The sequence below is a fragment of the Adiantum capillus-veneris genome, chromosome 22, assembly GCF_014529385.1.
Source record: "Adiantum capillus-veneris isolate H3 chromosome 22, ASM1452938v2, whole genome shotgun sequence".
NCBI classification, from domain to species: Eukaryota; Viridiplantae; Streptophyta; class Polypodiopsida; order Polypodiales; family Pteridaceae; genus Adiantum; species Adiantum capillus-veneris.
In genome coordinates, this window is record NC_140952.1 from 47,787,740 (window position 1) to 47,896,997 (window position 109,258).

General features: G+C 40.7%; 2 protein-coding genes and 2 pseudogenes across 4 annotated transcripts; all 4 read left to right on the top strand.

Moving 5' to 3' along the window:
• The first annotated feature begins 3,039 nt into the window (after window positions 1–3,039).
• Window positions 3,040–52,422, top strand: LOC147429291 (uncharacterized). The gene is made up of 6 exons (XM_086495003.1): window positions 3,040–3,442; window positions 3,527–4,073; window positions 22,151–22,227; window positions 22,330–22,467; window positions 52,250–52,321; window positions 52,367–52,422. The coding sequence occupies exons 1-6, from the start codon at window positions 3,040–3,042 to the stop codon at window positions 52,420–52,422; spliced, it is 1,293 nt and encodes a 430-aa protein (XP_086351129.1).
• LOC147429292 (non-specific lipid transfer protein GPI-anchored 31-like) lies at window positions 52,300–62,153 on the top strand (annotated as a pseudogene).
• Window positions 59,350–60,884, top strand: LOC147429293 (uncharacterized; annotated as a pseudogene).
• Window positions 62,154–72,990: 10,837 nt separating the features above from the next.
• LOC147429294 (uncharacterized) lies at window positions 72,991–79,085 on the top strand. 3 transcript variants are annotated; one of them, XM_086495425.1, is made up of 6 exons: window positions 72,991–73,047; window positions 73,148–73,229; window positions 77,245–77,360; window positions 77,454–77,508; window positions 78,042–78,553; window positions 78,757–79,085. In XM_086495425.1, the coding sequence occupies exons 3-5, from the start codon at window positions 77,274–77,276 to the stop codon at window positions 78,449–78,451; spliced, it is 552 nt and encodes a 183-aa protein (XP_086351551.1). In that variant the 5' UTR covers window positions 72,991–73,047; window positions 73,148–73,229; window positions 77,245–77,273; the 3' UTR covers window positions 78,452–78,553; window positions 78,757–79,085. The 3 variants fall into 3 exon arrangements, 2 of the variants coding, with proteins under 2 accessions (XP_086351551.1, XP_086351552.1); XM_086495426.1 differs by having other exon boundaries at window positions 72,992–73,047; window positions 77,242–77,360; XR_015185829.1 differs by lacking the exons at window positions 77,245–77,360; window positions 77,454–77,508; window positions 78,042–78,553 and having other exon boundaries at window positions 72,992–73,047; window positions 78,757–79,070.
• The last annotated feature ends 30,173 nt before the right edge of the window (window positions 79,086–109,258 follow it).

Below are 109,258 nucleotides of genomic sequence, written 5' to 3' on the forward strand. Positions count from 1 at the left end.
GAAGAGAAAAAGACCAGAAAAATGCATGTCAAACTTATTTGAAGCCTACATGATTATTGAGCAGTGATCAGGGCTTGATAACAGGTCAAGTTTAATGATTAATGTATGCCAGATACGGCTGTAAAGGGCCAACTGATGCCTTAATGATGCTAAAAAGGACTATGCTTGAAGTGAGCACAGATGGGATATTATGATCTAAAATTGAAGTGCTTGAAGAGCTCTACCGGCCTCTCTTTACGGCTCATCGATTGGAGCTACAGTGAAGAAGTTATGGCAGTTTAAAGTTCAAGTCGATTGCAGATCCGTACCGGATTAGGCAACTGTAGCTGAGGTGACAGAGATGAAATGAATGCATGGGTCTGAAGTGCTCACTTTGTGGAGCGCTTCGGTCTTTTCAGATCAGTGATCGGAGTCCCGGTCGCCAAGATATTAGCCGTTAAAGATTCACCAGGGGTCGGCTCCATACCAGTTCGGTCCGCTTGATCGAAGTGCCATATGGGTTTTTTATAGCCTCATTAGGGTCTGTATGCATTTTATGCATCTTGAGAGGTCTACAGGGATTTTACAGATCGTAAGACAGAGTTTCGCTTAATTAGATAATAAGGCTTGAGGCCAATGACAATTGCCGGCACTGCGAGCTAGGTAATTTTGGCATTAATCGGGATGCTATTATGGGAAATAAGATTCACAAAGATATTGTTAGTCAAGGCTTGTTGGAGAAAAATGTTGTGCTTGGTATTGCCTTGGCCTGCATGTATGCCAAAAGTGATTCCCTTCAAATGGCTACCCGAGGGTTGCTAGGCCGGTTGGTAAAAGTGATCCATGGTACGTCGAGATCGTGAGGTCAAATCCAAATCCTCCCAGCCTTTGACGTCCAAACCCCTTCTACCAAAGTAGAAAAAGGGCAATGGGGTGGCAATGGGGACCCAAGGTTCACCGGGGTCGTCTTGAGAACACTAGTCTTAGTGCACAGAAGGGCCAAATAATAAGGCCACCCATAAGCCATAATCTAAAGGCCGCCCGGCCATTGCCTAAAGAGGGGGGGCATGGGCACCCAATTAATGAAAAATTGAGTGTGAAAGGAGGAAAGAAAGAAAAGCGGGCAGCAGCATGGCGTAGAGCAAGGAGCATGCGAGACTGCGCAGGAGAAGACAAGGTTGTGCCGGCCTATACGAGCCTTGGATGAGCCTGGCAAAGAAGGCGAAAAGGTGTAGCTCGCTGTTGCGCTCTGTTTCGGCACCACACTCGGCAAATTCTGCGTCGTTCCCGCTGTCGGCTACCACGTCATCAAGAGGCACTTCTTATGCTCCCTAGCAACGACGGCGTCGTCGTTGCTAAGGGAGGGCAGAGGCTATTATTAGTTGGCTTTTTGAAGGGGCATGAAAAGGGTTCTTTTGGGTAGATAGCGAGGGCAAGAAGAGTAGGAAGCTCGGTGCAAGGAACAAAGCTCCCTCTCTCTCACTCTCTCCCGCTCTCTCTCGATCTCCAACCCAAGCAAGGACATGCTCTCTCTCCTCTCTCTCGTCCTCGGTTAACGGAAGGCAGGGATTACAAGCTCCTTTCTCTTGTTGAGGCAAGGAAGCTAGCTTGAGAAGGAGAGTGTCAAGGTAGTCAAGCAAGGTGGAGAAGAAACTTGTCGAGGCAAGCAAGCAGAGCTTGAGAAGAACTTGTCGAGGCCAGCAAGCAAAGCAAGGGAGTAAAACTTGAAGCAAGCAAGGGCGAGCTTGGTCGAATCAAGCAAGGGCTTGAAGTAAGCAAAGGAGAGCTTGGACGACTATAAACCCCTAAGCTATCGGGGCAAGTTTGGCAGATCCCTTAAGGGAAAGTGAAGAAGTAAAATTGAGGAATCTGTGAAGGAGGTGAAGACCGAGAAAGACGGGGGGATGTTGAAATATCTCTCTCAATCTTTCTCTCAATTAAGCAAAAAGGACGACAGAGGCGATCAGAGGATGCTACATAGAGATAGTTTGCAGATAATTTGGCAATAATTGAAGCATAAAGATTGAGGCACTGAGCAGAATTAGGTAAATGAGGCAGATAAAGCGACAGAACGTAATCTCTATCACCGTCATCAGCTTGAAGTTTGATCAATTATCTTGTTGAGGCCCGGTTAATTTTGTAAAGCGGGAGCTTAAACTATTTGTAGCAGATGATCCAAGTGACGGTGTTGTTAACAGCCCGCCTTGGCTAAAGATTAAGTTGTACTCAAGCGTTAATCAATTAATTGATAATTACGGTGATTTCTAGGTTCAGTTGCATCTATTGTTCTTGTTCTCTCTCTTTCACACCTCCCACAGCCAGAGGCTCGGCGCCTGCTCGGCTCACGTAGCGAACACATATCCCCCGACATCTTTAGTGAACCCGATGCGAAACGAGCCGGGGTGGGAGATGCAGATGGAGATTCCAGCGGAGATGAAGAAATTATTTGAAGAATTTATCACACATGTTTCTAATGGAAAATCAGGAGTTCTAGATTTTTCCAAGATGATGCAAGTGATGCAAGGATCATTGCATGAAGTAGAAGCCGTGAAGACAAAGAAGCAGATAGAAGAAGCTTTAAATGCAGCATTGGATGCAGTGTGCGATGAAAGACGAATGTTTGATGGTGAATATGATCCAAAAGGCTACCTAGAGTGTTACGAGCAAGAAATGAAGCGTGGAAGAGTGCCAGAAGTTCAAATGATTGCAGAGTTTGAACAGCTTGTGTGTGACGATATTAAGGAGCAAGTTCATGTTATTGCAAGAACATATGCAGATAATTGGGATGCTTTCGCAGAAGCAATTTTACAAGGGATCGCAGTGAATAAAGACCTGGAGCTTCAAAAAATTCAAAGCAGACAAGATGAGGAGCCATTTTTCTTAATGCAAAAAGCATATCCTACATGTGATCAATATTCTATCCGAGCTAAGTTAGAATCTGCTATTGATGCATGTCTTCTGGAAGACGAGACATTATTGCATGCAGATGATGATTTCATAGTAGATATTGTTTATACTCGATTGGGATTGTTTTCTTTATTCCAAAGCAGATATGACTCTATGGATGCTAAGCATGTAGTCATATCCTCTCAAAGTGACATAAATGAGAAAGCAGGTTTCTCAGAGCCAGAACATGGTTTGCATACAAGCCTAGTTGCTAGCAGTGATCAAGAAACATGTTTGTCAGAGTCAATATGTGATGTGGATGCCCATTTGGAGTGCTCTTTGGGTATAGAACATGAAGAGAATGCTTATGCAACATTACATGCAAAAGCAATTGTTTTGGATGATGCTATACAAGAGGGTTTCATGTCTATGGCTGCATTTCAAGACACTGGTGATGATGTAAATGTATTTGATGCTCAACCATATGTATTTGATGTGAACCAAGACAAAGATTATGATTATGGAGATGCATATTCAGAGGGGGTGATGGATGATAATCAGTCTATGACTTCTACAGGTTACAGGGTTTGCTATGATGATGCTATGGAAAAAGAAATTGATGCTATCTTTGTAATGCATGCTGAGACTTGTGCTATTGAAGTGGAAAGATATTTGAATGGGAGTGTGAAGCTGCCAGAACAATTTGTGCCTCTGTATGAAACAAGCGATGAGGTTTCTTGTGATAATACTCAGAAACTAGGTGGTTCTTCCAAGGAGGAAGATATGGAGTTTATGGATCTTCTTGATGATGTGCTAGAGGAATTTCGAGTTCCTTGTGACAAGAGTAGTGAAGAACATCCTACAACATATGATGAAGAGCTTATGTTTCTTTTGGATGAGGCCCTAGAGGAGTTTGTGCCTACTAAAGAAGGCGGCCATGTAGCATTTGTGTTATCAAATGAAGTGATGACATTCAATGACTCATTGATGCAGATTGATATTTTGAAAACGATAGCGACTGAATTCATTTTGCCTATAGGTTCTGTTATGATGGGAATATGGGACCTTTTGCTGCTATGCTATGAGAAAGTTTGTGGAGATACAATATACTTGAAATATGATCATCCACTACCTTATGACCCAGGAGGTTATCATGCTAGCTATGATTGCTGTCAGTTACTTTATATGCCCTATGATCTTGGAGGATGGTGCAAATTTTTTAAAGGAATGCTCACAGTTGGGCAAATGATTAGTTTCCCGTTTGATCCTGGGGGACTACTAAAGTCCAAAGTTGCTGATTTGAAGAGTACCAGTTATCTGTTGTAGCAGATTGCATGGTACAAGGTTTTGTTTTCTAGATTTATGCTAAGTCAGAAGAGTTTTTGGTTATGCAGTCAATAAGATTACATGGCTGGCTTCCAGCTGACTTCTTTGGACAATCAGTGAAGTATCTTCACATTTTTGTGAGTTGGTTCTGCTAACAGAACTTGAAGTAAAGGACTTGACGACCATTCCGTGTGCAGACAGACTAAGGCATACTTGAGCTTGACAGGGTTCCTTAAAGAGAGCTTAATGGTCAAGCCGTGTGCATCATTAATTGGAGCACTTGAGTCTGGCGGGGTTCACTAAATAAGTTATCCATGATTGAATGCTTTGAAGATACGACAGATACAGTTCAAAGATTTTTGATGCATAGCTACCTAATGATTAAGCTAGAACATTGATGATAGGGTATAATCCTTATTTCATTTTTCATATGTTTACCAGTTACGTGAGTCTGATGATGGGAAAGAGCTTAAGGTACCCATAGCAGATGCAGATTGAAGTGCTATTGGCACAGACCGGAGGCTGTGCAGGGTCAGAGGGGGTGGATGTCGTGAAACTCCATTGCCATGAAGAGAAAAAGAGCAGAAAAATGCATGTCAAGCTTATTTGAAGCCTACATGATTATTGAGCAGTGATCAGGGCTTGATAACAGGTCAAGTTTAATGATTAATGTATGTCAGATATGGCTTTAAAGGGCCAACTGATGCCTTAATGATGCTAAAAAGGACTATGCTTGAAGTGAGCACAGATGGGATATTATGATCTAAAACTGTAGTGCTTGAAGAGCTCTATCGGCCTGTCTTTACGGCTCATCGATTGGAGCTACGGTGAAGAAGTTATGGCAGTTTAAAGTTCAAGTCGATTCCAGATCCGTACCGGATTAGGCAAATGCAGCTGAGGTGACAGAGATGAAATGAATTCACGGGCCTGAAGTGCTCACTTTGTGGAGCGCGTCGGTCTTTTCAGATCAGTGATCGAAGCCCCGGTCGCCAAGATATTAGCCGTTAAAGATTCACCGGGGGCCGGCTCCGTACTAGTTCGGTCCGCTTGATCGGAGTGCCATATGGGATTATTATAGCCTCAATAGGGTTTGTATGCATTTTATGCAGCTTGAGAGGTCTACAAGGATTTACGGCTCGTCAGAGAGAGTTTCGCTTAATTAGATCATAAGGCTTGAGGCCAATGACAATTGTCGGCACTGCAAGCTAGGTAATTTTGGCATTAATCGGGATGCTATTATGGGCAATAAGATTCACAAAGATATTGTTAGTCAAGGCTTGTTGGAGAAAAATGGTGTGCTTGGTATTGCCTTGGCCTGCATGTATGCCAAAAGTGATTCCCTTCAAATGGCTACCCGAGGGCTGCTAGGCCGTTTGGTAAAAGTGATCCATGGTACGTCGAGATCGTGAGGTCAAATCCAAATCCTCCCAGCCTTTGACGTCCAAACCCCTTCTACCAAAGTAGAAAAAGGGCAATGGGGACCCAAGGTTCGCCGGGGTCGTCTTGAGAACACTAGTCCTAGTGCACAGAAGGGCCAAATAATAAGGCCGCCCATAAGCCATAATCTAAAGGCCGCCCGGCCATTGCCTAAAGAGGGGGGGCGTGGGCACCCAATTAATGAAAAATTGAGTGTGAAAGGAGGAAAGAAAGAAAAGCGGGCAGCAGCATGGCGTAGAGCAAGCAGCATGCGAGACTGCGCAGGAGAAGACAAGGTTGTGCCGGCCTATACGAGCCTTGGATGAGCTTGGCCAAGAAGGCAAAAAGGTGTAGCTCGCTGTTGCGCTCTGTTTCGTCACCACACTCGGCAAATTCTGCGTCATTCCTGCTGTCGGCTGCCATGTCATCAAGAGGCACTTCTTATGCTCCCTAGCAACGACGGCGCCGTCGTTGCTAAAGGAGGGGAGAGGCTATTATTAGTTGGATTTTTGAAGGGGCATGAAAAGGGTTCTTTTGGGTAGATAGCGAGGGCAAGAAGAGCAAGAAGCTCGGTGCAAGGAACAAAGCTCCCTCTCTCTCGCTCTCTCCCGCTCTCTCGATCTCCAACCCAAGCAAGGACATGCTCTCTCTCCTCTCTCTCGTCCTTGGTTGACGGAAGGTGGGGATTACAAGCTCCTTTCTCTTGTTGAGGCAAGGAAGCTAGCTTCAGAAGCAGAGTGTCAAGGCAATCAAGCAAGGTGGAGAAGAAGCTTGTCGAGGCAAGCAAGCAGAGCTTGAGAAGAACTTGTCGAGGCCAGCAAGCAAAGCAAGGGAGTAAAACTTGAAGCAAGCAAGGGGGAGCTTGTTCGAAGCAAGCAAGGGCTTGAAGTAAGCAAAGAAGAGCTTGGTCGAAGCAAGCAAGGGCTTGAAATAAGCAAAGGAGAGCTTGGACGACTATAAACCCCTTAGCTATCGGGGCAAGTTTGGCAGATCCCTCAAGGGAAAGTGAAGAAGTAAAACTGAGGAATCTGTGAAGGAGGTGAAGACCGAGAAAGACGGGGGGATGTTGAAAGATCTCTCTCAATCTTTCTCTCAATTAAGCAAAAAGGACGACAGAGGCGATCAGAGGATGCTACATAGAGATAGTTTGCAGAGAATTTGGCAATAATTGAAGCATAAAGATTGAGGCACTAAGCAGAATTAGGTAAATGAGGCAGATAAAGCGACAGAACGTAATCTCTATCACCGTCATCAGCTTGAAGTTTGATTAATTATCTTGTTGAGGCCCGGTGTCGTTAACGGCCCGATTAATTTTGTAAAGCGGGAGCTTAAACTCCTCGTAAGCAGATGATCTAAGTGACGGTGTTGTTAACAGTCCGCCTTGGCTAAAGATTAAGTTGTACTCAACGTTAATCAATTAATTGATAATCACGGTGATTTCCAGGTTCAGTTGCATCTATTGTTCTTGTTCTCTCTCTTTCACACCTCCCACAATCAGAGGCCCGGCGCGCTCACGTAGCGAACACATATCCCCCGACAACGTTTCACTCTTTTGGTTTTTTGGTGCTTACCTCATTGATCGATTAGCACGTGACAAATGTATTGAAGATAATGGTGGTGTTTGTTTTATCTGCAAAAGGTTGAATTTCATTATTTCTACCTCTAAATTGCTAAGTGAGTAGGACCATTGCTGAATAAAGGAACTCCATCAGAAGATTTTAAGGAATCTTTTTGCTTGGTTGGTGGTCTTAAGAGGAATAAGTGCTCATTGGTAGATGACTCAATGGCCAAAGCGAGTGCCGTGAAAGTATCCATAAACACGCTAACTTAGAGTACTTGAATTGTTGTTAATAAATGCACAGCTTCAACAAACATTGTTAAGTCGAGGCAACCATATTTATAGTCAATTAGATTTGGATACATTTTCATTTATTTAGACGTACTCAGAGTCGCAAGTGTATCGTATTGACCACCAATGCAAGATTTGTCTTTCGATAATTTATCACAATTGCACGTAACATTCAATATGACATCACAACTTTTCTTGACTACTTGTGTTCTTTATATTCCCATGAAGGCCAATGTTAGCCTCATGAAGCGCATTTGTATCACTAGCTGGATTCCCAATCATATCGGCCACCTTCTCGAGCTCCTATAACGTACACACTATTGAGAGCTTTTCAAAGCATACGATGAAAGCTATTTTTGGGAGCTCTTCTTCCTTTGCATCATGGTGGGTTCTGAAATTGACGACTGCAAGGGCAATACCTATAGCTTTGGTCGCTGTTAGAAGGCTATCACTTGTGATCATGCCAAAAACCACACCAATGGCTTTACACGTTTATATGATTTCAGACACACAACACGAGTAGGGATCTCTTATTCCAACAATGGCTCTTAGAGTCAAAGGGTCTCTTGTTAGCCTTCATCTTTCTTCAACTCTGGATGGTTGAATGCTACACCCAACACAAGCTATACGCTCACATTTGTTCAACCACGTTCTATACGTCTTGTCTTTTGTCCTTAATGGGAAAAACATTGAAATTACTTTTGCAATATAGCATTTGATATTTTAAGGTATTGCTTCTAATGCTCCCTTCCAACACACATACTAAGAGTCTCACAAATCATTTGAGGTCTCCTTTTTCCTTGAAAGGCTATACATGCAAAACTTGAAAAAGAGACCTTATCCAACAAAGTAAAGCTTCAATCCCCACAATAAAACTACATTATCAATGGGAGAGTTGATTACCTCTAGCTCTTTGCATTTGATTGGGGCATTAACAATGAGAGTTCTTTTTTGAGCGAACCTCCAAGAAGTAGACTTTAGTGTATCACTAGAGAGGCCTTCTCTTTAAACATCTTGAAAATTACCTGTCATCTATGTAAGGGCAAAAAAGAGTAATGTCTTAGCTGATGCAGGTTCCCTATGTTTCTAGCATTGACAACGTTTGTCTCTACATGCATGCGATGGGATTGTTGGCCTAATCAATTCTTGGGGAACATCTTTGTATGAAGGACTAAAAGATATCTCTACATGCCTTCAGTGGAATCGATGGCCTTGCCAATTCTCTAGGAACATCTCTACATGAAGACTGAACAACAAGAAATAATTTATCCTTGACAATGTCCTAAGAGATATATAAGCTTTCTTTTTTATTTTTCTTTAGATCAAATTTCCCATTGCTTGTTATGATGATATATGTAGCGCTTGACCTTGTGTGTGGCATTAAAGGTCAAGGTGCAAAAAGGGGATAGTATTCCATAATTGCACTAACAACGATGCTTGTTGGACTTGTATTTACAAATTTACAAGGAGTGATGACAAGCAAACATGCAAATTTATGAGTCTTAATGAAGAGAAGAGGAATAAACTTTATTAGGTGAAATTTGGACTCACAAAGGGGCCCTTTAAGGAGTTTGACTTTACCTCTCTCTACCAAAACGGGCGCATGGATAAATTTTTGCAAGCAAACTCCAAAGTTGGTGGAGGTTTTACAGTTAGAATGTCCTCTTCAAACTCTATCTACTGATATATAGCACGCCATGAGATTCCTCATATTTTAGAAGATTCTTTTTTTAAATCATCTAGATGCCGACAGAGTTGTTACATTATAGGTGATTAGATTCCGACAGAGTTGTTACATTATAGGTGATAGATTCCGACAGAGTTGATAGATGTAACAACTCTATCGGAATCTATCACCTATAATGTTGACAGAGTTGTTACATTATAGGTGATAGATTCCGACAGAGTTGATAGATGTAACAACTCTGTCGGAATCTATCACCTATAATGTTGACAGAGTTGTTACATTATAGGTGATCTATCACCTATAATGTAACAACTCTGTCGGAATCTAATCACCTATAATGTAACAACTCTGTCGGCATCTAGATGATTTAAAAAAAGAATCTTCTAAAATATGAGGAATCTCATGGCGTGCTATATATCAGTAGATAGAGCTTGAAGAGGACATTCTAACTATCAAACCTCCGCCAACTTTGGAGTTTGTTTGCAAAAATTTATCCATGCGCTCATTTTGGTAGAGAGAAGTAAAGTCAAACTACTTAAAGAGCTCTTTTGTGAGTCCAAATTTCACCTAATGTTAAATGTAGAGAGGGAAGAAAAAAAGATGAAAATTTCCATATTTGAGAGATAGTGGTTGATCTTGTATTTCTCAATATTGGAGATCAAGTACCTAGAGATGGATTGATTGTGACAAGTCGTTCTTTGTTGATAGAGGAGTTTCCATGATCGAAAAATGTATGTTGTTGAGAACCACAAAAAGGATTTTCCTTTGTCAGCGTGCAAAGTGAATGAAGGATATAACAAAATGTTGGATGTAATATTTATACGTAGAAAGAGTGGGATACATCCTCAATGGAATTGCAAGGGTGATTGACTGGTGATGCCACCTATATTGGTCAAATTAAAATTTCAATTGTAATTCTTATGTTTGTAACCTCGCTTGCTTTGTATTCTGAGGAGCACACCAAAGGCTCAAACAAACAATTCAGATGAATTGAAGGCTGTGGACATGCATCCCACAATACGGCCGTTGACATTTTCATGATAGGGGTTACATTGCAATAGTAGGCATGCCAAGGGGACTCACTTGTTGAGAATTCATACTCAACATCAGTCCATTTATTTTAGCTTTCTCTCTTATCCTATGGGAGCCTCCCTTATATTTAGCTAGGCTATGATGTAAGCTCTTTGATCATAACCTTCTTTGCATTATTGCTTATTAGCATGCTACTCATACATCATAAATACTTCACCTTCTAAGGGAAATCGTTCTAGTCTTATGTGTTCACTTTGTCTCTCTTCTATTGTCGATCATACTTTTTGGACGTGGTTTGAGTGCCATTTGGCCTCCATGTTAAGGTTTAGTGATTAACAATTGCCTAGTGTGTAACAAACTTGGACACCCCAATTCTAGATTCTACCGCAACACAGGAGAGGTTCACTTCAAAACAGTTCACAAAAGACGACATGGCCTGGCGTAGTTTCGGGCCAAGAGGTATTGGCCCCAAAGACTGGCGCCCCTTTCGGTATTTCTTTTTATATTAATCTTGGTGCAAAGTACAATTGAGCCCGCGGGTGCTCGCTCTCAGACTCTGCGTCCAGATGCTCTGCAGAATGAGCCCCTAAGGCCACTTATAAAGAGTTTACAAGGGATGCTAAAAGTAGAGCCCCAAAAGCTTTTAGAATAAAAAGCAAATGTCCCAAAATAAACTTATCAAAAATCTGCCAACAAAAGCTATCAGCGTAATCTGCAGAAATCCGTACGCTCTGCCACGTCAGCAAGTCAGTGCAAAAAGCGAGATTTTTGTACAGCCTGCCACGTCAGAAACTGTCAGTGCATTACCTATGCGTCCGTACTGGCTGCCACATCAGCACGCATCTGTGTGTGTGGGCATTGCCACATCATCAGTTTGTGACATAATGACTCTTTTTAATCCTCTCTTAAGAATCTTATCATGTATTATCTTACCCAATCTTAATACATGATTGGGTAGGATGTTCCATTATGAAGAGAATCATTGAATCCACACCACCTTCCTACCTTAGTGAAAAGAATTTATCACCCACCTTTTAGGGGGTTAAATCCCTCTATACTCTAAGGTGTATAGAAGCATACAAGTGCAACCCTTCTTCCTCCCAAGAAATGGTAGCACATCCTTGAGCACTCATGCTCACCATTACCCTCTATACAACGGGTCGGGGCCACTAAGCTAACTCATCTTGTGCACTCTTTGGCGTCTCTTATCTTGCATGGTTCAACCCATATTCTTCCGTCCTTTTGTGGGCAACGTACCCACCTTGATAGCACCCCATTGGACATCCTTGAGTTTGTTTCAACTCCTCATCAACGCTCTCATACCTATGGCATATTCAACCATCACCATGATTCTTTCCTCGCATATTTGCCAAGGAGAAATACATTGCTTGGTCACTTGGTTTGTATTGTAGGGTCTCCTTCTAAAGCCCAACCCTCAATGATCAAATTCTTGGATGACAACTCAGTGAGAGGTGTATAATTACTTGATTTAAGGGAGAGTGCTAACACAACCTTGCGTTGTTTGTTTGTAAAAAAGCTTGCATACCACAATTATTGACTTTATGAAGATATCAAGGAGAAGGGTTTGGTCTCAACCTAGCCCCTAATTATCTTTTCTAAATCACAAAAGGTTAACAAATCATGCTTAGGTGTATGGGTTGCATTGCATGAATAACCCAAAAAAAATTCCAATATGGTTTTTACTTTGACAAATACATGTAGACTCTCACACAGGGTATGGAGGCTTCGCATGTCTTTTGACACATGATAAGAACACCCTCATCTTCTGTTTTTTTGCCTTAATAAATCCCCAAAGAGTAAAAGACCTATGTATAACGTTCCTCTTACACCTCACACTGCAATTTTTCCCTAGCAAAGATCCAATGATGAGTGAATGTTGCACTTAGGATAGAACTCAACATACATGCCTAGAGCCTCCACTTGGTGCACCATGACACACCTTGGAAACAACCTTTAATGTAAAGCCAATGTAGCCATTCACACTTACGAGGGTGGTAGCATTGCACACTCGTGCAGGTTAGGTAGTTGTGTTTGAGACATGGTGAATTCAACATCAATCCATTTACTTTAGGTTTCACTCTGAAGCTCCTCTATCTCTAGCTAGGCTATGATATGTCACTGTTTATGCAACATGCTATTCATACTTTCCTTGTAATTGCAAACAAGTCTTTTGTGCTCACTTTGTCTCTCTTCTATTGTTAACCCTAATTTCTCAAAATGGCTTTTGTTATCACTTGGTCTCTGGATTTTGGTTTGAAGAGATGACTGTTGTTGATAGAGTCGATTTTTGACATTTGTCAACTTGTGAGACCACAGATAGTGCCACTGACATTTGCACATATAAGATTGTGCCACAACCATTTGCACAAAGAAGCCTAGCACCTTGAATGCCAATGCAATGACTATAGTGAAGACCTCAAGAAAATGTCTAGGAAGCTGCCACAACATGTATTGAGTCATTGAGGTGTTGAACGTAGTTGTGGGAGAGGAGAAAAATTGACGTGTTGCATTGAGGACTAAGATAGTCTTCGTTAAGTTGTAAAACGTTATCATGATTGGTATTTTTTGAAGGACTCTGAGACATAAATGTAGAAGAATTTTCACCCCATAGAGCAACCGTATTCACAATGAAACACTTTAGGAAATCCTGCTTAGAAATTATTGCAATGGACTAACTTATCAAAGGAGAAGAAGATGAAGAACAACAACACTCTTACATACATTTTTGTGCTAGCTATTTGAATAGGCCCCATGATGCTATTATGTATTCATTTCTTACGGGTCAATCCCACTACCCCATGTTTGGTGATGATTCATGGTTACAAAGAAATAGATGCAGTGGGATGCAACAAAACAATTCCACATTTATTAGTCTTGAACTTTACAAATAACCTTATCCATGACTTCTCTCAGTGTCTCACTACTCATGAGTCAAACCTATCCTTTGTCAACATGTCCTCATTATAGTGCCAAATGCTTGGACCCATCATTACTCCTTATTGAAAGCCCCTATGTTGCAGGTTGCTTCAACTTGCCAAGGCAAATAGCCGACATTGTTATCCTTTAGTATGTTTTCAACTATTTGTTTCCCCAACTACAACATCTATAGTAGCCCAAGGGCCATGATACTTGCCTCTTGATCTTTGTCATTTCTAACAATAAGGATCTTGGATCCCTTAACCAAAAACAAAAAGAGGAATTTTTTTAAGAATCACTCCCATTGCATAAGAGTGAATCCTAATTTTTCTAATACATACTCAAACACTACCTTGTACATTGACACAAATGATTGGGCTATGTTCCAAATATTGCCAACCGTTCTTCCTATTGTTTATGTAGAAGTTTCATTGTTTATCTGGTTGTAGAGCCTACTTTGTAGTCCTTTTCCTTGTTAATGACATTGAGATGCCCTCCCTATTTCACTATATCATTTTTTGGAAATTCTTCGAGAACAACATGATCTATTTCCACTTTCAAGTGACCATTAAGCCCGCTATCCATCGTCATTGTTAACCTTCTGTGCTATCCACCAACATTGTTTATAGGCTTTTTTCATTCATCTCTTTTGCAATCCCATCTTCTAAAACACCAATAGAGCCAATACTTCAAGGTCTGCTAGTGTCCATCTATTGCCACTTGTGCACTACTGTCAAGGACATTAGCTACCATTATTTAACTTTTTTTTATGAGTGGTCTCTTATTGGATTGCTAATGTATTGGAAGAGCAAGCTAAGAAACAAACCATCTAAACCAGACAAAAAGGTCGATCATGTACTATTTTCTAGCATAAGACCTTCTTAGTAAGTGATTGTCTTGGTGGTGATGTACCTTTTGTTTTTTTTTCATGCAATCAAGGGATTGATATTCAACTTGTTGCCACCACTTGATCAACAATGTTAGAACCTCTTAGTGTTTCAAAGCCTTTGGACCCATTTCTTCGTGCATGCTTGTAGTTGTTGCAATTTCAAAGTATGTGCTTCAAGTAGAGCTCACATTAGTGCTACTTGTTTTTCTTCCTACCTATGTTAGATATATCGTGCAAAAAGCGCAGTTCAAAAGATGACAACCCAAACATGAAGCTCATCAAGAACCAATTATGCTTCAAAAATACACCACACTTGGCATGCATGTTAATCAAAGCATTTTCAATCATGATGCACATCATTCATGTGTGCATATGTGACATGCCTTCAAAACACAAGCATAACTTATGGCGCTTGGAGAGAAACCATGGATTTGTGTTTAATGAAAGTAGTCAAGAGCTTGCTAGTAAGAACATATGATGTACATATCTTGCAATAAGTGCAATCCTTGAGACAAAATCTTGACAATGTGTTTTGCTCTAAGATGTATGTCACCATGTTTTCTACTACAGTGTAGTAGTGAGCTATATACACATCATTTGCCTCTCCTTGTGACGTACCTTTAGGTTTCATCTTTATATGTGACTATTTTTGCACATATGATTTGTTGGGGCAAGATCTGCAATGCCCAACAACACAAGCATTGTAAAAGCATGATAAAGATCTAGTCTTCACTTTGGTTGGGTCATGTTTGCAATACCCACAGATGTTGTGAATCGCACAAGATCCATGTATTGTCTCACATGCCCATGTATTTGACCCGTCCACATCACCTACGTTTACCAACCAAAATTTCCTATTTATCTCTTGGCTTCTCTTACCAACCTATCCTAAACCACTAGGTGGATGATAAAGCATTCTTTTAGCTAAGAAGTTAGTGACATTTGAAACACACCTCAAAATAACACCATTTGGCTGAAGCTATTGGTGTGCTAGTGCACTCTTCAGATTGTCTCCGATGGTGTCATGTTTTTCCTTTCCATTACCAAAGCCAAAGAAATTCCATGCTATCTCCACCTTTGCTAGTTGGTAATATGATCCAACAAAATAGAAAGCCTTGCTACCTTAAATTGTGAAGTTGCACCATCATACCAAACCTAGTGCTTCTTAAATTTTAAACCTCGATCCTTTAGCCATTGGTTATGAAGAAGAAAGCATTGTTGGACAAACAAAGTATTGTGGTGCTTATCATCATAATTGTAGAAATACATCTCCTTAGGTATGCTATTGTCTTTAGGGTTGCACTTGTAAGGTGATGCGAACAAGGATGGTGTATTCATAAGTGTGCCAATGCATGGACTGTATTTCATTTTTCTCTTTGAACGAATAGTTCTCAACGAAATTTGTAATAGAGATAATCATATTTGTAGAAAAGGTCTTTAAGCACTCCTTGTATTGCTCAGCCTGCCAATCTGTATATGAAATTGTGATTGATAATGTTGGGGTGTGTGACTCATCGGCACCACCAACTAGTGAGAACCCTCTCTACATTGGAAGCCTACACATTTGACATCTTTGCTTACATCACCAGATGCTCTCTCCCAACTCTATAAGAGAAGAGTAAGCTATACACTTTGCATCCAACTTACATCTATGCACTACCCATTACTCTAGCCCACTTTGTATCCACCATTTGCATATTAGATTAACTCTAATCATGATTTTCTACTTCCAATAGTCTCTCTCTCTCTCTCTCTCTCTCTCTCTCTCTCTCTCTCTCTCTCTCTCTCTCTCTCTCTCTCTCTCTCTCTCTCTCTCTCTCTCTCTGGTTTCAAAATTCAATATTCAAATCCCCCCCCACCCCAAATCTCCTTCTCCTCCGCAAGAGGCTAGAGATTATAAAAGGGCAACCCTTTTCTCTTTTTGCCTCAAGACATTGCATTCTCAAGAGAAGCTTCAACTCTCAAGATGCATCCATCAATCTTGGGCCCTCTCAAGGTCTCTAATGTTTCTATAATCATCACCTACTCTAGCTTTAGATCTTTCAAGCCCTCTCAAGGCATGACCTTGAGGTTGACCAATTGCTCGGACAAATCTCTCTTTCATGTCATGCTAGATGTCAAAGAAGCCTTGATTTAGAGTATTTGCAACAATCCAAAGTGCAAGAGGTCTGTGGCGGTTGGTGAGGATGGCAAGCTCTTAAGATTCTAAAAAGTTGTGGCAACGGGCGCTCCTATGGCCTTCGTTGCTTCCCATCCCTCTTTGACTTTCGCATGGAAATTCTCCAAAAGAATCCTTCACATTCAGCAAGAATCCCTTAGGAAACCCATGGGTGCCAAGATAACAAGAAAGTCTCATATTAAAAACTTGCAAGAGGATGTCAAAGAGGAGATTGCGTGCACAATCATTAACTTGAATTTTGATTTTGGAGTGTTCAAGACTAAGCAATGGAAATTGATAGTCTCCATAGCAAAGGTGGACTATCAAGAAGGGTGGACCATTCTATCCTATCATGAGATATGCACAAAATGCCTCTCCAAGGAGAAAACTCACATTGATAGGAAACTTGAAGCCCGCTGTCAACGAGAGCTAGCTCAGTTGGTAGAGCAAGAGCCCCTTGTGTCAAAGGTCTTGGGTTCAAACCCCCTTGACAGCTCGTATGACATGTAGCCCTTAGGGGTTGTTCCCCTAGTCCAAATGATGGATTGGCCACCCTAACCCGGCTGGGATGACTCACCTTAAGAGTTGGATTGCCTCCACCTACGGGGGTTGGGTGTGTGTGTTGTAATTTCAAAGTTCGACTCTCTCAAAAAAAAAAAACTTGAAGCCCGCTCGGGGCCGTTGGGCAAAATATGGAGGACTAAGGGTCGGTGAATGTTTCCCTTATATTCCCTAGCCTGGTTCAAGATCCATGGATTGACCATTCTTTTTAGATTGCTACGAGTGTAGTTGGCTGCTATGCTACAAGGCTCTACCATTGACTTTGGCGTTAGAGATTGGTGGCCGTAGCTAGTGTGATCAATAAATTTTTAGAATATATTTTTTCGCTAATTTTAAATGGGTTAAATATTGTTTTTGGGATTTTTTATTTTTACAATTTGGTTGTAAGGCCTTATGTAAGACTAGAGCTTTAATGGCATGTACACAACCAATATTTACTAGAGTATATACCTATGACTGGATGTCATTGCAATAATTGACCTTAGATCATCCCAATGACCTATTTGTGTACGAGGATACCCAAGGTGGAAAGTTCCAGTTGCCATAATCTAGTCAAATGCAAAGACAAGAAAGAACAAGATTGAGAATGTACCTCCATTCCATATAGAGAAGTGGATGGGAAAGAGTATTGACTAGTCAATCAGCCAGCTGAGAGCACTAGTGGCCCGACATTCTAGATCAAAGGTGTATGTACAGATCGTGTTGTGAGTCATGACTCGTCTTGTAAAGTATTTCCCAATAATTTTGGTCATTAAATAGGGTGTCAAGGATGTGGATACAAAGAGCTTCAAAGTTATAAAACCTACGAGGAAGTAGTCTCATAATTGGTTAGTTCCCAAAGTCACTGCATAAATGACAACTTTTACTAGAAAGCATAGTGGACCTATTGAGGCTAAGAGTGCAAAATATTCCAAGTTGACAATGTAAATAAAGCACCATTCAAAGGGGTGTTATAGTGACATTTCACCCTTGAAAGGTCTCAACAGAGTCACTTGAAGAGAATTATGGATCTTCCAAGTATCTGGCAACCTTATTTTGAAGGACATATTATTGATATTTTTTACAACATATAATAGAAGGCATAATGGACCTATTGAGGCTAAGAGTGCAAAAGATTGCAATTTGACAATGCAAATAAAGCACCAATCAAAGGGGTGTTATAGTGACATTTCATCCTTGAAAGGTCTCAACAGAGTCACATGAAGAGCATTATGGATCTTCCAAGTATCTGGCAACCTTATTTTGAAGGACACATTATTGATATTTTTTACAACATATAATAGAAGGGTCCACATTACTACATACTTAGCTTGGAGCAAAGGCTCTCCTTACTCTTCCTCTTTCTAAGACATGCCTTCTCTGTAAGGTGTGAGATTTGTTCTAGAGTCACTAGAGTATGAGTCAAGGAGAGGAGAGGTGGAATTATCCCACATGTAATGGTGCAAGGCTGTAGAGCTACTTAAAGCTCATTTCATGAATGAATAAACACAAGTCTATTTTGCATTACATCTCTCTTGTTTATGGTGATCTTGTGATTGCTTAGCAACAACTCAAGATCGTGTTTATGAGTCCAAGCTAATTGATCTTGGAACCTCATTCACTTGAGTGATAATCTAGTAAACACACACTCACTTGTGTGCACGATGTTTCTCTTTCATCCACCCTAACTAGCACGATCCCATCAAGTGGTATCAGAGCATTAGGTTATGTGCTCATTAAGGCCTCCTAATCACTTCCCTATTTTTTAGATAAGTGTGTGTGTGCACCACTACATAGCACGCGGTATATTGTTTATTTTTGAAGTAATGACAAGCAACCCACGAGGGGTATTTGGTGTAGCTTACCCACAATAGGGCAGACTCAAAAGCTGCGAAGACTTTTCGAAGGACCTGGGTGGACGTGAGCTACGCTCCAAATTGTGGTGACATCTGCCTTTCCGATCCATAGGGGGCTTCTCCCTCAACTACCAACATCCTTTTGCGTTGCCCGTTTCTCGGCCTCTGCCTCCGCCGCCCGTGGCCCTGCCCAGTGCCCACTGCCTGAAAGCAGGCCGATTGCCCGCTCATGCTAAGATTGTTGTCCCATGGCTTACCTTTTTTTTTTGCTCCCCACATTGCAAAGCGCTAACCCCTCACCCAAGGGGTCTTTCCCATGAGCAGGAGTCACAAGTCCAAGGTCTAAAGCTTCCAAAGGTCCTACTCCCACAACCAGTGAACATCAGAAAATCGACAAAAGCCAAGTCTTTTCAAAAGTCGGAACATCCACGCACTACATCAGGAATTCAAAGGGCCTTCACCGAAAGCAAGCTCAAAAGCCTCCAAAGGCAACCACAAATCAAGCACAGAATTCAAATAGAATCAAAGGATTATCTTCAAACATCAAAGCAAAAGGCACTACCCTCTTTTTTTTTGCAAAGAGGAGCTTCACAAAAGAATTTTCTCTCCCTCCCTCCCTCCCTCTCTCTCTCTCTCTCTCTCTCTCTCTCTCTCACTCATTAAAACTTCAAAATCTTGCATCCAAGCACAATAAACTTGCAAAATAAATTTCCTATAATCTCACAAGGAGTATTTGTGCTCATGTAAAGAGGTAGACACTAGCTAGGAGAGTCTCCTAAGCTAAGACCACTCTATTAGCACAATGGAAGTGAAGGGGATTAGGAAATTTAACTGGGAGGGCTTTCACACTTGGCAAACCAAGTTGAAAGGCTACTTAATGAAAAAGCAGTTGTGGGGAGTAATCAAGCCAACACTCATTGATCCACATCTACTGCTGGTGCACAAGTACTGACACAAGCTATGAGTGCACAAAATCCATCCAAGGACGAGCAGGCATTAGGAATCATAATCACTGCACTAAATGACAATTATGTACACTTTACTGATGATTGTGATACTTCATCAGTTGCATGGGAAGCATTAGAAAAAAACTAGGAAAAAGAAGAGCGAAGTGATATTAAAGAAAGATCTATAAAAATTACGAATGGAACATAACGAAGATATTGCAAGCTTGGTCAATCGCCTCAAAAGCATGACCACACAACTAGCTATGTAAACAGTGCAGTACCAAAAGAGGACAAAATCGCAGTTCTTCTAGCAGCCTTCATTGAGGAGAAGGATCCAACACCAGATTTTCAAGATGTCACTAACTCTTTAATGTCCGAGGAGAAGAAGCAAGGGAGGAATGCTACTTCAGGGGGAGGCGCTTTTGCAATTGGCTCTAGTAACAAAACTTGTTTCAATTGTGGCAAAGAAGGGCACATAGCAAAGGACTGTGTAGCATCAAAGACTTGCAACATTTTTGGGAATAAGGGTCACCTTCCTTCCAAGTGTTTCAAAAGGGATAGATGAAGCACCAACAGAAATCCAAGGCCCAAAGTCTATTTGGCATAAGAAGACAAAAATGAAGATTAAGAAGAAGGCGGCAATAGCCTTCTGGTCTACGACGCCATCCTCTAGCTTTTGTTTGGCATTTCCCCTTCAGTTGTATTTGTTTGGAGATAGCTTGGTCTCAATTTAATGCATTTGTTGAAGGGGAGGTGTTGAGTATCTCTTGGAGTAGAGATAGTTTGTCTCGTGGATTGCGGGTGGTCTCCTAGATTGGAGATGTTCTTTTTTGCTTCTGGATTGGAGTGTGCCCAAGTTGTTAGTTTCTTCAGTTTCTTCCTCGTCCAAACCTCAAGGGGAGGATTGTAAGGGGTGAGATTTTTCCTAGAGTCACTAGAGTATGATTCAAGGAGAGAAGAGGTGGAATTATCCCACATGTATTGGTGCAAGGCTGTAGAGCTATTTGAAGCTCATTTCATGAATGAATAAAACACAAGTCTATGTTGCATTACATCTCTCTTGTTTATGGTGATCTTGTGATGTCTTAGCAACAACTCAAGATCGTGTTTATGAGTCCAAGTTAATTGATCTTAGAACCTAATTCTCTTGAGTGATAATCTAGCCAACACACACTCACTTGTGTGCACGATGTTTCTCTTTCATCCACCCTAGCTAGCACGATCCCATCATTCTCAAAATGAAGAAGCACCCAATGATTCGCCTTCATCTACAAGTTGTGTTGATGCTTGTCTAATGCATTCTATAGCCCTATCCAAGACTTTTTCTAAGCCTCCTTGACCTTGGAAAAATGAATCTCTAGATTTTGTAGAAAATGACCTCTATGTAACTTTTTGCAACATTGCAACATTGTAAGTTTATGCGTCAAGGTGAGGGCAAAAGTGCGAGCAAGAGATGAGAGAGTGAGAGGCTAAGAGGAGAGAGAGAGAGAGAGAGAGAGAGAGAGGTGAGAAGGCGTGTTGTACGTGGAGGAGGGGGTGTTGGTGGATGGGTGGTGTTTAGCACTAACGTCGCCTATGTTGCTGGTGCGTGAAAGGCTTTGGACTCTGGAGGCCATTCATTACTTCATTAGAATTGCACGTGGTTGTCTCTCGAATGTTGTGGTGAGAAAATAGCGGCTTCGACCCCTTTAACACACACACACATATATATATATATATATATATATATATATATTTACATATATAAGTAGAACTTGGCTAGAGGACCCATTCCAGTTAGGCGGATTGAGCCAATTTCTCCCAATCAAATTTTAGGGGGCGTTTAATTGCACGCCCAAGCCAAAAGCACGGGGTAGTGAATTTGATGTGCATGCAACAGAGTGAATATGGTGCCTTTTGATATGGGGACACCGAACTCAAGACACCCATTATCATGGACAATTAGAAAGGAGGATACGTAACGCAGGTTAGTCAGCATGGAGGCAAGAAGACAAAATTACTGATGGAAGTAGCTTACAACAGAGAGAGAGAGAGAGAGAGAGAGAGAGAGAGAGAGAGAGAGAGAGAGAGAGAGAGAAGCTAATATTGATTAAAGGACATAGAACATAAAGTTACATCTGCTGTTCTCTTTAAGCTTAATCAATATCCTACATCTTTTGTATTTCTCTTAATGTGTGTTTTGTGTATGGTAGGGAGGACATATATTCACAACGCTGGATGTTGTGATTGCAAGCACGTCTCCAGCTCAACAACACTACAAGGTCCGTTATTTGCATCCAATTTCCCATGTGCATGCGTTTGCTTGGCGCAACACATAAACTACATGAGATCATGACGAGAGTGTAAGATAAAGCTTCCACAAAGTAGCCAAGGAGCAAGCTTTTTTTCATGCATATTATGCAATTTTAAAATGTGTGTGCTTCTCTTGAAAATCTCAACTACTCTCTTAAAAATCACCCCTAAAATCTCTCTATTAATTGATGCCACTTAACTTCGTCTCTAACCAAAAATATAATAACATTTTCTAAATGTATTTCCCTCTTAGGCAGTGAGGCCGTTGTCGAGTTAGTCACAATCTTGTTTCCTTTAGTGCTAGATGCTAAGTGTCAATTTCTCCAGACGCTATCACCTACGTGTGCATCTTGCAGGAATGTAGATTTATGCAAATTGCTCTCGAAAAGAGATGGTGTGCTTGGCATTGCCTTGGTCGATATGTATCAGGAAGGTCTGTTTCAAAAAATTGTCATGCTTGGCAACCTTGGTTGATACATCTGCTGAGTGTCGGAAAGCACAAATGAGCTTGAGGAGCTTCCTATCCCCAATGTAGTCTCTTCGAGTGCATTGATTGCGGGATACGCACAACAGGTGCAGGGCCAGAAATCTCTTGGCTGTTTTCGGCCAATCCAAAGCGAGGGCCTCTCACCAGATGCAATCACATACGAGTGCAACTTGAAGACATGTGTCTGTATGCAGTCACATACGAGTGCAACTTGAAGGCATGTGTCTGTATGCAAGATGCTTGGCTTTGCCTGGGATGATGTGTATGCCAAAATATGGTGCTCTTCAGAACGCACAAAAATCATTCGAGGAGCTTCTTGTACGGAATGCCGCCTCTTCAAATGCAATGACTGTGGGATGCGCCGCACATCAGTAGGGCAAGGAAGCTCTAGACTATTTTTAGGTGATTGTGGGATGCCGCCTCCTCAAACGCACTGATTGTGGGATGTGCCGCACATCAGCAGAGCAAGGAAGCTCTAGACTTTGCAAAGCCTTGCTATATGTGGTGCACTTCAAAAAGCACAAAACGTGCTTGGGGAGATTCATGTAGTATCTTGGAGTGCATTGATTGCGGGAATGTACACCAAATGTGGGACACTTCAGCTAGGTTGTTTCAAAAAATTGTCGTGCTTGGAAAACTCTGATATTATTAATAAGGGGCAGTTGCAAACAATTGCCATGCTTGGCAAAGCCTTGGTCAATTTGTATGCGAGATGTGTTGCTCCTGTGCGGGATGTCGTCTTTTGGAACGCACTGATTGTAAGATATGCCCAACTATGGCCGGCGGGCCAGCAAGCTTTGGGCTGTTTTTCAGTAGGTGCAAAGTGAGGGCCTTTCTCCAGACGATAGCACCTACCTTTGCATCTTGAGGCTTGTGGATCTATGCAAATTGCTCTCGAAAAGAGATGGCGTGCTTGCACTGCCTTGGTCGATATGTATCAGCAAGGGCTATTTGAAAAAATTGTCGTGCTTGGCAATGCCTTGGTCGATACGTCTACTGAATGTGGTGCACTTCAGAAAGCACAAAAGGAGCTTGAGGAGCTTCCTGTCCCCAATGCCGTCTCTTGGAGTGCATTGATTGCGGGATACGTGCAACAAGAGCAGGGCCAAAAAGCTCGCGGTTGTTTTCAGCGGATCCAAAGCGAGGGTCTCTCTCCAGATGCAGTCACATATGCGTGCAACTTGAAGGCATGTGGCTGTACGCAAGATGCTTGGCTTTCCTTGGGACGATGTGTACGCCAAATATGGTGCTCTTCAGAACGCACAAAAAATGTTCGAGGAGCTTCTTGTACAGAATGCCGCCTCTTCAAAGTCATTGATTGTGGGATGTGCCGCACATTAGCTGGGCAAGGAAGCTCTAGACTATTTTCAGTTGATTGTGGGATGCGTCCTCTTCAAACGCACTAATTGTGGGATGCACCACACATTAGCAAGGAAGCTCTAGACTATGCAAAGCGACCATATCTCTTACATGAAGGGAGAGCATCTCTCTCATCTTGAAGACATGATGCAATTTGCGACAAGCAGAGATGGGCAAAAAGCCCTCGACTGTTTGGAACAGATGCAAAGCAACCGCATCCATCTAGATGCAATCACCTATGCTTCGCAATGTCTTCGTCGATATGAATGCGAAATGTGGTAAGCGTGAGAAAGGATAAAGAGTGCTTGAGGAGGTTTCTATCCGTAATTTCGCCTCTTTGAATGCACTGATTGCAAGATGTGCCGAACATTGGAGAGCACGCAGTTCTCTACATGCAATCATGTATGCTTACATCTCAAAGGCATGTGATACTTTGCATAATCAAGAGATCTCTAACTCCAGGCATCATTGGATGGTTGTTTCATTTGACCCCCTTATAAACAGGTGGTTTGGATAGTTGAAAACGATGGACCTCATACATCCCAAATGGCCACTCAACATCCCACAACTACTACAAATGACTAGCACTAGCCCAAAGCTAGAAAGCAAGCAGTCACTATAAGATTGATAATAGCGTACGTTCATTCCAATCGTTATGAAAAACGACAAGCCTTTGTAATGAATTATCATTGTACTTGGAATGGTACAAATACTCATAAATTGTTTGAATTTTTATTTCAATTGTAGAATGTTCACAATTACATTAATGTTTCATGCACTCTACTTAATTTTTAAACCTTTCTAATGTTATTATTTTTCATTGTAGTGAACGAATAAAGAAATCGTGGACACAGCTCCTGCACATTTACAAACACAAGATAATTGATCGAGCGGTGAGTAATAGCTACCACATTCTACTCTTGATTGTTGAAAAACACAGTGAAATGAACACATTGAAATTTTCGCACTGCTATGGGAATGGCACGTTCCCTCGTATTATAAAAAATGGGAGGACTGTGCAAACCCCCATGCAAGGACACTTGCCTGTTTTCTGTTTTTTCTACAACTAAAGAATGGAAGAACATATAAAAATAATGAGATTTAGTCCAGCTTCTTCAAAACTATATTACTACTTATCTACTAGATTTAGTGCTCCCTAGTGGTGGGGTGCTCTGGATGCAGTATGCATGCGGACTCAAAAGCTAGCTGAAAATCGACATACAATGCGAAAACATGAAAATAGAACTAGCAATGAACTGAACAAGAACCAGATACAGTATACTAGACAACCACAAGCCCTCCAAGGCAACACCTTGTACATAACCAAATGACCATACAAGATTAGTCTAGATGCGGCCAACTCTGTCGACTCCACGACTACACAACAAGGTACAATGGGATGTAGAGGTTGTGGTGCAATGTCGTCTCATCTGTATTCGTGCTTGACTCCTCCTCGGTGGGCGAAGTGTCTACGCTTCCTCATCGTCCTCGGGTCGACCATTAAAAGTTTGTTACTCTAGACGAACTTGCGTTTAGTGGGATGAAAAACGAGGAGGAAATGATGGGCGGGTCAGCAAAAGAGCGAGGCAAGGACGCCTTTTTTTTCAATGTTGATTTTTTTTTAAAACATCTACGGCAGCGGCTGGTAGGTGAGGGTTAAGGCAAGAAAGGGAGAAAAGGGTAGGAGAGCGGCGAGTAATGAGGAGGCTAGGGCGGGTGGGCGGCTTGAGTTAGGGCAATGCAAGCCGGCGGCGAGGGAAATAAGGAGGGCGAGGGTTAGGGGGGTTTGAGGGTGAGTGAATAGAGTGGGAAAAAAGAGATAGGACGTGCGATCTATGGGTGTGGGGAGGACTGCGGGAGGGCGAGGCAAGGAATGGGAGGGCAAGAGCGGGCAGCCAAGCTAGAGGGGAGAGAGAGAGGCGTCTGGGCGACAGCGGGCGAGCGAGAAAAGGGGGATGAGGCATGGGAGGGGGGGAGTGGAAATTGGAAATTGGGGGCCACTGTCGGTTGGCTATGACCACAAGACACTTTGGACTATTTCTCAAAATAATTCCCACATTATGACTTAACATCATGAGCTTCTGCACGAGAGGCACGGCATACCTAGCTAGGTACGATTGGGGCCAAGGGACCACCGTGTTGGGGGCAGAGGACCGCCACAGCCGGCGGTCCCTGCCCCCAATCGTAACTGGCTAGGTGTGTCATGCCTTCCAAGCAAAAGCTCATGATGTTATGCATTATATAAAAAACACTAAAAAAAGGATCCCTTTTCCTACATGACGAAATCTCTAAATCTTCTTGTGTACGAGAGGGCTGGGTGAGGATAGGGGGCAATAAGAGAAGAGAAGATCTGGGCGAGGCAAATCCAAGGGCGAGTGGGTAAAGGCGACGAGGGATTGAACAGTAAGAGCTAGGGAGGGTGGGCAAGTAAGTGCAAGGGGCGAGCAAAGATGAGCTAGGACCACGTAAAAGCTCAACCCTAAGGGTAGCTAGCATGTAAGGAAGCTAACAAGGAATAGGTTACCATGTAAGCAAGCAACCAGCCAAAAGGCTAGCTACCCAAGTGATAGATGTAGTGGCAAGGAAAAGGGTATACATCCATTGTCTTGGTAGCTACCACAATTGCAAACCCCACCACAAATAAGTGGTAGCTACTAAACATGGAAGCAATAGAAGGTAGCAACTTAAGTCATACTTGTCATGTCATAGGGGTAGATAGCTTCCCCATGTCTTGGATAGGTCTAATCCCACCACAAGGCAATACCTATTTTGACATATGAGAACACAAGAGTTTAGTGTCCACCATAAATTTGACACCTACTAGCTTGTCCACATGCAATCTAGTACCTATCAAAGTTAGAGGCTTATGTTCAGTAAACTTGTAGCAAGTTTAAGCAACCACCAAAATAGGAGTCGTCATACATCACATCAATCCTAGGGTAACTATCAAAACTATAGTGTGTCTAGAAACATAAATTTGTCAGTTCCTAGAGCATCTACATGTAACCTAGTAGCTATCCACCATGGTTGGAAGCACTGTCAACAAGTTACAATGAAGGTACGGTCATGACATGAGACATGCAGCACATTATTCCCATGACATATATTTGGGAACCAGAGGGTGTCTGATAGTGAATTTACTGGCTACCATGTAGCTACCATTACCAAGCAAGAAATCAACCTTTTCTTCACTTCGACAAGATGAAAATTTTAAGGTATTGTCATCACAAGGAGGAAATACAATCAATTAGGATTCCATTAAAGGACATGCTAATTTTGAAAGATCCGCCTTATACCTATGTGCAAAAACATTGATGCATAAAATTACAAGATAAAAGCCACCAGTATAAGTGAACATCATAAATGGCACAAAAAATTCACTTGTGGCTGCTCCAACAGATGCATCAAATGTTTTTCCTCACTTTCCTCTTGATGCGCTTCTAGAATACATCATTGTAATTCAGTGACAAATGTGTATTGCCTGTTCAAAATAAGATCACCAATTCCTTGATCTTATCAATGATCCTTTGTGCGTGCTTGTCCTCACACAAATCCAAACAGTAAGATTCCTTCCTCAATTTCAATCCGTTGCATAAAGTTTCTTCGATGCATCGCCAAAATTTTTCAAGTAGCATAAATGTTTATGTGGGGAGCTCTAATGGCCATCATGATAGTTTCCCTTTTCAAAAATAACTCCAAGTGGTTTTGGGCTTCTTGATGGTGGTAAGAGTATCCCTCAAACCCTCCAGCACAGGGATGATCCTGCTTCTTGATGATGTTGAGGCCGTGCATGCACATATCATTCAATACATCCTTGATGATGGATTCCTTTATTTCCTTGTCAAGGTCTCTGATAAGGAGCTGCATCAAGGATCCTATGCGATAAAGAGCTGCATGAGCTTCACCTACACATAATTAATCTCTTCTATCAATATTGGTCTCCATGCACGCACATTGCATCCTTCATGCCTTAGATATTGGCCACTTGCAAGGTAGGAGATCTTCAAGGTATCAAGCTCAAGATTGTGAACTGGAGAAGCTACCCTTACACACACACACACACACCAAAAAAAAACAAATGGAGACAAGCAGAGACTCTCTACATTGGGCAGCAAAATTGGGTAGCCACAAGGGGAGTATCCAATGTTGTTTGTTTGAATCAAGTGAGCAAATAGGAGTGCTGAGTAGTAGTAGCAAAGGCATTGCAATTGAAGTTATTGACTAGGGAAATAAGGCAGCTCAAGTCATCGAGAATTTCAACTCTTATAGGGCAGTTTAAGTAGATGCAGCAGAGGGCACATAGCATTGCAAAGGAATCAAGCACTGGACATAGCGAGCAATACTTGTGAGTAGCAATTGAGCATCTTCTAGAAAGAAGAAAAGCTTGGGGAGCATTGGAGAGCACCAAGCATTCTTCAGAGAGAATTGGGCAGCTTGAGAGAAAGCGAGCAGAGAAAGAAGAAAATAGTGTGTGTAAGGGTGTGTACACACACACACACACAATGAGAATAGGGGCTGTGAGAAAACAAATGAAGTTAACAGGGAATAAGGCAGCTCAAGTCATCGAGAATTCAACTCTTATAGGGCAGTTTTAGTAGATCAGCAGAGCCACATAGCATTGCAAAGGAATCAAGCACTGGACATAGCGAGCAATACTTGTGAGTAGCAATTGAGCATCTTCTAGAAAGAAGAAACTTGGGGAGCATTGGAGAGCACCAAGCATTCTTCAGAGAGAATTGGGCAGCTTGAGAGAAAGCGAGCAGAGAAAGAAAAAAGTGTGTGTAAGGGTGTGTCACACACACACACACATTATGATGAATCGGGCTGTGTGAGAAAACAAAAATCGACAGCCCCAACACGTGAAGTTGAAAGAAGTTTTGGGCTTTGAAGTTCTACAACATCAGACAACTCCTGATTTCAAAGGTTATGTGTAAGTGTGTGTTCACACACGCACACACACACACACACAATCTTGGCATACAGGTAGAGAGAGCGTATCAGCTCTCGGCTTGGTTTTGCCTTTGGCAAGAACACTCTCTATTGCTTTTGGTGTTCTTCTTGCATGGGGCACATCAAGTGTCGCTGTTTTAGACGTATGATGTAATGGAATTGACCTATTTAATTTGAGAGTAGCGGAAATTAATGAGACTACTTTTGAGAAATGATTTTGCGAGCATAGCGGTGAACATAATTGAAGATAGCAACATAATCATAGCAATTAGTTAACTTGGCATGAACAATACTTTTGCAAGAGAGAGAATTTAGAGAACATGACAACAGTTGAGGACCGGATTTATGTGGAGCCGGTCCCCCCTCCAATAGGCATTTGTATTATGATTTCTCCCATAAGAGAGACTTGTTACAATACAATCTTTGTGTTCCTTGTGACCTAGGTGATGCAATGAAGATGAAAGCTTCATGCATCACAAACATAACATAAACTTGAAGAAAGCTTTAACTATCCCAAGCCTCAGTCCCAAGACCTCAAACACCTTCGAAGGTGGGGAGAGCTAGCAGGGAATGAGGGTAGGGATGAGGAAGAAGAAACATTTCTTAGGAGAAATAGTTAGTTCCTCACTTATCATAACTCTTGTTGCTAGCATACATAATAGCATAGTAATGAAGAAGAAGGAGATGGCAAGCTTAAGCATTGAAGCATGGCTCTTGGTTGGATTTGTACTCCATATCCAAGAGTGTTGGTGTAGGCTCTCAACCTCTACTTACTTGGAGAAGGAGAGGGAGCTCTTGCACTTTGCATAGCACACAATGAGAGTGTTTTTGAGTGTGTGTGGGTGAGTATACCCCCTAAGCAACCCCTAGCTTGCTTGGGTCGACCCCCCCTTGTAGCTCATGCTTGAAGCTCATTGGACCCCTCCAGGCCTAGCTAATCAGAAGCAGGAGGCATTACAAGTAGCAAGGGTAGCCTTAAGAGAAGTTTCCCCTTTCCCCTTTGAGAGAGAGGGTTAGATAAATGCTAAATCATTTAATTAAATCTCCTAAATTATTATTGGACCCCTTGGGTGGCCAACCAATAGGCTTCAGGCACACCATGAGGGCAACATGAGGAGGAACTTGACAAGTGTCCCTTTTGCTTTCTTTGTACTATGCATGCCTTGTGTGAGTGTGTGGGTGTTCTCTCTCATCCCCCCTCATGTAGGGCTCTCCCCCTCCTTGTAGGGATTGAATCTTTGACTTTTTGACACCTCAAGCCCCTCATGCATAGGCCTAGTTCCCACCACAAGCTTGGCTCATAAGCACTTTAAGCTTGGGCTGGGTTCTCACCTCAAGTGCAACCCTAGCATGTCAAGCACCTCAAGCATCTCAAGCATCTCAAGCACCTCAATCATCAAGCATGACAAGCAGGACAAGCACCTCGAGCTGGGTCGGGTTCCCGCACCTCAAGCTCAACCCTAGCTTACCTAAGGTCAAAGGCCTTTTACACACATTATTGGAGGTCTTCAATGAAGCTAACCCTAAGGTCTTATGCTCCATTTGTTAGCCTTGCTCTTTTATAGACCATCTCTCATTTGGCCCCTTTACCATTGGCCCCATGTTGAGATAGATCTATAAGCACATGTCTATATCTTACACTTGTTCCCGTTTATTCTCCCACATTAATTGATCAATTTAATATGAGAAAATCATTTGGGTTGGTTAGATATTAGATATTAGATTTTATGACATTATCTCTCTCTTGAAATCATAGTCGTCCTCGACTATGAGGTAGAAGAGATAAAGCCTTAGTCATTAGTCAATTTTACTTAGCGGGTAGAGGATCCCTTTTTACCCTACGACATCTTTCCAAGATGGATGACTAATCCATTTGGTGCTTGGGAGACATAGCTGCCGCAAGCATGTCTGCTCTTTAGTCCATTTCATTCTCCCAAAGTAGAGTGACAAATTATACTTGGTGTTTGAGAGATGTCGTCATCACAAACATAATTCTAAGCATGCATACTTGTTAAATTTGTGCACAATTAAAAAGAGGACTAGTCTTATAAGACAAAAACATGAGTCATTTAAAAGAAATTTGTACATTTGCTTACTCTAATGTAGCATTGTAAGCATTGACAAGGTTCATACTATCCTTAAGCTGTATTCCTTGCATCCATCTAGCATCTTCAAAAGGATAATTTTTTAACTTAATAAGATACCGTCGGATAATCTTACCATGTTGTAGTGCCTTGTCTTCATGCCGAAGGACAGCTTCGGGTTGTACCTCTTCTTGGTCTTCAACTTCAGGAGGGTCTTCAATAATTGGTTCAGTTGGTGGCTCTCCTTTGTAGGGCTTAAGTAGGCTTACATGAAAGGCATTGTGTATGAGCCAATGGTTGGGCAACTTGAGTTGAGAAGCCATCTCATTGATGGGCTTCAAGATTTGGAAAGGACCATAGTATCTTTTTGCTAGTTTAGCATAATACTTTTGATGGCCCGTAGGATTTTTGCCAGTGGTTTGCCTTAATTGAGCCTTAGGAAACTTGAGTAAGACCCAATCATTTTCGTTGAACATTAAGGCTCTTCTATGCTTATCAGTAGCAGGTTTTTGCCTTTGTTGAGAGATGGATATAGCCTCCTTAAACTTTTGAAAAGATTCTTGTAGGTCACGGCTATACTCATCGTCGGCGACGAAGATCTTCCCATGTACTTTGAGTAGCAAGGGACTTTTAGGTCTTCCCTCAATGATCTCAAAAGGTGCTTTTCCCGTAGAAGTATGAACAGTATTATTGTAGGCATACTCTACAAGAGGTAAGTACTTTTCCCATTGTGAACGTTGATCTACTTCAGTAACATAAGTCTTGAGTAGATCGAGTATTGTAAGATTGGCTATCTCACTTTGGCCATCCGTTTGTGGGTGATAGGCCGAAGAGAAATTCAATCTTGTTCCTAGATTTTCAAAGAGAACTTTCCAGATATTATTGGTCATTCTAGGATCTCTATCTGACACGATGGATGTGGGTAATCCATGGTGCTTGAAAATCTGAGATATGAAGAGAGTTGCCATTTGATGTGCCTTAATAGTCTTTTTGACAGGAATAAAATGTGCTTACTTGCTAAACCTGTCAACTATTGTCCATATTCCTGTATTCCCATGGATAGACTTGGGTAATCCAAAGATGAAATCCATGGATATACTCTCCCATGGTGAATTGGGAATAGGCAATGGTTGGAGTAATCCAGGTTGCTTCCCTCTATCATACTTGGTCTTTTGGCATACTACACATTTTGAAACATACTCTTGTATGTCCACTTTCATGGTAGGCCAATAGAAGTACGTCTCTACTCCTCGAAGAGTAGGTTGAATACCTCTATGCCCCGCATATGGAGGAGCATGGCATTCATACATAACTTTCTCACGAAGGGAATGGGTAGCACATAGCCTATTGCCGTGGAGAAGATAACCATCCTGCTAGGTGAATGGTTCCTCTTTCTTCCCCAAAGCAAGGGCTGACATTATGTCTCTAAAGTCAGGGTCAGTAGCATACTCATCTATCATAGAGGATAGATCATTGTGAGTAGCTATAGACACCGCATTAACTTTGGGTCATCGTGAAAGTGCATCGGCCACTTGATTGTGCTTACCAACTATGTGAGCAATATGGAAATTAAATTGCGAAAGAAAATTTTCCCACCTCATTTGTCTGTCGGAAAGCTTGGTTTGCGTCATGAAATACTTGAGACTTTGGTCGGTTCGTAGGATAAATGGATTCCCCAATAGGTAGTGCTTCCATGTGTCTAGGGCATGTAGAACAGCTAAAAGCTCTTTCTCATAAATGCCCAAGACTCGTTCATCAATATTGAGCCTTTGGCTCTCATATGCTATGGCATGCCCTTCTTGAAGCAAAACTGCTCCAAGGCAATCACCACAAGCATCACATTGGACCTCAAATGGCTTTGAGAGATCCAGAAGCACGAGGACTGGTTGGGAAGTAAGCTTCTCTTTGAGCTTTTCAAAAGAATTTTGCTCCTTAGTAGTCCATACAAACTTAACGTTCTTCTTAGTTAAGTCGTGTAGTGGTCCTGCTACTTGAGAGAATTTTGCTATGAAGCGTCTATAGTATGCGCACATACCAACAAAGCTTCTTAGGTCATGTAGATTTCTTGGGTTAGGCCATGCTTTTATTACCTCTAACTTTGATGGATCCATTTGGATACCATCTTTAGAGATAATATGACCTAGGTATTGAATTTCTTGAAGGAAGAATTCGCTTTTCTTTTGGTTGAGAAAAAGCTTGTTCTTCCTCAATGCTTGAAAAATCACTTGGAGATGTTGCTTATGTTCCTCCAAAGACTTGGAGTAGATGATGATATCATCAAAGAACAGTCCAGTGAATTTTTGGTATGGTCTAAAAATTTTCTCCATCAAACGATTGAACGTAGCTGGTGCATTAGTCAATCCAAAAGGCATGACTAGATATTCATAAAGACCAAACTTTGTGCGAAACGCGGTCTTTAAGATATCTTCATCCACTATCCTTATTTGATGATAGCCACTCTTAAGGTCAATCCTACTGAAGTAGGTTGAGCCTTGTAGCTTATCAAATAGATCTTCTACCCGAGGTACGGGAAATCTGTTTTTGATAGTAATATGGTTTAGTGCTTGATAGTCCACACACATACGATATGTACCATATTTCTTTTGTACTAAAATGACTGGAGAACAAAAGGGAGAGGAACTAGGTGTCACCATCCCTTTGTCTACTAGCTCTTGTACTTGCCTCATGATCTCCTCTTGTTGAGCTTGTGAGATTGGATAAGGAGGCTTGTTAGGTGGTAAGCTTCCAGGAAGGAGCTCAATACGATGGTCATCATCCCCTCGTTTTGGAGATAAGTCCATAGGGATATCATTGATGAACACATCTTGGAATCCTTTTAGAAAATTAGACAAGTCTAACTCTTCTTGATTCCTACCATTTACATTTGATGAAACATTAGTATCTTTTAGAGACTCTTTGACAAAAATCATGTACGCAGAAACTAAGCTCTTCATTGACTTATCAAAAGCAAGAGGATTTACAAGTGGAATAGTGCGACCACGCTCACTAGCATCTATATACATGTTCTTTCCCCTGTAGGTGAAGTAGATTCTCCTTTCAGGGAACTTCATGTTGGCAGCCATGCGATCAAACCATGGTGCCCCTAGGATAACATCCTCATGTTGGAGAGGAGAGATGAAGAAGTCTTCCTTGTCGACATAGCTTTGGACATGAAGCCTCAACTTCCCAATCAAGGGAGTAACGGAGGCTTGTTATCCCTTGAAAGCTGCATTAGCCACTACTATATCTCCCATCTCAAAAGCTTGAATGCCCAACTTGGTGGCCAACTCTATTGATATGAAGTTAAGAGTAGAGCCAGGGTCAAACAAGATGAAGGCATCATGCTCTCTTACCTTTCCCCAAGCATAGGAAAGTGATGATCCTTTGCAATGAGCATCCTCTTTTGAAGCTTCGATGGTGGAAGCCCTAGGAGTCTCATTGCGAGTATTCTTCTTGGGGCAAGAACGATAGCCATGTCCTTGCTCCCCACACTTGAAACACTTATGGTCCTTGCAAAAAGCTTCAAGCTCTTCAGGAGAGAGTTTGTTTTTACCTTTGTAAAATCCCTTCTCCTTGGACCGATTGTTGTTGTTGTTGGAATTGACTTGGGAAGTATTTTGAACATTGGTTTTCCCCTTTGCATCATTTTTGTCTTTGTTTTCCATGGGCTTGACATTACGTCTAACCCCTTGATGGAAATTGATGCGTGAAGCAACCATGGTGTGATGGATTACTTCACTAATAGTACCAGTCCATTGAGAGTTGATGTATTTGGCCATCTCTTCAGGTAATCCCGCACAGAATTGCTGCCTTTGCTCGGCAAAGTCCATCTTTTGAAAGACAGTAGCCTTGAGATGTAAATCCCAAAACTTGTCTACATATTTGTGGATAGACTCATGGGAGAGGAGGATCAAGCTGCGCCATTCGGTAAGCACTTTGTCCTTTGCATCGCTTGCAAGGAATTGCTTCATGATGGAAACTCATAGAGTCTTCCATGTCTTTGGGGCTTCACCATTTCCACCAAGGCTAGCCCACCATTGACGAGCTGATTTTTGGAAGTGCATAGCTACATGGCGTAGCTTAGAGGACTCTGTGAAGCCCTCATCTCCAAAGGCCGCATCAAATTGCTGGATGAAGGCCAACAATTTGTCGGTAGCACCGAAGGTGCCATCATAGGTGAGAAAAGAGATACTCTTTCCTCCCTCCTTGTACTTCTTTAGCTTTTGTGACCCTCGCCATGCAGGAAATGATTTAGGATGTCCTCCCCTCTTGTATTCTCTAGGAGAACAACCATAACTTTCGTCAGAAGAGGAGGAAGGTGAAGAAGAAGGAGAAGAGGGTGACCTCTTCCTAGCCCTTTTATTCCTTTGTTTCCTCTCTTGCCTTTCAGAGTGATGAGGAGAAGGACTATATGTTGATCTTTTCCTCTTGGGAGGAATGGGCGATCGTCTAGACCGCCATCTTCGTGGAGCCACATCTTCAGAGGAGCTTAAACTTTCATTGCTTTCTTGCACTTTGGATTCCTCCTCTCGAATGGGAGAGAGTCTTCTTTTGGGGGTCTCTTCAAGAGGCCTCCTAAGCTCTCTCTCCTCTTGGAGAGGAAGGGAAATTCCATAAGCACGAAGTTGTTGAGTAACTTCGGCTTGCAAAGCAGGTTTGCCCATAGCTTGCTGCAACCTAGTGACGAGATAATTCACAAACATGGGAGCATCATCATTAGCACCTTCATGTGCAAAATCAAAGCTATCAATGTTCATTCTACTCTCTTGATTATTGTCAGCCATGTTAACAAAATTTATGTATGTACTTAGTGTATGCTTTGGCAATTCAAAACCTTAGTTGCCACTCCTCTTAGCCTTTGAAAATCGGCTCTTAAGTATCTACACCCACAGCTCGAAGTGGTTAATTATAGAGAGTAGAGGAGTAGGTCTAACATAGCAGAGTTGCCAAGGGCTAGCTCCTTTCGGACTTCTTATGGCTCAATAATGGTAAAGCCGTAGGCAACTCTAAAAAGACTCCATTATTAAGTCCAAAGCTCCCGAGGTGTGCACCATTCCCCACATAGTAGGCTCAACAAAACCGATAATAGATCCCAGTTCCACTTAACCTAATATAATTAACAACATCAACCATTCATAGGCTACTTAAGGACCTCTCTTCTTAAGCAAGAAAAGAGAAACCAAATGCTCTGATACCAATGTAATGGAATTGGCCGATTTAATTTGAGAGTAGCGGAAATTAATGAGACTACTTTTGAGAAATGACTTTGTGAGCATAGCGGGTGAACATAATTGAAGATAGCAACATAATCATAGCAATTAGTTAACTTGGCATGAACAATACTTTTGCAAGAGAGAGAATTTAGAGAACATGACAACAGTTGAGGACCGGATTTATGTGGAGCCGGTCCCCCCTCCAATAGGCATTTGTATTATGATTTCTCCCATTAAGAGAGACTTGTTACAATACAATCTTTGTGTTCCTTGTGACCTAGGTGATGCAATGAAGATGGAAAGCTTCATGCATCACAAACATAACATAAACTTGAAGAAAGCTTTAACTATCCCAAGCCTCAGTCCCAAGACCTCAAACACCTTCGAAGGTGGAGAGAGCTAGCAAGGAATGAGGGTAGGGAAGAGGAAGAAGAAACATTTCGTAGGAGAAAGAATTAGTTCCTCACTTATCATAACTCTTGTTGCTAGCATACATAATAGCATAGTAATTAAGAAGAATGAGATGGCAAGCTTAAGCATTGAAGCATGGCTCTTGGTTGGATTTGTACTCCATATCCAAGAGTGTTGGTGTAGGCTCTCAACCTCTACTTACTTGGAGAAGGAGAGGGAGCTCTTGCACTTTGCATAGCACACAATGAGAGTGTTTTTGAGTGTGTGTGGGTGAGTATACCCCCTAGCTTGCTTGGGTCGACCCCCCCTTGTAGCTCATGCTTGAAGCTCATTGGACACGTCCAGGCCTAGCCAATCACAAGCAGGAGGCATTACAAGCAGCAAGGAGCAAGGGTAGCCTTGAGACAAGTTTCCCCCTTTCCCCTTTGAGAGAGAGGGCTAGATAAATGCTAAATCATTTAATTAAATCTCCTAAATTATTATTGGACCCCTTGGGTGGCCAACCAATAGGCTTCAAGCACACCATGAGGGCAACATGAGGAGGAACTTGACAAGTGTCCCTTTTGCTTTCTTTGTACTATGCATGCCTTGTGTGAGTGTGTGGGTGTTCTCTCTCATCCCCCCTCATGTAGGGCTCGCCCCCTCCTTGTAGGGATTGAATCTTTGACTTTTTGACACCTCAAGCCCCTCATGCATAGGCCCAGTTCCCACCACAAGCTTGGCTCATAAGCACTTTAAGCTTGGGCTGGGTTCTCACCTCAAGTGCAACCCCAGCATGTCAAGCACCTCAAGCATCTCAATAATTAAGCACCTCAAGCACCTCAATCATCAAGCATGACAAGCAGGACAAGCACCTTGAGCTGGGTCGGGTTCCCGCGCCTCAATCTCAACCCTAGCTTACCTAAGGTCAATTACCTAAGGTTAAAGGCCTTTTACACACATTATTGGAGGTCTTCAATGAAGCTAACCCTAAGGTCTTATGCTCCATTTGTTAGCCTTGCTCTTTGATAGACCATCTCTCATTTGGGCCCCTTTACCATTGGCCCCGTGTTGAGATAGATCTATAAGCACATGTCTATATCTTAACACTTGTTCCCGTTTATTCTCCCACATTAAGTGATCAATTTAATATGAGAAAATCATTTGGGTTGGTTAGATATTAGATATTAGATTTTATGACATATGAGGCAACAACGGAGATGTATGCATGATGCAGATGAGATTTTGACACATGATATAGTAGTGGCTTCATATGCCAATGACGGTGATGTTACAATTACCTTTATGTTCCATGTCTTTGAGAGGTGTCACTTCTCCCCGTTGGTTGCTAAATAAGAAAGTAGTTTTCCATGTCACACCACATCATGAGTGGTTTATCACTTTCTCTAATGGGAGCTTTGGTTGTGTACACTTAGCTGATGGTTTAGCATTTAACATTACAGATACATAAGATGTTTGCTTATCATTGCCCAACGGTGCATCCTATATGCTACAACATGTGCGCTATGTTCCTCGGCAGAGATAGAGCTTGATCTCAATGAGATAGTTAGCAGATTGTGGGTATCAGGCACTACTTAGAGAGTAGTATTTTCAAATGCATTGTGGATCACTAGTGATTTCCAGGGGAGCTTGTAGTGGCTTGTTATATCATATTCATGTATCTGAGGTACAAGATGACATGGTCTTGGTTTTGTTGTTGGCATGCATTGAGCGAGAGATGAGACATGTCTCCTTTGCGAGTGAGCTACACCATGCTCACAAGAGATAGAGCATATAGCTCTGAAGGATGTGCCAGTAGACTCTGTAGAGACACAGATAGAGTGGCAGTGCTCTAGTAAGACACAACAAATGTTGTCAAAGTCTATGCAAACAGAGGTAAAGTAGGTATGCTCTCTAGAGACACATGCAAAGATGACGGACATGGAGTTCTTTGATATGCTCATGTTAGAGGCTCATGAGTTGATACCAGGATGAATGTTGCATGGATGAGAGGGATGTAGCCATCCCAATGGCAGGCGATGACACATCCATTTGTGATGAGTAGTCCTAATGATGCAGTTCATGCAAATAGTGTAGGGAGGACTAGTATAGCCAGGTTTGCACAAATTTCATCAACGTTCGGGCATCTCATGTACTACCTACTAGTGTTGAGGTCCGACCTAGCAACTGCAATGGTAAAATTTGCAATAGGGATTGCAGTCATATGATGATTTACACTAGCATGATGCATTATGGAGCTTTGTAGATCGTAAAGAATTGTCTATGGGATTTGCATGCAAGCTCTAGCATAGATACACATGCTCATCTATCACTAGAGCCAATATAGGTGCATGTAGATCGGTTGAATGAGCCAGTGGGTGTAGGTTGAGAGAGTCTCTCACCCTGTTTCTTTGTACATACTAGTAGTTTAGCTAGTAGGATCCACTTATTGGCACATTCGCCTTTAAGTGGGAGGTTGTTGGGTAAAGGTGCTATGTCTTTGCCCGAGACTGGACGCCCAGTATGTTCGGTCGCCCATTAACCATGTCCTCTTATTAGCTGTACATATATACAATAATAAGGAGCTCCTCACTTTGAGGTGTGCTCAACCCACATAGTGAACTGCTTCTCCTCTTCCCTCTTCCACACCGCACCGTGCACCACACTCTTTCATAGAATAAGAGGTACAAACTTGCAAACAAGATCACCATGAAACTACACCACTAGTGAATGTAAAGACAAAACCTGTTGTAGAGCTTTTGTTATCCACATTTCCTACATAATTTGCATTTGTGTAGCTAGCTACACACACATCTTTGCCTCCTAAGAAAATGTACAACTCTTTTCTACCTTCAAGTATCTCATCACAGTGCCACACCCCTCACTTCCTCCCAATGCTTCCCTCTAGATCGCAATAAATATGCTCACAACTTCGACTACAAATGCAATGCCTAGATGAGTCTCAATCATGGTGTTTATCAAAGAACCAAATGCAAACTAAGCCCTTTCCTCCTCATCAGATTTGAAAAAATCCTCTTGGCTCACTTTCACATATGGAGGCAATGAGTAGACAATGGCTTCCCCCTTACAAATTGAAATTCTTTAGTACAAGAAAAATGTACTCTTGTTGTGACAAGTAAATAATACTCTTTAACCCGCATCTCTTAATACACATTCCAAGAATATGGTTTTCTTTACCCAAATCTTTCATGCAAAAGTTCTGAGGCAATCTGACTTCAGTGTATTTACCTCAAGAATGTTCTTCTTGATGATGTGTATATTAGATTCCACATATAGGATCAAAATCAAAAGACTACCATCTATGAATTTCTTTGTGCAAAGGAAATGATCATTTTTTCTCTATTGATACCCTTGAGAGTTCATAAAAGCATCAAAAATTATGATACCATTACCACGATGCCTACTTCAAACCATATAGGCTTCTCTTAAGCTTACATGTCAACTTCTCTTTCCCATTCTCAACAAAACCTTCTAGTTGTTGCATGTAAATTTCCTCATGAAGATCACCATGTAGGAACCTTGTCTTAACATACATTTGGGCTAAATCCATGCGCTCTTGGAAAATGCAAGTATTATCCGCAAGCTAGTCAGATTGACCATTGGCAACAAAATCTCATCATTGTCTATGCCTTGTAGACCGACTTACATTGGAAAACATTGTTTCCTTTTGGCAAAGGTACTAAGTCCCAAGTCTTATTCTTCTTACAAGACTCCATGGGTGATTTAGTATCACTCTCCGACTTAAATATTGTCATCTATGGTAACATAGCTTCATCATAGCAGCAACACTCATTACAATCCATCAACGCAATGTAATCTAGACTTGGCACAAACCTCTTGAAACCCTTGCTGACCTTCTCAATGTAGTAGGCCTCTATATGAGGAATAGGCTATCCCATTGGAATTTCACTACCACTACTCTTGAGATGGTCAGAGCTATTACAAGCATCATCATGAACACTTTTCTCACCTTGTCGCACATGGACAACTTGTTGTCTTTGTTCATGCATGGGTAACATTATTTTGAATGTAACTCTCTTGCTATAAGTTGTGTGTGAAGTGCTTGAAAAGTCCACCATGTACAACAAGATGTGTGGGTAGCCTTATCTACTTGCCAATCTCATGCAATGAGATTTGAGTTACATAGTTAAACTTGAGAGCCATTTTATGTAGTTTCCCAAGAGGCCATGTTTGGATGTAGTGAGTTGGTGCACCTTATGTTATGTGAGTGATCCACTAGATTATGCACTCTTCTCTGAGGTTGGCATGGAGGTGTAGCTATTTGGTTACACACAAGAAAATTGGATTGGTTTCTTATCTAATTGATGAGATACCAATGCATTCATGTTCTCATTTGGATGGCTACTACCAAATGGAGGAGCAAGAAGCAACCCATGATCTCTTTGTCAAGTATAGAGGCTATGTACAAGGGTTTAGTGGAGTGTCAGTGGTGGAATATGAGGTAGCATGATTAGGGATGCTACTTGAAGGTACAAAGGTTAGCAATCATCTACTATGACAACCTTACCAACGTACAGTTAGCGCAAAACCCAATTTTCCATGCAAGGACAAAGCACATTAAGGTTCACTATCACTTCATTAGGGAAAAGATCTTGTTGGCTAGTGACATCAACCATAGGTATGTGGGAAAATATGAGAAGGTTGTAGACATACACACAAACGCATTGGGAGCAGAGAAGCTCGGACCATTCTGAGCTATGGGAGCACAAGAGATGGCATTGTGGTTGAGGAGGACTGTAAATACCAGATTGGTTGACATCTACAGCAGAACATCTAGTGCAATTCTACCTTGTAAGCTTGTGAATGGGTAAGGAGCTTAGAAAATTCATTTTCCTCTTCAAAAATCCCAAAAGAGGTCAATCTCTATGTTCATACTCTCATATTTTGGGCTCTTCCACCTCCTCCTAGAAATTCAAAAGTACCATTTTGGAAAGAGAGGAAAAAGTAATCTTCACTAAATCATGCATAACTCGCTCATCCAAGGGCAGTTTGTTTATCCAAACTTAGCTCTTTTCAAGATTCTACAACTTTGTAGAAGAAGTCAAAAGAAATTACAGAGGTCATCAAACAAGATTATCGAAGAATGTCTAAATTTCAGGAGCCTCCACTATTATTCCATATACTACTATGTTATGGAGCTTCTTCATATGGAGCTAATAGCCAAAGATCTAAGGATTCCACTCTTTTTCTTTGAAATATACTTGTATTGACTATTCATTGATGCTTTGAAGAAGAGTAGAATAATATATGGTGATCAAGGAAGCCACTAAGTTACTTGGATCATGGAGATCTTAGCCTCCATAGTCAAGATTCTCGTTGTTTCAAAGATCTCGAATAGCATGATATATAGAAAGCCTTTTTTTTTGGGGGGGGGGGGGGGGGCTTTATAAAGTCAGGCCCTCAATATTGTGTTGCATCTTCTCCTTAATTTTTCTTATAAGCATGCTTGTTTGAATATGTATTTGGAAATGATGATCGGTTCTGCGCTCAAAAATGTGATATATGCTAAGGTAAGTCTATGCTTAAAGCAATTTAAATCGAGTTAAGGTTTCATTGGTATCAATGCACAAGGATGGTCTCTTCTTCTATGGAGTGGCCTGATCTAAGAGACTTTACCATTGCAAGGCAGTATTCAAAAATGTCAAAGATTTATCTCTTTCTAATCAAGAGTTGATTTGAGGTAAGAAATAAAAAATATGCCTTAACTTTTTTGTAGAATTATCGATTGTACAAAAGAAATTAAGACAAAGAGTGCAAACCTTTCTTGTTAATTTTTATTCAAAATTTTATTCTCTAATGTTTTTAATTAGAGAAGGACATCTCTTACTTTCAGATTTGTGAAGTAATCTAGATAGCATGAGTAGCTCAAAGAACACTATGGGTTTCTCTCAAGGAGAGGAAAGAAGACATCTTGAGGTTCCCAAGGGTTATGACAAAGTAGGAAAATAGATTCAAATCATGCATGTTGTCATGAATCTCCTCCCAAAAAGAGCATCCATTTATTTCTTTGAATCATGTGTTTAAGCAATCAAAGATGATAGTAGTAACATAAACACCAAGAGACTGCAATGCAAAGTATCCATTGTCACAAGATGGAAGTTAAAAAAGAAAATTCTAAGAACCAATTTGAGCATCTCATCAAAGAATTGCTCACAAAGAGTTGAAAGTTCTATATGCATGAAGATTGAAATCAAAGAGACAATTCAAGAAATCATACTTCTTGATCTTCTTTTAAAGACAAAAAAGTAGTCGGGAAAATAGTTCCTACCACTAGAAAAGGTACACTTAATTTTTTAATCATGTATTTGGTTTTTCATTGCTTACATTTTGGGCAAGCAAAGCTATGTATATTATGCTTTCTCATAATGCACAAGGATCCAAATAATTTTTGTGGCATATCTCAATGGCTACCTAGCATGGTAGATAAAATGCTACTACTATAGTTGACACACAAGGTTTTGTGTCACATGAATGATGCATGAAAGAGAAGATTGTACTTAAATCCCATGACTCTTTCGTTAAAGGACACTATGGCATTTAAGGTACATTAATTTAATGTTATGATGAAAAGGTTTCAACTTATAATAATTGAGAGCAACACATATCCTTGAATAAGGATCCCAATATTTGAAGTGTCACAAATTTAGCTTAGGATGTTTGTGTTTTCATTAAGAAAAATATGAACTTTGTATGGGCCTTGTATAAATCCCTAATTTTAAGAGACTAAGGTTTATTTTGTGTAAACTTTGGGGGACAAGTGTATTTAATAGGCTAATTTTGAGTAGGATTCTCTAACTTTATTTTAAGGCCATTTAGGTTGTGGTCCCTTTCCCATGCCACATCATAAAAAACATGCATAACCCTAAGCTAAAAAATGGTGTTTTTTAATTAAAAAATCATTTTCACCTATTTTTTACTCAAAAGTTCATCTCAACCTATATACATGTCAAAAAAAGCTTTTTTTGACATTTTTTTGGACTTACACTCACTAAAAGGACAATTGAAGTTTTCTTTTCCCTCCAAAAAAATTGACTCTCTCCCTCTCCTCTCCCCTACATCTCCCTCTCCCCTACCTCTCTCTTACCTCTCCCTCTCCTCTCTCCCTCTCTCTCTCTCTTCTCCCTTTAATTGCCTTCCCCCTTTGCATCCTTAGGTTTAGCAACCATATTGCTCAACAATATCACAAACCATGCATTCCACACACTATAGTGTGTACATTTGCTTGCCCACAGATTTTGCATCAAAAGTAACATACGTGGATGACCAAAGATCATCATAACAATGTCGTGCTACAAGTTGACACCAATGTTGATCGTTGGGTGGATGTAAGTGATAGTCTATACACTCTAATTCATTTTTATATTGTCTTTCTTTCTCTTAAAATGTTCAATTTAAATTTTGAACCATTTTCACCAAAATCTCCTATGTGTGTACACACACATGCACTCACTCATCTCCTTCTCTTTCATTGTAGAGCTTGCATAACCTTATAATCTTTGACATAATAGATCTTAAATGCCACTTGTCCTCTAAAACAACCTTCTTTGTTACATCTTGCAGTTAGGTGCTTCAAATCCATGCTTATTAGCGGTAGGTATCATCATAATGTATATTTCAACATTTTTTATTCAATACTTGCAAATTTGTGCAACATATTATACTTAGTGAGTGTTTGCTATATAACCTGCAAATGTTGAATTCATACATGTTTTTTTTTAGCAGGTTTCTAACGCGTCATGGTACAATGTGACCTCTTACTATGTTAGTTGACTGGCGGTGTTTGTAACAATTGCTCAAAGAACTGACATAACATAAATCTTTTACGACAGTACAAAGCTCTCCTCAAGAAATGTGGCTCCCACTACACCAAAAACCATTATGCTAACATAGAGAGATCCCTAGTATGACAATATAATAGCTTTCCATCAACAAGACATACTTTCCTAACATGAGGTCGCCCCCACCATATATATTTTTATGTGATAGGTCACCCCATGAGCATACCACGTCATGGAATGGATGCAACAAATATGACCGCACTACCCCTTAATATCTCCAAAGAGTGCGACGAGATGAATAAATTGATGTGAGACAAGTCTAGGTAGATTCGGAGCCGATTGGGACCTGCAAGTCGTTGGGTCTCTATTTGGCCATTCAGCGTGCCCTTGTGGCCCCTCTTGTTGAGGGGCCTTGGGGCCTTAAAATGGCAAACATACCCTCTTTATAATGCATGTCCATGAGATAGAGATGCGGTGTTTGATGTACTAAGAGCAAGATCTCCCCCCCCCCCCCCCCCCCGGGTGCACGCACCCATTTTGCTTTGTGTTCAAAGGCCTCACAAATCCTATGCACTAAGCACTCGGCACTAGAAATTAGCCAAACAATACTCCCTTGTGTCCACCCCTTGTTCTTGGGAAGTTTTTGATAAATAGATTTCTTTGGTATTTGAAACCACATGTGACTCCTATTGTTATAGTATCCAACCAAAGGGTTTTTTTATTAGCAGTTTACATACGCTTGAGTGGCACATATCTTCTATGTCAACAATACATGCATCTATGATTTATGTTTATACTTTCTCTATCCAAATGAGCTACATAGTAAAAGTCAAATCCACAATCTAACAATTAAGTTCACAAGGGTGATAGCTATTGGTATCATCTTCAGCAACAAACAAGCAAATGAATACGGATATTTAAGAAGATTTGATACCAAAAACTTGTCAGCACTACTCGAAAGAAGGTGGAAACTCAAAGGCTTAACGATATATGTATGTTGAAACATGAATCAATAATAACTTAATTGCTCACCTATCAATCACTGCTATACATCGATACCTACATCCCAAGCTGTCCTTTCTCTAAGTCAAGCTTGACATAAGCATACTAGTATGGAAACAATAACATGTTAAAAGCAAGAATTTAGATTTCTCAACTTGTGAAACGTTGCTAATGAAGCGGGATATATTGAACATCCCCAAATGATGCCATCTTGAGAAAGGTTATGATCCACATTAATGAGAACAACCATTAATATTTAAGTTGCAATCCAAATATTGCTTAAATTACTTCATGGTGGAGTGATTAAGACTTGAGACTTGAAACATCTTAGAGGCAACCAATAACAATAAATCAAAATATCCATAGAAACCAACAATGTTTCTCAAATTTGTATAAAACTCAAATAATCTAAATTAAATACTCTCGCTCAATATGACACCATTTTAAAAATATATATATACTTATACTGCATCAAAATGAGTATAAACATAAAAGCATTTACAGAGGATTCCAACCTCATAAAATCTACAAAGGGAAACAATGTTGTTGTTGTCACGCTTCTCTTACAGGTATTTATCTTCCTAATCTAGAGATTCATATACACTTTAGTATTTGTGTGTCAATGAAACTAGGAAGATTGTAGTACTTTATGAAGAGATTTTCTAAGAGCTCTTAGAGAGTACCTATTGGTTCAAAGTTCTACACAAATACTACTATTCTTATCAAAACCTTTTAACATGGTATTGTAAGGCTCCTCATGGACCAATAATAGAGTGTTTTTCATCTATGTGCATGGTTGCTTGCTCATGTCCCCTCAAAACAAGTTGACTCTATAAGTAAACACCAAATTTTGTGAGTTCGAAGGGATAAAGTACAAAATAATCTCATTCTAATAATCTAGTGAAAACTATACAAAGAAGAAATTAGAAGGAGAATCGTGATAACTATCCATAGATAACATAACTTACTTGCATTGTGAGACTCAATCACATGCTATGCAACCCTAGATGGTACACCAAAGCCACCAACAAAATATCACACCCCAATGTTATGAGGATCTCTGCTTACTTTTGATGATAGAGGTGTGGAGCCCTAGACATTGAAAGCCATAAAGATGTTGATTGTCTTTAGCATGATAAACTTAGAGATGGAGATGATGTTAAGCTCTGAATGTAAGCTACAAGGGTAGTTTTCTTACCGTTCTATCTTTATGTTGGAGGTGAACCCTTGCAATTCCGACTCACCATTTATACCTCGGTTTGTTGTGGTATGCAAGTCATGTGATCTCATACTTTTGCCACCTTCGAGAGTAGAGGATTCCATGTAATGTGAGTGAATGAAAGAGAAGGAGGAGAATCTTGTTTCATGCTGCAATGGAGGTGAGAGAAGGGGGAGGAAAATATGTGGTGGGCAAGGGGAAGAGATGGGGGACGAGATTGCTTAGTGCTACAATGGAGGTGGGAGAAAGCTAGCAGAGAGAGAATGTTGGACTATAGGTGATGCATGTGGTTGTGCAGCAATGGAGAGTTTGGAAAAGGGTTTGTAGAGAGAGAAAATCACTTTTTAGCTATAGAATAGGTTTTGAGAGACTTTGGAGGGTGGAAAGTGATGTTTTGACTTTATTTTTTTCAAACAATTTTGTGGGCTTTTCAGTGCACGTTTTTTTACGTTTAGAGGTCAAAAATGCTTTTTTGACCACCATGAATTAGATTTGGGGAGCTTTTAAGGAGGGAAATTTGAGTTTTGAAAATTTCAAATTATTAATGTGTTTCTAAATCCGAGCCAAAAAATAGGGGAAAAGAGGTCAAAGTGGCCTCCCCCCCCCCTTCTCTAGCCACCTCCCTTCCCTTCTCACTAAGTAAGAGGCCATTAAGAGGTAAAAGGCTATCTTGTTTCCCTACTTTTTTGAGGGTATAGAGTGTGTCCACCACCCTCTTCTTATTGGTTGGTCTCTGAGTAACCTTAATTCTAAAGGGCTCTTAGAGGGTTCATATTTTTCCTGATGTAACTCGTAAAAATATATATAGTAGGCCTTTTGTAGACTCAAGCAAAGGATGGAGGAGGAAAGTGCCACTAGAGCTAGAGAGGGTGTCAAAACATAACTATTGAAATTAAAAAGCACCTATGGACATCCATTTTTCCATGGTATATTATTTCCTGGACAAAGTGTAGAAGATACCATGTTTTCGAAGTGTCAACCATTGAACACGGTTCTAGAATTGAACTAGTCAATAGAATGCATTGAGATGGATTTTGTGATCTTTACAAGATCTAAATTTCCTCTGATCATGTTCGATTGGACAACCATGGCAACACATGTGTATGCTCTAATGTAAGTTATTGTGATGAGAGGATGTTTCTTCATAGTTTTATAAAATAAATTCTAGCTCAAGATGAAAGAGAAGGACAGAAAGGTACAGGTCATGTTTTGGGAGATAATGAATGCAGTCATGTTAAGTAATGGCCATCCCCCAACATATTTTATAGGGTTCATTCTTACAAAGCTGTCGCAAGCTAGAGAGAAATTTGCATCATTTTTAACAAAGGGTTGCTAAAGATTATGGATGGAAGAGAGTGTTTCTGTTTGTTTCACTAGGAACAAAGCCTCAATTTCATACTACTCAATTTCATACTACTCAATTTGTAAGCAAAAAATTTCAAGAACACAAATGGCTATGTGAAATGTGGCATTGTGCTCAGAGAGAGGAAGAACCTTCAACCATGTATGGATAGATTCGTGCATGGTGTGCCATTGGCAATGTGGAGAAAGGGAAAATTTTGTCATTAGGTGAGTAAAAGGTGTTGGAGGATGGAGGATTTAAGATTCAAAAGCAATGGTGATTGAGCCGACAAGTGTGCAATATCCTCCAAGTGTCTCTGCCACTATCACTAAACAAATAGACTCTGCAATATCTATGGAAGCAAAGATTGAGGGGCATGTTGTGATAAAGAAAAAAAACATGTGACATTTATGGTAGGGACTTCAAGTTTTCAAGTACGTGACGAGATGTATGAAGTGCATATTGCATTGAGACTTTGTCAATTGAGCAGCACAAGGATGGTCGTACCTTGCCTACAAATAGATTTACTACATTTTTTGTATCTTTGGATTAGATAAAACCCACAACATATTTACCCATCCATGTAAGCTCACAAATGATAACCTTGCATGAGTGTTAAATGTTTGTCGCACATTATATTTTGGAAAAAAATTAGGGATTTAAAAAGGGCATTTCAAGCGAGATCAATGCTCTATAAAATTTTTAACTCTCTTGATTTTTGTAAATGTTTTGAGATTCCCCCATGGTGTATAGTGCTATGGAATCTATTGTGATGAAAGTGAATTGTTTGTACATGCTCAATATTACCATGTTGTTATGTTCCAACCTTCTTTCTTTTGCTAGTAAATTGTTTGAAAGTAGTCAATGTTAATTGCTACTTGTAACCTTCTGTTATTACTGGAAAAATTCTTGAAAATGATCGGTTCATCTATGGCATGTAATCTTTTGCTTAAACTGTACTAGCAATGTGCAAAACAGGATCTCAATAGGATGTACCTTTCCACCGTCATGAATATTTGATAGAGTATATATTAACCGGCACTATGTATGATTTACGTGATTCTACATAGTGAGTTCATGCTCTTGTAAAGGTGTGCATAGTGAATTGTTTGTACATGGCCAGTTCCATGCCATATTGCTATGTTCCTACTTTATTTCCTCTAAGAATATAAAGAAATTGATATTCCTCATGATTATTGGGATAGCTAGGTCGCAAAAATAGCTAGATCCTCTGAAAAATTTGGTCGGAATAGGATCGCAAATGTCACTATATACAAGTTCAAGTGGTCTCATATACTTTCTATTCAATGGCGATGAAGTGTTCCTAGTTGTTTGCCGTAGATACAATGCTCACACATAGAAAAATTGAAAAAACTTTACATAGATAAGTCACCAAAATGTGCTAATGTTTTCATTCCCTTTTGACTCATATGGCCTAGCCGGCTATTCCACAACTCAATAAACGTTAGCTCGCCTATGGATATACAATCCTTTTTTAAACACAATACATATATGGAATAGAGTGTTCCATGCTTATGACCTCTGAGAATCACAAGATTTTCCTTTTTGATAATCCACAAACCATTCCCAAATGTTGTCATGGAATCCATGTCATCAAGTTGATCGACAAATATCAAACCCTTCGCTAACTTGGGAACAGGTCTGACATTGTCGATTATGAACTTCATGTCATTTTGCAGAATCAACTTAATGTCTCTAACACCATGTATCTCAAGCTCATAATCATCTTCAAGATTCACTATGCCACATGCATGTGCATAAGAAGAGAACCACTCTCTATGAGGTGTCACATGGAAATTGGCTTCAGAATATATGACCCAATTTTAATCAAAATTGGGATCTTCTACAACAAGGACATTTAAACTAAGATCTATTATAGAGACTAGATCGTCTGAGAAAGATAAGACCTCAATCACAACTAAATCTTAAGAGACTCTTCCATATTGAGGTCCTCAATATTAGCTTTTCCATTTTCATCATTGTCATTTTTCTTATCTCTTTGTTATGCATGACAGTCTTTCTTTAAATGCCCTTTCTTGTGGAAATGATAGCACTCAACATTGCATAGAGAGCCCCTAGATTTTCTCCAAGAGTTCTTGTGATCCTTACCCTTTTTTGTGGCAATGATAGCACTCAACATTGCGTAAATAACCTCTAGATTTTCTACAAGATTTCTTGTGATCCTTGTTTTTCACACAATTATGAGTGCGATCCCTCTATATTTTTCCACTAGAAACATACTCGTCCCCTTGTTTGGCAGGCTTCATAGACTTCCTATGAATCTCTTCACTGCGTAGACCAGAAACTATGTCATCATATAGAAATTTTTCTCAAGCACAGAGTTGTCTATGGCTATGAAAAATATGTCCCATGAGGAAGGTAGAGAGCATAACAAGAAGATAGACCACACCTCGTTGTCAAAATCGAGTCCCTGTGATGTCAATTGATTGAAAAGTACGTTGAATGCATTTAAGAGTTCAAAAATTGTGTCACCTTCTTTCATGCAAAGCTTGAAGAGCTTCTTCATTAAGTAAACTTTGTTACTTATGCTCTTGCTCTCGTATGTATTGCACAACTATAAGTTGTGCATAAACCAAGTAAAAAATGACCAAATACATCATCAACTTGACATAAAATGGACCTATCTCTCTCTATACATAAACCTATGGTGAGGCTTCATAAAAGGGAATCTCCAACTACCTGTATCATTGAAGGTGTCACAACATGCAAGAATATCCTAGCTCAAAGAAAAGCTCAAAGAAAACCTCACCAATGATCCTCCAAAAGGCTCAGCAAGACACAACTATACTTCAGTCTCAGAAAGAGCTTTCTTCCATTCTTAGTCTAAGAAATGGCTATGTAACTACCAAAAAACTAAGCAAAAATTGGCCCCACAATGGCGTACAACAGGCAGCGTCCGCAACTCAACATACATGAGTAAATTGCGCACAAACAAGCACCAAAATTGATGCAATAGTAGACCAAATCCCTACGGAGATACCTACTCTCTAAACAGTTCACTAGCACTTGAATTGCTCACAATAAATGCATTTGTTACCTCCCATAATAAGATTGTAGTACAAATCGTTGTCAAAAGTGTGTGTGAAAGTGTCTATACGTGTTGAGTGAAATACCTATAATATGCACCTACTTGTAAGGAGTCAACTAGGCTATATGTATGTAGATCACAGACTCAAAGTCTCAAAAAAGCTGACCATAGATGTCATACATCAATGCCATGAATATGGCACATCATAACCTCTATAAAAAACATAGAGAACTAGTAAAAATCTATAACCACAAACAATGTGTGTGTGGGCTATGTGCCTCCCCTGTAAGCTATAAGCCTATGAGCTTGTATGTCGGAGTAGACTCGAAGTCGACGTTGTACCTCCGCTATCGAGCGCAAGTGCTAGCGAGCTCGGTCTAGCTCGCTGAGAAGACACCAATGCCGATCCAAAATGATGAAGTCGAAACGAAGCCGATGGTTGGCAAGGAGAGCTAATGTCGAGGAAGAACGTCGAAGCTGAAAGCCGACACACTCATCGAACTAGTGCTGAAAGCGCCAAAAAAGGTTGTCGACTACCATGTGTCAAAATTAGGATGCAGACATAGAAACGTCGATGTCGAAAATGCCAAAAATGAGCTTGCCGACGCCAAGAGCTGCTCGCCGATGAGGGGTGTCAAAAAGCCGAAGCCGAATATGAGTCCCTACGACCATGTGTGTATATAGTGCACACAATCCAAAGAACTTGTGTGTGTGTGTGCGCGCGCACGCCTTGAAAGCACAATCCCCACTTCTCTTTCTCCCTCTTCGTTGCTCTATGTGTATGTGCGTGCGTGTGTGTGTGTGTGTGTGTGAGAGAGAGAGAGAGAGAGAGAGAGAGAGAGAGAGAGATGTACACCTTTCAAAAGCATTGCTCTACCAAGGCTTTCTCTTCTGGTACCACAAAAGCTTCACTCTCTAGGGCTACACGCCTTGCTATTGCACTACAGAATACTCCCATGTGTTTAATCTTCCCAACACTCCAGGGCTACAGCAATAATTTGATTTCCAAACCTTTGCAAGCTTCAAAGCTCCCCTTGTCCATATGTAGATTGGCTACTTGAGTTATCTGAAATAAAAGGCCTTTTGAGCACCATATTTGTGCTTCGCAGAGATAGCTCCATTGTGGCCGCATGAAGATCGTCCCAAATATAAATGCATCTTGCGAGTCAACCCCTCAAAGAGAGTTGATGTGGCTGTACTAGGCATTTTAGGTCTCCCATTCCATTCTTATCAAGTAAAGGATTTCTAGTACTCATCTACCGGAGGCCACGTGCCTGCTCCTCTTTGCAAACCTCCTTCACGGATAAGTTGAGCATGAGAACGGTGAAGGCTTGAAGATCATTATCCTCCCGCCTAAGATGGTTTTGGTGGTTTTGCGGATTCTTGAGCCAAGAAGAGGCCGCTTGGCATGATCTAAGCCATTGGCTTTGACCGGAGCAACCAACTAACGACAGCTCCTAGCCCTGCTTTTTTTGGGGAGCTGTGCTTTTTTTGGTTTGGCTTTTTTGATTGCGCACAGCAACATCTCACGATTGCTTTCTTTCCGACTTCTGGCACGCACAACAGAGCCCCTCCGCCTCTCCTGAACTCGGTAGGATGGCGACCATGCCTTAATGGACATTAGTTCACACTGCAGGTTCCATGCTGGTGATGAAGAAGCTCGCGGCGCAGGAAGAGACGGACATCAACTAGTGGAGTTAATTAAGTGTACCCGCAAGAAGCTCCGGTTCTTTTAGGAGTTCAGAACGTTGCGCTCAACGAGGCAGACTCTTCACTAATAGGGCGGATCGTGTGCACAGTGCAATTGCAGGGGTAAGCTCTCTTAGGCTAGCATCCTCGTGCCCGCAGCCAGCATAAAAAAGCACTCATCGTTGTCGACGTACCAAGTTCAACATCGTCGTCCAAAGCCGTACGCCATCATCCGACAGGCATGTCACCACAACGGCAAACGTTGATATGGGTATTGTATGGGTTTTAACCGGCAGGAGATATTCCACGCCAGCACAATGGGGCAGATAAAGTCTACTACACCCACGTCGATAACGGTTGCATGCTCTACGGCTCCCACAGAATTGGTGGTCTGCATCCTCTACTACCAGTAGAGTGACCTGGGTCAAATTCCAGCGCTGGCTCTGCAATCAAAGAGCAAGGCTCTGCCTCTAGTACTACGCACATCTCTCTCTCTCTCTCTCTCTCTCTCTCTCTCTCTCTCTCTCTGTGCGCTTTCGCTATACATCGGCTAGCTTGCGCTCATGGCAAAGTAGCCTGAGCCGGTTGCAAGTCCAGCAAGAGCGCTCTCTCTCTCTCTCTCTCTCTCTCTCTCTCTCTCATTCATCTGCTTTAACGCTGACCTGCAACATGAAGGAACAGGGCTCGCAATCTATAGTTTTCAAGGGCAGACCAATTTTCATCTTGTAATTAAGAATAACTTCATGGATATATGAGGTCGTCCTCTAATACAGGCAACATATTACGCTAGAGAGAGAGAGAGGGCGCAGGGCTTTGCAGAAGAAGAAAGAGAGCGTGTGTGTTTCACAAATAGGGGAGAACAGGGGAGTCGAGAAACAACGGAGAGTAGCTTGAGCTAAAGTCAAATCCCAGAAGATCATGGGTAGCAGCAAGGCCACTTATGGAGTATTGAGTATGTGTGCAATCATGATGCCGATGGTGATGATAGCAAATGGGGTAACATGGCAGGCGAATGTGACAGCTCCGACGAGCGCACCTGGCGAATGTGACACGGTAATGGTCCTGGAGTTGGTGGACTGCATGGGGTATGTGTCGGGGATGGTGAACACGTAATCCCAATCTACATACTGTAGAAACCTATCCTCCATCGTCAAGACTGCACCACAATGCCTCTCCCAACTCTACAACTCTACCTTCAGTATACACAAGGAACTTTAAATCAATTCCGACATAGGAAAAACCCATGTATCTTGTAAAATGTATCTATTATACTAGTTATAACAAGCTGGATTTCCTATATATATCTAGGAAAAGGAAATGTCTACGTAACACGATGATTCTATATAGGAAAACAAGTGGATTACTAGGTAACATGCTATTCAATATAAGAAAATGATCGTAACTTCTATTTCCTATATAAGAAAACCATAATTAACTAGCAGATACACCAAACTATCCTTCTGCTGTGATCGGATACACCATCGTCTCTTCTCGCCCTCTGTCTACGCAAACAAGACCTAAGGCCTGAAGGTGAATAATGTCTTCCCCTGTTCTTCCATTAGCTTTCATGGTTAACCCTAGAGAGGAAGCCCAAAGTCTTGTTCATGATAAGCTTCAAAACACCCCGACATTCGACGTTGCTGTGTCGTCTGACATTTTGAAAGAGACGGTAACTAAAGATCCCCAAATCAAAGGGGACCATAAGATCTCCCTTGACACTGAATCTGTTTGGTAGCAAATTTCAGTCTTCAAATCTAGGGCTATTGTTATGTTTTTTATTGGTCGTCTCCCACAGATAAACGACATTGCTCAAGGAATAGACAAAGGGTTTGGTAACCATGTAATTGACAAAATTTTCTATGCGGGGCAAGGACTCTTTGAAATCCTTTTTCTGAAACCCTAGGATCAGGTTGCCTTTCTCACCCAGTCCACTGTTATTCTATTTGGGCAAGTAGTGCACGTGTTTGAATGAAAGCTAATAAAAATTATCAAAGATGCCCTCCTCTCTCAGTGCCTTGTATGGGTTGAATATATCAACCTCCCTTCATTTTTGTGGCCTTGTATCAAGGAGATCACTGCCACTTTAGGCCAGGTTCTATATGCTCCTACCATCAACTCACCCAACAGGAACAAAGCCTATCTTCTCTGGAACACCCAAAATCCAATTCCCGAAACAATGGACATCACTATACCAAAAATAGGGCGGGTAGTGTTGTACTTGAAATGGAGCTCCCTTGCTGGAGAATGTTTTCATTGCAATAAATTAGGGCACTTATCCAGAAATTGCCCATGTGTCTCTTAAAACACTGCAGATCTAATCCCCTCTTATCCTTGAAGTAAAAGTAAGGCCCCCCGGGAGCAAATATTTGGAAAATCACCCACAACTATCCACAATATCAGTGAAAATCCCTCTCCTCAAGTACCACCCTCAACATCTCCTGCTTATGCACATCCTCAAGGCATGGTTGCTAATAAGGGGATATCTAGACCCCTCTTTAATGCAGAGAGCCAGGCAAGGGGTTCTAATGCCAAAAATAATCAAGGGTCTTCATCTGATAATCCTCATGAGTCATAGGGGTGTCAAGATTACTGATAAAGGAAAAAGACCCATAGATGCTGAGGGCTTTCAGTCTGTATCTGCCAGGAAAACATTCAGACCTAGACAACAGTCTTCAGGATATGCTAGCCCTGATGTTTTTGATATACTGCATGATATGCCATCACCTGACACTTTAATTGCAATTAAAGATGCAGGTCATACTACTGAAAAAAATCAACATAAAAAAGATGTACCTACCATAAACAAATGGATTCAATATGGACGACATTGATGAGGGGTCTCAAGATATAGGCCACACAAAGGGTTCTAAACACTCCACAATAGCTACTCTCAATGCTAAAGGCTTGAATTATCCCACTAGGATGGCAATGTTGCACTTTTGGATCATGCAACAACATTTAGATATAGTGCTTGTGCAGGAGCATAAATGGCACAAGAGAGAGGGATAAACCTTTCACTTTAAAATATCCTCATGCTTTTATGGGGGGAAGAAAAACGAGTATTCTGGTGTTCTGACTTTATTAGAAATTCTCTTAATCCTCACTGGATTCTTGACCACTCTTTAGGCAGATGCTCTGTATTGTCTCTTTATTCATAATGGGGTCCTCTGCATGTAGTCAATTTTGTATGCTTCTAACAATATGAAAGAGAGGGTGATACTTTGAGAATGGATTGAGGACATGCATCTACGTAATGGTATTGTGGATGGTGACTTCAACATGGTCACCAGGGGGATGGCACACACACACACACACACACACACACACACACACACACACACACACACACACACACACGCATGCATGCACGCATAGGCGAGCATGCGCAAACGCACATGAGCTTGCACATGCACAAACACCCATGCATGATAGTCCGAGTTAGTGTTAGTGTTAGTGTACATGCATACATCACGAGGAGGATTAATGTACTCGTGTATGTGAGCTATGATCAAAGTCAAATTGATAGGTATACACATTCACCCTGCCCAAACAGGCTTCATTGGTGACAGATCTATTTATGATAACCTACTTACAGTCCAATTGGGTATAGAGCATGCTATAAATTCCAAGGACAAGGTTATGTTTCAAATTGATTTGTCAAATTGATATTTCTTTAATATCTTACACCTTTGGGTCCATCTCCCATTCCACAGAGGCGAGAGAGAGAGAGAGAGAGAGAGAGAGAGAGAGAGAGAGAGAGAGAGAGAGAGAGAGAGAGAGAGAGAGACGGTACATCGTAGGCGAGAGAGAGAGAGAGAGGAGCGGTATATCGTGGGCAAGAGAGATGCAATGTTCTATGGTTATCTTGCAATCTATACTACTACTTTATAGAGCTTAAAAAGTTCTCGAGTTGTGAGCGTTGCCACGTGTCACGAATGTGTGTGCACATCCTAGAGAGAGAGAAAGAGAGAGAGAGAGAGAGAGAGAGAGAGAGGGAAATGACAATCACCGTTACTTGAATGCTTCCAGATTTGATCACTCGAGTCCATACTTACTCTCTTTTCCAATCACTTTGTGGAATGTTAATGGCCACCCTTATATCCAAGACAAGTGGTTGGGAAAGCCACCTGAACTACAACCGGAGTTTATCCATGATTTCTGGGATGGTGCAAAATGTCGTATAGTCCAGAACTTTTGGGACCCACATGCCACATTTGAGCTTCCAGTTATCTGTACAACCCCAGGGTGTAAAAAGGTGTACACAACGTTTCCTCCATCATCCCGTCCGCAAGAGATTCAACAAGGGTGGAATGAGCAGACTCAAGAATATATTTTTGTGTGTAGAGATTGCCGACGACGTGTAGTCTCTAATAAGAGATTGATTGAGGTATGGCCCTGGAAATATTGGCATGCTATTTTTATTTACTTTTTATTTATTTGTTGAGTATTTTCATATGGCATAATAATTTTCCAGGGAGATCCCCGTAACCTGGCACTTCTACTGCATTGGGATGGGTTCCAATCCTCTCGCACCACACAAAAAGACAGTGAGATAAAAATTTTGAACATGGGCAAGTCTTCCAATGTTAGTGTACTCCCAGTACTGTTCCTCCCATTTAGCTCCAAGAAAGTAGCCCGAAACAATAGTGGTCTATTTGGTGCTTTTCTACGTCCTCTTATGGAGGAATTGCAAGACTTGTTCATGTCAGGAATAAAAGTACACTACAACTATGATGTCAACAAAATATTGGGCATGGGAACTGAACAGCAACAGACATGCATATTATGCGGGATGCTTATGATGGTCAGTGGAGACTATCCTGCCCAGTGCAAAATAGGACTCTTCAAGGACGGTTGTCGAAGAGACAAGCCCAAAGCAACTCTTGATGCTAGTAATCCAATGTATAGAGGGCGATATGTTTATGATGAAAATAGACGACAAGCAAGATATCCACCAACAAAACGCTCCATTTTGGAAATGTCCAATGTAGTAACTCAGGCCAGAAGAGCAACCTCTCAAACTCAAAGAGAGACTAATCTTGCACATGCAGGACTATCTGGAGAGTCAGTGTTATGGAAGTTCTTTGACTTATATGGCTTTGACTTGTCACGTGACTTGGTGTATGATACAATGCATGTTCTTCCATTGAATTTGTTCAGTAAATATACATCAACTGTCAGGCGAGGATTAAAAAATGAATCAAAAATAAAGGTGGATGAATGTTGCAAGCTGGTATACAAGCTTGCACCACCATCAATTCGCAATGGCAGGTTGCCACACACTCCTAGCAAGTACTTTGAAGGTTTTAAGGCAGAGGAAAATCAAAAATTTGTTCAGTGGTGTCTGCCATATGTATTGAGTGTCATCAACGAGGTATCAAGACCCATGTATGAGCTTGGTCTTCTCCTAATAGACATTGCCCACACATTTTACAATTTTAGTCGTGAGAAGGGTTGGACAAAGGAGAGTATCAAGATAATGCGATCATTGTTCTCATCTTGGCGAGTAAGGAGCGAGGAATTCTTTGGTCCAAACTCTTCACCATTGGAGCATGTTGCTGGGAATGGGGAATTGCTTGATGACATTATCAGGCATGGATCTCATGATGTATATTGGTGTTACATTTTTGAAAGGATGGTCTCCATATACATGGGAGTAAAGACAAATTAAAAAAATAATGAGATAACTTATGTCCACTTTTACAAGCGCGTTTTGTTTACATGGGTTACTCGGATGCTTCAAGAGGAGAAGGATGGATTCCTTCCACACGAGAGGAATTTGTCATTCTTACACCAAAGGTTGATACTCCCAGATGATTTCACTCTACTGCATCCTATGAGTCCACAATGCTCTATCTTCCATGAAAAAGGGCTCTTGGAACTCTCATCTCTAACAAGAGCCAAGGAGCTATGACATAAGATTTTGGCAGATTATGAACTGACTTACTGCCTCAACATGATTAGAGCAAAAGGGATCGGTATAACCAAGAAGAAACACACAAAGAGATGCCTTTCAGATGAGGAGAAAAGGTACTTTCAGCAACTGTGGGTGATGACAGTTAGTGAAGGTGAAAATACTCTTGTCACAACCTACCAAAAGATACTTTACCAGGGTGAGGCTTTTAAAGTTGGTGATCATGTGACTGTAAAGCAGGACAATGGTGATACTGATGCTCTTCCTGTAGGGCATTGGAAGGCCAAAATAAAAACATTGTTCTCTATCGAGCACAATGGTCAATATTATTTGTATTTTGGGGCAGAGTATTATAGACAATGCATATCCTCACACAATGGGGTTGACGAACTAATAGTTCATCATGCAACTGGAATGAGCATTGTACAACAACAAAGTATGCCGTACACTTGGGATTGTGTAAGACCAATCTCATCTTTGATGCATAAGTTCATACCTCTTCCGTTGACAGGTAACAGGCTAGTAGCATATGAGGTGAAGGATTTGATTCAAAGAAAGCGGCTTACAACTCTCGGAGAGGTCGGACATGCACCCCCTTGGTTAGAGGTTGGTGATATCGTTCTAGCAACCAAAAGTGATGGTGAAGATGATCTTGTACACGCAGTTGTTAGAGAGATTGACCACCAGGGCAAAAAATGCAAATTAGCTTGGCTAGTACATGATAGTTTTGATCATTGTACATGGAGGATACAAAGCCAGCAGTACGAAGAGAGAGATTGGAACTCATGCAAAGTAGTGATACATGACTTTATTGTAGTTAGTAGGAGGTGCATGTCTTCAAGAAGTGGTGCACAATTAAATTTGCCAGTAGTTTGGAGATGCACAAGTGCTTAGCCTTTGATGTATCAAACATTAAAATACTTTGATTGATTGGAAAGAATATTTTGTTGGGGTTTTTAAGTTTTGTTTACACTTTATATGATTTAAGGTATAACTTGTGACATTGTAGCTGTTACATGGCTTCTCCATCTGAAACAATGTCTCTCAAAGAGACAATAGCAATGCTAGAGAAAAGGGTAAAAGAGCTAGAATCAAGTGGTGGAGAGTCCTCTAAGGCTGATCATAAGAATAGTAAGGTAGCTGGAAGATTGTATCAACGGCATAGTAAGGCTATACAAGTTGCAAAGGAAGACACAGTTGAAAAACCAGTTCCGACATATGAGCAACTCTTTCGCTTCCCACTCAACAAAAGTGACAGATATCCAGCACTCTTGTATGGAAAAGAGTTCCTTGCAAAGTATTACGCTAACAGTGTACATGCAGTCCATTGCTCCAATCTGAGAACTGTTAGAGGTTGGATGAAAGCATTTGATTCCAAGCTTTGTGACCTACGGCACAATCTAGAGGGGAAGGATAAACTTGTGAGCTTCATTCAAGAGCACCATGATGAAATTGAGGAGGTGACGTTCCGTGGTGCAGAGTACCATTGGAAAGTGGAGGACATCTACACATTTTGCTTGCGTCACATGCAAGCAAAGCGAAAGAATGAAAAGAAAAAATCAATGCTGGTCAATACCACAAATTTAATATCTGTAAGCCACATTATCAGTATTTTTTCATTGTTTTTAGCTATCATAATAAGATTGATTATGTGAAGTTGTGCACTATAGGGAACCGACTTAGTGAATACAAAGGCGGAAGGCAAAGAAAAACAGCTTGTGGGAGTTTCTACATTCTTTTTTTTTTTTTGGTTTATTTTTAATTAAAGTTATTTAGAAATGCTATACATGAATTGTAGATTGAGGAAAATCATTTACAACCTATCAATGAGGAAGTGTATCATCCTCATATTGACTTTGAGAAAGACCAGAATTATTCAGAGGCAATTTTCACTGGCGTGCAAGTTGAACCCCTTCTAGATGTATGTTTTCTCAACTTATACTATGTCGAATTATTTTGTACACTTTCTTTAATCTAGTTATTTACTATTAGGATGTAGAAGAAGAGGATGAGGCTTTAGCTTCAAATGGTTCTTTCTTTGCTCTTATTGAAGATGTCACAAAGGTATGTCTATGTTATTGTCCTTTACAATAATTAAACTAGCTATGTATTTAATGTGTTTTATTATGAGAACATGCAAAGGTTGATCTCATTAAAGAACAAATGGATTTTGAGAGCTCTCATGAGGAAAATCAAGTGGATGTGAGCTCTAGAAAGAGCAAGCGTGCACCTAAGGTTTACTCACATCTTTTAACTTTTATATGCTTCATATCCTTGTATGCTTTGAGCTTTAACTTAACTTTTTTGATGCAGTGGAATCAAAAGATGATGGATATGATGCAGACTAAAAAGGCAAAAAAAGATTGCACCAAGAAAAAGGTAGTTGTTATCTATTGCCCAAAATTTCATAGTCTAGAGCTCTAACTAAACTTTTATGCTTTCAATTTTCTATGCATACAGAGTGTACTGAAGAATGTTCCTAATGAGAGTGTTACTCTTCAAAACAGAAAGGCCTTCAATGAACTCTCAAATGGGTCTCATGAATATGTAAGGAGATTGACTTTAGTTGTACTCATCTTTTGGCATGGATTAAGCTTTTTCAATTAAGTAGTGACTTTTTACAATTGAACTTTTATTTAGGATATGAACTTTGATAAAGACGACCAAGAGACGATTTCAATCAAGTTTTTAGAGGTTCCAACAGTTGATGCATTGTATATTACGCTAAAGGCTAGTTTCAATCTAGCAAAGCGTAGTACGGATTTCACAGGAGATCGTCAAGAGCAAAGTGTGGATGGAATGCGCTCATCATTTGTAGTGTACCTTTTGGCCACAAACAAAGTTAGAATTTCCAAATGTGACTCTTCTCCACTAAGTGTGGATGATGTAATTGTGGTTGAGTGATGTTATGTTAATTTGTTTATGTTAATGTAACCTTGAGACCCAAAGAAAGGGTGAACATTCTAGCATCAACTATTTTCAATTGTTAAATTTATGACTTAGATTGAATTCTTCAAAAAGCTATTGTGAGTTACTCTTATATGTTGTTCTTTTCTTATGAGGAAGTCTCTGCTCCAAATACCCATGCATAATGAGTTCGATGCAAAGATTTAATTTCTTTGATGCAAGATCGATCTACGACAAATTTGTGAGAGTTGTTATTATAATATTATTATTTAAATTATAAAATCAATAAATTTGTATATAATAAAAAACTTAGGTTTAGGTTATTCACTTATGTGACTCTTTTTGTCTAACTATTGTATATAAAACTAACGTGAATATTACTATATAGTTTTTCTTCCGTTCCAATTACTATGCAGTTTTTTCTTGTGCATATGTTGCTCAAAAATCTATATAGTTTTCTTTTCGTGTGTGTTGGTCAAAGAGCTATATAGTTTTATTATGTGGGTCATTTTTACTGCATATATATACAATAAAAGGTTCCGTTTTTACTAGTTTGGACTTTTCCTACATATGTTCAAGTTTTATCTAGGAAAGTCAATTTTTTTGCTATGTAAGAATTGAATTAAAGTTCCTTGTGTACAGAGCCTCACTCCGTCAACATAACCGGCGCCCTGATGCTACCCCCACCTGCAAGGTCGCCACTCCCGACCCCATCCTCTGCTCAGCTGTTGAAATCCCGGTACCATATTTTGCTGGCTTAGCTTCGGCCTTCAATGCTAACACCATCTGCGGCCCTTACGTCTCCAACACAACAATACGTCTTCTTCACCCACAAGGAGTTTTACACACATTCCAATGTTGTAAACAAGGCGCTTTTCTCACATTTTTTCCTACTTTAAAGTGTGAAATATAGTAAGAAAAAATAACAATGTTGTAATTCAAGTAAGTTTTTTCTTCATCATTGAAAAATTATATGTGTTTTTCCATTATTAGAATGCGCATATGATAATCATTTTCTCAAGTGAGAATCCACATATGTCAAATGAACCAGATGAAATCAATACTTCTCAAATGAGAAAAATTCTTAATAAATTAGATTTAACCTTCAAGGAGTATTTCCCACGTGAGAAAAGAAAAATTCTTACCAAAGAAAGTTCTTGGGATTCTTTCTCATCTTCAAAAGAGCAAAAGTTCTATCTTTTGAAAGTTCCATTACGATTATGCTCTTTGTTTTCAAAACATATCCATGCCAATGTTCATGGCGTCTCTTTCCCTCTCTCTCTCTCTCTTAAAACACACACACATCATGATTTTGTAAGCCCACCAAATTTCATTAAGGTGTTACGATGTCATTTAAATATATGAGATACTTCCTACTACAATCCCGCCCCTCTCTCATGCATCCCTTCCATGTTGTTTTACAAACATATCCCATTTCCTGTTGGTGTTCTTATGCTATTATAATACATGAAAAATTTCTATACAACGTTCTCAAAAGTGACAAAACGCATGAAGTTTTATAGTGAACTTTTGCATGAAATCTAGCCTTGAGAACAATCATCCTCATAGTCTCAAGCTGAGAGTAGCTTAATTTGATTCAATTCTCTATTTATAAGAAACACATATGTAACACTCATACTGAGTTTGCTATTGATTTCTATTCTCAATATAAAAAAATATACAATTCATATTTTTACCAAAAACATTGATGTATTACTACCAACCGCTTAGCATGACAATGGATTTACCTTAGGACATAACGATACACCCTTTATACTTAGCATGATGTATTGGATAACAACCAACTCAACACTACATTTTGAGTGTCCTAGCTTCATATTGTCACAAATCTACATACCAACAAAAATAAACACTCTATTTTAATAAATTGAACTTATAAAGAAGTAAGTTATTGCATTACAACAATAGATAGCACAAAAAGATTTTACAATGTGGAAAACAATTGATGTTCAAGCTGGATTCATGTGGTACTAGTAGAAAGCACCCATGTAACATAACAACGGAGAAGATATGTGGGGTCTAAGGTACTTGAGCACTCCCTAAATATTGGCTTATTCAATCCTTTTAATTCTTTTATGCAAGGCCATAAGTGGCCATACATCTCATCAATGTCAATCAAACCCATTGCCTCCACAGCCATGGCCTCCATCTCCTCAACATCCATCTCAACCAGCTCAATTACCTCCTATGAACACAAAATTTTTGGCATGAGAAAATCTATGAAAAACATATTCATGAAGAGATGTTAGGGAAATTACCTTACACTTGGCTATGGTCTTGTCTTTTCTACTCTTCTTTTGAACCTCCACTTTGTTTTCCTGTTTTGATGGCAACAAGGAGCACAAACTTGTTTTATTTCACAATGCGAAATTCTATAAGAAAAAACATTAAGCTTCAAAAAACTGTTAAACCATCTTGCCTTCTCATGATTGTGCTTTAGATAGCGTTGAGGCCTTTTAATAGTTCTACATGATCTGGACATAATTGTCTCCTAAGAATCCATTGCAAATAAAAGAATGCCATAACAAAGCAATAATGAAACTCAATTATTTAAGTTAAAAAGACAAAGTATGTCCTCCAATAAATACCTACACACCACAATTAAATAAACTTACTTTGGTAACGTTTTGATTGATAAGAGGTGAGGTAGACACCTTATTGCCCATTTCCTTCAAAACCTTGATGAAACATGTGTATTAGGAGCAATGTGAAGAAGTTATACGAGAATATGTAGCTAGTAAAACATATTCTCATAATGTCTTGGACAAGATGAAAGAAACACATGTTAATACCTTTCGTTTGGACTTTTTTTTGCTTTTGAGCACTTTGACTAATTCCTTCACATACGTTGAGGAAAAACAAAACATAATCATATACCTACAAGCATGCAAAATAAGTATAATGTATTACCAAGATTTCACTTAAGCTGCAAAATTTTGTAGTCTCCTTGCAGCGCCCGGCAATAGGTACTTCTTCACATTGCTCCTAATACACACTCATTGGATATCGCATAAGCATCGATTCTATATTTATTCTTGACACGCTAATGAAATTTTTTAAAAACAAGAGTCGTACCAACAAGGATTTGGACTCCAAGGTGGTTGTTTTGAGTTTTTCAAAGTTAGGCTCAATAATGTCTATTGACGTAATATTGTGAGAGGCATCTTCACCAATACATTGCACTTCCTACTTTTCCCATAAAAAAACTAGGGTAAGCATAACCACAATTGAAGATTGACGAATCCAATCGAAAGTATTTTAATACCTTAATCGGTAGTTGGATTCCTCTTGTAATCAAATCCACAAAAGAGCCACACCCTCTTGAACTAAACTCGGTTTCGATGTGGGTTTGAACTTGACTCCTATTATAAGTCTATGCAATTCTACAAGTTTATCTTGATTCTAAGAAAAGAGTGATAGCTTAGTTTTAAAAAAATGATTTTATATACTAAAACGCATAGTCATGGTCATGTATTACCATGTCAACTCTTAGAGTTGAAGGCCTGCTAACAGTGTGACATTTAGAACAAGTAGAATCTCTTTGAGGAGTATAGTAAGCTTAAAAAATCACAAATTCAGGTTAACTTTCAACTGCTTGGAAAATCCAAAAAACCAATTCATTTAAGGCATGTAGCGCACTTCTGACCTCCTGATCATGGAATGCATTTTCTTCTTGCTCAAAGATTGGATGATACTCTCAGCCTAAACAATAGAACATGAAAAGAAACACCGAACGTACTACATGAGAGAGAGAGAGAGAGAGAGAGAGAGAGAGAGAGAGAGAGGCTACCTTTATGTGAGTCATTTTATATTAAAACTTAGTACCTCATTGTAGATTGGATTTTCTTCTTGTATCAAATGCTCCATGGTTGGATGATGCTCTCTACCCTAAGTAAAGAAAATGAAAACGAATTAATGGTGAACAATATGGTCAATTTTCAAGTAATATTACAAGGACACATACATAACAATAGAGGGAGATATGTACATTGTTTGGAGAAGATATTCCCTCTTCGGTGGCGTAATATCTTCTTCTCATCGGATCCAATGTTGGACCTTGTTGACTGTGTATCCCCTTGAAAGTAGGTACGTTCTCCAAGGTTGGAATGATCCCACTAGGTTCGGGAGCTTTATACTTTTTGTAGTTTCTCCACCCAATAATTTTTAGATACACATCACGTAATTCCCAAGGTAATATGAGATCTTTGTTGAAGTACAATGGTGTGAGTTGGCCAATTTTGGAGTGTATCCAAGTCTCTAGGTCCCTTTTATGTTGCTTGTCTTTTCGGAAGTTCACATGGGAGAACTCCATAATGCCCATATTCCCAGGAAATTGACCGCTCTTGCACCACTCGCGAATCTTATCCATGCCTCTACAATATGTTGTATGTTGTTTATCATAGTGTTTTTTCAAGAAGGCCTTTCCTACAATGGGATATAGATGCTTACATTCATGAGGCCTAAATATCCTCTCATATGTGACAAGGAGTGACTCACACGTTAGAACAATAGGTTGAGGCACAACAAGTGTTTCTTGGGTACAAATAGTACCATTTCTCTCTATTAGGGGAGTATTCACTTGTGCAAACTCGTGGTTATTGGCACGTTCCATAATACCACGACACCATCCTACCAATGTGTGCCTATGGGAAAAAGATTTCACACCCAATTCCATCCAACCTTCTAAAGTCATGAAGGCCAATACCTGTTAGGAAATAAGACGTAGCTAAATAGATAATTGAGTAGATTACTTAATGGAGAGAGACAGATTTATATACACGAGATTATAGAGAAGAGAGAGAGAGAGAGAGAGAGAGTACACACGATATACGTGGTTCACCCAATGTGGGCTACGTTCACGGAAAAGCAGCCACTCAATGGCTTTAGTACTTCAAAACAAGAAGTAGTTTACAAAGGGATTATACCCTTAATGGAGCTCCCGCTTTGCTTCACTCTCACCACCTCACACTCACCTTGTTGCATCAACTTCACACTATGAAATGTGTGTAGAAATGGCCTCCTTTTATAGCCCAAAAGGCCTGCCCTCTCTTATAAGAGACAGCCATGTGTAGCCGCCCTTGTGCGAATAAGTCCAAATCGGACCCTCCAATCCGCCCATGTGTGGCCGCCCTTGAGAAGACAAGTCCGCTTTTGAATTCGGTCACCAGCCATTGAATTCGGCCACCGGCCACCGGCCATTGACTTCCGACCACCGGCCACCGGCCATTGACTTCCGACCACCGGCCATCGGCCATTGACTACCGGCCACCGGCCAACCGACCGGTTGTTTTTTGACCACTTTCCGGCCGCCGTCCGGCCATAATATTCCGGCGAAAAAAAAAGTCTCGGGGCCTCCGCCCCCGAGGCCTTTAAAGTTGCCCCTGATTCTTGTCCGTGAAAATTTTGGTTTTCGGTGAGTGATTTTCCTTCACGCACGATGGCTTCTCCTCATAATGGGGGCCTTACAAATGTGCGCTTTTACCACAGAAAATTACAAGGGTAAATCAGGCTCCATACTTAACAATACCTTGCCATTCACTCCATGAGTGTGGATGCCAAGAGAGTACTCCTTAGTATCACAAAGACTCTCTACGAGGCGGACAACCTTGCCAACATTCAATGCTAAAAGAGTTTCCACATCTACACCACGACCCACAACAATGTCCATATCTGAGCACAGGGGGAAAATGTAACTAGATAATAGTGGCGCATTCGCTGAAATGAGATTCAGCAGGTGAGTAAAGAGTAAAGAGTAAGGAAAGAAAGTCCTCCTTTGTCACAAATGTTTTGGTGCCTTGACAAGTCAAACCTGCAAAATATCAGTCAACCTTGCCACAGCTAATACAACAGCCGTCGCATCTCTCTCTCTCTCTCTCTCTCTCTCTCTCTCTCTCTCTCTCTCTCTCACACACACACACACACACACACACACACACACACACACACAGCATGCAAGCGAGCACCCTTGTCTACTTCTTCTCTTTCTCTCACTAAAATCTCTAAGCAGTCGTGCAAGCGAGAAAATTTCAGCTTTTGCTTCTTCTCTTTCTCTCACTAAAACCACTAAGCAATCGCATCTCTCTCTATCTCTCAAAAATCTCTTCTTCTTCTTCTTCTTCTTCTCTCTACTCTCTCTCTCTCTCTCTCTCTCTCTCTCTCTCTCTCTCACACACACACACACACACACACACACACACACACACATGTACGAACAAGGTACTATTACGTACCAGTTGACTGAAGATGCTCATATTATTGATGCGCATGGGACGAATAGGCGGTTAATGGGTAGCCTATAGGCTAGAGAGAGAGAGAGAGAGAGAGAGAGAGAGAGAGAGAGAGAGAGAAAGAGAGCCATAGCCAGGTAGCCTATACAACACCTACCCACGGCTTCTTGTTAAGGGCAGTCGAATTTTTGTCGCTCTCGACTGCAAGCGCTATAAGCGACGATGGTACGGCCTTTTGTCCACTGGATGGAGGAGCTTGGTGCCGTTGCTAGCTCTGCACTCACGACCGGCTCCCCCTAGCTGAGCTGGGATCAGATTCGCCATATTGGCTGGGGCACTATCTAAGCAAAGGTTGAGTGGCAATACTTTTGCAGCTGAGAATGATGCGCAGGAGGGAATTACTATAATAAGCTTTGAAATAATAAATAGGAGGCGGCAGAGGATGAGAGTGGGTGTGGGCCTTCGGAGAAGGATGCAGAAAACGGTGCAGTACGTGCAGTAATGGTCACTTGGAGGGAATTAAACACACTTTTTTTCTCACCCAAGTGCCCACAAGAAGACAACAAACACTCGAGTCTCGTAGGACCTAGATGTGAGACCTAGAATCACATCCTCTTTCCTCTTGAATAACAGGCCTTGAGTTCAACTCTCCTCGTGGGATAGATCTTTAAGGTCTCCGTATGACGTTAAAATTCTCTTCTTCTTCTCACAACTTATTGCAAATTTGAGGTGAAAAATTATCTTGGATAGCATAACCATAGAGAATCAATTATACCCCTATTGTAGTCTGCTATTAGAGGTAAAGAGTTTAATAACAGCGATTGTAATGTCCTTAGCAAGCATGAGGCACACAATTACAAGATAGCACAAGTCACAATTTATGGAAGATAGCTCTAGAGTTATGCCAATAGATCATATGATTGAAGATTATTGTTAGATATGTCATGAGCAAGAGTAGTTGAGTTACAATATAGCACTAAACCAATATAGTTACAAGTACCATAATAGCACCAGGTCACTAGACTAGAGGATGCTATTTATGACTCAATTTATAGAGAATCCTTTATAGCTATGTAGCATGCTAATATTAGATTTTACAAAGCATGATAATAGCCATCATAGTCTCATACAATATTATTGCTTAAAACGTCATGCATGCATTAGTAGGTTTTGCATGATAAGAGATATATGGTAGATGGATAGGGTACTAGCAGTGAGCTATGAAATAGATCATAGGAACATTGAAGAGTAAACATAACAATTCCTCATGAGCTACTTATGAGAGTGAATATTTGAGGTACCATGTCTCATTTATTAGCCATCACAATGTCATGGATTATTGATTTGAGACTGGTGGTACGTAGACGCTATTATAGGATTGGTATTTGAGGTAGCATGCAAAAACAAAAATAATGCAGTACCTCTAGTGCACTAATGCATGACATTATAATGGCTATTAGATTAGGATCTTTACATCTAATCAATAACTATTATGGTCATTATTATTGCTTCATAATTAAGGCCATCACAATGGCTATTACAATGGTTAGCACTAGACCACTAGATTATAGATATTATTAGTCGCACAATATATGTAGGATAGCAAGAGTTGTGAGAGTAGAGCAATGGAACATTGAATACTATTGTTAGATATGTCATGTAGCAAGAGTAATTTACAATATAGCATTGAGACAATATAGTTGCAAGTACCAAGATAGCACTAGGCCATTAGACTAGAGATTGTTTGTGACTCAATTTATGGGGGAGAGCAACAATTATGGTAATAGGTGAATGGATTGAGGATCGTTAACATAAAGAATCCTTTGTAGCTAATAGCCATCATAATCTCATGCAATATTATTGCTTAAAATGTTATGCATGCATTAGTATGTTTTGCATGATAAGAGATATTTGACAGATGGATAGGATAACCACCTATCACTTGTCCAAATATGGATCACATTATTATTTATTAACTATAGCAAGAGTTATTTTTGCAATGAGCTATGAAAATAGATCATATAAAAAGATAACAATTCCTGAGTGCTACATAGATGTCATCATAGTATTGATATTAGAGGTAGATTGATATCAAAATGGTAAAAGGATAGGTTCTATTGGCTTGACTCTCTCAAGTAAGCTTTGCATATATCTCTTATAATACAAAACCTACTAATTAATGCATGCATAACGTTTTAAGCAATAATATTGCATGAGATTATGATGGATATTAGTATGCTTTGCAGAATCTAATATTAGCATGCTACATCTAGCTATAAAGTATTCTCTATAAATTGAGTAATATATAATATCCTCTACTCTAGTGGCCTAGTGCTATCATGGTACTTGTAAATATATTGGTTTAGTGCTATATTGTAACTCAATTACTCCTGCTTCATGACATATCTAACAATAATATTCAATCATATGATTTATTGTCATAACTCTAGAGCTATCTTCCATAAATTGTGACATATATCCCACATAATTTGTGTAACTAATAGTATCCTCTAATCTAGTGGGCTTATTGAATTTTTATTCTTCATAATTTGTGTGACTAATAGTATCCTCTAATCCACAGGCCTAGTGTTAACCAATGTAATAGTCATTATGATGTCCTTATGATGCAATAATTATAAGTAGCAAAATAGTTAGATATTAGAGGTTAAGAGCAAAAATAATGGCCATTGTTATGTCATGCATCCTTGCATTAGAGGTGTTGTATGATAAGAGGCACCAAGGTAGCACTAGGATCATAGAGTATTGTTAGTCAGAGAAATTATGTGTGATAGCGAGAGTCATGATATTATATCAATGATTGAACATTAACATATGAAATCCTTTAGAGCTATGGGGTACTAGCCATCATAATCACATGCAACATTATTGCTTAAAACATTATGCATGGCATTAGTAGGTTTTGCATTATAAGAGATATCTGATAGATGGATAGGATAACCACATGTCTATCACTTGTAGAGGTGTTGTATGATAAGAGGCACCAAGGTAGCACTAGGATTATAGAGTATTGTTAGTCACACAAATTATGTGGGACAACAAGAGTCATGATATATCAATGATTGAACATTAACATATAAAATCCTTTATAGCTATGGGGTACTAGCCATCATAATCTCATGCAACATTATTGCTTAAAACATTATGCATGCATTAGTAGGTTTTGCATTATAAGAGATATCTGATAGATGGAAAGGATAACCACATGGATATCACTTGTCCAAATATAGATCACATTATTATTTTATAACTATAGCAAGAGTTATTAGACATTGCAATGAGCTATGAAAATAGATTATGATTCATATAAACATTGAAGAGTAAATATATCAATTCTTGTGTGCTACATAAATGTCATCATAGGATAGGATCTATTAAAACTGTTGAAGGATAGGATCTATTGGGTTGACTCTCTCAACCCCAAAGCTATAAAGGATTTTCTATGTTAATCTTTAATCCATTGATATGATATAACGACTCTCACTATCCCACATAATTTGTATGACTAACAATATTTTATGATCCTAGTGCTATCTTGATGCCTCTTATCATACAAACCTCCAATGCAATATTGCCTGAAAACACAATAGCATAAGAAATCAATTAGCCCGTTAGATTATAGGATACTATTAATCACACAATTATGTGCGTGGGATAGCACAATTTATGGGAGATATCTCGAGAATTATGATCGATAATAGATCATATGATTGAATATTATTGTTAGATATGTCATGAAGCAAGAGTAATTGAGTTACAATATAGCATTAATCCAATATAGTTACAAGTACCATGATAGCAATAGGCCATTAGATAGAGGATATTATTTATGACTCATTTATAGAGAATCCTTTATAGCTATGGGGTTGAGTAAACGTAATTTGTGTGTCTAATAATATTCAATGATCCTAGTGCTATCTTGGTGCCTCTCCTCTAATGCAATAATGCATGGCTATTACATTGGCTAACAATAGGCATGTGGATTGGAAGGATACTAGTAGTCACAAAAGTTATATGGGATAGCATAAGCATAAAAAATCAATTAGCCCACTAGATTAGAGGATCATGACTCTCGCTAACCAATAGCATTGATTGAGTTAACATAAAGAATCCTTTCTAGCTAATAACTATCGTAATCTCATGCAATAGTATTGCTTAAGACGTTATGCATGCATTAGTAGGTTCTGCATGATAAGAGATAGCTGATAGATGACCGGTGCTACATAGACATCATAACTTGATTGATATTAGAGGTAGCATGCATAAACTTAAATATCGTCATCTCATGCCAAAACTTAAATATCATTATTGACTAAATTTTAAGCTTTTAACACTAGATTTGATGAAATTTTGCAAATTTTATCACCTTCAAATTTAAAATTTATAGGTAAAGCTAAAGATTTGTAATTGGATTACACTACATTTAGGGCTTTTATATGAACACTTTACATATAAAATTTAACAAGGGCGATAGGGGATTCTAAAAAGGATCCCATAGTGCCCTAGCCACTACCCCTAGGTTTAGGCTAATCCCACCTTTAGGGCATAGGGATAGGTACTACTGTTAGCATTACAGTTATAAAGTTATTTTCAGAGCATCAAGCTGCGGCTCGGACTTAACATGCAGACTTTTTAGCATAATCCCAGTTAGAAAGAAGGATGTCAATCTTCAACTCCTCTTCCATAGTGTCCCAGATGTAGCACAACTCAGAATCATCTCCCACTTGATCAAAGAGGGTCCCAACTAAGTCCATTATCTTCTGTTCCAACATCCTTAAGTGGTTCCAAATGGTTCCAAATGACAGACGGGGTGGCTACATTATCACCCAATAGGATATGCTTCCAAGTGAGGGTTCGGCCAATACAAGAGATGAATGGTCTCCAGAACGGAAGATTGCGGGGCAATTAACGAAGAGGTGGGGAAGGTCTTCAACCACCCTTTTACAATGGGGGCAAATCCCAGAGGAGAGCCCAAAATCTTGGAGTCTCCTTGTTTCACCCCTGTTTGGAATGATTGACCTCTATCGCTACCTCGCTTAGGAAACCCCAACTCCCTTGCCTCTCGACTTTTAAATTTCGGAATTAAAAAATATTTCCAAAGTATTTAGAGACGTGGGCCATGGTGCTTCAGGCAGCTAGAGTAATAAATGTATTAGTCCATGGCGTGTTGTGGGATTCTGGGAGAGCGTCTGTTAGTGGAAGAGAGCGGGGGAGGGAGAGTGGGGAAGGCGCCAATTTGCCCAGTGGGACCCGGGGGGGAGAGAGAGAGAGAGAGAGAGAGAGAGAGAGAGAGAGACTTGGGCGGGTAATTATCAAATTGAAAATTGTTAAGCAGTATCTGCTCTTTAGAGAGAGAGAGAGAGAGAGGAGAAGGTCGCAACCAGTTTGGAACAGTCGTGCTAGACTCCAGCCACCAGAAGGGTTGTGGTTGTGTGTAGTGTGGGTGTTTGAGAGAGAGAGAGAGAGAGAGAGAGAGAGAGAGAGAGAGAGAAACAGGAGGACAAAGCAGTATTGCATACACCACTGCACCGTGTGTGTATGGTGAGTCTCTATTCTTACGACAACAAGCATGATTGTCTGTGCTAAGAGGCCCAGTAAGCATGCTTTGCAAGAAACTTATATGGTTCAAATATCATTGCAGGTTTGAAGACCAACAGTCAACAACCCTCAAAGGAGAAGTTTGTCTCGATCAGGAGCTTGTGGCTGCTTCAATTTCCACTCAGGTTAGTAATGCTTCTATGTATTGATTGTGGTAGCTTCTCACTTTGTGGGTATCCTTTCATTTGCGAGGAGAAGAAAGTTGGGAGAAGTGATTTTAGTGTTTTATTAGTTTCCTGCTTTGTGATTTAACATTGGTGCCATTTCTTGTATTGCCATAACTTGCCGATTTGCATCAGCTTTTGGGGGTGACTTACCTTAGCTTTGGGAATGCTCTGGCTGCCTCTTGCCCAAGGACTGGTTTGGTGGCCTCTTGTTTGAGAACTTGTTTGGATCTGATTGATATGATCTCTTGGGCTGATTTGCATTAGTTTTTGGGCTGATTTGCAAGTGATTTGGGGCTCGTTTGCTTCAGATTTGGGATTGGTTTGGGTGCCTCTTGTTTGAGAACTTGTTTGGGGTTGATAGATTTGATCTTTTGGGTTGCTTTGCATCAGTTTTTGGGCTGATTTGCAAGGGATTTGGGGCTGATTTGCTTCAGATTTGGGATGGTTTGGATGCCTTCTGTTTGTCACAAAACATTCAGGAAGCTTCCCTAGTTTCTTGCTACTTGTCCAGCCTATCAAGGACTAGTGGCTTGCTTGCGGTGTCGAGTCAGGCCTCGCCCAATCTAGGCACCATGTAATGTGTTTTACAGGGCTGATTTGCATTATCCTCATTTGGGGCTGCTTCAGTTTTGGGGATAGTTTGGCTGCCTCTTGTTTGAGGACTGCTTTATATAAACTCTTGAGCCGATTTGCATCAGCTCTTGGGGCTGATCTGAAATTGATTTGGGGTTGACTTTCCTTAGCTTTGGGAATGCTCTTGCTGCCTCTTGTCCGAGGACTGGTTTGGTGGCCTCAAGTTTGAGAACTTTTTTGGGGCTGATTGATATCATCTCTTGGACTAGTGGCTTGCTTGCGGTGTTGAGTCAGGCCTCGCCCAATCTAGGCACCATGTAATGTGTTTCACAGGGCTGATTTGCATTATCCTCATTTGGGGCTGCTTCAGTTTTGGGGATGGTTTGGCCGCCTCTTGTTTGAGGACTGCTTTATATAAACTCTTGTGCCGATTTGCAACAGCTCTTGGAGCTTATCTGAAATTGATTTGGGGCTGACTTACCTTAGCTTGGAAATGCTCTTGCTGCCTCTTGTCCGAGGGCTGGTTTGGTGGCCTCAAGTTTGAGAAGTTATTTGGGCTGATTTGCAAGTGATTTGGGGCTCATTTGCTTCAGATTTGGGATTGGTTTGGCTGCCTCTTGTTTGAAAACTTGTTTGGGGTTGATAGATATGATCTTTTGGGTTGCTTTGCATCAAATTTTGGGCTGATTTGCAAGGATTTGGAGCTGATTTGCTTCAGATTTGGGGTGGTTTGGATACCTCCTGTTTGTCGCAAAACAGGCAGGAAGCTTCCCTAGTTTCTTGCTACTTGTCTAGCCTATCAAGGACTAGTGGCTTGCTTGCGGTGTCGAGTAATGTGTTTTACAGGGATGGATTTGCACCATGTAATGTGTTTTACAGGGATGGATTTGCATTATTCTCATTTGAGGGCTGCTTTGCATAAATTTTGGGGCTGATGTAGTGGCCTTTCATAATGCTTATTTGCATCTATTTGTTCGACTGTATCTTGCTGTAGTTTTGGTAGATCTTTTTCGAGATCTTCGGTTGCAGTTGTATCTGCCTTGGGGCCTGATTTACATCCATGTTTGGCCAAGATTGGAGCTATTTTGCATCAGCTTTGTTGTGAATAAAGATCATTTATGATGTATGGGGACTGTATTACTCTGTTTTGAGACTGATTTGCATCCCTATTTGGCGTCTGTTTCTTGCTATAAAATATGGGATTGATAAGAGATTGATTTACATAAACTTTGAGGTTGTTTTGTTGGCCTCTGGTAGAATAGTTTAACATCAGCTTTTCATCCTTATTTGGCCAAGCTTCGAGCTATTTTGCATCAGCTTTTAGGACACAGCTCTTAGGTGTCCTGATTCTCTATAGTTTATGAGAAGTACTTGTTGTAACTTGCCTTGTCTGGTTATTCTAGGTACCATGGATGAATCTGATGCTTATGTAGGAGCAAACTTAGTGCAAGAGGCATCTGAACAAGAGTTGAATGATGCTATTGAAAACTGTTTGGTTGATATACAATCAATATGTGATAAGCATCACACATCAATTGAGATGCAAGATGAGCTTTTGAGAGTGCTATTTGGAGGTTTAGGTCCATCAAAAGGAAAGCAGGCAGTCGGTGATCCCGTAAAGAAGTCGTTAGCATCACTTTTAGTGCAAAAGTCAAGTAACTGGGATGGAAAGCTCAATGATAGACATTCCATCAAAATGGTCACAATTGATGGATTTCTATAAAGATTTAGGAATGGTTCCGCTTCAAGAGTGGAAATTATGTCTTGGAACTGATGAAAGTGCTCATGCTCCTCATCTCATGAAACCTAGTTTAGAGGACGAGCGAGATGAGAATGAAGCATTGAAGTGCTCATGTGTTAATATGCGACTTCCAAGGCTTCTTCGCTGAGATTGCGAACACTGTTGTGAAAGATGTCCTCCTTGTCATAAGCAAAGAAAAAAAGTAATGTCATTTCACTTCAACTCTTTGATTGGCCAGCTACAACTCTTATGTAAGAGTGAGGCAGTGTGTTGGGACCTTCTTAGAATGTGGAGATTTAAGGACATGTGGCTACACAAGTCTCCTTCTACATATCCAGAGTATATAAGTGAATTTTGGGATGGAGAGAAGACACGAATAAATCAAGACTTTTGGAATCCGCATCAAGAGTGGGAGGCACCTGTTATATGCGAAAATCCAAAGTGTATGCGAGCCCATAGAGCTTTTCCCAGGGAGCTTATGTGCAAAGCTTTGCAAAAGGGTTGGAATTCAGAGCTTGAGGAGTATAACTTTAGATGCTCTCAGTGTGGAAAAGCACATTTGCTAGAAAAACATGGATTAAGGTATAATTAGATTGAATTTGCTTATCATTGCTTCTAACATTCAAAGTCATTGACTCATTGTTTGTGATTATGCTTTGATTTCAATATGTAGGGTGATCCGAGAAATTTTGCTCTTTTATTGCATTGGGATGGGTTTCAGGCAGCATCTACAACTCAAAAAGATAGCGCAGTTGTTGAAATTGTAATTTTGAATGGTGGAAAAAAGTCCATTCTTGGATCCCTCCCAATATTATTCTTGCCGTTATCACATAAAGACTTGCAAAAGAAGCATGGCGATGTGTTGTCTTCTTTTCTTCATCCCTTGATAAGTGAGCTTGAAATCTCTTTCTTAAGTGGATTTGAGGTCGATTATACAGCTCGCGGTGATGAAATTTGTGACAGTCTTCAAAGTGGACGGATTAGGTTGAGGTGCATGCTAATGGTTTGTACTGGAGACCATCCAGCTCAGTGCAAGCTTGGCCAAGTCAAAGATGGTGGTATGCCTTTTTGTAGAAGAGATAAGGCAAAGGCAGAGCTATTACGTGATAGTCACGGATTTCAACACTATGTCTACAATAATAATAGATTTCAAGGTAGGCATGCACCTCCAAAAAGAGATGTAGAGGAATTGTGGGAAGCCATTAAGAAATCTAAAAGGTGCTTAACCAAATAGAAGGTAGAAGAAACACTTCGAGATGCAAGCCTTGCAGGTGAGTCCGTGCTTTGGAGACTCTATCATCTTTATGGATTTGATGAATCTAAAGATCTCGTTTATGACACAATGCATGTATTATCCCTTAACTTGTTTCAAACGTATATCAAGAGATTAATGTCATCAGCCTCGACACAAGTTAAAAGGTCCATAGATGTTGCCATCAATGAAGTGGCAACAACAATTCCCAAGCCTATTGTGCATGGAGGAAGATGGCCAAAAAACGCATCTCTTCATTTTAAGATGTTTAAGGCAGAAGAGTGTCAGAAGTTTGTCCAGTGGTGTCTCCCACATATATTGAATGTTGTGGATGGGATAAGCAAGGAGGACATTCATATAGGAATGCTACTAGTAGACATATCACATATGTTCTTTGATTGCAGCAGACAAAAGGGATGGACAAAGAAATATATTGATGTATGCCGCTCTTTGTTATTATCTTGGCGTATTCTGTCAGAAGAGTATTACGAGGCAAACTCCTCTCCTTTGGAGCATGTTGCAGGTATACTTATAAGTATTTGGTGATTGGTGTTTATCTTATTTATAGTGAATCTCTTTCTGAACATGTTTCAAGTGTCGATGTTTTTTTTAACAGGAAATGGTGAAATTTTGGATGACATCATTCGCCATGGATCCCATGATGTTACATGGTGCTTTTCGCATGAACGTGCTGTTTCAGGATATTTAAGTATACATACTAATAACAAGTGAAATGAACTCTCTTACAGCAAGTTTCACAGTCGGGTCTTGTGCACACAAGTCTACAAACAACTATATCTTGAAAAGGATGGCGTCACTAGTGCTGTGAGAGATATGCAGCTTGTGCACTCATGCTTGATTTTTCCAGAAGGTGTATCACATATAGCAAGAGAAATGTGCTACGACATGCATAAAAATTGTGCATTTCATACATCTTCAGAGTAGAAGGCTAATGAAGTGTGGGATTCTTGTCTTTGTGCTCCTTCATGTCCATGTCAAAGTATGATCATGAGAAAAGGGGTACTTGTTGGGGCTAAGAGACCAAAGCCTTTGGATCTTAATGCCACAGAAAAGAAAGGGCTGATAGACTTTTGGGCACGAAAAGATGGACATTTATTCACTCTTGATTAAATTCAAACAAGTGCTTTTTTTTATTCTAAGATATTTTTGAATAACGTAAAATACATGATTGGTGAGTTTGTAGTTGTTCTTCGAAGCAGTAGTGGGAGTGAAGGACAAGAGGTTATGTCGCGCGGGTGTTTAAAGAAATTATTCACCCATGAGCAACGAGGAGATGTAAATGTCTTTGCAGTGATAGAGTGCCTACTAGATAGCATTGATTATCGTGATGAGATCATTGGAATGCATGTCATTCAGAGAAGTCAAAAACGAAATTGTGAACTTATAGTTGAGCCCATCAATTGTATTCAACATAAATTTTTTTGGCTTCTTGCTTCGAGTGACGACAAAAAGATACTCTACGAGACAAGTGGCTCAGAAGTTCGCCAAAGACTGTTACTTCCAGGAAAGGTGGGTTGCATCCCCCCATGGCTCGAGAGAGGAGATCTTGTTCTTGCAAGGTACTCTGAAAGTCAAACTGTAATGCTTTTGTGAGGGAGGTGTACATTGAACGCAAAAGGACTCTTCTAGCTTGGGTTGGTGAACATCTTGGACAAGCTTGGGTGGATTGGAAACACTTTTACAAGGTCATGCAAGGTGTGATGTTTTAATTTCTTTATGTACATTGTTAAGTATGTAATATAATATGTTTGATTTGTAATGAAGTCATTGCTTAATCTAACTGGCATTTTGTATTTCTCTCCTTGCAATAAAAAAATTACCACACTTTTGATTTATTTTGATTATATCTAGTACCAACTCGCTAACTATACTTATATGTGAAATTGTTGTTTTAATAGGAGTTGGAGCTATTTGAAGTTCATTCAAAGCTACAAGTGATATCGGGACCCAAGATTATCTTTAGCTATTGAAGTTTAATAAATGGGTCCTGCCCTTTGTGTATAACTATGCTACAATGTTTTTTGTTGGCTTATTGTTATTTGAGCTTATGATAGCCGTGCATATTGAGATGGCTGTAACCAAGAGAAAACTATTTGAAAACTTCTCTTTTGATGAGATTTACAAGCTCAATGCTTTAGTTTTATGATGCTCTTCTTTAGGAAAAAAAGTAAATTTTTCATTTGAAATGAAATTCCTATTAGCTACGTATTTTGGTGAGTGCTTAACACAAGTTTTTAGGTGTTTATTATATTTGCAACCTAGAATGTTGTAGTTAGGGCCTATCAAATGAAATTAAGGTGACTCTCATTACACTCTTTCAAGTTTTGGAAAATGTCAAGCTTTGTTTCCAAGAGATAGTTATTCAAGAATGCAATGCCCTTTTCTAGTTTAGTTGAATTATGTTTCGGTTGCTTAGTGGTACAAGTATTTCCTCATGGGACAATCAATACATGCTATTTCAAATGCTCTTTTGCCTTACGGTCGACTTTGACCATCTATCTTAACCATCTGTTGGATGACTTTGGTTCTCAAAATCTTAACAGATGTTGGTTGATGTACCCCATCTATTACATGAATTTGATGATCTATCTTAGTTAGCCAGCTTGATCGTGGCAATATTTTTATTGCAACAAGTTTGTTGTTGTCCACGCTCTTGAGAATATCAATACCGTTGATGCTCGTGGAGGTATCAATTTATGGCATGGTTGAGGGGTCACTACCATGGATGGATACCCACACTAACATACCTCTTTTTATAGAAGTAAGAAGTGATTCCTTGCATGGTTCAAATTTACGGTTTTCATGAATAGCAAATGTTGTGTACATTCTATGTGGATTTTACAAGAGAGGGTTGGACAATGTTAATGTGGCGCAAATATGTATGTATGCATTTTGGGCATGCTTGTCACATTGCTAATTGATGCAAGTAAATGTATAATAGTCGTGTGCATTTTTTCAATGTAAAAATGCTTTGAAATAGCTTTATAGGAATGGTTTCTTGGGGTGAGACTAGAGGTAATGAGAAGGGCATGAATACGCTCATATGTTTCTCATATGTGAATACGCTCATATGTTTCTTATATGCGAATAGCACTTTGGAAGCATGGAGTCTTGTGATTGAAAATTCATATATTTGAAAACTTCACACATTGGAGACATAAGGTCCACTTGATAAAAAATCGCATATGTGAATTTCTGAGATTGGAAATATGGAGACTCACATATGAAATTATCATAGGAGAAAATTGCTCACATTGGAAAAATGAAGATGTGTGGACGGTTATACATTCATATGTGAGAAAAATTTCGCATGTAAGATAAATTATGAGAAATCCTTTCTAACATGAGAATAATTTTTTTGATTATCAAAAAAATAAAACTCAGAACTTTTCTTATGAGAGAAATCATGTATCACGTGTGAGAAGGTTAGATAAAAGTCCAAAGTGAGAACTTAAAGTGAGAAAGTTGACAAAACTCCTTGTGACTGCTTGGAAACAACCGCGTTGATTTGGTTGGACCTTGAGGCTAAGCTTCAACAATATCCTTATGAACTAGCTCTTTTATTTAGTTTTGTCTTTGTTTGTCAATTAATGATCCCACATGTGACTTGTGGATTCTTTCATATTTTCCATGTGAGATAGCAACTTTCTTCTCTAGTATGGAGGGATGTTCTGCCCTTTGCTGAGGGCCTTGCTCGATAGATGTGATCCGAGTCTTTTATTTTACATGGGTTCTAGTTATGGCAGAGAGAGAGAGAGAGAGAGAGAGAGAGAGGGAGGGAGAGTTTTCATTTCATTTAATTAATTTAAAATGTGTGTATTACACATATGCGAGGCCTCTGAGTTTGATCCAATTCACAAGCCCACAATCACGCGAGTTTATGCGTCAAGGTGAGGGCAAAAGTGCGAGCAAGAGATGAGAGAGTGAGAGGCTAAGAGGAGAGAGAGAGAGAGAGAGAGAGAGAGAGAGAGAGAGAGAGAGAGGTGAGAAGGCGTGTTGTACGTGGAGGAGGGGGTGTTGGTGGATGGGTGTTTAGCACTAACGTCGCCTATGTTGCTGGTGCGTGAAAGGCTTTGGACTCTGGAGGCCATTCATTACTTCATTAGAATTGCACGTGGTTGTCTCTCGAATGTTGTGGTGAGAAAATAGCGGCTTCGACCCCTTTAACACACACACATATATATATATATATATATATATATATATATATATATATATATATATACATATATTTACATATATAAGTAGAACTTGGCTAGAGGACCCATTCCAGTTAGGCGGATTGAGCCAATTTCTCCCAATCAAATTTTAGGGGGCGTTTAAATTGCACGCCCAAGCCAAAAGCACGGGGTAGTGAATTTGATGTGCATGCAACAGAGTGAATATGGTGCCTTTTGATATGGGGACACCGAACTCAAGACACCCATTATCATGGACAATTAGAAAGGAGGATACGTAACGCAGGTTAGTCAGCATGGAGGCAAGAAGACAAAATTACTGATGGAAGTAGCTTACAACAGAGAGAGAGAGAGAGAGAGAGAGAGAGAGAGAAGCTAATATTGATTAAAGGACATAGAACATAAAGTTACATCTGCTTCTCTTTAAGCTTAATCAATATCCTACATCTTTTGTATTTCTCTTAATGTGTGTTTTGTGTATGGTAGGGAGGACATATATTCACAACGCTGGATGTTGTGATTGCAAGCACGTCTCCAGCTCAACAACACTACAAGGTCCGTTATTTGCATCCAATTTCCCATGTGCATGCGTTTGCTTGGCGCAACACATAAACTCTACGGGCCAGGACATGGCTTTCGTTTCTTATAATTTTTTGGAGAGACCACAGTGCCAGCTCTCCACCATACTTTTGTATGGCACCTCTGCATGACGTGCACTGTATATTTTGCACTTCCAGTCTGTGAGGTTTCATTATAAGACGATATGTTTAACTATTCACATTGCTTTTTTGTAGCTTGACTCAAATATCGGCCTATAGATTGGACAATCAAAAAGCACAAGTACAACATTGAAGGTCACTAAAGCACCTCATTTCTTGTTGTAGTTCATTGATGCACTTAGCTTTGTATCATCCCATGAACACAATAACAATTTTAAAATGTGTGTGCTTCTCTTGAAAACTCAACTAACTCTCTTAAAAATCACCCCTATAATCTCTATTAATTGATGCCACTTAACTTCGTCTCTAACCAAAAATATAATAACATTTTCTAAATGTATTTCCCTCTTAGGCAGTGAGGCCGTTGTCGAGTTAGTCACAATCTTGTTTCCTTTAGTGCTAGATGCTAAGTGTCAATTTCTCCAGACGCTATCACCTACGTGTGCATCTTGCAGGAATGTAGATTTATGCAAATTGCTCTCGAAAAGAGATGGTGTGCTTGGCATTGCCTTGGTCGATATGTATCAGGAAGGTCTGTTTCAAAAAATTGTCATGCTTGGCAATGCCTTGGTTGATACATCTGCTGAGTGTCGGAAAGCACAAAATGAGCTTGAGGAGCTTCCTATCCCCAATGTAGTCTCTTCGAGTGCATTGATTGCGGGATACGCACAACAGGTGCAGGGCCAGAAATCTCTTGGCTGTTTTCGGCCAATCCAAAGCGAGGGCCTCTCACCAGATGCAATCACATACGAGTGCAACTTGAAGACATGTGTCTGTATGCAGTCACATACGAGTGCAACTTGAAGGCATGTGTCTGTATGCAAGATGCTTGGCTTTGCCTGGGATGATGTGTATGCCAAATATGGTGCTCTTCAGAACGCACAAAAATCATTCGAGGAGCTTCTTGTACGGAATGCCGCCTCTTCAAATGCAATGACTTTGGGATGCGCCGCACATCAGTAGGGCAAGGAAGCTCTAGACTATTTTTAGGTGATTGTGGGATGCCGCCTCCTCAAACGCACTGATTGTGGGATGTGCCGCACATCAGCAGAGCAAGGAAGCTCTAGACTTTGCAAAGCCTTGCTATATGTGGTGCACTTCAAAAAGCACAAAACGTGCTTGGGGAGATTCATGTAGTATCTTGGAGTGCATTGATTGCGGGAATGTACACCAAATGTGGGACACTTCAGCTAGGGTTGTTTCAAAAAATTGTCGTGCTTGGAAAACTCTGATATTATTAATAAGGGGCAGTTGCAAACAATTGCCATGCTTGGCAAAGCCTTGGTCAATTTGTATGCGAGATGTGTTGCTCCTGTGCGGGATGTCGTCTTTTGGAACGCACTGATTGTAAGATATGCCCAACTATGGCCGGCGGGCCAGCAAGCTTTGGGCTGTTTTCAGTAGGTGCAAAGTGAGGGCCTTTCTCCAGACGATAGCACCTACCTGTGCATCTTGCAGGCTTGTGGATCTATGCAAATTGCTCTCGAAAAGAGATGGCGTGCTTGGCACTGCCTTGGTCGATATGTATCAGCAAGGGCTATTTGAAAAAATTGTCGTGCTTGGCAATGCCTTGGTCGATACGTCTACTGAATGTGGTGCACTTCAGAAAGCACAAAAGGAGCTTGAGGAGCTTCCTGTCCCCAATGCCGTCTCTTGGAGTGCATTGATTGCGGGATACGTGCAACAAGAGCAGGGCCAAAAAGCTCGCGGTTGTTTTCAGCGGATCCAAAGCGAGGGTCTCTCTCCAGATGCAGTCACATATGCGTGCAACTTGAAGGCATGTGGCTGTACGCAAGATGCTTGGCTTTCCTTGGGACGATGTGTACGCCAAATATGGTGCTCTTCAGAACGCACAAAAAATGTTCGAGGAGCTTCTTGTATAGAATGCCGCCTCTTCAAAGTCATTGATTGTGGGATGTGCCGCACATTAGCTGGGCAAGGAAGCTCTAGACTATTTTCAGTTGATTGTGGGATGCGTCCTCTTCAAACGCACTAATTGTGGGATGCACCACACATTAGCAAGGAAGCTCTAGACTATGCAAAGCGACCATATCTCTCTACATGAAGGGAGAGCATCTCTCTCATCTTGAAGACATGATGCAATTTGCGACAAGCAGAGATGGGCAAAAAGCCCTCGACTGTTTGGAACAGATGCAAAGCAACCGCATCCATCTAGATGCAATCACCTATGCTTCGCAATGTCTTCGTCGATATGAATGCGAAATGTGGTAAGCGTGAGAAAGGATAAAGAGTGCTTGAGGAGGTTTCTATCCGTAATTTCGCCTCTTTGAATGCACTGATTGCAAGATGTGCCGAACATTGGGAGAGCACGCAGTTCTCTACATGCAATCATGTATGCTTACATCTCAAAGGCATGTGATACTTTGCATAATCAAGAGATCTCTAACTCCAGGCATCATTGGATGGTTGTTTCATTTGACCCCCTTATAAACAGGTGGTTTGGATAGTTGAAAACGATGGACCTCATACATCCCAAATGGCCACTCAACATCCCACAACTACTACAAATGACTAGCACTAGCCCAAAGCTAGAAAGCAAGCAGTCACTATAAGATTGATAATAGCGTACGTTCATTCCAATCGTTATGAAAAACGACAAGCCTTTGTAATGAATTATCATTGTACTTGGAATGGTACAAATACTCATAAATTGTTTGAATTTTTATTTCAATTGTAGAATGTTCACAATTACATTAATGTTTCATGCACTCTACTTAATTTTTAAACCTTTCTAATGTTATTATTTTTCATTGTAGTGAACGAATAAAGAAATCGTGGACACAGCTCCTGCACATTTACAAACACAAGATAATTGATCGAGCGGTGAGTAATAGCTACCACATTCTACTCTTGATTGTTGAAAACACAGTGAAATGAACACATTGAAATTTTCGCACTGCTATGGGAATGGCACGTTCCCTCGTATTATAAAAAATGGGAGGACTGTGCAAACTCCCCCATGCAAGGACACTTGCCTGTTTTCTGTTTTTTCTACAACTAAAGAATGGAAGAACATATAAAAATAATGAGATTTAGTCCAGCTTCTTCAAAACTATATTACTACTTATCTACTAGATTTAGTGCTCCCTAGTGGTGGGGTGCTCTGGATGCAGTATGCATGCGGACTCAAAAGCTAGCTGAAAATCGACATACAATGCGAAAACATGAAAATAGAACTAGCAATGAACTGAACAAGAACCAGATACAGTATACTAGACAACCACAAGCCCTCCAAGGCAACACCTTGTACATAACCAAATGACCATACAAGATTAGTCTAGATGCGGCCAACTCTGTCGACTCCACGACTACACAACAAGGTACAATGGGATGTAGAGGTTGTGGTGCAATGTCGTCTCATCTGTATTCGTGCTTGACTCCTCCTCGGTGGGCGAAGTCTACGCTTCCTCATCGTCCTCGGGTCGACCATTAAAAGTTTGTTACTCTAGACGAACTTGCGTTTAGTGGGATGAAAAACGAGGAGGAAATGATGGGCGGGTCAGCAAAAGAGCGAGGCCAAGGACGCCTTTTTTTTCAATGTTGATTTTTTTTTAAACATCTACGGCAGCGGCTGGTAGGTGAGGGTTAAGGCAAGAAAGGGAGAAAAGGGTAGGAGAGCGGCGAGTAATGAGGAGGCTAGGGCGGGTGGGCGGCTTGAGTTAGGGCAATGCAAGCCGGCGGCGAGGGAAATAAGGAGGGCGAGGGTTAGGGCGGGTTTGAGGGTGAGTGAATAGAGTGGGAAAAAGAGATAGGACGTGCGATCTATGGGTGAGGGGAGGACTGCGGGAGGGCGAGGCAAGGAATGGGAGGGCAAGAGCGGGCAGCCAAGCTAGAGGGGAGAGAGAGAGGCGTCTGGGCGACAGCGGGCGAGCAAAGGGGGATGAGGCATTGGGAGGGGGGAGTGGAAATTGGAAATTGGGGCCACTGTCGGTTGGCTATGACCACAAGACACTTTGGACTATTTCTCAAAATAATTCCCACATTATGACTTAACATCATGAGCTTCTGCACGAGAGGCACGGCATACCTAGCTAGGTACGATTGGGGCCAAGGGACCACCGTGTTGGGGGCAGAGGACCGCCACAGCCGGCGGTCCCTGCCCCCAATCGTAACTGGCTAGGTGTGTCATGCCTTCCAAGCAAAAGCTCATGATGTTATGCATTATATAAAAAACACTAAAAAAGGATCCCTTTTCCTACATGACGAAATCTCTAAATCTTCTTGTGTACGAGAGGGCTGGGTGAGGATAGGGGGCAATAAGAGAAGAGAAGATCTGGGCGAGGCAAATCCAAGGGCGAGTGGGTAAAGGCGACGAGGGATTGAACAGTAAGAGCTAGGGAGGGTGGGCAAGTAAGTGCAAGGGGCGAGCAAAGATGAGCTAGGACCACGTAAAAGCTCAACCCTAAGGGTAGCTAGCATGTAAGGAAGCTAACAAGGAATAGGTTACCATGTAAGCAAGCAACCAGCCAAAAGGCTAGCTACCCAAGTGATAGATGTAGTGGCAAGGAAAAGGGTATACATCCATTGTCTTGGTAGCTACCACAATTGCAAACCCCACCACAAATAAAGTGGTAGCTACTAAACATGGAAGCAATAGAAGGTAGCAACTTAAGTCATACTTGTCATGTCATAGGGGTAGATAGCTTCCCCATGTCTTGGATAGGTCTAATCCCACCACAAGGCAATACCTATTTTGACATATGAGAACACAAGGGTTTAGTGTCCACCATAAATTTGACACCTACTAGCTTGTCCACATGCAATCTAGTACCTATCAAAGTTAGAGGCTTATGTTCAGTAAACTTGTAGCAAGTTTAAGCAACCACCAAAATAGGAGTCGTCATACATCACATCAATCCTAGGGTAACTATCAAAACTATAGTGTGTCTAGAAACATAAATTTGTCAGTTCCTAGAGCATCTACATGTAACCTAGTAGCTATCCACCATGGTTGGAAGCACTGTCAACAAGTTACAATGAAGGTACGGTCATGACATGAGACATGCAGCACATTATTCCCATGACATATATTTGGGAACCAGAGGGTGTCTGATAGTGAATTTACTGGCTACCATGTAGCTACCATTACCAAGCAAGAAATCAACCTTTTCTTCACTTCGACAAGATGAAAATTTTAAGGTATTGTCATCACAAGGAGGAAATACAATCAATTAGGATTCCATTAAAGGACATGCTAATTTTGAAAGATCCGCCTTATACCTATGTGCAAAAACATTGATGCATAAAATTACAAGATAAAAGCCACCAGTAATAAGTGAACATCATAAATGGCACAAAAAATTCACTTGTGGCTGCTCCAACAGATGCATCAAATGTTTTTCCTCACTTTCCTCTTGATGCGCTTCTAGAATACATCATTGTAATTCAGTGACAAATGTGTATTGCCTGTTCAAAATAAGATCACCAATTCCTTGATCTTATCAATGATCCTTTGTGCGTGCTTGTCCTCACACAAATCCAAACAGTAAGATTCCTTCCTCAATTTCAATCCGGTTGCATAAAGTTTCTTCGATGCATCGCCAAAATTTTTCAAGTAGCATAAATGTTTATGTGGGGAGCTCTAATGGCCATCATGATAGTTTCCCTTTTCAAAAATAACTCCAAGTGGTTTTGGGCTTCTTGATGGTGGTAAGAGTATCCCTCAAACCCTCCAGCACAGGGATGATCCTGCTTCTTGATGATGTTGAGGCCGTGCATGCACATATCATTCAATACATCCTTGATGATGGATTCCTTTATTTCCTTGTCAAGGTCTCTGATAAGGAGCTGCATCAAGGATCCTATGCGATAAAGAGCTGCATGAGCTTCACCTACACATAATTAATCTCTTCTATCAATATTGGTCTCCATGCACGCACATTGCATCCTTCATGCCTTAGATATTGGCCACTTGCAAGGTAGGAGATCTTCAAGGTATCAAGCTCAAGATTGTGAACTGGAGAAGCTACCCTTACACACACACACACACACCAAAAAAAAACAAATGGAGACAAGCAGAGACTCTACAATTGGGCAGCAAAATTGGGTAGCCACAAGGGGAGTATCCAATGTTGTTTGTTTGAATCAAGTGAGCAAATAGGAGTGCTGAGTAGTAGTAGCAAAGGCATTGCAATTGAAGTTATTGACTAGGGAAATAAGGCAGCTCAAGTCATCGAGAATTTCAACTCTTATAGGGCAGTTTAAGTAGATGCAGCAGAGGGCACATAGCATTGCAAAGGAATCAAGCACTGGACATAGCGAGCAATACTTGTGAGTAGCAATTGAGCATCTTCTAGAAAGAAGAAAAGCTTGGGGAGCATTGGAGAGCACCAAGCATTCTTCAGAGAGAATTGGGCAGCTTGAGAGAAAGCGAGCAGAGAAAGAAGAAAATAGTGTGTGTAAGGGTGTGTACACACACACACACACATTATGATTGAATCGGGCTTGTGAGAAAACAAAAATCGACAGCCCCAACACGTGAAGTTGAAAGAAGTTTTGGGCTTTGAAGTTCTACAACATCAGACAACTCCTGATTTCAAAGGTTATGTGTAAGTGTGTGTTCACACACGCACACACACACACACACAATCTTGGCATACAGGTAGAGAGAGCGTATCAGCTCTCGGCTTGGTTTTGCCTTTGGCAAGAACACTCTCTATTGCTTTTGGTGTTCTTCTTGGCATGGGGCACATCAAGTGTCGCTGTTTTAGACGTATGATGTAATGGAATTGACCTATTTAATTTGAGAGTAGCGGAAATTAATGAGACTACTTTTGAGAAATGATTTTGCGAGCATAGCGGGTGAACATAATTGAAGATAGCAACATAATCATAGCAATTAGTTAACTTGGCATGAACAATACTTTTGCAAGAGAGAGAATTTAGAGAACATGACAACAGTTGAGGACCGGATTTATGTGGAGCCGGTCCCCCCTCCAATAGGCATTTGTATTATGATTTCTCCCATTAAGAGAGACTTGTTACAATACAATCTTTGTGTTCCTTGTGACCTAGGTGATGCAATGAAGATGGAAAGCTTCATGCATCACAAACATAACATAAACTTGAAGAAAGCTTTAACTATCCCAAGCCTCAGTCCCAAGACCTCAAACACCTTCGAAGGTGGGGAGAGCTAGCAGGGAATGAGGGTAGGGATGAGGAAGAAGAAACATTTCTTAGGAGAAATAGTTAGTTCCTCACTTATCATAACTCTTGTTGCTAGCATACATAATAGCATAGTAATGAAGAAGAAGGAGATGGCAAGCTTAAGCATTGAAGCATGGCTCTTGGTTGGATTTGTACTCCATATCCAAGAGTGTTGGTGTAGGCTCTCAACCTCTACTTACTTGGAGAAGGAGAGGGAGCTCTTGCACTTTGCATAGCACACAATGAGAGTGTTTTTGAGTGTGTGTGGGTGAGTATACCCCCTAAGCAACCCCCTAGCTTGCTTGGGTCGACCCCCCCTTGTAGCTCATGCTTGAAGCTCATTGGACCCCTCCAGGCCTAGCTAATCAGAAGCAGGAGGCATTACAAGTAGCAAGGGTAGCCTTAAGACAAGTTTCCCCCTTTCCCCTTTGAGAGAGAGGGTTAGATAAATGCTAAATCATTTAATTAAATCTCCTAAATTATTATTGGACCCCTTGGGTGGCCAACCAATAGGCTTCAGGCACACCATGAGGGCAACATGAGGAGGAACTTGACAAGTGTCCCTTTTGCTTTCTTTGTACTATGCATGCCTTGTGTGAGTGTGTGGGTGTTCTCTCTCATCCCCCCTCATGTAGGGCTCTCCCCCTCCTTGTAGGGATTGAATCTTTGACTTTTTGACACCTCAAGCCCCTCATGCATAGGCCTAGTTCCCACCACAAGCTTGGCTCATAAGCACTTTAAGCTTGGGCTGGGTTCTCACCTCAAGTGCAACCCTAGCATGTCAAGCACCTCAAGCATCTCAAGCATCTCAAGCACCTCAATCATCAAGCATGACAAGCAGGACAAGCACCTCGAGCTGGGTCGGGTTCCCGCACCTCAAGCTCAACCCTAGCTTACCTAAGGTCAAAGGCCTTTTACACACATTATTGGAGGTCTTCAATGAAGCTAACCCTAAGGTCTTATGCTCCATTTGTTAGCCTTGCTCTTTTATAGACCATCTCTCATTTGGGCCCCTTTACCATTGGCCCCATGTTGAGATAGATCTATAAGCACATGTCTATATCTTACACTTGTTCCCGTTTATTCTCCCACATTAATTGATCAATTTAATATGAGAAAATCATTTGGGTTGGTTAGATATTAGATATTAGATTTTATGACATTATCTCTCTCTTGAAATCATAGTCGTCCTCGACTATGAGGTAGAAGAGATAAAGCCTTAGTCATTAGTCAATTTTACTTAGCAGGTAGAGGATCCCTTTTTACCCTACGACATCTTTCCAAGATGGATGACTAATCCATTTGGTGCTTGGGAGACATAGCTGCCGCAAGCATGTCTGCTCTTTAGTCCATTTCATTCTCCCAAAGTAGAGTGACAAATTATACTTGGTGTTTGAGAGATGTCGTCATCACAAACATAATTCTAAGCATGCATACTTGTTAAATTTGTGCACAATTAAAAAGAGGACTAGTCTTATAAGACAAAAACATGAGTCATTTAAAAGAAATTTGTACATTTGCTTACTCTAATGTAGCATTGTAAGCATTGACAAGGTTCATACTATCCTTAAGCTGTATTCCTTGCATCCATCTAGCATCTTCAAAAGGATAATTTTTTAACTTAATAAGATACCGTCGGATAATCTTACCATGTTGTAGTGCCTTGTCTTCATGCCGAAGGACAGCTTCGGGTTGTACCTCTTCTTGGTCTTCAACTTCAGGAGGGTCTTCAATAATTGGTTCAGTTGGTGGCTCTCCTTTGTAGGGCTTAAGTAGGCTTACATGAAAGGCATTGTGTATGAGCCAATGGTTGGGCAACTTGAGTTGAGAAGCCATCTCATTGATGGGCTTCAAGATTTGGAAAGGACCATAGTATCTTTTTGCTAGTTTAGCATAATACTTTTGATGGCCCGTAGGATTTTTGCCAGTGGTTTGCCTTAATTGAGCCTTAGGAAACTTGAGTAAGACCCAATCATTTTCGTTGAACATTAAGGCTCTTCTATGCTTATCAGTAGCAGGTTTTTGCCTTTGTTGAGAGATGGATATAGCCTCCTTAAACTTTTGAAAAGATTCTTGTAGGTCACGGCTATACTCATCGTCGGCGACGAAGATCTTCCCATGTACTTTGAGTAGCAAGGGACTTTTAGGTCTTCCCTCAATGATCTCAAAAGGTGCTTTTCCCGTAGAAGTATGAACAGTATTATTGTAGGCATACTCTACAAGAGGTAAGTACTTTTCCCATTGTGAACGTTGATCTACTTCAGTAACATAAGTCTTGAGTAGATCGAGTATTGTAAGATTGGCTATCTCACTTTGGCCATCCGTTTGTGGGTGATAGGCCGAAGAGAAATTCAATCTTGTTCCTAGATTTTCAAAGAGAACTTTCCAGATATTATTGGTCATTCTAGGATCTCTATCTGACACGATGGATGTGGGTAATCCATGGTGCTTGAAAATCTGAGATATGAAGAGAGTTGCCATTTGATGTGCCTTAATAGTCTTTTTGACAGGAATAAAATGTGCTTACTTGCTAAACCTGTCAACTATTGTCCATATTCCTGTATTCCCATGGATAGACTTGGGTAATCCAAAGATGAAATCCATGGATATACTCTCCCATGGTGAATTGGGAATAGGCAATGGTTGGAGTAATCCAGGTTGCTTCCCTCTATCATACTTGGTCTTTTGGCATACTACACATTTTGAAACATACTCTTGTATGTCCACTTTCATGGTAGGCCAATAGAAGTACGTCTCTACTCCTCGAAGAGTAAGTTGAATACCTCTATGCCCCGCATATGGAGGAGCATGGCATTCATACATAACTTTCTCACGAAGGGAATGGGTAGCACATAGCCTATTGCCGTGGAGAAGATAACCATCCTGCTAGGTGAATGGTTCCTCTTTCTTCCCCAAAGCAAGGGCTGACATTATGTCTCTAAAGTCAGGGTCAGTAGCATACTCATCTATCATAGAGGATAGATCATTGTGAGTAGCTATAGACACCGCATTAACTTTGGGTCATCGTGAAAGTGCATCGGCCACTTGATTGTGCTTACCAACTATGTGAGCAATATGGAAATTAAATTGCGAAAGAAAATTTTCCCACCTCATTTGTCTGTCGGAAAGCTTGGTTTGCGTTGTCAGGAGTTTTTTGGAGCAAGGGATTGCGCATATGTACATACACATGCATGGTGCATCAAATAAAGGATTGCCCATTTTCCTTAGCTAGGTGGTTATGTGGGGCCCACATGTGTACAGGTAGGACAGGGTGTACATAGTGCATCGATTTTCGCTATTACCAGTACTACTGTGTTTTTCTACAATAATGAGGAGTTTATAGCGTGTAAAACTTCTCGAGGAAGCTATCCGCGGGCCGACGACGTGAGGTAAGCAGGTGCGTCAGATGGCATCTAGTGGCGTCAGGAGGGCGAACGAGGTCAATATTTGCACGCGGATGAGGACCGACACAACGTGGGTGTTTTCTGGTGAGAGTTATGCAGAAAGTTCATCATTAGGACCACTTTTTGGGGCCACTTCAGATGGTGGCGAGATGCATTATTGGAAAAAAGCTGAGTGCCAGGTGTGCGAATGATGCAAAAAGGTGACAACTATGCACTGCGAGGTCAGTTTTTGGCCTGTTCAGGGTCCGTTTGAGGTCATCTAAAAGGCCAAGGGTGCCCAAGTAATAAAGCTAAGTGTGGGAACTGAAAAAAGAGAGAGAAGACCAGAAAAAACGTGGAGAAGAGAGGAGGAACAGCCGCAGGTGTGTTTTTGCTCATTTTGGAGCCTGTTTTGGCCGTAAACTGCTCATCCGAGGTCGGATTTGAGCACTTTGACATTGTAGACTGGGGTTTTGGGCCGTTCCGGACGCGATGGCGCTGTCCATTTTGCCTAATTCCTCACTCTTTTCCTGTTGTTTTTCTGTGTAAGTTTCTCCTATGAGCGAAGTTTCTGCTCTAGTTTGTGATTGTATCTGGTATCTTTTACCCATATTGTGTGAGTTGTTTGCCCCATTGGTGTTGGCCCAAGCTCATTTGTATCTAAAAATCAGAAATTATCCTCTTTTGAGCTGAGTTTTTTGGGTGTGTGTGTGTGTATGTGTGTGTCTGTGTGGAGTGGGCAAGTGGATAGTCTCTCTCCTCTCACTCCAGAGGTGTGTTCCCTGTCTCGGCCAGGTGTGTTGTCTAAGCCGAGTGGTGCCCCATAGTGTGTGTGTGTATCTTCCCAAGAGTGTGTGTCGGGTCGTTATAGAGGCGCTGTGTGTGTTTTCATCCCGCTCGCATTCTTTTGGCGCCCCCACGGAGGATCTTCTTCGAGTACCTTCTGCTTCGAGCTTCAAGCTTCGAGATTCGGGATTACAGGTTGCAGATTACAGGTTACAGGTTACAGGTTACAGGGACAGGTACAGGTACAAGTGATTCACACAGGTACATGTAGCTGGAGTTCAGTGATATACTAGCATTGGTGTCACTTGCAGTTGTTGTGGGTATGCATCACTTGGCGCCTGTTTGAGCGCATTTTTTGTTGGATTGTACGTTACTTGTGGAAACTGCCATTGTACGCATTTGTGGAGCCATACTTGGTTGTATTTGGAAGTCCCAGCCATTTCTGAGACTTGGTCTGGAAGATAGTCATTTCTGAGACTTGACTATATGCGATTTGCATTAGCCTTCGTGTGAGGGTCGATAGTGTGAGGTTTTTATTGAGCTGGGGGATTCTCAAATGTGGAGATCCTTTCGGTGATACAGGTAGCTGGAGCACCCTTTTTGTGACCTCGCCATAGGCTATGTATTAGTGATTCCTATTTGATGCTTGGGTTCTATTGTTGGCAGTTTATGCATACAGATACAGTCTATATTTTGGGTTCTCATTGCTCTACTTCTGGGGAAACTCTGTCAAAATTTTTCCAAGTTATGATGGCTGGTCTTTTGGTCTTTTGAGCCATTTTATGCTATTATGCTACTGAAATTTTGGCAAAATCAGAGGTTGAGTCAGGTGTGCCTTCTTGGGAGCTTCATGGTTGGCTTTAATGGATGATCAAAATGGCCCTCAATTCACTCCTTTTCATTTAACACAAAGAATCCAGATAAATGTTCATGTGTCCAGGAAGTTTTGTTTCCAGTAGCACATAGTCTTTATGTTTGGGCCAAGAAGATTGAGAGAGATCCTGGAATGTCCTTTGCCTGTTGTCATTCCGATGATTAACTATGAAAACTCATTTGATGTGCATGTGTTTGTCCTTATCTAAAGCTGAGCTCCATTGAAGTTTCTGGGGATTGGGTAGTGAAAAGTTTTGGGTTCTTGCACGTGTGTTCGAAGAGGTTCTTAAAGCATTAAACTTGGGTAGCCATGGCTTTCTCTTATCCAGAATTTTATGGAAGAAGTGGTGAAGATGCGGAAGACTTTCTGGAGCAAGTCGAGGTAGCATGCATAAGCAACAATATGTGTGATGAGGACAAGATTTTGAGGCTATTTGGATTGCTTTTGAAAGATGAGGCCCGTGTTTGGTTCATGGATTTGGAAGCTAAAGAAGCAGTGGCTTCTTCTTATGGTTTGAGTCTTGACAAGTTTATAGAAGCTTTTTTAGAGCGTTTCCAGGTTTTTGAAGATGCAAATGCAGTATGGAATGAGCTCAATGCTTTTAAGCAAGGTTCTTGTCAAGGTGTTGATGCGTATGTACAAGGTTTTACAGATTTATGGACTCGTTGGTGTGTTGCTCTTAAGGATGAGACCCCCCCTTGTTCATTGAAGAAAAGTTCTTTTGTTGATGGTTTGTCACCTTGGTTGCGGTTCGAGGTTGAGTTGAAGAGGCCCGAGTCTTTTGAAGATGCAGTACGCATTGCAAAGCACAAGGAATGGAAGTTTAAGCGTCTTGAGGAACATGGTATCAGTACAGGTATGCATGTGCAAAATGGATTTGACATGGAAGATGAAGTTAAGCCTAAGCAGGTGAAAAGTAGCCTATCCTATGATGTTTCTCGTTTCTTCCCAAGGTCTATTGTGAAGCGTAAAGAGGTCTTGCAGGTTGACAAGTTTATGGAAGAGCCTAAAGAGGTGAGTAATGCTTTGGATACAGGATTGAAAAGTTTTGAAGAGGATGCATTGGCTACTTGTGTACCTTGTGATTCTGGGTGTGAGTGTGAGGTTGAGGTTATTGATGATGAGCATGTATCTTTGGATACTAGTTCCTTGGAAATTAGGGAAGAGGGCAAGGTTGAGAGCCATTTTGTGGATTTGTTGGATGTGGAGCCTGTTTTGAAGCCATATTTTGATGTATGTGCAGTGATTGAACCGATTTGTGAGCATGATTGTGGTTTAAAGCAGGGATTTGTATTCTTGGAGACTGATGAACCCATGCTAGAAGCTATGGATAGTGGTGCTAGCCATGATTATGATGTGGATCAAGTTATGTGTGATGATGAGTATGCTTATGATGATGAGAAGGGGTTTGGCATATATGAGTTCGATCTCAGCTATGTGGATGCCTATGCTAGGGATATGTGTGCTGCGGGGATACTTTTGTGCTTTGGATATCAACAAATTTACCTTCACACAATGCTTTTAGCTACTTGGGTGCATGATTTACAGGTTGTTGCTATGGCTGGTGAAGCCAAGATGCCAGGTGATGAGTCACTTGAGTTGTCTCTATCGGTTGGGTTAAATGTGGCATGCGATATTTATGCGTTTGGAACTCCAGACAGGGTGGATGTGTTAGATGGATATGCCTATGGTGCATTTTGGTTGATTGTTGACAAATATATGTGTGGTGTTATGATGCTTCTTGTGAATCAGGAAATATGCCTTTGGCCTTTTGATCCAGGTGGAATGAGCATCTACTAGTGCTGCTGCTGAGCATGAATGCTCTAGCAGGCTAGGGGGTGGGCAAATTATGTCAGGAGTTTTTTGGAGCAAGGGATTGCGCATATGTACATACACATGCATGGTGCATCAAATAAAGGATTGCCCATTTTCCTTAGCTAGGTGGTTATGTGGGGCCCACATGTGTACAGGTAGGACAGGGTGTACATAGTGCATCGATTTTCGCTATTACCAGTACTACTGTGTTTTTCTACAATAATGAGGAGTTTATAGCGTGTAAAACTTCTCGAGGAAGCTATCCGCGGGCCGACGACGTGAGGTAAGCAGGTGCGTCAGATGGCATCTAGTGGCGTCAGGAGGGCGAACGAGGTCAATATTTGCACGCGGATGAGGACCGACACAACGTGGGTGTTTTCTGGTGAGAGTTATGCAGAAAGTTCATCATTAGGACCACTTTTTGGGGCCACTTCAGATGGTGGCGAGATGCATTATTGGAAAAAAGCTGAGTGCCAGGTGTGCGAATGATGCAAAAAGGTGACAACTATGCACTGCGAGGTCAGTTTTTGGCCTGTTCAGGGTCCGTTTGAGGTCATCTAAAAGGCCAAGGGTGCCCAAGTAATAAAGCTAAGTGTGGGAACTGAAAAAAGAGAGAGAAGACCAGAATAAACGTGGAGAAGAGAGGAGGAACAGCCGCAGGTGTGTTTTTGCTCATTTTGGAGCCTGTTTTGGCCGTAAACTGCTCATCCGAGGTCGGATTTGAGCACTTTGACATTGTAGACTGGGGTTTTGGGCCGTTCCGGACGCGATGGCGCTGTCCATTTTGCCTAATTCCTCACTCTTTTCCTGTTGTTTTTCTGTGTAAGTTTCTCCTATGAGCGAAGTTTCTGCTCTAGTTTGTGATTGTATCTGGTATCTTTTACCCATATTGTGTGAGTTGTTTGCCCCATTGGTGTTGGCCCAAGCTCATTTGTATCTAAAAATCAGAAATTATCCTCTTTTGAGCTGAGTTTTTTGGGTGTGTGTGTGTGTATGTGTGTGTCTGTGTGGAGTGGGCAAGTGGATAGTCTCTCTCCTCTCACTCCAGAGGTGTGTTCCCTGTCTCGGCCAGGTGTGTTGTCTAAGCCGAGTGGTGCCCCATAGTGTGTGTGTGTATCTTCCCAAGAGTGTGTGTCGGGTCGTTATAGAGGCGCTGTGTGTGTTTTCATCCCGCTCGCAGCATCATGAAATACTTGAGACTTTGGTCGGTTCGTAGGATAAATGGATTCCCCAATAGGTAGTGCTTCCATGTGTCTAGGGCATGTAGAACAGCTAAAAGCTCTTTCTCATAAATGCCCAAGATTCGTTCATCAATATTGAGCCTTTGGCTCTCATATGCTATGGCATGCCCTTCTTGAAGCAAAACTGCTCCAAGGCAATCACCACAAGCATCACATTGGACCTCAAATGGCTTTGAGAGATCCAGAAGCACGAGGACTGGTTGGGAAGTAAGCTTCTCTTTGAGATTTTCAAAAGAATTTTGCTCCTTAGTAGTCCATACAAACTTAACGTTCTTCTTAGTTAAGTCGTGTAGTGGTCCTGCTACTTGAGAGAATTTTGCTATGAAGCGTCTATAGTATGCGCACATACCAACAAAGCTTCTTAGGTCATGTAGATTTCTTGGGTTAGGCCATGCTTTTATTACCTCTAACTTTGATGGATCCATTTGGATACCATCTTTAGAGATAATATGACCTAGGTATTGAATTTCTTGAAGGAAGAATTCGCTTTTCTTTTGGTTGAGAAAAAGCTTGTTCTTCCTCAATGCTTGAAAAATCACTTGGAGATGTTGCTTATGTTCCTCCAAAGACTTGGAGTAGATGATGATATCATCAAAGAACAGTCCAGTGAATTTTTGGTATGGTCTAAAAATTTTCTCCATCAAACGATTGAACGTAGCTGGTGCATTAGTCAATCCAAAAGGCATGACTAGATATTCATAAAGACCAAACTTTGTGCGAAACGCGGTCTTTAAGATATCTTCATCCACTATCCTTATTTGATGATAGCCACTCTTAAGGTCAATCCTACTGAAGTAGGTTGAGCCTTGTAGCTTATCAAATAGATCTTCTACCCGAGGTACGGGAAATCTGTTTTTGATAGTAATATGGTTTAGTGCTTGATAGTCCACACACATACGATATGTACCATATTTCTTTTGTACTAAAATGACTGGAGAACAAAAGGGAGAGGAACTAGGTGTCACCATCCCTTTGTCTACTAGCTCTTGTACTTGCCTCATGATCTCCTCTTGTTGAGCTTGTGAGATTGGATAAGGAGGCTTGTTAGGTGGTAAGCTTCCAGGAAGGAGCTCAATACGATGGTCATCATCCCCTCGTTTTGGAGATAAGTCCATAGGGATATCATTGATGAACACATCTTGGAATCCTTTTAGAAAATTAGACAAGTCTAACTCTTCTTGATTCCTACCATTTACATTTGATGAAACATTAGTATCTTTTAGAGACTCTTTGACAAAAATCATGTACGCAGAAACTAAGCTCTTCATTGACTTATCAAAAGCAAGAGGATTTACAAGTGGAATAGTGCGACCACGCTCACTAGCATCTATATACATGTTCTTTCCCCTGTAGGTGAAGTAGATTCTCCTTTCAGGGAACTTCATGTTGGCAGCCATGCGATCAAACCATGGTGCCCCTAGGATAACATCCTCATGTTGGAGAGGAGAGATGAAGAAGTCTTCCTTGTCGACATAGCTTTGGACATGAAGCCTCAACTTCCCAATCAAGGGAGTAACGGAGGCTTGTTATCCCTTGAAAGCTGCATTAGCCACTACTATATCTCCCATCTCAAAAGCTTGAATGCCCAACTTGGTGGCCAACTCTATTGATATGAAGTTAAGAGTAGAGCCAGGGTCAAACAAGATGAAGGCATCATGCTCTCTTACCTTTCCCCAAGCATAGGAAAGTGATGATCCTTTGCAATGAGCATCCTCTTTTGAAGCTTCGATGGTGGAAGCCCTAGGAGTCTCATTGCGAGTATTCTTCTTGGGGCAAGAACGATAGCCATGTCCTTGCTCCCCACACTTGAAACACTTATGGTCCTTGCAAAAAGCTTCAAGCTCTTCAGGAGAGAGTTTGTTTTTACCTTTGTAAAATCCCTTCTCCTTGGACCGATTGTTGTTGTTGTTGGAATTGACTTGGGAAGTATTTTGAACATTGGTTTTCCCCTTTGCATCATTTTTGTCTTTGTTTTCCATGGGCTTGACATTACGTCTAACCCCTTGATGGAAATTGATGCGTGAAGCAACCATGGTGTGATGGATTACTTCACTAATAGTACCAGTCCATTGAGAGTTGATGTATTCGGCCATCTCTTCAGGTAATCCCGCACAGAATTGCTGCCTTTGCTCGGCAAAGTCCATCTTTTGAAAGACAGTAGCCTTGAGATGTAAATCCCAAAACTTGTCTACATATTTGTGGATAGACTCATGGGAGAGGAGGATCAAGCTGCGCCATTCGGTAAGCACTTTGTCCTTTGCATCGCTTGCAAGGAATTGCTTCATGATGGAAACTCATAGAGTCTTCCATGTCTTTGGGGCTTCACCATTTCCACGAAGGCTAGCCCACCATTGACGAGCTGATTTTTGGAAGTGCATAGCTACATGGCGTAGCTTAGAGGACTCTGTGAAGCCCTCATCTCCAAAGGCCGCATCAAATTGCTGGATGAAGGCCAACAATTTGTCGGTAGCACCGAAGGTGCCATCATAGGTGAGAAAAGAGATACTCTTTCCTCCCTCCTTGTACTTCTTTAGCTTTTGTGACCCTCGCCATGCAGGAAATGATTTAGGATGTCCTCCCCTCTTGTATTCTCTAGGAGAACAACCATAACTTTCGTCAGAAGAGGAGGAAGGTGAAGAAGAAGGAGAAGAGGGTGACCTCTTCCTAGCCCTTTTATTCCTTTGTTTCCTCTCTTGCCTTTCAGAGTGATGAGGAGAAGGACTATATGTTGATCTTTTCCTCTTGGGAGGAATGGGCGATCGTCTAGACCGCCATCTTCGTGGAGCCACATCTTCAGAGGAGCTTAAACTTTCATTGCTTTCTTGCACTTTGGATTCCTCCTCTCGAATGGGAGAGAGTCTTCTTTTGGGGGTCTCTTCAAGAGGCCTCCTAAGCTCTCTCTCCTCTTGGAGAGGAAGGGAAATTCCATAAGCACGAAGTTGTTGAGTAACTTCGGCTTGCAAAGCAGGTTTGCCCATAGCTTGCTGCAACCTAGTGACGAGATAATTCACAAACATGGGAGCATCATCATTAGCACCTTCATGTGCAAAATCAAAGCTATCAATGTTCATTCTACTCTCTTGATTATTGTCAGCCATGTTAACAAAATTTATGTATGTACTTAGTGTATGCTTTGGCAATTCAAAACCTTAGTTGCCACTCCTCTCAGCCTTTGAAAATCGGCTCTTAAGTATCTACACCCACAGCTCGAAGTGGTTAATTATAGAGAGTAGAGGAGTAGGTCTAACATAGCAGAGTTGCCAAGGGCTAGCTCCTTTCGGACTTCTTATGGCTCAATAATGGTAAAGCCGTAGGCAACTCTAAAAAGACTCCATTATTAAGTCCAAAGCTCCCGAGGTGTGCACCATTCCCCACATAGTGGGCTCAACAAAACCGATAATAGATCCCAGTTCCACTTAACCTAATATAATTAACAACATCAACCATTCATAGGCTACTTAAGGACCTCTCTTCTTAAGCAAGAAAAGAGAAACCAAATGCTCTGATACCAATGTAATGGAATTGGCCGATTTAATTTGAGAGTAGCGGAAATTAATGAGACTACTTTTGAGAGATGACTTTGTGAGCATAGCGGGTGAACATAATTGAAGATAGCAACATAATCATAGCAATTAGTTAACTTGGCATGAACAATACTTTTGCAAGAGAGAGAATTTAGAGAACATGACAACAGTTGAGGACCGGATTTATGTGGAGCCGGTCCCCCCTCCAATAGGCATTTGTATTATGATTTCTCCCATTAAGAGAGACTTGTTACAATACAATCTTTGTGTTCCTTGTGACCTAGGTGATGCAATGAAGATGGAAAGCTTCATGCATCACAAACATAACATAAACTTGAAGAAAGCTTTAACTATCCCAAGCCTCAGTCCCAAGACCTCAAACACCTTCGAAGGTGGAGAGAGCTAGCAAGGAATGAGGGTAGGGAAGAGGAAGAAGAAACATTTCGTAGGAGAAAGAATTAGTTCCTCACTTATCATAACTCTTGTTGCTAGCATACATAATAGCATAGTAATTAAGAAGAATGAGATGGCAAGCTTAAGCATTGAAGCATGGCTCTTGGTTGGATTTGTACTCCATATCCAAGAGTGTTGGTGTAGGCTCTCAACCTCTACTTACTTGGAGAAGGAGAGGGAGCTCTTGCACTTTGCATAGCACACAATGAGAGTGTTTTTGAGTGTGTGTGGGTGAGTATACCCCCTAGCTTGCTTGGGTCGACCCCCCCTTGTAGCTCATGCTTGAAGCTCATTGGACACGTCCAGGCCTAGCCAATCACAAGCAGGAGGCATTACAAGCAGCAAGGAGCAAGGGTAGCCTTGAGACAAGTTTCCCCCTTTCCCCTTTGAGAGAGAGGGCTAGATAAATGCTAAATCATTTAATTAAATCTCCTAAATTATTATTGGACCCCTTGGGTGGCCAACCAATAGGCTTCAAGCACACCATGAGGGCAACATGAGGAGGAACTTGACAAGTGTCCCTTTTGCTTTCTTTGTACTATGCATGCCTTGTGTGAGTGTGTGGGTGTTCTCTCTCATCCCCCCTCATGTAGGGCTCGCCCCCTCCTTGTAGGGATTGAATCTTTGACTTTTTGACACCTCAAGCCCCTCATGCATAGGCCCAGTTCCCACCACAAGCTTGGCTCATAAGCACTTTAAGCTTGGGCTGGGTTCTCACCTCAAGTGCAACCCCAGCATGTCAAGCACCTCAAGCATCTCAATAATTAAGCACCTCAAGCACCTCAATCATCAAGCATGACAAGCAGGACAAGCACCTTGAGCTGGGTCGGGTTCCCGCGCCTCAATCTCAACCCTAGCTTACCTAAGGTCAATTACCTAAGGTTAAAGGCCTTTTACACACATTATTGGAGGTCTTCAATGAAGCTAACCCTAAGGTCTTATGCTCCATTTGTTAGCCTTGCTCTTTGATAGACCATCTCTCATTTGGGCCCCTTTACCATTGGCCCCGTGTTGAGATAGATCTATAAGCACATGTCTATATCTTAACACTTGTTCCCGTTTATTCTCCCACATTAAGTGATCAATTTAATATGAGAAAATCATTTGGGTTGGTTAGATATTAGATATTAGATTTTATGACATATGAGGCAACAACGGAGATGTATGCATGATGCAGATGAGATTTTGACACATGATATAGTAGTGGCTTCATATGCCAATGACGGTGATGTTACAATTACCTTTATGTTCCATGTCTTTGAGAGGTGTCACTTCTCCCCGTTGGTTGCTAAATAAGAAAGTAGTTTTCCATGTCACACCACATCATGAGTGGTTTATCACTTTCTCTAATGGGAGCTTTGGTTGTGTACACTTAGCTGATGGTTTAGCATTTAACATTACAGATACATAAGATGTTTGCTTATCATTGCCCAACGGTGCATCCTATATGCTACAACATGTGCGCTATGTTCCTCGGCAGAGATAGAGCTTGATCTCAATGAGATAGTTAGCAGATTGTGGGTATCAGGCACTACTTAGAGAGTAGTATTTTCAAATGCATTGTGGATCACTAGTGATTTCCAGGGGAGCTTGTAGTGGCTTGTTATATCATATTCATGTATCTGAGGTACAAGATGACATGGTCTTGGTTTTGTTGTTGGCATGCATTGAGCGAGAGATGAGACATGTCTCCTTTGCGAGTGAGCTACACCATGCTCACAAGAGATAGAGCATATAGCTCTGAAGGATGTGCCAGTAGACTCTGTAGAGACACAGATAGAGTGGCAGTGCTCTAGTAAGACACAACAAATGTTGTCAAAGTCTATGCAAACAGAGGTAAAGTAGGTATGCTCTCTAGAGACACATGCAAAGATGACGGACATGGAGTTCTTTGATATGCTCATGTTAGAGGCTCATGAGTTGATACCAGGATGAATGTTGCATGGATGAGAGGGATGTAGCCATCCCAATGGCAGGCGATGACACATCCATTTGTGATGAGTAGTCCTAATGATGCAGTTCATGCAAATAGTGTAGGGAGGACTAGTATAGCCAGGTTTGCACAAATTTCATCAACGTTCGGGCATCTCATGTACTACCTACTAGTGTTGAGGTCCGACCTAGCAACTGCAATGGTAAAATTTGCAATAGGGATTGCAGTCATATGATGATTTACACTAGCATGATGCATTATGGAGCTTTGTAGATCGTAAAGAATTGTCTATGGGATTTGCATGCAAGCTCTAGCATAGATACACATGCTCATCTATCACTAGAGCCAATATAGGTGCATGTAGATCGGTTGAATGAGCCAGTGGGTGTAGGTTGAGAGAGTCTCTCACCCTGTTTCTTTGTACATACTAGTAGTTTAGCTAGTAGGATCCACTTATTGGCACATTCGCCTTTAAGTGGGAGGTTGTTGGGTAAAGGTGCTATGTCTTTGCCCGAGACTGGACGCCCAGTATGTTCGGTCGCCCATTAACCATGTCCTCTTATTAGCTGTACATATATACAATAATAAGGAGCTCCTCACTTTGAGGTGTGCTCAACCCACATAGTGAACTGCTTCTCCTCTTCCCTCTTCCACACCGCACCGTGCACCACACTCTTTCATAGAATAAGAGGTACAAACTTGCAAACAAGATCACCATGAAACTACACCACTAGTGAATGTAAAGACAAAACCTGTTGTAGAGCTTTTGTTATCCACATTTCCTACATAATTTGCATTTGTGTAGCTAGCTACACACACATCTTTGCCTCCTAAGAAAATGTACAACTCTTTTCTACCTTCAAGTATCTCATCACAGTGCCACACCCCTCACTTCCTCCCAATGCTTCCCTCTAGATCGCAATAAATATGCTCACAACTTCGACTACAAATGCAATGCCTAGATGAGTCTCAATCATGGTGTTTATCAAAGAACCAAATGCAAACTAAGCCCTTTCCTCCTCATCAGATTTGAAAAAATCCTCTTGGCTCACTTTCACATATGGAGGCAATGAGTAGACAATGGCTTCCCCCTTACAAATTGAAATTCTTTAGTACAAGAAAAATGTACTCTTGTTGTGACAAGTAAATAATACTCTTTAACCCGCATCTCTTAATACACATTCCAAGAATATGGTTTTCTTTACCCAAATCTTTCATGCAAAAGTTCTGAGGCAATCTGACTTCAGTGTATTTACCTCAAGAATGTTCTTCTTGATGATGTGTATATTAGATTCCACATATAGGATCAAAATCAAAAGACTACCATCTATGAATTTCTTTGTGCAAAGGAAATGATCATTTTTTCTCTATTGATACCCTTGAGAGTTCATAAAAGCATCAAAAATTATGATACCATTACCACGATGCCTACTTCAAACCATATAGGCTTCTCTTAAGCTTACATGTCAACTTCTCTTTCCCATTCTCAACAAAACCTTCTAGTTGTTGCATGTAAATTTCCTCATGAAGATCACCATGTAGGAACCTTGTCTTAACATACATTTGGGCTAAATCCATGCGCTCTTGGAAAATGCAAGTATTATCCGCAAGCTAGTCAGATTGACCATTGGCAACAAAATCTCATCATTGTCTATGCCTTGTAGACCGACTTACATTGGAAAACATTGTTTCCTTTTGGCAAAGGTACTAAGTCCCAAGTCTTATTCTTCTTACAAGACTCCATGGGTGATTTAGTATCACTCTCCGACTTAAATATTGTCATCTATGGTAACATAGCTTCATCATAGCAGCAACACTCATTACAATCCATCAACGCAATGTAATCTAGACTTGGCACAAACCTCTTGAAACCCTTGCTGACCTTCTCAATGTAGTAGGCCTCTATATGAGGAATAGGCTATCCCATTGGAATTTCACTACCACTACTCTTGAGATGGTCAGAGCTATTACAAGCATCATCATGAACACTTTTCTCACCTTGTCGCACATGGACAACTTGTTGTCTTTGTTCATGCATGGGTAACATTATTTTGAATGTAACTCTCTTGCTATAAGTTGTGTGTGAAGTGCTTGAAAAGTCCACCATGTACAACAAGATGTGTGGGTAGCCTTATCTACTTGCCAATCTCATGCAATGAGATTTGAGTTACATAGTTAAACTTGAGAGCCATTTTATGTAGTTTCCCAAGAGGCCATGTTTGGATGTAGTGAGTTGGTGCACCTTATGTTATGTGAGTGATCCACTAGATTATGCACTCTTCTCTGAGGTTGGCATGGAGGTGTAGCTATTTGGTTACACACAAGAAAATTGGATTGGTTTCTTATCTAATTGATGAGATACCAATGCATTCATGTTCTCATTTGGATGGCTACTACCAAATGGAGGAGCAAGAAGCAACCCATGATCTCTTTGTCAAGTATAGAGGCTATGTACAAGGGTTTAGTGGAGTGTCAGTGGTGGAATATGAGGTAGCATGATTAGGGATGCTACTTGAAGGTACAAAGGTTAGCAATCATCTACTATGACAACCTTACCAACGTACAGTTAGCGCAAAACCCAATTTTCCATGCAAGGACAAAGCACATTAAGGTTCACTATCACTTCATTAGGGAAAAGATCTTGTTGGCTAGTGACATCAACCATAGGTATGTGGGAAAATATGAGAAGGTTGTAGACATACACACAAACGCATTGGGAGCAGAGAAGCTCGGACCATTCTGAGCTATGGGAGCACAAGAGATGGCATTGTGGTTGAGGAGGACTGTAAATACCAGATTGGTTGACATCTACAGCAGAACATCTAGTGCAATTCTACCTTGTAAGCTTGTGAATGGGTAAGGAGCTTAGAAAATTCATTTTCCTCTTCAAAAATCCCAAAAGAGGTCAATCTCTATGTTCATACTCTCATATTTTGGGCTCTTCCACCTCCTCCTAGAAATTCAAAAGTACCATTTTGGAAAGAGAGGAAAAAGTAATCTTCACTAAATCATGCATAACTCGCTCATCCAAGGGCAGTTTGTTTATCCAAACTTAGCTCTTTTCAAGATTCTACAACTTTGTAGAAGAAGTCAAAAGAAATTACAGAGGTCATCAAACAAGATTATCGAAGAATGTCTAAATTTCAGGAGCCTCCACTATTATTCCATATACTACTATGTTATGGAGCTTCTTCATATGGAGCTAATAGCCAAAGATCTAAGGATTCCACTCTTTTTCTTTGAAATATACTTGTATTGACTATTCATTGATGCTTTGAAGAAGAGTAGAATAATATATGGTGATCAAGGAAGCCACTAAGTTACTTGGATCATGGAGATCTTAGCCTCCATAGTCAAGATTCTCGTTGTTTCAAAGATCTCGAATAGCATGATATATAGAAAGCCTTTTTTTTTTGGGGGGGGGGGGGGGGGGCTTTATAAAGTCAGGCCCTCAATATTGTGTTGCATCTTCTCCTTAATTTTTCTTATAAGCATGCTTGTTTGAATATGTATTTGGAAATGATGATCGGTTCTGCGCTCAAAAATGTGATATATGCTAAGGTAAGTCTATGCTTAAAGCAATTTAAATCGAGTTAAGGTTTCATTGGTATCAATGCACAAGGATGGTCTCTTCTTCTATGGAGTGGCCTGATCTAAGAGACTTTACCATTGCAAGGCAGTATTCAAAAATGTCAAAGATTTATCTCTTTCTAATCAAGAGTTGATTTGAGGTAAGAAATAAAAAATATGCCTTAACTTTTTTGTAGAATTATCGATTGTACAAAAGAAATTAAGACAAAGAGTGCAAACCTTTCTTGTTAATTTTTATTCAAAATTTTATTCTCTAATGTTTTTAATTAGAGAAGGACATCTCTTACTTTCAGATTTGTGAAGTAATCTAGATAGCATGAGTAGCTCAAAGAACACTATGGGTTTCTCTCAAGGAGAGGAAAGAAGACATCTTGAGGTTCCCAAGGGTTATGACAAAGTAGGAAAATAGATTCAAATCATGCATGTTGTCATGAATCTCCTCCCAAAAAGAGCATCCATTTATTTCTTTGAATCATGTGTTTAAGCAATCAAAGATGATAGTAGTAACATAAACACCAAGAGACTGCAATGCAAAGTATCCATTGTCACAAGATGGAAGTTAAAAAAGAAAATTCTAAGAACCAATTTGAGCATCTCATCAAAGAATTGCTCACAAAGAGTTGAAAGTTCTATATGCATGAAGATTGAAATCAAAGAGACAATTCAAGAAATCATACTTCTTGATCTTCTTTTAAAGACAAAAAAGTAGTCGGGAAAATAGTTCCTACCACTAGAAAAGGTACACTTAATTTTTTAATCATGTATTTGGTTTTTCATTGCTTACATTTTGGGCAAGCAAAGCTATGTATATTATGCTTTCTCATAATGCACAAGGATCCAAATAATTTTTGTGGCATATCTCAATGGCTACCTAGCATGGTAGATAAAATGCTACTACTATAGTTGACACACAAGGTTTTGTGTCACATGAATGATGCATGAAAGAGAAGATTGTACTTAAATCCCATGACTCTCTCGTTAAAGGACACTATGGCATTTAAGGTACATTTAATGTTATGATGAAAAGGTTTCAACTTATAATAATTGAGAGCAACACATATCCTTGAATAAGGATCCCAATATTTGAAGTGTCACAAATTTAGCTTAGGATGTTTGTGTTTTCATTAAGAAAAATATGAACTTTGTATGGGCCTTGTATAAATCCCTAATTTTAAGAGACTAAGGTTTATTTTGTGTAAACTTTGGGGGACAAGTGTATTTAATAGGCTAATTTTGAGTAGGATTCTCTAACTTTATTTTAAGGCCATTTAGGTTGTGGTCCCTTTCCCATGCCACATCATAAAAAACATGCATAACCCTAAGCTAAAAAATGGTGTTTTTTAATTAAAAAATCATTTTCACCTATTTTTTACTCAAAAGTTCATCTCAACCTATATACATGTCAAAAAAAGCTTTTTTTGACATTTTTTTGGACTTACACTCACTAAAAGGACAATTGAAGTTTTCTTTTCCCTCCAAAAAAATTGACTCTCTCCCTCTCCTCTCCCCTACATCTCCCTCTCCCCTACCTCTCTCTTACCTCTCCCTCTCCTCTCTCCCTCTCTCTCTCTCTTCTCCCTTTAATTGCCTTCCCCCTTTGCATCCTTAGGTTTAGCAACCATATTGCTCAACAATATCACAAACCATGCATTCCACACACTATAGTGTGTACATTTGCTTGCCCACAGATTTTGCATCAAAAGTAACATACGTGGATGACCAAAGATCATCATAACAATGTCGTGCTACAAGTTGACACCAATGTTGATCGTTGGGTGGATGTAAGTGATAGTCTATACACTCTAATTCATTTTTATATTGTCTTTCTTTCTCTTAAAATGTTCAATTTAAATTTTGAACCATTTTCACCAAAATCTCCTATGTGTGTACACACACATGCACTCACTCATCTCCTTCTCTTTCATTGTAGAGCTTGCATAACCTTATAATCTTTGACATAATAGATCTTAAATGCCACTTGTCCTCTAAAACAACCTTCTTTGTTACATCTTGCAGTTAGGTGCTTCAAATCCATGCTTATTAGCGGTAGGTATCATCATAATGTATATTTCAACATTTTTTATTCAATACTTGCAAATTTGTGCAACATATTATACTTAGTGAGTGTTTGCTATATAACCTGCAAATGTTGAATTCATACATGTTTTTTTTTAGCAGGTTTCTAACGCGTCATGGTACAATGTGACCTCTTACTATGTTAGTTGACTGGCGGTGTTTGTAACAATTGCTCAAAGAACTGACATAACATAAATCTTTTACGACAGTACAAAGCTCTCCTCAAGAAATGTGGCTCCCACTACACCAAAAACCATTATGCTAACATAGAGAGATCCCTAGTATGACAATATAATAGCTTTCCATCAACAAGACATACTTTCCTAACATGAGGTCGCCCCCACCATATATATTTTTATGTGATAGGTCACCCCATGAGCATACCACGTCATGGAATGGATGCAACAAATATGACCGCACTACCCCTTAATATCTCCAAAGAGTGCGACGAGATGAATAAATTGATGTGAGACAAGTCTAGGTAGATTCGGAGCCGATTGGGACCTGCAAGTCGTTGGGTCTCTATTTGGCCATTCAGCGTGCCCTTGTGGCCCCTCTTGTTGAGGGGCCTTGGGGCCTTAAAATGGCAAACATACCCTTTTTTTAATGGATGTCCAGGGGATAGAGATGCGGTGTTTGATGTACTAAGAGCAAGATCCA

Coding starts and splice junctions, on each gene's coding strand:
- LOC147429291 (XM_086495003.1), top strand. CDS start 3,040: ATGGATGCTAAGCATGTAGTCATATCCTCTCAAAGTGACATAAATGAG. Junction 3,443..3,526: donor TCAGTCTATGACTTCTACAG/GTTACAGGGTTT, acceptor GTGCTATTGAAG/TGGAAAGATATTTGAATGGG. Junction 4,074..22,150: donor CCCTATGATCTTGGAGGATG/GTGCAAATTTTT, acceptor TGCATCTTGCAG/GAATGTAGATTTATGCAAAT.
- LOC147429294 (XM_086495425.1), top strand. CDS start 77,274: ATGTATGCCGCTCTTTGTTATTATCTTGGCGTATTCTGTCAGAAGAGT. Junction 77,361..77,453: donor TCCTTTGGAGCATGTTGCAG/GTATACTTATAA, acceptor TTTTTTTAACAG/GAAATGGTGAAATTTTGGAT. Junction 77,509..78,041: donor GGATCCCATGATGTTACATG/GTGCTTTTCGCA, acceptor GTGAGTTTGTAG/TTGTTCTTCGAAGCAGTAGT.